The sequence below is a fragment of the Erithacus rubecula genome (assembly GCF_903797595.1).
Source record: "Erithacus rubecula genome assembly, chromosome: Z".
NCBI classification, from domain to species: domain Eukaryota; kingdom Metazoa; phylum Chordata; class Aves; order Passeriformes; family Muscicapidae; genus Erithacus; species Erithacus rubecula.
In genome coordinates, this window is record NC_136661.1 from 25,428,885 (window position 1) to 25,560,156 (window position 131,272).

Sequence of the window (131,272 nt, forward strand, 5' to 3'; positions counted from 1 at the left end):
TGCATTTTCTTTACCATGAGGGTGGTTAAACATTTGCACAGGTTGCCTGGGAAGGTGGTGGATTCTCTGTACTTTATACTCATAACCCAGCTGAACATAGTGTTGGGCAGCCTGCTTCAAGTGATCCTACTCAGAGCAGGGATGTTGGGTTATTTTTCTTTTGTAGAATGATTGTGAAGGCTCCTGATAAGGGAATACAGGAAAATAAATTGGAGGAAATGAACCTCTCCCATCCCCTCTTCTGGTGGAGGCAGAACACATACTCCAACAGCAAAGCACTGGTGAATCAGATGCAGAGCAAAGAAAACAGACTTCATGACAGCAGATTTTGCAGAAACCAAAAGTAGATCAAGCCTGGAAAGGCAAGTGAATATTTAGGTGGCCTGATAACTAGGCAGTTGTTGCTTGGTTAGGAGCATTTCAGATGGGATGTTAAGTGTGTTCCTTCAAGACCTGGTGGCCTTTCCAGCTGTTGGCAGTGAGCCTGAGGCTTTGTTGAGGAAATTCACAACTTGTTTTTTGATGTTTTCTCTGAATCATTTTACAGTGAGCTGTGGCAGAGACAGCTCTGGGCTGGTGCTGTATCTTAGTGATGGAGGCACTGTGTGTCCTATGGGGTCAGAACATGTGTGCAGCACCCCTGCTATTGGGGTAAATCTGGTATGTTTAAATTACAAGGATCATTTTTCTCTCTTCTCTGTGCTGATGGCTGAGGGAGGTTGTGTGTGGAATCTGTTGCCCATTGTTTCTGGAAAGAGATTTCTGAGTACACCTAAACTGAAAACATCAAAGGCTCTTAATGGGCACAACAGACCTCTCACCTGAGAACAAAGCAGCACATTCTGTTGCTGCTGTGACCCCTGCAGCCTCAGAACTTGCTGACAAGTCGAATAGCAAATGATGCAGGCAGTGATTTCAACAGGTTTCAGAAGCAGTTAATTAGGGATTAATTCTTAATCTTCTCTTTGTTGTGCTTTATCATCCTGTAGACATTGGAATTGCCCAACCTGCCTTCAGCAGTGGCTGTGTTTTCCTCGGTAGTTGGATTTTTCCTGCTTTTTGTGTCCATTTGCCTTCACTCTGAACATCCAGTTGGACATTTGAATTATATCAATTTGCCAACACAGCTGTTGGACATCACTGGAGTCGGTGCACTGGTTGCTTGTGCCAGAGTTCTGCCTGTTCCTTCCATGCCCCATCCTGTTGCTGCTTTTCCCCCTGCTTGTTGGGGGGTTGTGGATGCTGGAACATCCTCCCCACTGCTTTTCCCCAGGGCCAGGCATGTCCCAGAGCCTGCATTATCTTCCAGGGCAGCAGAGCTGCTCCAGCCACCTTCTTCAGCAGGCAAGCTTGAAATCCTGCTCCCCCTTCTCTGGGGCTCTTATGGGATGTGGTCCCACAGTGGCTTATTCACTGTCTGGAAATACTTATGGGCCTCTGCATTTTCAGCTGAACAGTGCTGTAATCCCCTCTGCCCTGTCCTGCCCAGCCCAGCTCTGCTTTTACCTGCTTCTTTTACACTGTTAGGTATTGTATTTTTGCTTTTTCCTTCTTGCCTTTAAAAAGGCAAAAAACTGCTCCTCCACCCTCCATTAGCAGCGTGAGCAAAGGGACAGGAAACATCCAGGCAGATCTGGTCTCAATAAAATGATGGTAAATGAGCAAATCCTTGTGCAAGTCCTAACCTGCTGGTGTTTTACAAGGTGGTGCCACTGTGCTCAGCAGCCAGATGTGAGCTCAGTTTTGGTGACAACCATGGGTACCTCAGCAAAGACCTTGTTATGAATTCACCTAAGACTCACCATATTGACCACTGCTAGCCCAGCTTACATCACCTGGAAGGGATACACCTGTGTCAGCAAAAGTTAACCAGATAACAAATTATCCCAGCTGTGCTTGCAATACTCTTGTTGCCAAGGCTGTAGCTGATCTGCAGGCTCCTGCCTCCACTTTCAGGGGAAGGATAACTGCATTGCCTTAAATCTCCCAGTATCCAAATATTTAAAGGCCCCTTTGAGCCATTTTGAAGGTGGAAGACTGCAGATCTTTTGGTCATGTTTTATCATCTGTTAAACTTCAGGGCAATGCATGTGGACTTTGCCATTTCTCAGCAAATCCTGGGGATTATAAAGCCATGGAATCTGAATAGAGATTCTAACCTGGGTTAGAAGAGATCATAAAGATCATTTAGTTCCAGCCACTCTGCTGTGAGCAGGGACATCTTCAACTAGACCAGTTTGCTCAGAGCTTCAGCCACAACCTGCCCTTGAGCATGTTCAGGAATGGGGCATCTACAGCTTCTCTGGACAACCTGTTCAGTGCCTCACCACCCTCACTGGGAAGAATTTCTCCCTAACACCTAATCTAAATCCACCATCTTTCAGTCTGAAGCCATTCCTCCTTGTCCTGTCACTCTGTGTCTTGTACAAAGTCCCTTTCCATCTTTCTGTAGGCTTCCTTCAGCTACTGGAAGGCCACAATTAGGTCACCCTGAAGTCTTTTTTTTTTTTTTCCAGATCCAATTCTCTTAGTCCTTTCTCATAGGAGAGGTGCTCCATCCCTTAAATCAATTTTGTGGCCTCCTCTGGACATCTGCTGGTTGCCCTTAGAGCCTGGATATTGCTGTTCTCTGACTTCTTGAGTGACAGTCTACCTAAAGGAAAACCCTGAACACCTTTCTCAGGAGCAGAGAGTCCCTGCACCTCTAAGGGGTCTGGAAAGGCAGGATCCAAAGGAAAAGGGTGTCTCAGGTACACAGGAGAGGACAAGCCAGGTCTCTGCTGTAACTTTATCTCCTGTTGCTGGATTTGCTGCTCCCCTTGGAGCACTGTGACTAATTCCTGTTGTGAAAGCTGGGGTAGGGCCTGGGTTATTCAGAGCACGTTTGTTTGACAACCATTCTGGGGTTCCACTTCCAGAGCAGTGAGTGGGCACTCACTTGTTTGATTAGCTGTGGTCCCAGCCATAAACAAGAGCTGCACAAACACAGAGCTGCCCTGGGGACTGTGCTGTGTCATGTTGCAAGAGCAGAGGGAGAGCTGGGGCAACAGCAATGGACTTTGATGTGCTGGTTCTGCAGAGCTACCTCAGACCTCTTTACAGGGTCTCCTGTGCCTGGGGGGGAGTGCAAACAGGGAGGTGCTTCCAAATGCAAGACTGGGCTGGAGTGATGGTATTGGTACAGTTAGTGTGTGGATGGAGCCAGCCAAGTCAGGGCTCAGTGGTGCATGCTGTATGTGTGCTTTCTGCTTTCAAGCAGGGCTTTCCAAAAGCTGGTGGGACCTCCTGGGTCCCTACCTGAGCCACTCTTTGGGCAGCTTTCTCCTCAAAGGATCAGCTCATGCTTTGCAAGGGTGTCTCAGACAGCAGTTGTTGGGAGGCTCAGGAGAAGGGGAGCTGGATGGAACCTTTCTTGTGCCACTAGAATCCTGCTTGCTGGGTGCCCTTGACAGCTTTGAGTCACCATAAGATTTATGAAAGGGAGCAGGGGAAACAGGTTGATGAAGCAGAGCTGGGGTGATGGGATGACCACAGCAGGTTGAGTGCTGTGAGGTTTTTGTGCTTACTGGATTGTTCAGACTTGGATGTTCATTCTTTGGGGCTGCTGAGGTCTTTTCAGAGGCTGTTTGGGGTCTCTGTGGGACTGTCTGACGTGAAGCTGACCCTTGAAAGCAAGAAGTACATGTGTTCTAGAAATAAAGGCCTTTTAAAGAGGTATCTTGCTCAGGCACCCACAATTACTAGTCATTTTTGAAAATCTTTAGTTTAAATTTCCATGGCTGGCTAGGGAAGGAGTGATTGGGTTTTTTTTTTTTTTTTTTTGCATAGAGAGGGAGTAATCTTCCCTAGTTTGCTGTTCCTACAATGGCCATTGTGCTAGATTGGGGAATGATTTATTTGCTGGGGTTTCCTGTTATCAGGAAAATGCTCTGGACCTTGAAGTGATTTTTGCCAGACAAGGCAGTGGCTTTTTGGAAGTATTAATTCCCAAGCAAAGCAGCTCTGGCAGACAGCTTTTTGTGCTTGTGGTCTCCTCAGAAAGGCAGAGTGATCCAGCTGAAGGAGTGAAGGTAGCATTTAATAGGTGCAGGGTGCACCACAGGGAAGAAGAAATCAAAATATTGGGTGGGGGAATTGCAAAATGGGAGAAATGCAGTCTGGAAAGAGGCTGGGACAGGAGGAGTAGTGGGTGAAGCAGTGCCGGTTGCTGGGATCCCAGTGCTGTGGGAGGGGAAACAGAACAAAATTGCAAGTTGCTCAGACCATACAAGCTGTCACTAAGATGTATTCTCTGGTGCTGTGAACTAGACTTTGCACTAGACTCAAGTGCTAGAGGCTCAGCAGCCACCAGGAGAAAAATAAACGTTGGCCAAGAGCACAGTGGGGAGGTGCTGAGTAGCTGGTGATGCCACGGTGGGCTCTGGCAGAGGAATCAGCTGGGGGTGTATCAAGGATCTCCCCATAACTCCCCTTTCTTGCTGAGCATCATGACCAGGCTCTGCAAACTCTGCCTCTTCCCTCCAGAGAGCAAGAAAGGGGGCTCTGTTCCCCAGGGTTTAGTTTGCTGTCACAAAGGTGCCAAGAGCTTGTGTTGGCAGTGAGCCTGCAGAGAAACACTTGTGCCTTGTGCTGGTGACTCCTGCACTGCTGAAGGTGCCAGACAGACTGCTCCTGTTAATGTTGCTCCTGGATATGCATGGGGAGTCTAAAGGATGTGCCAGAAAAGGGCATGGCAGGAACCTGGTAACGTATTGATTTATTAGCCTTGAGTCTCTCCTTTTTGGCTCCATCACATTGTTTCATGCATATTAAGACACTGAGGATCAGACTGTCTGGGAGGCAAGCTGCAGTGGTGGCCCCACTAGGCTTTAAGTTGTTTTCTGGCTCTCCCCTGCCTAGTTATCAAGGGAAGCCAGTTGATGTAATCTTCCTTTAAAAAAAAAAAAAAATTACTACTTTATATTAATAATAATAATAATAATAATAATAATCTTCCTGATTTCAGTAAATCTGTTGATTTTTGTCCTTCTGGACAAAATGTCCATCCCACAACTAGATAAAGACATAATGGGATGGGAGAGCAACTGGCTCAGGTCAAGCACAAAGAGTTATAGTGGCTGGGGTGACATCAGACTGGGACTGGTCACCAGTGGGGCTCCTTAGGGCTCCATCTGTGGCACTCTGCTCTTCAACATCTTCATAAATTACCTGGATGCAGAACTGGAGCAAGTTCACAGATAATACATAAGTAACTGGGAGGAGCTGTTGTCTCCCTCTAAAGCAGGGAGGCTCTGAGATGGACCTTGGCACATTTAAGGGATGGGCAATCAACAACTACATGTAGTTCAATAAGAGAAAGTGCCAGATTTTTTACCTGGGATGGGACAACCCTGGATGTACAGACAGAATGGGGAATGAGGGGCTGCAGAGCAGTGCCAGCAAGGGGACCTGGGGGTCCTGGCTGATGAGAAGCTGGACATGAGCCAGCAGTGCCCTGGCAGCCAGAAGGGACATCCCTGTCCTGGTGGCATCAGGCCAGCTGGGCAAGGGAGGGATTGTCCTGCTCTGCTCTGCACTGGGGCAGCCCCACCTCCAGTGCTGGGGGCAGTTTGGGCACCTGTACAAGAAGGACACAAAGGTATTAGAGAGCATCCAAAGGAGGGCAGCAAGGATGGAGAAGGGCCTCGAGGGGAAGCTGTGTGGGGAGTGGCTGAGGTCAGTTTGTTCAGCCTGAGGAAGACAAGGCTGAGGGGAGAACTCATTGCAGTTACTTCCTCATGAGGGGGAGTGGAGGGGCAGGCACTGATCTTTACTCTCTGTGACCAGTGACAGGACCTGAGGGAATGGCCTGAAGTAGTGCCAGGGAGGTTTAATTTGGATATCAACAAAATGTTCTTCCCCCAGAGGGTGGATGAGCACTAGAACAGGCTCCCTAAGGAATGTGGTCACAGCATCAAGACTGACATAGCTAAAGAAGTGTTTGGACAATGCTCACACATGATGTGACTTTTGGGGTGGCTCTGGCCAGGGCCAGGAGCTGGACTCAATGCTCCTTTTGGGCCCCTTCCAACCCAGCTTATTCTGTGAACACACATAGTAGCCAGGCTTGGTTTGGTGGAATGCTTTGTGTTAATGCAGGATAAGACCATGGTGGTGGCTGAGATGCTGCCATGGGGTAGCCATGTCCTTCTGCAGGATGGGAGACCCTAGCAGTGTTACAGGGAGGGATGAGGGGCTATTGCAGCCAGCTCTGTAAGATACCAGGGATCAGCAGACCCTGTCCCAAAACAAGGCCATTCCCCAAGCCAAAGGATGATCAGAGGGGATGGGTGCCTCTCCTCCATCCAGTGGGATCAGGGCTCACAGGGCAGGACTGCACAGTGCAAGGGGTGTCCTACAGTGCAGGGCTGAGCCAGCCCTTGCTGTTAGATCTTGTCAGTGGGGATTATCTTTACTAAAGGCTCAGCCAGGTGGAATAATTGGCAACCAAATCCCATGCTCCCTCCCAGTACAGCCTGGAGCTGTAGATGGTTAACATTCTTCCTGCTGCCACAGCACCAGGACCTCATCCCCAGGCAGTCCCATCCCAAGGACATTTCCTTTCCTTTATGCCCTTTAAAGTAGCTTCATGTCCCTCCCTTGAATGATTATAGGACAAAGTATTGCCCTGCCTTGTGTCTGCCCCATGTATATTTATATAGGTATGCCTTTCCTTCTCTTCTTTGGGTACATGTTGGAGGGTGCTGAGGACATGGGGAATGACACGCCTTTCCCTGGAATATGTAGCTGGGGACTGGTGGCCTGTGCCATGTCACCACTGGCCTGTAGCAGAGAGCAAGCAAAGCAGCTGCTGCCCCCAGCCCTTTTTGACGCAGGCAAATACAATTCCCTGGGTGAGTAATGCTCCCAGCTCCTGCCCCACAACAGGGATGATTTTTGGCAGGAACTGCAATTTGTTTAGCACCAGCAATGTGCCCCAGCCCATGGGAAGGAGAAGGCAGTGAGATACTTTCCCTGCCCTGAAGCACCGACGGTTGGAGGCAGGTAGGATGAGACATGGAGGGTGTGAGCAGCACAAGGGGAGGGAGTTTCAGGGGAAGCACAGGGTCTGAGCAGGGAATGGGCTGGACATCACAGCCACGGGTCTGGGAATGACCCTGAAAAGAGGGGAAGCCTGTCCCTGTTGTGCAAGGCAGGAGGAGAGAATGGCTGGCATGCTGATACACAGCCATATGGGCTTGCAGGATTCCTTCCCCTGCTCTTTCCCATGCCATGGATGTGGATCTCAGCCATCAGCCAAAGCAGCATCCAAAACTGCATTTGACACGCCCTGCTCACCCAGTGATGTGCTGTCCATCCCAAGGTGGGGCTATGTGCAGCCACCATGGGGAAAAGCATTGGTCTTTTCCAGTCCTATTCTCCTGGTTTGGCTTACATAATTTCCCCAGTGCAGCAGCTGTTCCAGCCTGGCTCTGGGTAGGTGAGGGAGGGCAAACCTGTCAGTTCCCTTTTAAGACTGCAGTCTTTACCACCTGTATGTGTAAAGTGTTGTAAAAATGACTTACAGTCATGATCTGGCAGTGTGGAGACATGGCTGCTTTTATCTTCCCACCTCAGCTGGACATGAATGGTTTGTGGAACAATGGCACCCAAGTCACAGGATGGGTCACCAGCAGTGCTGGAAGCAGGGACAGGAGTCCAGCCACTCATTCCCCCTCTTCCAACAAGACATGATCCTGAGCATGAAAATATTTCCATGTGCCTTCTGCTGTGCTTGAACAATAATGTTCAAAGCAGCCAAGAGAGTTTTCTTCCAAGGGCTGAGGGATTGCCAGTGCTCAGGAGTGGTCCAAGAAAAACTATCAGCCTGTAACACATTTCTTCAAGGCCTCTCCTGCACCTCTCCTGCTGTGAGGAAACTCCGTGGAAATGGGATGCTGCAAAGCTACCATTCCTCCTGTGATGAGGACAGACTAGTTCTGCCTGACTGCAGGGATTTCCTCCACAAACCCATGACCCCTGGAAATAGGGGGTCAAGTGTCTGCAGTTTTGCATGGGCAAAAATCTATTGGTGGTGGGAGCTGGAGAAAACAGCCTGCTTGGTATCAAACAGCCCTGAATCCTCAAGCTGCAGTTTTGGAGATGCAGGGTGAGAGATGGAGAGGGGAGAAGAGGCTTTGGGCTTGCAGGTCCCAGTGGCAGTGCTGCTGGCAGGGATGGAGGGGTCACTGCTGGCAGGGTGGGGGCTGCCTGAGGTCCAGCAATCACTGCAGCAAGTCAGGCTGGTGGTGGAGGTGTGTGGGCTGCCCACCCAGGTCCCAGCTGCATTGTGTGGCTTGTGAGCCAGGTGCCACTCACACATGCCTCTCCTGTGTCCCTGGTGTGAGCTTGGGAGGGCTGGGCTGCCTCCCCACCACATTCTGGGGGAGGAGATGAAATCCAGGACCTGCAGGCTGCTAGGGAACTCTGCCATGGTGGCTACAGGGGCGACCAGCTCCCCTCTGCCTCCTGAACCAGTGCACTGCTTCAGCCTTGGATTGTCGCTATATGCAGAGAGCAGTGAATAACAATGACAAACTTCTTAGGCAAGAGAAGCAAAATAAGCATTTTATTGAAAAATGGAACCATATTTATAGAATGGTTCACAAGTCGCAAATGGGACAGCAGTTCATTGGACAATAGGAAAAAACATCTCCTGTCACCTTCATCACAAAACTGTCCCTCAGTCAACACCAGGTGCTAATCTCTGTTTATTAATTCCTTTCTGTTTACAATAAAGCTATCATCCTGGGAAAGGCTGAGGCCGGAGCTGAGAAACTGTCTTAGCCTGGGAAAAATCCTTGCAGCTGAGAAAAAGAACTCAGAACCTGAGAAAAGGCCTGGCTAAAATCTGCCTAGGCCTTCAGCAGTGTCCACAGTGGCTGTGCTGGGGATCTGGCTCTGCTCCAGCCCAGCACCCTGCTGTCCTGCAGTGGTGGCTGCTGAGGGTGACACTGAAACCCACGGTGAAACTTGGCTGCAGGACTCGCGTGTCTTGAGTTTCATCTGAAACCACAACGCAACATCCTGCTGGCTCCTGCCAGCACTTCCAGAAAACCTTCGTTTGTTAGTATTAGCTTTTCTGCAGGAATTTTGGCTGGGCCAAGCACGCTGGCAGGGCTGGCCCAGGCTGGGATTTGTGGCTGGAGCTGGTACCCCTGGGGCAGACGGGTCTCAGTGTGAGTCAGGGCAGACCTCAGCTGTGCCAGCACATGTGCTGCTGCTCTCCAGAAGGTGTTCCTAGGAAAGAACCCACAGCCTCCATTGGGAGTTGTTGTAGATAACAAAGGTGAGTTCACTACCAGAGCAGCTCTCTGGGGATCCTGAGAGCAGAAATTTGTTTTTCTTGTCCCTGAATTGCTGAGGTTTTGAGCATTGCCCAGTGCGCACAGGAATGTTGCAACTGGTGCCAGAGAAGCTGAGGTCTGTTTGGGGATCACCCACACAGAGTTCCTGAGAAGACAGGCTCTGGCTGTGTGCACTATCAGCAAAAAATAGCTAACCTGGTAGGTAGATGGGCATGGATGTAGCACTGACAGGAGCGTAGGGCTTGCACTGCCCTCTGCTTTGCCCCAGCTGCCTCCATGCTGTCTTCTACAGTGTACCTATATCCAGTGAAACCCTCGGGCTTGGGGTTGCCCTTGCACTGCCCACCAGGACAGCCTGAACCTGTGTTACCCCAGAAAGGGCTGCAAAGCCCTCAAAGGGAAACTCCCTGTAGTTGTTCATCTTACGCCTTCAGCTCAAGCATCTCACAAACCATCTGGGAGGACTGGAGGGCAGCACTGACCTCCCCACACCCCTCCTAGGGTGACCACCCTCTGGTTCTGGGGTGGGGGCAGAGAGGCTTGAGCTGGGATCCTGAATCTTGTGGGTCCCACAAACACTGTCATCCTTAGTGCTGCCTCTGTGCCATGTTACATCTCCAGGGACTCACAGGGAGATGCTGGAAAGGGCAGAGCAGGTGGGAGCTTCTCATGCTGCTCTCTCTGCAGCAGTATGAAGCCCAGGGGCTGATCCAAGGATGGATTTGCCTTTAGTCTTTCCACTATGGCATGAGTGTGAGAAGTTCCTGTATTCATCTAGGGATTTCAGCAGTGACACATCCAAGGAATCCTCTCCAGTGGATAGTCAGATACTGGCTGTGCTCTCTATGCACAGGTTGAATCGTGGCTCTGCAGGGAGATTTGGCTTGACCTCATTAAGCTGGGATTTTACAGAATGGTTTGGTCAGAAGGGACCTAAAAGATCATTTTGTTTCTCAGGCAATATACCACAGCCAGAGACAGCTACCACAAGACTTGGAAGGGATCCTGCTGAACATCAAATAGACAAGCAGCTGAGAGCCATTTATCATAATGTTTGCTCCTCTCAGGCTGAGCTTTGGCTTGGGTTGTCCCTGTGTATCTCTGTGTATCTCTGTGTATCTCTGAGCCTGTGGGAAATGCTCCCCTGACACAGAATGCCAATTTCAGACGGTCCTCCCTGATCAAGCTGTGTGAAACTCCAGCCCTCCTGTCTTGTCTCACAGCAGAGGTGACTCAGGGTGGGGCTGTGCTCACTATTACACATTCTGTGGCTCAAGGGACCCTTTTTTTGCAATGTGAGGTGGAACAGCTCAAGCAAAAGGCATAGGGAAACCACCTGTCCCAGCCCTCCTCTCCACCCTTACCCATCTCCCTGTAACCCCATCTCTGGGGTTCCCTGCTCCCAGGCCTCAGCTCCCTGAAATCCCAGCTGTGGTCCTGCCATCCCTGCCCACATTCTGTGAGAAATGGCTGTGCTGGGAAAGGTGAGACTGCAGGCAGATCTGGGTTGGTCGAGATGACAGCAGCCAGGGAAAATATGAAATCCTAGAGGAGCAAAGGCAGGGAGTCAGGGTTTGTTGGGCCACCCCTCAGAGCCTTAAATACCCACAGGCAGACCCTGGCCAGCAAAAGCTCTTTGGGTGCCTTTCTGAGGTGGTGAACATGCTACTGCCTTGCCAAGGAGCTCACCAAATACTAGCCACGAGGATAGCCAGGCTAGGAACTGCAGGGCTGGATGCCAGGCACCCACCAAAACTGTTCTGTTACTCCTCAGCTGGACAAGAGAAAATATAACAAAAGTTCATGACCTGAGATAAGGACCCACAGAGATTATTCACCAAATATTGTCACGGGCAATTGTCAAGCTGAAACTGCTAATTGAATTTATTACTAATCAAAATCAGAGCAGGATAATGAGAAGTAAAATAAATCTTAAAACCACTCTCCCCTTACCCCTCCCTCCTTCCCAGCTCTACCTCCTTCCACAGTGCCACAGGGAGATTGGAATGGGGATTATGGCCATGATGTTCTTCCTGCTGCTGCTCCTGAGAGGAGACCTTTCCCTGCCCCAGCATAGGGACCTTCCCATGGGAGGCAGTTCTCCATAAACATCCTCAATGTTAGTCCATCCCATGGCTGGGCTCAGCCTTCCATGGCTGCAATCCCTCAGGAACAGCTGCTCCAGCCCGGGTTGTCCACAGGAGAGTTCCACCAGCAATCCTGCTCCAGCCTGGCTCCTCTCTCCACAGGAGCCTGCTCCAGCACAGGCTTCCCACATGTGCAGTCTTCTTTCAAGAATCCACCTGCTCCAGCACAGGCTTCCCATGGGGTCACAGTCTCCTTTGGGCATCCCCCTGCTCCAATCTGGGCTCCTCTCTCGACAGTTTCCTGCCAGGACCCTGCTCCAGCCCAGGAACACTGTGGGGTCACAGCTCCTCTGGGCATCCCCCTGCTCCAGCACAGGAACACTGTGGGGTCACAGCTCCTCTGGGCATCCCCCTGCTCCAGGCTGGGCTCCCCCAGGCTGCAGGTGGATCTCTGCTCCTCCGTGCCCTCCCTGGGCTGCAGGGGCACAGCTGCCTCACCATGGGCTGCTCCAGGGGCTGCAGGGGAACCTGAGCTCCAGAGCCTGGAGCAGCTCCTGCCCCTCCTGCCCTGCCCCAGGGTCTGCAGGGCTGCTCCTCACACATGGTCTCACCCTGCTCTTCTCTGGATGCAATTGCATCTGCACAATAACTTCTTTTTCCTTCTTAGACATGTTATCACAAAGGCATTACTGTAATTTCTGACTGGCCTGGCCTGGCCCAATGCAGGGTCCATCCTGGAACTGCCTGGCATTGGCTCTGCCAGACCTGGGGGAAGCTTCCAGAAGCTTCTCCCTCCCTCTGCTGCCACAAGCTGGCCATGCAAACCAGACACACAGGGGTGGAGCTCTTCAGCCTGAGTGATGCCAGTGGTCAGCTTGGATGGCTACTGTCCACCTGCCTTACAGATCTCTGGATGTCAGAGTTTGCTCTGACAGGTCAGCAGCAGTAATGACAGCAGTGGGATAGAGGGGCATGAGCTTGCCTAAGGTTTTCCTGCTCATGTCTTTTACTGCCCAATCTGTTGCTTCATCCTTCTGCTGTTTTGCCTCATTACCCCTCCTTGAGGAGGGGAGATGTCCTTTTTCCTGACAATGCCCTGTGCAGAGCAGGTGAGATGTGGTACCACCTGATTTACTGAGCACCCTCCCCATCATAGCACTTGTATGAGAGCAGCTTCCCCAGGGTAAGGAAATGAGTTGGTGAGACTAATTGTGCTACAGTGCCTTGACACCCAGGCTCCAGAGTGAGGGTTTTTTTCCACTGTTGCAGTTGTTGCCAGGCACAGAGCCCTTTTGTGCTGTGACTCCCAGGAGATCTTCCCAGGATGATGTTTATGTGGGCTGCAGCGTGGGGTTCTGCAGCTGGGCTTGCTCTGCTAGGCAGAACTTGCCACAGGGATTCAGTTATTCCCTTCCATATGCAAGAATGTGAAAAGATAAAAAGGCATGTTTCTTCTCTCACTTTCATCCTGAAATGCTCCCTGACAGGATGGGCTAATGAGGACAACAGATCTGCCCCTAATGATGCTTCCATTCTCTCCAATTTGAGAATTGCCCTCGGCCCAGGAGAGATCTGGGCTGAGCATGATGCAGCAGAAGATAGCAGTGCTCACACCCAGATATGCAGGAGGTGGTTTTGGCCAAGGCAATCCATCAGTTATGAACAAGCTCAGCCCTTGGAAGAGGATCTCTATCAGTTCCTGTTTGCACGTTACAGGATGCTTTCTGGATGACTCTGTAGCATTTGCACTTGGCCTGATGAGCTGATCTTTCTCAATTTACTGTATTTATTTATTCCCTGCTTTTATCACTGATCTTGATGTGAGATGGAGCCAAGCCCCACAAGCAGAGAGAGGAGAGTACACAGCAACAGCTGAAGGTGCAAGGTGTGCTTGGGTGACCCAAGGACAGGAAGGTGAGTGTTCCCAGGTGACCTCCATGGTCTGTACTCTGTCCATGCCTCCAAAATGTCAGCTTCCCTTGCCTTGGATTGTTTCAGTGCCCTTGAACAAAGAGGTCAAAGACAGGAAGATAAGGGGATGGCTGGGCAGCAAGTGGTGCCCCAAAGCTCTTCCAGCAGATGAGCAATAGAATTGAAAAGGTAAAAGGCTGAGAAGGATCACAAAGAAGAGGCAGACTTACTGAGCTGCCTGGCAACCTGCCCCCTCCTGCCTCAACACTGTGCTGGTCTTTCTCCCATGCCTTAGAAGGAAAGCAGCAAGGAGAGGTGGTGCAGAAAAGCCTTCTCTGTCTCAAGCCATGCACGCAGCATCACCAGGTTGGCTCTGCAGCACTTCTCACCTGAGCTCTGAGTCAACATTGCTGCTTCTGCCCTGGCCAAAACCTGACAAGCAACCTTGTTTGCAAAGGGTCTCCCTTGGGCAGTGAATCCCTTCTAAGTTAGAGCTTTTGAGCAGCAGTGTCACTAAAATCAGAGGTTTGTTGGCTGAGTTGAGCCAGGCAGACCAGCTCTTCCTTGGTGCAAATCATTTGGGATCCCTCCTTTCTCATGGTATGAATTATTTCTGTCAGAGCTTCATGTTGTGTCTGACCTTGTGCATATTGATAAGATCCTGAAAAGTTGCATTAAGTTTCAAGGCAACCAACAAATATGACACAAAAGTGCTGGGAAATATTTTACTGTGGCCAAAAGTATACAATGATGCCTGTGTAATTAAGTCTAGTGGTAGCTATCACTCTGAATGTCACTGCTACCTGTCTCCCCTTATATACATATATCACTTTCCATTGCCATCCCTTAGCCAGGCATGGGACACCAAAAACAAGGGGATCATGACAGAGCCTGGGGAGGGGTGGACTTCACTGTGAGGCTTCTGGGATGGTCTGGTCACATGCAGGTGATGCTGCTCCCCTGGGATGCCAGGGAAGGGGACTGCTAGGGACAGCACCTCTAACCCCAGTGGATTTTCCCACCTAAAAATATGGTATTAGCTGTCCTGCATTCTGTATACTGCACAGCAGGGGAGTCCTCCACACTCTCAAAATTCTGCAGGCTGAGAATATGTCAAATATCCAACATTTCTATCCCTTTTTTTCCATCCAGGGAAGGCAGGTAGTCCTGGTCTGTGCACTCCTACTGCTGGCTTCCTTTCCTTCCCTGTCTATCTTCCTATTTCCTATGTTGTTACCTGTCTATCCCATCTATCCTGTGGTTTCTGGAGATCCAGGTCTGGCTCCCTTCCCACCTACAGAGGCTGGAACACAAACCTTTCATGTTTGTTTGAGTGAAGGGCTCTGAGGAGAAGGGCTCTTGCCAGCTCTCCTGTTGAAAGCCCTGTGCCATGCCCATCATGGAAGTGATTTGTGTGTTCTCTTTCAGATTGTTTTGTGCAAGCTGAGAGAGCTTTCCAAAGCAGAGATATGGATATCTCACCTGTGTCTGTGTGACTAACAGTGTCTGTTCTGACTCACAGGGGCTGTTAGCCTGGGGGTCAATCACTTCAGTTTTGTGTCTCTTTTCTTGTGGGGGGATTTGAGTATGGAATCCCCTGGTCCTTGGGTGAAGACCACAGGCTGAGGGAGGTCAGTGCTGATTCCCCTGCATTGTATCTGAGGCCTTACAAAGATTTGAGTGTCTTCCTGATGGGCCAGTGTGCAGCCAGGAACCCTAAGCGTGCAGTGCCTTGTACCAGCACAGATGTTTCTTGGCCAGGAACATGCCATTAGTGTTTTCTGTGGCTTGGCTTTGGCACATGGTTTGACCCTGAGATTAAACAGAGTTTTCCTCTGAGCTGTGATCTTTGGTGCAAAGTGTATTCTTTCCCATCCATTCCCTCACCCAGGAATTCCCTGGTGCTGTGTGGCCCATGGAGGGCTCCTCTGCAGCCAGAGGGTCTCACCTCCCTTTTCCATCTGAGCAATCCTGTGCTGCAGAATGTGACAAAATGCCCTGTGAGCTGTCAGCCTGTGCAACAAACATGATTCTGGATTTCCTGGCTGTAACTAATGCTTGCCAGGACCAGCTAGGAGACCTTGTGGTTAAATTCTGCTTTCTTTCACTTGGCTTTGATGGGACCTTTGTGTTAACACAAGCTGCACAGCCTGATCTGTGAGTGATTGTGTCCCCAGGTCACGGTGCAAAGTCTGTTTGTGCTGGGGATTATTTGGGTTCCCCTGAACACAGTTTGTGGGACAGAGGTGTGGGTGCCAGAGACTCTTTGGAGAAAGCCCGAGTGGAAGCACCTGCTCAATGCCATTTCTCACAAAGGGAGGATTTGGTGCAGGCACTGCTGGGGCCAGGTTTCCCTGGCCGTGCTGCAGAACCAGTTTCCCAACTGGACAAACAGGAGGTGTAGCCACCTGGGCGTCCCACGGGTTGGCATCTTGTGTCTACCCAGGGAATTTTGCATGGAGCACTAAAGCCCACGTTTGGCCAGGTGTGGGGCAGTGATTGTTGGGAACCCAGTGCCTTGTGCAAGAGCCCTCTCACTCTTGCATTACAGGCATTATCTCCTATGCTGGTGGCATAGGTTTGCTTTTCGTCTAGTGACTCAGAAATCTAGCCTTGGCACAGAGAGCCTTTGTGTACTGAATAACCTCTAGATAACACCATTTTTGGAAGAAAATGAGGATGGGTGGAAGGAATAGCTAGGAGCAACTCCCTATCCTCTTTCTCCAGCCCCAACTCATTGCTTTTGGGCACAGGCAGGCTTCAAGTGTTTAAATTCCTCCTAATGCCACATCCAGGCTTCCGCACGTTGATCTGTCTGCAGAATCCTTGACTCTTGAGGACCTGGTTGACCTCACCCACGGAGATCTTGGCTGAAAGAAAGGTCTCCTGAGTTATGCTCCCCATTCCCATCACCCCAGGAGGAAAGCTGTCTCCCTGTGCACATCTGCATGCCCCGTCGTGTCTGTGGTAACTTCTCCTTGACTCATTCCTTTCCACAGAAGACATGGTGGCAACTCCCTCCCTGGGAATGGCTGGCCACAGTGATTGTGCTCAGGCTCCCTTCTTGCCTCTCACTATTTCCTTTTGAGGTTTTATTACACAGGGAAAGATTCTGGTTTGATTTGTTACTTTTTTCCCCTACATGTGCTGACAACTCCATTGGGAAGTGCCAGGGAGGTGTGACACCCCTTTATCTGTGTATCATCCAATTGGCCCACCTCTTATATTCCCCTGGTGACAGCTGGTGCTCCTGTGACCAAAGGGAAAGGTAACAGAACACAAAATCCTATCTCCTCTTAGGTTCCCTTATGGCCATTCTCATGGGAAGAGCCAAGCCTCCAAGGCTCAGAAATATCCCATGAGGATTTATCTGCACTGCCCTTGATGTTTCCTGCATCTCTTCTTTCAGAATTTCAGCTTCCATGAAACAGCCCAGCAGTGAAATCAACCATCAGAGAGGGCCTTTATCCTCTTCTTGCAGCTTTCTGCCTCTCCACTGGTACACAGAAGTTCTCTGCCTCTCTGGCACAATGGACCAAGCAGTTCCCAGCACATTTTTGCCTCTGAGCCATTCCATGTTACTTCAAAGCATGGCTGAAACCTCACTGTTATTTTCAGCATATGTCCCTTATAGATTTTTTAATGGATGCTATTGTCACTGAAACCTGCAGCAGTGAAAATTATTTTCACTGATGGCCCTGCTGATTCCATCTGATTCTGCAAGACATGGTGGGAACTTTTGCAGATGTTTCTTACCTTGAAGTGCTTGCATGCTCAAAATCCTGTACAAGACCTGTTGAAACTTACGGAAAGAGTTGTACTAAAACCACAGGTGCCATCAGGGTTCCTAAGAGCAAAGTTTTCCAAGAGAAGGAGCAGGTTTCCCCTGCCAGCCCTGTGGTGGACTGATTGGAAATCCTGTGACTAAGTTAATGTCTTTCTTGGGCTTTAAAAACCTATGAAACCCAAACTATTTTTTATGGAAAAACATGTATATTAGGGCAGAGAAGTGGGACCTTTGGCTTTTGTTATGTATCTTAGGGGGACCTCTGGCACCAGATTCAGCAAAGAATTCCCAGTGTGTTTTGGTTTCCATCTGCTGGTGTGAAACTTCCTCTGTTACTGTCAGCATTGAAACATTCCCCTTGGCTATTTCCTGCTGATTTGCAATCAAAAAGTGTCAGAAAAGAAAACCAGGCCTTTTTGAGCAATGCATTCATGAAGAGTTTCTCATTTCTCCCCTCCAAGGTGCATTACAGTGGTTGATGGACACTCTGTGTCCCTGGGCAATCCCCTTAGAGCCAGACAGGTGAATGGTGAGGTGGTTGTGATTATGGGTCTGTTTTCTGAGGGATGCATGAATCTCCTCCCCTGTTCAGGTATCCTGCAGGTGGCCTTTGAGCCAAAAGCTGGAGTTTGGCAGGAAGCTGCTCCTTTTGGGCTGGCTGGAGGATGGTGGTGGGCACATGTGCCACACGCATGCCATTCATCTCTTAAGAGTGGGAGAGCATTCTCCTCCTCCTTCCCCTTCCTTGCTCCCCTCCTCAGATTAATTTTTCTTGATGTAAGAGAGCTGAGTGCTGGTTGATTAAGCCATGATCTGAGCTTTATATAATGCATTGTGCAATGCACTTTATGTAATCAGAGATTTCTTATGTAATTTATTTGCAGGGCACTCACCAAACGAAGGACCAGACCTGATTCCTGTTATGTGGATGAGTTTGCTGCTTCTGGGAGGGTGTGTTTTTAGGGAGCCAGGAAATTAAATGCATGCAGCTGTGGTTTGATGTTTCTTCATCCATGTCCATCTCCAGAAAGATCTCTCCAAACTCCTTTAAAAGAAAGAAGGCAGGGCTAAAGATTTCCCTTCTGTGGGCCAGGTTTTAAGGGGGTTTAGCTGTACAAATGTTCCACAAGTTGCAATGGCCTTAGTGCACAGCTCCCCCTTTGCTGTATCTGATGTTCTTGAAATAGCCCTCACCATTTCCCTGCCATTGAGGCTGGACTGTGCTTGGAGGTGGGTCAGGAATGTGAGGTGAGGATGTGATTCAGGCTGCAAGCTGAGGATATGACCCACATTGGCATGAGATTAAAATCCAATTCCTCCTGGCAGCTGAGTGCACAGATCATACCTGCCATTCATGTTGCCTATTGAGGTGGTTAATCCATCAATGGGGCCTCATCTGTGCCCCAGGAGTGGAATCATCCACACCTAGGCAGTGACAGAACAGCTAATGGGCTGGAAACATCCACTGCAGGAGCCAAAAGAAAGAAAAACAACTGTGGGGCCCTCTTGCCCTGGCTCAGTGTCACTGCTGGCTCACTGTGTGGCCAGTGCATGAGTTCTCACAGGGAATGAGCAAATGGGGCTGATGTAGCATCCCAGGGCCTCACAGGTGCCCTCCTCAACCCTTCCCAGGCTTCCTCCCCTCCTGTTTTGGGACAGGTTGGGTTTTTCCTGAGGCTGGGGCATGTGGTGCAAGCATGGCTGTGGCCAGGCATGATGAGCACAGCCTGGTGAGGTGGGGCTGCCCCGTCCACCTCTGAGCCCTGGGGCCCTTGCAATGCTCCTCCATGCTACAGAAGCTGTGCTTGTTGAAAAACTCAGGGTTTTGCATTCTTTTGTGTACCTTTAAGCTACAAGTGTTTCACAATGGCAAGAGAATGTGATACCTGGCAGTGTGTGACCTGGGAGGCACCGTGGGGTGTGTGAACAGTGTCCTGCATGATGAACTGCAGCAGGGAAGGCTGTAAGGCACTTGGGTGCTAAAGCACTCACTCAGTAACAGAATCATAGACTGGTTTGGGTTGGAAGGGACCTTAAAGGGATACCTTCCACTAGATCATGTTGCTCAAAGGTCCACCTGCTACTGAAATTCAAGTGATTAATATCAACACTGCTGCCATCAGTGAACCAGTTCATGGCATCCCACCTAGCCTGGCCTTGGACACTTCTAGGGATGGAGAATTCACAGCTTGTCTGGGCAACCTGTGTCACCTCCCAGTCACTCTCACATACAAGAATTCCGAATATATAACCTAAACCTTCCATCTGTCAGTTTATAGCCATTCCTCTGTATCTTATTTTTCCATATCCTTGTAAAAAATCCCTCTTCAGCCCCTCTAGGCACTGGAAGGTCTCCCTAGGGTCTTCTCTCCTCCACACTGAACAGCTCCAACTCTCTCAGCCTGTCTGTTGAAGTCTAACTAGTCAGGGAGGTTGTACTGATTAGATCCTGATATGAAGGGAAGAAGATATGCAGAAAACCTGATGGACCCTTCCTTCATCTTTATCTGTGATCCGAACTGCCTGAGGTGCTTGATGCCTGTTAAAATTTTCTTTAGTGTGAAGCAATATTAAAGAGGATAATTTATATGAGATGGGCATTACCAGATGTTTCCTGGATCTGCTTGGCTTGTCCTCACCACCTGCAGAGGGGGGGTGTCCTGGCCTCTCTGGGGAGCAGGGTCTGAAAGGCCCCTACATGAGACACCTCACACTCCTCTGGCCCATGGGACATTTCTGAATAAAGTTATGAAGTCAAAACCCTCTGGATATTCTCCTTTTGATGAAAAAAAAAAAAAAAGCATACATGTCATAGAAAATTCCTGATATCCCTCTCCTCCATTCTTCTGTTCCTTGATATTTTGCTTTGAATTTCAGCTTTGGCAAAGGTGCATATGAAAAGCCAGGAGCACTTTGATGGGTTTCCTGGTCACTGCTGTTGAGAGATGCCATGACCTGTTTTCTCCACCTCACCTGCCAGGCAGCTGAGGCATAAAGCCCCAGGTAGATGTTAAAGCTCCACCTTGCTGGGAGCTCGCAGGTTCACCTCCCTCCACAGATGAAATGAGATGTGCAAGTGGGTGTTGGTCAGGGGAGGCTTTTGCAGGGAGGCAGCTCGTGCTTGGGTACAGCTCCAGACCTTGGAAAACCACAGTTTTCTCTTTTGGTTCTGGGAATCCCTGCCTGAACTTCCTTGTTCACCCATGGTAACCAGAGCTGTGTGGTGCTGGCATTGCAATCCCACCCTCATTTGTCCAGACTGTTATGAGAGATGTGCAACTTGCAGAACATCAACAAGGAACTGCAAGGCTGTGGGAGAAGTTCCCAGCTGGAAGCAGAGATTTTTAATAAAAAAATTAACAATGTGGCTGATCACTGGTGGAACAGATGTTGCCAGTGATTTGACTGTGGTAGTCAGGTCTCTCAGCAGAGAGGCTGAACTAGGCCTGTTTTGAATAATTAATATATTTTCTTTTTCAGCTGGCAATATCGAGTTTTATTTCTATCCTGTCCTTCCTTGCTCACTGTGATGTGCCCAGCCCCATCTGCTCTTTGCTCACTGTATTTGCTAGCTCTGACAGGAGAGAAGGGATGTGTTTCAAGGAGGATGGTGCAGGATTTGATGTGGATGCAGAAATAATCCTTTGTACAAACAAGGGAGAGGCAGACATCTGGGGAGGCAGCAGCTGTACCAGAAAGGGCTTTGCAGGTGGCTGGAGCAGTTATCAGCTGACCATAAGTCAACAGAGTCATGGTGTTGCAAAAAATAAAGGAAAATTTAATCATGTTTGGGATGTATAAAGAACAGCATTGTTTGTAGGACACAGGAAATGGTTCCAAAGATTTTTTAGTGTGGATCATGCCTGCATGGCAGTAATATGATCAGCTCTGGGCACTGCCCTCCAGGAAGGTTCAGTACCAGTGGGAGAGGGCTCAGAGGAATGTAACAGAAGTGACTTGGGGTAGGGAACATGATCCATGCATGGCACCAGGGTCTAGAGCAGGGATTTTCAGACTGTGGCCTGTTGTCTTCTGGTCTGTTGGTATATGGTCTGGAAAAGGTGAGTACAAGGAAAAGCAAGTTCCTATATGCTTTAGGGCTGCCCACAGATACAATACCTCCAAAAAAGTCTGTCCTTGCAAGAGATCTTGGGGCCAACACTGAAGTGAGAGACAATGAGCCCTCCTACTTCACAGAGAAGAGTGAAAGGGGCCCAATACCAAGTTTTAAATCCCTAAAATTGAAGGAAGAACTTATTCTCTTGGCTGGGGAGGTAGAAAGTTAGGAGAGTGCATTGTAGCAATGACAGTGGAGGAAATCTTAGGGACAGTGGGATCTCTAGGTGCTGGAATGTGTGATCTGGGCAGGCTTGCAATTCCCAGCATGGGAATCTCAAAGAACAGGCTAGATAAACATCTGCCTGTAATCACAAGGTTAGGGCTGACCCCTTCTTGGCTCTCTCCAGGTCACTTTGCATCTCAGTTTTAATGATTGTGTAACTAATAGTGTTAATTTATGGTCACTGCTATTTAATATATTCATAAACACAGTTGAGCAGGGTGTGAGCAGTGAATGGGTTGTCACCTAACTGCTCACTTCCTTTTCTGGATTAGTAAAAGTGTATTGAGCAATACTAATCCACTAATCCAGCCCCAGGTATCTATGAATTGCTAGGCAGACATCCCCAGCTCCATTTTTCTATGATTCTGCATCACAAGCCTGGAATGTTGATTCTGGGACATAAATACAGTGGCCTCAGATTTGATCCTAACTTTTCACAATGCTGACAAACATCCTGAATGTCATCCACCTCTCTGCTAATCTGCTCTATCTTGAATTTTACCTGGTAGCAGCAAGACAAAAGATAATTCCAGGAAGCTTGGCTGTGATGCTACTGCTGTTGTTTGACAAGGATCTGATTCCTGTAAAAATACTTGCAGTGGCTTGAAGAAAGCAGAAGCTGCAGTTACTCACTATAATACCTCTATTTGCTAGTGAGGAGAGATCACTCAGTCACAAAATCACAGAATATGTTTGGGAACTAGATAAAATCTTGCAATACGTGAAGCTTTTTTAGAAAGGCCATGCTTCTGAGAGGCCTCACTGCAAGGCAGAAGAAAAAGTGGAAGACGTGATGGAGTTGTAAAGTGTTTTGAGGGCAGAGATTTAATGAGGCTGATCCAGGTGAGGTGAGACACTTGCACTTCACCTGGGCGGATCCAGGTTCTCTGTAATTTCAGAGCAAGGGCAGGGGCTTTCTTTTGACTTGCTCTTTTGGTTCTGTTCCAGTCCCATTAATTGCAGTTCATTTGCAGTTTTTAAATCTTCTTGTCTCTGAAACCCTGGGCTGATGTGCCAAAAGGCTTTGGTAATTCAGGGCACAGTTTGGAAATGGGGCAGCCATTGTCTCTGCAGTGCAATAACTCATTGACCCACTTCAGCTTCCAGCATCTCACCTCAGTGTGGGCACCACTCAAGGCACTGACATGGACTGCCTCATTTTCCTAACATGCTGTCTTTTAACTGTGGTTTGTGGTTTTAACTGAGGGTTTCCTGCATGCTTTTTCCCAGGGTTTTTTGGGACAGAGGTATTTTTTAGGATGTTAAAGTAAGCAGACAGGGAAGCGTGTTTCATGTTTTCTGTATCCCCTTTGCAGAAAGACCTTGCAGGGATTACAGCTCTAACTGGGCTCACCCTTTTGCCCAAATTAGTAGAAGAGCTGCAAGTATCAGCAGTAGATAGGAGACTTCACCATTTCCTTATTGGAGAATCCTTATGGGCATGTCAAGGATAAAACTCACAGGCTGAAAGGACAAGCACAGGTGATATTAACAAGCTCTGTGAAATCAAAGAAGTCCTCTAAGCCTGTTAGTCAGAAGTCATCAAAAGACAAGTCTTGAGACCTCAGTAGCTGGCTGGAGCACAACCAAATCCTACTGAGTTTCTTTCTCATTGAAATTTTGTTTATGTTTCATCTTGAAGAAAATGTCCCAATCATGAGATTAACAGGGATATGCTGAATTAATGAGAATGTTTAAAAAATCCATTAAGATCTATGAAGGTGACAGTCTGATTTGTGGGTAGTGTTTAAATGCTTTGCCCCACCCAGAACACAGAAGCCTCTGATATGTCATTTTGCTAAAACCTTGCTGAGTCTGGAAATTGTGCTATGTGATAAACCCTTTTATTTCACTTATTTGTCTTGCTGAGGTTGTTTACAGAGAGGGTGTGATGAGTGCTGAGAGATGAGGATAGAGGACACATTTACATGTTCAGTTTAGAGTTTTTTTAATGATTACTTCTTTTCAAAGACCCAAATAAGAATGAAAGTGCAATTATTTTATACTTGTCTGGATCTGAAGAAGGCTGTTTGTGTTACCTCTGTGTCCTTGCAATGAGTCAGTGTCCTTGTGGAGTTTGTTTGTTGAAATTTTCAGCTTATAGCTTTGTGGAGTTTTCTGTTCTTAGAAAAACTATTTTTCTTCTCCTTTTTTTTTTCAAAGTAGAGAAATTATCTGAATTAATTTCATGAGATGCCATTTTAGGTTATTTAGGGTCTTGCAGAAGTGAAGATTTTGTTCCAAATAAACTGGATGAACTTTGCTATGTGTATAAAAGTCCTTGAGTGTGAAAGTTGTCTTTAATTATATTAATCCTTGAAGTAAATCTTGACAATTTATTTAAAAAAATCTTACAGTCTTTTTCTTCCTGATAAAGAAAGACCTTCTGGTCTTTCTGAATTTCCTAAGGAATGTCTATGTGCTGCCAAACAAATATTTCCTGATTCTTGCAAATACTGTCCATATTGTGAGTTGCCATGCTAACAATATGGGAATTTGGCATATGAAACACAAGCTCTCCCAGATTTATGCAAAAATAAAGGAGTGAAGGAGCAATTACACAAAGGTTTGTATAAGGTGAAGAAAAACCCACACTAAATTTCTTCAAAGAGTTAACAATCAGTTAAGAAATAACTAGGCTAGTGAGAGTCTTGAATCAGGAAGATAACCAACAATAGAAACTTTTTTAGACATCTGTCAGCTTGAGATGCTTGGGACATAGAAAGTGCCTCCATAGTAATGCACTTTCATAGTTCACAAAATTTGCTGTGCCTTTTGTCTTTACTTACACTGCTGCCTTTCTTTAAGCAGCATATTTCTCAAACCAGCATCTTTCTCAAGCAGAACGTAGGCTTGTGTTTTTATGACATATCTAATGTCTGTAATGACTCTAATAACACCCTCCTACATCTGTGCTCCCAGCCAACAAGATATACAGTATTCCTTGCACAATAATTTCTCATTGAATAACATAAATACCTCACAAAGCTTGTTTTCCTCATGTATGTGTTGTGTCTACACTAAATCTGATGTCTTGTATGTGTAGGAGTTGCTTTCCCATAAGGAGACATTAATTGTTTCCTTGTCTTTTGGACCAGAGGGTCTCTGCTTTTACAACTTCCTCTGTAAAGCAGGTTTAGAAGTTGATGTAAATTCTATTTTCTGGCTTGATCGAGTTCAGGTGAATGTCTTGATCTTGTTTTGCATCTAAATTACTACACAGTCCAGCACCACCTCAGACAGGAGGTGGCAATTAGCTGAGAGCTTCCTAAACCACACAGCAATCTGCCTGTGGTTCCTTGGGTTTCCTTCTACACCCTACTACAAAGCAGCTTAAATTCCCTGTGGTTTCCAAAATTCCCCACCAATGTGCAAGGGCTGGGGTTTTAACCCTTTCTCAGCAGTGCCCCAGTTTGTGTGCAGCTCTGAGCTGGGCAGAGACTGGTCTCAATTGAATCAGCTGGAGCAGGTCTCAGCACCAGAGACCCAGGGAGTGCCAGGTCCTGGTGCACTCTGCAGTGGAGGTGGGAGCTCTCAGGGAACATCCTTGAGCCACTCATTGCAGGACTGAGGTGCAGAAAGGTTCTGTGGCTTCCCTGGGAGTGTGAGAAGTGGAGAGATCTCTCTGCAGGAGGAACTGAGAGGGCTGGGTGTGGGTTTGTTGCAGGAGTGTGTGTGCCATTAGCAGTTTGCTGGGGACTTTGGGGCTGGCAGAACCAAGTTCTGCCTCTGTGTAGGATGTGGAGGGAAATGTTGGGCTGGGCAAGCAGAACAGGGAAAAAGTTAGGGTGGGTCTGATCAGCTCAGTGCTTGGGAGAGATTCCAAGTCATGCTGACTGGGTGGGTTGGGATGATCTTTCTCTTCCAGTTTATCAAAAAACCCCATCTACTTTTAGGCAGTATGAGGAAGAAAGGTGCAAACTGAGGTGCAGGGAGCTGTGGAGATGATATCCCACCCTTGCTCTGCTTGCACACTGGGGGAAGGATGAGGCGTAATGGAGATGAGGAACTGACTGCTCCCACCTTGTAAGCAGGGGCAGAGCAAACTATATAGCTCTGTGCTGAGTGCCCTGTTGTGGCTGAGAGGGCTTTGCTGAAAGATGAGCCCCTCTCCAAAGGACTCTGCTGCACCAGTAATTGATGTGAGGGAGCATCTTGGGAGCAGGCTGTGTAAAAGAAGTGGAGAACTAGTGGGTGGCTCACATGGCTCAAGCTGTGGACAGATGACACTTAGCTTGACCCTAAATGTTGATGTGAATCTATTCTTTGGCAGCATGCCCACCTGAGTCCCTTAGAACTATTGTAGCAGCAGCCCAGTGAGCATCACTAGCCTGGGAAAGCATCCTTCAGATTTAGGAAGATGTGGTGGTCCTGACTTATCCTACTCACTGCCAGCTGCAGAGGCACCCCCTGAGGCAGGGAATGGCATAAAAAAAAAAAAAAAAAAAAAAAGTCCTTGTGAAAGTAAACCTCAGCTTCCCTTTCTCCTAGCTGCTGATGAATAATGCTTTTGTGTCATGCGTTGGTGGGGTCCCTTAGGTGTGGAGTGACTGAGCACAGGGTGAGGTGACACTGTGCTGGGGATGGGGTAACCTGCAAGCAGGCTGTCCCCGAGTGCCAGGTGTGCCCAGCAGGGTTTGGAGCAGAACTAGAGGGGCAGGGGTCCAGGGACCCTGTGGTGAGCTGAGCAGAGAGGTGCTGCTTCCCTCCCTCCTTGCTGGCTCACCTGCACTGTATCACCCATTAGTCAGGGAGCTGGACTGAGGGGGTTTAACTTACCCTACTTGTCTTGCTCCTGTGGGTTTTCCATCAGGCCCTGTTGTTCACTTTCTGTTACCAGCCAGTGCCTTGCACTCCTTGTGTTTATTTTCCCCAAGCACAGGGAGAAAGGCCCATCCTATAGACAGGTACTGACTGGAGGAAACCATGAAGCCCAGGCTTGTGGGGAAAACCCGACCAAAGGCCTTGCACACACAGTGCTGTTTTCCCCTAAGCTTGCACAGATCCCAAAGATTGTGGGCATGGAACCTTGGGGTGGGCTTAGGAAAGGGAATCAGTCTTACCAGCACTTGCTGGAGCTGGGACACCACAAATCCTAGGACCAGCATCATGGTGATTCCTGCAAGACTCTTGTTCTCTCAGGTTTACGTGGCTGCCCAGCTCTGCCCCCAGGTCCCTGCTGTGTGCAGTGCTTGTGGTCTTCATGCTGGGTTTCTTCCAGCTGGAAGCTGTGCCCCAGACAGGTTACAACTCACACCAAAACTCTCCACCCGAAACCTCCAACCCCTCTCCTGTCCTGACTCCCTCTGGTTTGTAAGGGCAGTTGGACATTTGATTCCAGCTTCAGCTCTATCAGCAATGGAAAAAGCAAAATAATTACTACCCACGACCTAGTTCTGGCTAGTTTCCTTACCAACCCCATGACACACACTCTTTTCCCCATGGCACTACAGACTCTAAGTTTGCTTTAATAAACTCATTTGCACTCTGTCTGAGCCTGTCCTCTGAAGCCCTCCCAGACTCACTGTAAGACTCCTTATTTTCTGCCTTAGAACCAGTAATACCAAAATTATGCCCAAGCCTGGCTCCTCTGTGTATCCTTTTGAGATGTTCCAGTATCTGAGAGCACACTTTGCAGAAGAAAGTTTGCAATAACAAATCTCTTTTAACCAGAACTGCAGCTGTACTCTGCTGATTTTGTATTAGGATTTCATGCTGGAGAATGACAAGAGCAGTACCTCATCTCTCACATCCTCCCAGAACACAAGATGATCTGCCAGGAAGCAGATTTGTTTTGATGTGTTTTCTCCTCAACCAACCATCTTACCTGCCCCAATCACCTCATTACGTTCCCAGCTCTTACAAACAGATCAGTCAGCAGGGAAGGCAGGGGTCTTTCCCAGAACAGAAAGTGGCTTTGACTGAGCTGGATTCCCAGTGTCCTCCCAGGCCTGCATTTTAAAGATAGATATTGTGTTTACCCTTCACTTGTCCTATGGGATTGCCATGAGTTCTCAAAGATAATTACTAATGGGTTTGAAGTGTCTCTGTTTCTTTAAGTACCCCTGGTTTATTAAATTCTGCCCACAGCACTTCAAGCCATATTTATTCCATTTTGGACTCTTGTCCCAGCCCTTCTTAACATCTTCTGTTGTTGGTAATATGTCCCAGTATAACCTTTTCCTACATCTGGATCACGGTAAGGGGTGTACCAGCTTTTGATCTGTCATACACTCTGTGAAAAGTCACAGCATTGAAAGAGTCTGGCCTCATCCTTGACACCTTTCCGTAAGTTATTTGTAAACATTGAGAAATGCAAGCATCTTCTTCAGGCTGAACAAGTTCCTCATAAGAAGAGAGGTGCTTCAGTCCCCTCACCATGGCTGGGCTCTCCCAGTACTGCCATGACTTTGTTGAGCTGGTGAACAAGGCACTTGAGATGTGGCCTCACCATGCTAATAGAGGGGGAGGATCAATGCCCTGGACCATTGGCCACACTCTTCCCTGTGCAGCCAGGATCACTTGCTGTGTGTTCTCATTTCCTGCTTAGAGTAGCTCTGCATTTCTCCATCTTCCACTTACTTCCAATGTAATTCAAGAACATTTTCTGTAGATCCCCTCATATATCCCACTAGTTTCTAACCCTTAGAGTTCTTCAGCCAATCTGACTTCATCCTTGTCTTTCCAGGCCTTACAGTCATGGTCATTGTTCCTCATGTGACAGCATTTCCATCTGTTATAAAATTCCTTTGTGATTCCCAGGTCACCAGCTGGTGTCTGATGCTGTCACTGTCATCTCCCACTGCACTTCCTCTCTCCCCTGCTCATCAGGACAGATTGCTTTGTGTGCTTAATTAAGGGCATGTTCATGTGATTGCAAGAGAATTAAGTCAACACATCATAAGAAATTATTACCTGTCAGATGAAACATAGTAACTGACTCGCTTCTTCTGTTTGAGCCTGTCCTGATTGTGAAATTAAATGGGTGAGTTTGAACACCTTCGTGGCTGGGTTAAGCAAACTCATTTTATCACATTTGAGATGAATTAGTCTTTTGCATACAGTCAATTATTACATTAGTTGATTGGCAGTAATGCCTTCCGATGCACTAATTGGTCTCTTGTGGTGAGTAAATACATCCACAATGTCTCTGGTAGCACATAGGCTCTCTTGCACTTGCATTGCTGATTTAGATTTTTTTCCTAAGGTGAATTTCACCTGTTTGCTGATTATTCCTTTTGTTGAAACCTATGATCTATGTTTCAAATCTTCTTTGTGGAAAACACTGTTCTTACTCCATTACTGCCACACAGAATCCAGTGGTACAGGTGTGGTGGGAGAGCTGTTGGAGGACAGTTCAGTTTGAACTGGGGAAAAAAAAAATCCACATATTATCTTTTCTGCTATGGCCTCTCCCATTCTGCAGAACACAAGGGAGTGTTTCTCAGACCTGTCCCTTCTCACACAAAGGCATTTTCCAGTGTGAAGTTTTGGTCTGACCTAGTAGGAATCTCAGAGAAGAGGAAGTTGAGGGATCTGATAGATGGTGGAAGATGAGGGCTAAGTGACTTCACAAGTCCACTTGCATTTCCTTTCTCCTTTCTTCATCATGGCATGCATGCCTTACAACTTTCACTGTGTCATGAAACCAGCTAGAGCAGAGATCCATGTCATGAGGGCTTCTGATTTTGGCAAGATTCTGGCTTATGAAGGAGTCTAGGGCAGTTTGCAGATGTATATTGATAAAATGAATCTAGGTCTGTCTGCCCACATGAGCAGATCTGTGTTGGGGAACAGAGAAAACAGTAAAAGTAGGTCCCCTGCTAGGACTGAATCTGTAGCATTAGTGAGACCTTTTTTTCTGGTGGGTGCCCTTGCAAGGGCAGCTGGGGTGTTTGGTTTCTCTGCTATGAAGAGAGGTCATTTGTTCCACACACACAGGGTCAAGGAAGGAATACAATGCTGCAGAAAGTGTGAGAGAGTGTAAAAGTAGTGAGTGTGGGAGCCAGGATGAATATGACAATAAATGCAGACAGGGTGGAGCTGCTCAGATGGAAATCTAAGCCCTCTTAGCTAAAGATGCATAAACAGGAAGATGCTGTGATTCATAGTTTATTTATTTATGTTTCATGTTGGACAATAAAAGACAAATTGGGTGTTTTAAATATGTTTTTTAACTCTCCATTCATCAGGGACCAGTCAAGTTCTTGCCTTTAAAGATCCCTGACATAACCTCAAGTTCAGGATTCAATAGTGTTTATGGCTACTGGTATGTCTCCTCATAGAACCTCCAGGCAGAAGAGATAGTATACAATCAGACTCCAGGTCTAGAGTGAGGCATAACACCTACCTTTTAATCCATTTATTTATGTTTAGCACTTTAGTCCTATTTATTCTGAAGCCATTAAATCTGTTGGTTTAGGTCTGATGATCAAGCTAATGTTACAATGTGGACCTAACCCACATTAATTCATGGCTGTGAAACTGCTCTATCAAGTGGCTGCAGTAATAATATCTGCTTGTTACGACTTAAATTTTTAGTTCAAACTGTTAAGTGCATTTATTACAAAGATAAGAATCTGCTTGTTGTAAGAAGGCAACCCAGTCAATGTGGCTCATTTTTGTAGATCTGTGCCCAGATGTGTTTTTTAAGGGTTTAAAAGTTGGTTGTTGGTGATCTTTTGGAAATACATGGTTCCAGGACCTTCAGGGATGGGCATAGAAAGGACTGTAAAATCATTGTTCTGAAAAGTAAATCTATATTTAACTTGTTTGTTCTTTCTGAATGGTTGAAGTCAATTGAATCCTGGCAGTGCAGGAGCCTTAGCAGAATATTAAAGGGGTGACTGAAAGCACTAAGGAAGGATATTGCTCCTAAAAGGAATGCTGCTACCAAGACCAAGGAATGCTCCTGAGAGTACTCAGGAAGCAGCAGGACATGTCATGATGTTCAGGCTGCACAAATTGGCTCCACCACAGCCAGGAGTTGTTGGGGAGCAATTAATGAGGAGGAGAATGGGCACAATACACTCAGAGTTGTCAGCATGGTGGCTCAGGTGTCAGAAAAAAGGCATTTGAGCTCCTGACTCTCTGAATAGCTTTAGGCTTTGGACTGCTCTGAACTTTCATCTTCAGTGTAAGGAGGAGACTTCCCCATCAGACTTGGCCTTCCAGACTGATCATATCTCAGAGATACCCTGAAGCTTAAGTGTATTTTCTTAGACTAGGCCTCTTTATTCCAGACAAGGATATAATCAGGAGCTCAATCATGACACCAGGATTGGTGGGGAACAGTCATTATGTCACTGAGTCTCAGAGCAGCAGCGATTTTCTGATGGAAGCTGTTTGCTCTCTTGGGGAGTTAGGCAGAAGTCACAAGTCAGCAGCAAAAATGTTTGATGATTGCTTTCAGATTGGTTCTCTGCCCTGGTGAGTGGTGGATGGAATACAGGACTGCTGCATTACCATTTCCAGACCCTAAAATGTGGGCTCTAGGGAGTCCTCTGGCTTTGCTCTTCAGAGGACAAAGGACATTGCATCACTGCACATTTTAGATGAGGCTTGTTTGATTTTGGGCTCTGGGTGACAGAGAGGGAACAGCTTGAGGACCCCACGGACTCTGGGCATAAGCCAACTTTGTGCTGCTGGTATTTCTGCATGTGAAGGGAGCTGCTGGCTGCTGCCATTGACCTACACACATTCCTGCTCTGCATCTGGTCCCATGGCACATCAGCTGCCCCATCTTTCACCTCACTGAGCAGCATCAACTTGCATAACCTCATTGGACTTGTGTGTCATAGTCACTTATATTAACTAAAGACCCCTGAAAGAAAATGCATTTGGACTTGTGGATCCTGCTTTTGTAGCTCATAACCATTCTTGTAGTTCTAAGGACCTATTTAAGGGAGTGTATCCAGCTCCCCTGCATGTATTTCCATGGGTGTGTGAGTGGTAGAGCTGTTCTGCTTGCTGACAGTGGACACACCTGGCTCTGAACCCACCTGCAGGGAAAGTCACTGTGGCCCAGAGGCTGCTGGCACTCTGCAAGTGGCCAGGCAGGAGACACAGCCACAGGCTTTCAGATCACTCTTTCAAGCCCTCACAGGGAAGACAATTTTGCATGTCAATGGAGATGCTAGGCTGCAATTTGAGATGTTTAAGGATACTAGAATGCCTAAGGGATTTGGTAGGTCCTCTGAGGTCAGGTGGTAATTTGAAGACACCTGTAAATGCATGAAAAACTTTGAAATGTTAAGTTCATCATCCATGGCATGGATTTCCCAAACCCAAATTCTGCTCTCATTTTCCCAAAACTTCTATGTTTCTCCATGTTTTCCTCTCCTCTCTTCCCCACTGCTCCTTGCAAAGAACAGCTCCACTGACCCAGCAGTGTGAGCCCTTCTCCCCTCTGAGACCTCAGCAAACTGCACCAAAGTCAGTGACCCTCACCACTCTTCAGGGTCCTTCCAAAGCCTCTCTACTGGGGGTTAGCTGGAACTATTGCTTTTCCAATAGAGTCAACCCCTTTTGCTTCATCAGCACAGTCAGCTGTTAAACAAAGGATATCACCTATGTGGCTCTTGTTTTTGGAATACACATCCTGCTCCACTTCTCTGACCACCAGCTCATTCAAAGCTCAACCCAAAACTCATTTCTATCCTTCTGCAAGGAATAGATGAAGTATGACAAAACTGAGCTCAATTTCCTCTCCATTTATTTGCCAAGCTCTCCATTCCTGGATTTTCACGCTCTTTTTCTTTGCCCCTCAAACAGGGTTTGGGATCTTTGACAATGAGGTTTTCAAGCACAGCAATTTTTTTAGTCATTCACAGTAATTCGTTGCAGCTTTTACTCTTCCAATTCTCTGTGACACATGGTCTGTCACGAGCATCACTTTCAAACACATGAATCATTGCTAGACATCCGTTTTCCCGTGTGGGTCTTTGGCAAGGTGAGTTCTTGCTCATCTCCACGGACTTTCAGCTTGCATGGCTTTGTCATGAGTATGGCATGATCCCTGCTGTGTCAGGTGCCTTTGCACATGCACACACACACACACACACACACACACGTGCCACTGTACAGGATTAACTGGACTCTGCACCTCTATCTCGATCAGCCATCATCCTCCTCTGAGTCATGGCTGAGGAAGATAAGCAGCTGGTTTTGCTATTGGCTTCATGATAATAAGTAAACAGTAATTAATATTTTGCAATTATGTATACCCTTGAATTGAATGATCTGAAAGCACTTCATTAACATTAATTAGTCATCATCGCATAGCCCACATGAGGTAGATAAGGTTTCATTGTGCAGAAGGGAAAACTGAGGTGGAAAGAAACACCAGGATCAGGCAGGTCTGACATCTGTCAGAAGGGTTTGTAATGCCTTGACACTTCTCAAAGCTGAGGTTTGATGCAGCCTCATTTTGAAGACACTGATGGGAAAATTTGGGCTAAAATGCAGAGGGTAAAATCCTAAATGTTCAGGGCAGAGTCTCATAGGACTAATCAAGATCTTGATTCCTCAAAGGTTGTGCCTGTCCACTGCCTTGGCTCTTCCTCCTTTTGCTGCTGTTCGATACTTTGTTAATTACCAAGACTCAGTGCAATAAGTGAGATGGGCATCTAAAAGACCCAAAGCACTGGAGTGGATCTAGACCTGGTCTGGACCTGGTCTGATATCTTAGAGATCTTTTTTCAGTTGCCCAGGATACTTTAACCAAACCATCCAAATTACTTAGATTATAAAGTCCTTGCAAAAGCACTGTTGGCCAGCTGGAGGCCAGACATAGATCAAAGCATTTGGTAAAGGGAGATGTGTCTAGACACTATGTGGGGCTTCCAAACTCACACCAGTGCCTCACATCAGGAGTTGATTCTGTTGCCTAAGTGACCTGAATGCTCCCCTAGCTAATTTCTGGAAGGAAGGGTCTGCTGAAGGTCTCATGTCAGATCTGCTGACGGGCTTAGGTACCCCAGGGAATCTCTGAGACCTCCTTGTTTTGGATAACTGAATTGTGCCCCAAATGTCCAGTTTCATGGCCTGTGTTGGCAGTGCCTGCCCAGCACGTTTCACTACACCTACCTGTCTTTCTCTAGACAGGTAGACTGATGCCCAGACACTGTATAAATTAAACTCAGCACCCTCTGAAAAATTTTTTTCTGTACTTTGGGTGAAGTCTGAGCACTCTGTTTCTTTCAGTTCCTATGTTTACTTCCCACTTTCAGACCCAAGTTATTTAGGAACTTTGGGAAAGATCTCTATCTTCCTGCTGAGGCTACAACTGTGCAATAAGAACAGGATCACTGCAGGATCTCCTGCTCCCCTCAGAGCTCTCTGACCCCTGTTGTCATTCCTAAGGCTCACTGCATAGGAGGCCTCCCTTCCAGTATCCCTCTTATTCCAGTCCTGGCTCTGAAGAAATCACAATCACCAGCAGGATTTAAAACCAAGTCTGACACTGTTGTCCCAAGATCTTCAGTCATGATCCAAGTTTCCTGTAATGCCAAGTGACTGGATTTAATTTCTGTCTTGTGTTTATGTCTTTCCCAGTTAGAGGAAGTCTACATGACAATGATGTGAGATCAGGGACTGCCAAATGTCCCCACACTTCATAGCTGAGCACCCACAAGACCTGGGTAGATGTGCTCTCCTTTCCAGCATCTTGGTGGTCCCTACCAGACCAGAGGCATGTACCAGGGACCCTGGGATACCCCTGGGATACACCAGGGAACCTACCTCTTGTGGTCAGGCTCTGACTTCTTCCTCAGGTGTTATGCTTTATTTGATCTCAGTGATTTTCATGACTGAGCTTCTCCAAGAGGGCTGAGTTAACATCTCTCTGTGCTGCTGGTCTGCACTGTCAGTGGTCACTGCTGGAAGTTCAGATGAGCTGGGCTAGAATGTACAGCACTGGGTCCTCTGATACAATGGACATGGGGACATCAAGGGGGACATATATGTATCTATTCTGGGCTCAGCTGAAGAGGGGGAGATGCCTCCCTCTCATGCTCCCTTCCCAAGGAGTGAAGGGAGTTGAAGGAACTTCTCCAGCTGCAGGGGCTGTGAAAGACCTGGGAAAGTTGAGGTCAGGATGTTGTCCTTTAGAGTGGAATTATTTGAAGACAGGTGAGGAGCAGCAGTAGGGAAACAGAAGATACAGGATCTGTTCATCAGGTGAGAACTGCCTGTTTTAGATCCCAAAGGAGACACAATGGGGACTATATGTTCATGTGTAAACTCAGGGTTTTTAAAAACCCAAGACTGTGTGGGTGAACTTCAGGCTGGCTTTTCTTGGTGGAGGGCTGGACTTAAAAGCTTTAACACAATTCTTCTAATGTACATGCTTGGAGCAGTTCTCTGTGGTAGAGAAAAGCCCCCAGCTGATCAAACCCTGGGTTTTACTCAGTTCTCATCATTCATTACATCCCTCCCTTTCCACCAGCTGGAGCACAGGGAGTCTGGAGTGACCAGTTGGTGGGAGGCCCATCCCTCATTATGGGGTGGGATTGAAACCTGGCTTGCCTGAAGGATTTATATTGGTATTTGCTGACAGAGGACAGGGGTGAGACTCAGAGATCTTTTGGGTCTCATGGCGGAGCTTGTCATTGTTGATACATGCTCATTTCCCTGGATTAATTTTTTTTAGCATCTCCTCTAGTCCACCCCAGTTTTTTGCCCTTCCCAATGTCTTTCTGCTTGGTTTAAGGCTCACTAGCCCCTTCAGCACTAAGTCAGTTCCATTTTTCTTTGCCTGTCTGCAGAGACATTACACCTCTTCCTTTCTTAACCTCAGGCCCTTTATCTGCTGTCTTAACTCCCAGTTTAAGCTCTTATTTAAATTGCCTGCATGCAGCTCACTGGCCCCAGTCCCTCTGCAGCTTCTCCCAAGTCCTTATCAGCTCCACACATGCCTCCTCCCTTTCCCTGTTGCAAATGCTGTGTCCCTGATACCAGGTCTCTGTGGTTCTCTCATTTGTCTCCTGTCCCTTCTCATGCCCTCCACAGGCTGGCAGTGTCTGTCACCAGCTCCAGCCACCTCTGGGTTCTCTCACCTTCCTGTCTGTCTGGGTTTCTCTCTGGGAATCATGAGGTGATCCCTCCAAGAATGGCTTTCCATGGCATCATACCCCAAACACTCTCCCAAATCCTTTTCTTTCCATCCCCATGCCTTGTCCACTTCTTAACACCAGATCTTCCCTCCACATGCCCAGTTCTGTTGTGACTAGTGTTCATTCAATGCTGTACCTCCCCCTTCCTCCCCAGTTAGGTCATTACCTCTTAGATAACCCTCCTTTTACCCAGACACCATTTCACAGAGAAAACGATGGCCAGGGGATGTTGCCAGGTCCTGAGGAAGGGTCTTTGAACCTTATTGCAGCTCAGGTTTGTAGTCAGCTTTGGTACACACATATCTCTGCTTTCCTTCATCTTCTATGATATGAAAGGAGGCAATAACTCAAGTATAATCCCAGGCAGTGGCCAGGGCTCTTACACATGCTAGGGCAGAGCCCAAGCATGTTTGAAACCGCCTGTAGTGTTGATCACAGACCAGTGGTGCACAATGCAAGCCAGGGAGCATCCCAGCATCCAGGGCAATCAAGTTTAGGAGGCCAAATTCTCTGTTGCTGAAAGCTGAAGATACCTCAGATTAGACGCATGGAAGATTTATCCTGTTTTGTTTATCCTATTTTGTTACCCAAATCTACAATAGTCTAGAGGTGTCAGCTTGGAGCCCATCCACTGCAGGGTTCATTGTCCCAGAAACAGGATGGAAAGTTGCTGTTTACCAAGCAGCAAAAACAATAGTGATGAAAGACAGAGCAGTGACCTGAGTTCAACAGCTCCAGCAGCGAGAAGTAATAATAACAGATGTGATCCTTTACCACAGAGGTCCACAAGCTAGTTTAGAGTTTCATGGCCCAGAGTCACCCTAAGGGCACTGTACATTCCAGAAACATCTCTGAAGCACCTTATGGGAAGTGGTAACATGAAGAAAACCATCAGGCTGGTGTCAAGGGAGTAGTGTTCCTCCCAGACCAACGAAACTCTGTTTCAGAGAGCAGAAGTTAATTTCTTTTTCAATATGAGGCCTTGGCAAGAATTATTACTAGTAATTTGCCCTGGTTCCCAGGCTTGCTGTGGTCCAGCTTGACATAACTCACCAGGCTGTTTAGCCCAAGAGGATGCATCTCCTTTCTGGGCAGTAAAGGATTGCTAAAGGATAGGTCATGTGTCTTGAACCCCATTTGACATTTTTCTGAGAGATATGCCTGATTTGAGGGGTACCTTGTCTCTCCAGGGTGGGCAGCATCATTTGTATGAGTGCACACTCCTGAAGATCTTTTGTCACTTCACTGAGACGAGCAAGGAGTTTTTGCCGGTTCTGAAGGAGCAGGCTCAGCTGCTCTGACAAACCCTGGGAACAATATGAGACACAGCAGTGAAGGGCTGTAGTCCCAGAAGCAGGTCACACAATCACCAATGCAATTGCCTTTGCTACAGCTTTGCCTTCTTTCACACCCTGGACCTGGATCCTTGTGCACTGCCCAGAGCCCGTGGCCCTTGGCTGAGAACCCAGCAGTTCTTGGTGGCTCTCCACCTGAGCAGGCTCTGCACAGTGCTTGGAGGCCTGCTGAGCTCAGCCACCAGCCTTGCACCTTGTTGCTACTTCCATCAGGGATGCCCACTGGAGGAGATGCAGTGTGCTCTGCTTCCTGCTGTGGAGCCACCTGTTCCAGCAGTGGGAGAGTGGGAGGTGTAGCTCTTGCCCCTCAGGGATCTCAGAAGTGCTGGGATATCAAAACCCACCTGAGGAAGACTGCTGCCTCTCCTTTCCCTCACATACACCTCTCCTAGATGAGAAGCAAGGCAACAAATTTCCTATATAGGTAAATAATAGCCTCAGCTTCAGATTTCCTATGATTTCTTTGGGAGCCACCAGGACCGAATCTTCCTAGCACATCCCTTATGGAAACCTCCCACAAATGACTGGCATGCCTTATTCCTCTTCAGTGGTCCACACTGGGATATCCCACCAGCTTTTCTCTAGCTCTTTTACCCTTCCCTTGTCACTGCTGGCTTGATGTGCCGGGGGGAAAGATGAATGAGCAGAACGACAGCCTTCCAAGCCCCACTCTTTAACTGTGTATCATCATTTCTGCCAGCTGAGTGTTTTCATCGTGGGAAGGGTGGGAGAGCAAGTGTGGAGCCAGGGTAAGGGTTTTGCAAGACTGAATGGATGCCCCAGCTGGGTGCCTGCAGCAGATCCTCCCCAAGCCACAATCAGGATGACTGTAAAAGATCTTATCTCGCTTTTCAGTAATAGGTATCCAATTTGCTGACTCCACTGGACCTAGTCATGTCTGATTCAGGTCTCTGGGCTTCCTGCAGGATGTGGTGGGTGCAATGTCTGAGTGGCAGGCTCAGGAATCAGGGGGCACATCTGAGATCCATCACCTGCACCTCCCATGACAGGCTGGAGGGTGCAGTACCCCCACCCTGGAGCTGAAGAATGAGTACATCAGTGTGTAGTTAACATGTAAAGCAGGAGAGTCTGTCCCAGAGGATCCAGAGCTCCTTCCTGGGAAGCCCCAGTCACAGACTACAGACTTCCATTGACAGCTTTTGCTGGGAAATGATTTCTCAAGTGAAGTGTGTGGCAAGACACCCTGGTACAGCATGAGCATTTTGTTGCCTTGGCAGTATTGCCCTGCTCCTACCACCCTGCAAACCTGGCATGACAAAATGCCTGTGATGGGAAGATTTGGGGCTGCTGCAGCTTTGGGAGGGGTAATCTCCTCTCTGCTTTTTTTGAGCTCTCTGGCTGACTGCTGCTCTTGCCACCTTCCCATTACTCCTTGTTCTCTAGTCTGGAAGTGAGTAAGAGCTGTGGTGAGAGTGGGACTCCATGTTGGGATTTACTTGGAGATATGGGCTGCAAAGGACAATGGAATCCACTGCCTCTGCATCCCAGAAGGAGATAGAGACACAACAGCTCTCTGTGGGTGGAGGAGGGAGAGGACCTCCTACTTGTCACTTTAGAACACCAGTTCTTGCCTCCACCTGGTGCTCCTTTTAGGTCTCATCCTGCTCTGACTGGATGCTGGTAGCTGACAGGACTGAGGGTTTCCTTGCCTAAGGGAAAAAGAGTGACCCCAGGAGGAGGTGGCTGCACTGGAAGCTGCTGCCAGCACCAGCTCCAAAGGCACTGGTGGCTCAAGGGAAAGCATGTGCTCCCTTCTGGCAGCTTCTCATCCCTGACCCCCCGTCTGTGCCAGGACAGGCAGACCCTGTGGCTTCTGGTGTGGTTGTTTTCCACACCCAGCTCTGCCCCTGGATGTGAGGGGTACAGGGAGATCTTGGGCTGCCTCTCTGGGATGGGATTGCCTCTGCCATCTACTGCTCTCTGCTCCCACAAACCACTTTGATTTGACTCTGGTCTTCCCAGGATCAAAAGGACTTTGATCTTGATCCACCCACTCCTGTGAAGCAAACTGGGGCTTGGACTTCCTGTCCACACACAGGAACTAAAGGATGCATTCCCAGGAACACAATTAGCCCAGTTTCAGTGCTCCTAGTTTAGGAGTGAAATTCTGGATATCCCCTGGATCCTAACTTGGAATCTGCTTTTGCTGACTCTTCTAGGAGCTTTCTGTGTGCAAATCTCCACTTCAATTCCTTCTGGGCAGGCCAAGAAAAAGAGGTCAGAACATTCTCTTAAGGAAATATTGGCTCTTTACTCTTTGGATATTCCAGGTCAGCCACAGGTTTTGTCAACCACTGTAAATTCATGCTTGGGGAGAGAGGGAAAGAGAGTGGCTCTTACCACAGTGGCTTTCAAGTTCTCTGCTTTTCTCCTCCCATGACTTCAAGACTTCCTTGAAGACTCCAGAACCAGTTTAAAAGTTATTGCCTCAAACCAGCTCATGTCCCATGCCTGCTGATGTCTGTGAAGGAGTTGTCATTTAAAGGGCATTACCCCTTTCTTTGGGAGAGGGGCTCTTGTGCTGGATCAGGAGGTGGATGCCTGCTTGTGTCTCCTCTGACTTTAGGTGTTGCACCCACTGCACAGCCCAGCCCTTCTGTTTACAGCCCTGTTATCTCCACAGCCGCAGGCACTCGTCTCAGGTGGCTTGTCCATGCCAAATCCCTGTTTCATTATGGAATCTCAGAAATGCCCATTACAATGCAGTTCCTTAATGCTTATTTGCTAAAGGATGATGTTTAATACTTAAACTACCCAGGGATAAAAAAAAAAAAATAGGTCAGTATGGAAATTTCCCCAGAATTCAGGCTGATTTAAAATCAGCTGGAGGAATGAATGTCCCAAAGAGGACAGCAGACTCTGTTCTCACTTGAAGCAAGTGTAGACAAGCTCTCCCTTTGCTTGTGCAGAGGTGGATTTAGGGAGCGTCCAGGTGAACTGGTAGTTACAGTCCTTCCACAGCCCTGAGCATCAGGGGCATGCAGTTTGCTCCAAAGTGCTTTTACACTTCAGGAGCCCAGCTCTCTTCTCTGAGAGTGAAGGTTAGAAGGAAATCCCCTGCAGATACCGTGAGAGACCCAAGTGGGATTTGGGTACAGAATTAAGTCAGAGAACAGAAACTGGGGAAAAAGAGGATCACCACACCTCCTTTCAGATTTAGCCCTCTAATACTTTCTGCCTTTGCCTCTCCTGGGAAGGGAAAACATTACTTGAATTGAAAAATACTTAATATCCATGCTCTATGGTTTCTATGCTTTAGCCTAGAATTATCAGCAGCTGGTTCATCCCTAGCTGCACTTCTGCCAACACAAACCCTTATTTTTCTTCCTAATGTACCTAGTGACGTCAGTATGTCCCAGCTTGGTCTTGGGTTCACTTATTAGAGCACTTTTGGCCCATACTGGACTGGTGAGACTCCATTCACCCGTTTGTTATTCGGACATTCCTTTGCACCATTTCCATTTTCAATTCACCTTTCTTGAACAAAGGTGGTCTGGAATTTATCTGGTATTGCAGAGAGAGATGCTGCTATGAGCTGTGGAACAGTTTTAAAGTTTCCCTGCTTCTATTGCAAATGCCTCACCCCACCTGTGACAGAAACATCTTTACCTCTTGCAGGTCTGCAGCCCTTTAGAGACTGGGGTGGGTTACAGCAGTTGCATGTGGCTTTCTCCACCTGGGGTAATTACTTTAGTCTTCCTTTGTAGCCCAACCAAGAGATGCTCCTAAAGTGATCTCATGGAATACACATCTGAAATTGCATCTAGGTGGGTTCTTTTGCTCTTAAAGTGATTGTTTCTGTGCTGAGGAACACCTCTAGCTGTGGTTAGGTTGGAGAGAAACACACTTTCCATTCTGGGACATGTCTTCACCTGGTAGGGAAAGTTCTTGTCATTGCTCCTGACTCACACTTGGGGCTGGTGGAGTTTCACACCATTTCTGTGTCTTCTGCCTTGGCAGTCTTTGAACTGTCCCGCTGTGGTGCACAACAGCAGCAGCGTCTCCAAGTCAGGACCGGCTCTGCAGCTCTCAGAGGAATGGCTGTCTACACAGAGCAGCTTATGAGAGAAGCCCCTGCCAAAACCCTATTTCAGGAGAGCTGTTTGTAATAGCTTCCCCTTCAGATGTGTTATTAAAAAGCTTTCTTCTGGAGCAATTGATGCTTTTCCAATGTGGAGTAGTTATTCTGGCATGCAACCGCTGAGAGTGGAAAATGCAATCTCTACAGGAATGGTATGTGATGTACATTGTTTATTCTGGTAAATGAGGACAAGCTTTGGGGAGAGGAGGAAACTAGACACTACAAGGAGCCTCCAAGGGCACAGGTCCATACCCAATATAGCTTTGTGGGATCTATCCTTATGACATACTTCTAAATTATATTAGGCATAGACTCATGTCAGGGCACCCTTTCCTTCACTTGGTCCCAATCAGTGGACTTCATGAAGAGCTATTTTAATGAGATTTAAAATATTATTCCTCTTACTATATAGTAATTCAAGTCCAAACCCAGTTTACCGGGTTCCAGGCCACTCTGTAGTGTGCCAGGAACCAAAATTAGGATTGCAGTTTCACCAAAACCAAATGTCATAAAAAATATTCAGTTGTATAGGTTATCATTTTTTCCTGGAGGAATTTCTTCATTTTTCTAACTCAGTTTGGAGGGCTAAGCAGACCCAGACATGAAACAAACACCTGGCTCTGCAAATTGGAGATTCAAGGCAGGATGTTGAAATCTTTGCCCTTAGCCCTCCAGCTAGAATGGTTTAGAAAGCTTATAAATTTCCTACCCACCCACTTCCTACACTGCCTTGCTAGGCAAGCTATAATTTTTATTTTTAATGAAATCTAATGAACATGTCACCATACTGCTCTGTCAAGTAGATCATGGGAAGGAGATGGCTAGAGGTACCTTCCAAAGGGAGATTTCACAAGGATGAATCCTGCCATGCCTTGACACAGTGACCTCTCTTGGCATAACGGCTTTTGCACCAGGTGACCCTGCCATCAGTGCAATGAGTGACTCATTGCAGATTTGAGTGATTCACGCTTCTCTCCCTGCAGGATTGCACCATCCATCCTGGGATGAGTGAATAAATTTGGCTTGGACAAGCTGTGGAACCCACCAGTCCAGCTTTATCCATTAATTTACTTTTGAAAAAGTCTTGTTACCTTGTTAAACTTTGATTTTAATAGGAAAAATTACATTGCTGGGGGTGATTCAGGACTCTGAAGAAGCCAAGGAGTTTATGAGCCTGAATTTATGTTGTGCCACTACAGCCAGTAGAAAAACAGCTGAATGGGAGCAGCCAGAAATTGGTTCTTCCTTAATAATTTCACCTGTATCTTTCCCCTGGCATGTAGTGATGAGGGACAGAGCCAAGTGGCAAGGCTGAAACACAAACATCACACTTGGAACCTGGGTGTTAGTTTTGGATCTGGTCTAGAAATAACAGCCCAAGCACACAGTCAGTTTATTGTGGCACACTGCATGGTTCTGTTGGAGAGAAAGGAAAGGGATAAGAAAGTGACAAATGTTACAGAGAAGTGCTCTGTTGGTCCAGGATCAAAGGACATAGATTCAAGATACAGCTGTGTTTGTTGGTCCTTGAAGATACTGGAAGAAAAGTTTGAAATTTATGTCAGGACCACAACATAACAATGTTGTCTCTGACTTCCCTGCTGAGTTAAGTTTTGTTTTCTCTTGGAGTTTCCTCTGGGCTACCAGCAGATTCCATAAACTGGAGTGTTACACTGCCTTGATTTTTGACACTGTACAGATTGATAGGGGTAGTTCATTCTAAGTACCTTTATACATGGTACTTTAATTATGCTGTGATTGACAAGAGAAATCCTTTGCTTCCACTTCAGTAGCTGTGGCAAAACCACCAGAAAGTCAAGCATGAGGTTTTTGCGACAGAGTTTTGGAAATTTCCTTTCTTTGAGATTTTGTGCCGTGAAATAACTTATTTGGATGTTCATGCAAGGCAACACTAAAGGTATGGAAGTCTTTCCATTCCACCCAGCTCTAGGAGAGCCCAGCACCTCTGAGGTCTTGTCTCATTATTCTTAACTGCTCCAATCCTACCTTGTTTATTTCTACCATCCCATGGATTTATCTAACCACCGAGATGGTGCAGTTACCCTGACCACCAGTTATTGTAGGAGATGGGCTTACTTGGAAATCTATTGCTGCTCAAGGACATCTTTAAATTATTTCTGTTTAGATTATGTGTCCCTAAGTCCAGCAGATGGGTGTAGCACCAATTGCTGTATTGGCACAGAGAAGCTCCAGCCCTGGGGCCTTCCAGCCCTTGTCCACACTTTGATTAGTTATTGCTTCTGAAAGGATGTCCCGCTTCTTCTAGTGTTACATCACTGTCCTTTCCCCAGGCTCCTTCCTAGATAATAACACGGCTGCCCGTTGGGAAAGCAGTTGCATAAGTCTCTATTGCTCATTTTAAGTCATTGGATCTTGGGTGCAGTGATTCACCCTCACAACGCCCCAAGAAGGGAATCTGATATCACCCTCCAATTTACTGACGGAGAAGCTGGGGTGTGGAAAGGTGAAGGATTTGCTTGGGGTCAGGCAATGAGTCAGGCACAGAGCCCGTGTCAGAGCACCCACCCCACCCCAGCTGCTCAGGCTGACCTCTGTCTAGACTTCTCCAGCTTTGCACCAGCTTTGATGCTGGTCTTATCACCATCTTTCACCATGTCGTGGTTCAACCCCAGCGACTAAGCACAACGCACTGCCCCCTGCCCACCCCCCTGGGGAAGACAGTGGGAAAAAAATGCAAAACTTGTGGGTTGACATAAGAACAGTTCAATAATTGGAACAAAAAACCAATATATTACTAGTAGAATAACAATGACAATGAAGAAAAGAAATAAAACCATAAAACCCAAGAAAGGCATGTGATAAACAGCACCATTGCTCACCACTCACTGAGAGATGCCCAGCCTGTTTCCTAGTAGTGCTCCTGGCCAATTCCCCTCAGTTTATGCACTAGGCATGATGTTCCATGGTATGGAAGAACACTTTGGCAGTTGGGGTCAGCTCTCCTGACCATGCTCGCTCCTGGCTTCTTGCACACCTGCTCACTGGCAGAGCATGTGAAACTGGAGACTTTGAGTTAGGGTAAGCACTGCTGAGCAGCTACACAAGCATCAGTGTGTTATCAACATTTTTGTCATACTGAATCCAAATCACTAGTAAGAAGGAAATTAATTATTCCAGCCAAAACCAAGACATACCATCCATCTTGTAACCTTGACATCTCCCCTTCCTTCACCATTTGTGAGGAAATGCCTGTATCCTCAACTTGTAACAGAGGGACTCAGATGCCAGAGAAAAATGTTCCTACCTTCTTGGAGAACATCACAACCCTCCCATGTTTTTGCTCCTCACCTTTCTCTCTCTGGTCTGATACTCCTGTCTCCACTACCAGGGAGGAATGGGAGCTAGCCTAAATAAATCTTAATAAAACTACACCACAGAACACACTGTCTACATGCTGGTGGCCATGTGTTTCAGCTTGGGAACTGCCAAAAGGATAAAAACCCCTAACATACAGCCTAATTTCTGGCTGTGATAGCTTTAATAAAGCATCAGGGTGAAAGGAGAGGGCAGAATATAAAGGAGAGGGGAGTGCAGGAGAAAGTGAGGAGCCTCCATGGCTCTGGTGATGCACTGCAAGATGATGAGGGGAGAGGTATGGATAAAAGGTTGAAAATGTGTGTCCTGAGCACTCATTTGCAAACTCCAGCTGCAGCAAGCAAGCATGGGGCTGATGGAGCCCTCACTGTAGCTCAGAGGACCCCATTGATGCTGGCAGTTCCAGACTGGGCTCGAGCACAAAATAACAAGGAAAGTTTCCTGCCCGTGTAATTATGTTTGGACTTGAGTGTTTCCCTGTATTTGATTCCTCACACATTATTGCTTTCTTAGCAACATTCCTGACTGCTTCTCATGCTGGCTGCAGTTTCTGTACAAAATAAAGAACCATTCACACTGTACTAAAAAGCTCTGGTTTTTCCACAGGAAAGTTGATGGTTAAATAAGGGGAAGAGGAAAAGCTGGGCATATGTGGCTTTGCAGAGAGTTGGGGGAACAAATCAAGGAAAGGGGTCCCTTTCAGTCCTGCAAATTCAGCCTTGCTGCTCTGCGTCAAGACCTGGTGAGTCAAGGAGCCCAGGGAATTTTTACTACTCACTTAACAAAAACCAGATGCCATGAGCTGCACATGTCCTGTTAGCAGTCCTCACCTCAGATAGTACAGGCTGGGACTGTTTTCATCCAGGCCATCTTGTGGAATACTCCTAGATTAATACAGGATGTTACTGACAATGAAAAGGCAGCAAAGGTTGTTTCCTGTTCAGCTTGCTAATTCTGTGGGCTCCTCACTGAGGTCCTGTGATGAGGATTGTTTTTACACTGGATGTCTCAGTCTTTTCTTTACAGCTTTCAGGGGGACTGGGCAGCAAGGGCTCTCCCAGAGCTCTGGGAGGATGAGATAAATTGTAATGACACAAAACAGTTTGCACGCAAATGTAGATTTCCATGGAAAGAGGTTTGGTCTTGTTCATAGTACCAGCTTCAGCTGGGTAACTGCTGGAGCTTGGGAGAGCCTTGGACTCAGCCCTGGGCGTTCAGACCCTTCTGCCTCCCAGTTTTGCTGTCAAGGCACCTACAGCCTCTGAATCAGGAGCACACATCACTTTGCCACCGTTCAAGGGCTTGGGAAGGAAGGAAATCTGAACACAGGGTACCATGCTCCCACAAACAGGTAAGGCACTGCTCAGTCTATACATTTTACTGAAGCTGGAGAAGGGCAGATATGGCCCTGCACTTTAGGTGGTGATGAAAACAGCAGTGCCTTCAGCAGGACATATTTAATTCCTTCTTCTTAGGAAGCCCCTAAATCTTTTGCTCACCTATGCAAGCAATAAGGAAAATGTAGAAAAAAACCACCCACGCTGTCTCGTGCTGAAAGGCAGGGAAAAAAAAAAGGGTTTGAAGAGCGAGTGGAAGGGGTGTGGTCATCCAGGAGGTGTGTCAGGCATCGATGAACTTATTTATAAGCAAAGGCAGCTGTGCTGGAGAAGAAACTTTGCTGAGGCTTTGTCAGCTGCTGCTTTTTCCCTGACACCACTTGAAAAGCACCTCTACTGCGATGGGGCGGCAAAAGGACGTTCTTGCTACCATTGAGGAGCACCTGAGGATCAGAAACAAATTAGTGCGGCAAGCACTGGCCGAGTGCCTGGGGACGCTGATCCTGGTGGTGAGTGGGGGCTGTGGTGTGGGGATGCTCTCTAACCCCTGGGTTTGGGGGAAATTGTCCTGGTGAAGGGGCTGCCAGGGTTTGAATTGGGAATGAGCCCAGCCCTGTGCAACCTGCTGCAAGGGGTCTAGAGCACAGTCCCTGTGCACAGGAAAAATATTCATGCATATTGCTTAAGGGTGGACGTTGGGATTTCTCGCAGAATGTGGGCTCTGAAGAGCTCGTTGGGTGGGTAGAAGCTTCTGTGTATCTGTGAAGTGCAGGGAGCAAAACACCTCTGTGTAAGCAGCAAGTGTTTTGCTAGAGATCATGCAAAACTTCCTTTCTGTCCACCCTGGAATATTTTCTTGACTCTGAAATACTGCAAGTGTTATCACCTGAAGAAGTGAAAGTTTTTCTCTTTCTTCTATTTTTTTATTTCACTTTGCTTTCCCCATGCAGCCCATAAAGAAGAAGCAGCCAGAATTTAAGCAGTTGAGTGTCCTTTTGCTGTCAGCTGCTGATTCCCAGGGGTTTGTCAGTGGGGCTGCACGATACCATGGCAGCTTGTGCTGACAGCCAACTGGGACCTGGTGCTTCCTATCAGTCAGTGCATTTTTCAGTGGCCACTGGAGATAAAACTCTTCTGCCTGTTTTAGTTCCCTGTTTCCAAAGGGGTGGAATATAAGGGGTGAAACAGGATAAATGTGTGTCTAAGTGCCCGAGGTTGCAAATGTTTTGAGCGGCCACAATTTGCTTTAAAGGCAGATATGAAGAGCTAGGAGAGTTGTGTATGAGCTGTGGGGAGTAAATACTGGTGTAGAGAAATGGTTACAGGGATATCTGACTTAGAGCATCTGCATCTGAAAATTCAGGACTTCCCAGCTACCCACGGGTTTGGTGCATATATATTGAGGCAGAAATGAGTTGGTGTTCGCACAGTAAATATCTGCAGGTACAAGCTCCTCTGAGGTGGTCTAAATCCAGAGCAATCCTGAAGAATTTCAGTGGAGTGACTGTGGGTTTACAGCGCTTTGTAACTGGTGGCTGAACTGCTTGGAGAGGAATCTAAGGGTTGGAAGAGTTGAAGCCAGAGGAAGGCTTGATGAATCTGCGTGTGCACCTGGGGAACGGCACAAAAAGACTGACACAATTTTATGCTTTGATAAATAAGATTTTTTTTATGATATAGAGAGGATTTCTGAATCTTCTATGGCAGCTGAGGGGACTCTGCTAAGACTGTAAAATGCTGCCATGCTTAAGAGAAAGCAGTTTTGCATGGTGCAATGGCTTTATTGTCAGAGCGACCCAGCTTTGGTGATTTGCAAACAAGTCCTGTTGATTTTTCCATGAAGGGTTGTTTGGAATTAAGGTGGGTAGAAGGTGATAGGAAAGCGATTAACAGCTAGAAGATTGCTGTCTATGAATCACTGATGTCACTGCTGTTAGTCTCAGGACTGAAACAAGGTAAGTCTTGTAAGGTGGATTAATGCCTCCTGATAGCAAAGCTAATATAGCTGAGGAACAACACAGGCCTTTACTCATTTGGATCTGAGCTTACAGAAGGGCTCATGATCCAAACCCCATTAGTCCATCCTCTGACTGTAACAGTTGGCACAACAGTGACTACTTTTCCTTACACCTTGCCTCTCCAGGCAGAGAGGAACTGAGATCTGCTCAGAGCAGAGTTTGAGGAAAATTTAGTCCAAAATCATAAGCAACCTCCAAAATGAGAGTGGCCATGGTCACCCACCAGCCTCACTGGATGCTGGCAGAAGTGGGCAGCACATACCTTGTCCTCAGGAGTGCCAAACCTGCTCTGTTTCAGTGTGTGTGTGTGTCTAAGTTTAAAGGCTGAGCCTTCACCGTGCTCAGGAGCTCCAGAATTGGTTTTAGCTGCACACCCAGCTCCATCTTGTTGCAAACTTGCTTAGGATCTCTTGCAGCAGCTCTGCAGTGGATGGGGTGCTGTGGGCATGCTGTGTCCTTGTGGGAGAAGGTGGGGTGGGCTTGTGGGAGAAAAGGGAAAGCCACAAATTCAGTGGATGCTCTTGCATGGTCAGAAATCCAAAACAGGCTACACAAGAGGGAAATGGGTTCCAGGACTCCAAGCTTGCAATATCCAAGCCAGTCAATCCCATTCCAGCTTCATGCTGTCTCAGTCTATTCATCTTAATGAAGGGAAACTTGCAGATTTTTTCTTTATTACCTCTCTGATTATTTTTCATCTTTTTATTATATCACCTGCATGAAATATGAAGGTGAATTCCTTCTCCTTTCAGTTGGCCTGGACAATTGTTTGAATTGGATTTTCTCCCAGGAGAGAAATTGTCATTTTGTGCCTTGCAAAAGTCTCTGCTGCCTGCCCTGCCAACAGGTTGAGCTGTGTGTGTGCATTTAGATGCATTGCACCCCAGTAAATATCTGTTTTGGGCTTCACAGTAAAATGCCTGAGGAAACACCTGAATCTATGAAAATATTTTCATGGGAGATGGAGTTGACTAAACACAAATATGATTGAACAGAATACTGCCAGGGATGGATTTAAGGTTTGATAATGTTCACACTGAAATCAACTTCCTGAGCCTCAAGGGAGGGAGACTGTTTAAAGTTTGCAGCTTACTTTAAATTTCACTGTGTAATGTAAAACTTGTCCCACTGTGGATATTGGCACCACTTCAGCTTCTTCTCTCCTCCCTTTCACTTGCATAATGACTTCAGCTCTCTCAAACTCTTCTAGACAAAAGCTATTGCAGATCCCTGCGTAGTCCTACTGCCTGTAAGAATGAACCTAATGGTTGATTTTATTTTTCTCATTTTTTTTAAAGGTAGAATCAAAGAGTGTTTTGAGCTGGAAAGGACTCTTAAAATGGTGCCTTTGTTTTTTTTAAGATTAGACAAATAATCTAGCTAAGGCAGCCAAGCCCTGCAGAATGCCAAGGCGAGTTGCTGTCTACTTGCAAGCCACTTCTGCTGTGTAGAGCACCTTGCACAACTTTTATTTAGTGTGTGGGTGGTGTCTCTATTGTTGCAAAAATAGTAATGCTGATTCTACATACATTTCCTTTGATACTTAAATTGGCATTTCCCCTCTTCAAAATTTACTTTCTGAGTGGCACTTTTGGGCTTGAACTTAATACCTGTGTTGGAAGCACCGCTTGCTGGCAGTTGTTAGGCACTACAAACGCTGGAGGCGTTTTCCCAGCCCCTTGGTGTTTGTGTTATTACTGTAGCAACCTGCTAAAGCCAGATTTCCATGGTGGGTCTCTGTGCCTCTCTTAAGGCTCGGTCTGTTTGCCTTGCTCTGCTAGCTGTAAATACCAAAGCTGTCTCTGTTTGTTTTTTACATTTGCAGCAGAAGTAATGTGCTGATTATGACTGATTTCCGAGTGGGACTCACTATGAATCACTGCTATACAGGGATAAAAAAAGAGCAGAACAATTAATAATTGCTTTTCAATTGGTGCTACCTTGACTCTGTGGCTAGGTGGTAGCTTTTTGGCGCATGGCTCTGCTGTAGACCACAGAAACAAAAAAAGCAGAGTGGTTTTTGGATGGCCAAAGCAAGGGGAGCTTCGCCTAATGGGATGATCACAGCTAGGGGAGCCCCACTTAGGTGCTGGCAGCTTAAATCTGCTGCTCATCCCACAGTCTGGGGCAGTGTCATAGTTCCTACAGTTGCTGTTTGATTTGGGGTGGTTTGCTTAAACCCAGCTTGTCAAATGGAAAAGTTAATTAAAAAGTTCTTCTCTTTGTTAATGCTTGGCTAGGCTGTAAAAGGGAGTGGAAATTCTTGCTGTAAGCATGTTGAGTGCTGCTGATTCTTCCTTGCAAAGGGTCTGTGCTGCTGGGTATGGGAACATGGGAAGTGGCAGTGCAGCTGCTTTCCCTCAACCCTTCCACCAGAAGAGGTGGAAGTTCTTCAGTAACTGTCCAAAACTGCCCCTTCTTTCTGTCTCCCTCCAGGAGCAGAACATTTCTCCTTCCTACAAACAGGACAGTTCAGGCACCAAGACTTTCCCTTGGTGAAAAGGCAGCTTTTCCCCAGGAGTGCCCAACCTTGTGACCAAAGGGCTCAAACCTCTTTATCTGAGCAATAATATGGACATCAGAATACGTGTTTTCCCTTCTGTGTATAAGTGAATGACCTAAACCAGTGAATTTCCTCCCTGATGCCCAACTTCTCTGCTGAAGGTTTCTCAGGTTTCTTGAGCTGAGGGAGGCTGGTGTCTCCAGCTTCATGCAATAATTTTTTGTAGCCTGTGATGTATGTGGGGCACAGTTAGCTTAAAATCTCTCATCTCTCCAGCCCTGCAGCCCTGGTTTGGCTCTGGTTCAGTGGGTGGTATGTAAAGAGTTGCAACATAAGAGACCATCTGCTGCTGCCCTTCCTGCAGGGCTGCCTCCAGCTGTGCTGGACAAAAAAACTGGGCTGTGGGGTCTGAGGTTTCTCCTTGCTTTACAAATTGAGAGTGATGACCAGCCTGGTTGTTTGAGAGATGCTTGGAGGAAAGCAGAAAGGACAGTGCTCCTTGCATGATCTTTTTGGCTGATGGAGGCTTTCCTGCCATGTGAGCTGTGGAGTTCAAGATCTCTGCATGCTACTCTTGCTCCCTGTCTTCTCCCTATGGAGAGTGGTACCTTCTGTGTGTCCATAACTTTAAATCATCTGTCAGTATCTCTGGGTCTCCTCATTCAAAGCAGACTCATGGTTTGACTGCCCTTCTGGCATCTTCCCCATTTAACCAGAGGACATCAAGGGCTTTCCCATCCACCAGGGTGATTAGGGTAGATTTACAGCAGGCTTCTTGCCTAATCCCTGGTTTATTTGCTGGCAGAAGAGTTGTAATTCAGGTAATTGCACTCCTACTGGTCTATGCCAGTGAAACTTTCCCATCTACATTTAGAGATCAGTCTGTCTGAAGTCCAGTAGCAAATACACTCAGGCCTTTTGTGCTGCACATGAAGGTGTAAAAAAGTACTGGCAAAGAGGAGACAAGAAAGCAAAGAAACATGACTCTTGTGCAGAGTCTTGTGCAGGCTCTTGCTCCTGAGCTCATGTATCACTATTTTGCACAAGGTCTGCCTAAACAGCCTGCCTTTAGTGGCCTTGTTTCTTCATGAGCTGTTGAAGCCTTTTTAACCTCCATGGTTCTTCCCTACCAGCTCCTACTGGCTACTGGGCTTTCATGTGTTCAGACAGGGTGTTTTTATCTTGAGTGACTGAGACAGGGTGTTTTAATCTTGTGTGACAAAGCCAGCTGCTCAGTCTCCAAACATGTCCTGGACACAGGGAGCTCAAAGTTTCTTGAAGTATCCACTGCAATGTGCTGCTTTTTCCTGTTATTTGCTGCTGCTTCTGGCTGGTGCCTCCTTTGTACAAGAGGGGTTCTTCTCCCCTCTGCAGTCTGTCAGCCCTGCCACTCTTGAACCCCTTCCTGCAGAACGAGGATTTAGTTCTTTTACACAGTGCAAGAAGTTGAATCACCCCATAAGAAGTGAGAAGCCTCCCTGTTAGATTTGCTAGAGTCAGTAAAATTAAATTAAGGAGCAGAGTTCCATTAATCTGGTTAATGGGTGCATTGACCTCCATTCCTTGGAGAGTAGGCTTAACACATTGGAGTGATGCTTTATTGCAAGCATTTTATTAGCACTTTAAAACCACTTTTGAACTTGGCTAATGAATTGTGGATGTATAACTGTTGACTGCTGCACCTACTTCCATGGAAGGTGCTAATCTGGGTTTCTGTTGGCTGGATATCCCTCCAGAAGTGGTTTTTTACACAAAAACAAAACCAAAATACAACCTCCCCCACAAGAATAAACCCAAACAAATGAAAAAGCAAAACAAAAACCCAACAAATGCAAATTAAAAACAAAACCACAAAACAAAATAGTGTGGGAGGCAGGTTATTAAAATCAAAAGGATGGGGTGTCATCTCTGCCTTGGGTGTGCACCCCTGACCACAGTGGTACAATATTGCCTAAGAACTCTTAAATACATTGCATGGACTTAAAAGACTGGGAAAAAAATGTTGAATTGCTTTTATTTGCCTTCCTTGCCTTTCATCCCAAACTAGATCCTCCTGAACAGTTGTCTGTGAGGAGTGGACAAAAAAAACCTAAAAAAAATGGAAACTGAGGTTCTCTGGTCTCAGCTGACCTGGGGAAAGGAATTGGAAGGAAAACTAGCAAAGAGCAGAAGTGAAAGTGGTGTGACTAAAAATTGTATTAGCTACTACCACAACAAAAATGTGTAGTGTCAAGGTACTTGCCACAGAAGCCTGGGTGAGCATGACTTGAGCTAAAGCAAAATTAAAGTTCCTTAAAGCCAAATGCTATGGAGGAATGTCATGCATGACACTGTATTTTTATATTTAGTGGACTCCACTGGTGCAGGATGGAGTTGAACACATGCATATCAAAGTTCAAGCCTGTCCCTAAGTATCACCACACACTTTTTATCTGCTGAGGGTTCTCTGCTGTTATGCTGAATTAAGCCAAGTACTGCTCACGGCTCATCTGATAATCAGTTGTAATGGTCCTATGCAGTGGCTCCAGGGTGTTTTTGCATGGTCCATAGGTTCCATTCTGAGGAAAAGCTGGAGAGTTACTACCAGGTGTAGGATGGAGGAGAGAGGATGGGGAATGAACTCTTGAGATAACCTCTTGAGAAATGGCAGACCTGGCATTCCTCCAGCTTAAGGGAAGACCTTTGTGGGTGATCAGGGAGGTGGAGGTGGGAAAGTTTTGCTCTGTGGTTTCTGCAACCAGAAGGTATGTGGATAACGAGCCAACCACCATCCACCTGCAGAACTGCCAGTTCTTACAGAGTGAATAACACAAATACCTTCATCACTAGGGATCACTGGAGGTCAACTCCACCAAACTCAGGTTTTGTGGGCTTGTCACCTCCCTGGTCAGACTGATGTGCTGTGTGGTCATTGAGAGGCAAACACCATGGCCATGTACTCTCTGAAATCTCTCCAAAGCTTGGTGGGGCTTGACTAGGTAAAGGAAGAAACAGGATTCACCCTGGTGATTAGCCTGTACTTATTTGCTCACTTGGAGCTGTGTTCCATTCGTGGTTTGGGCATGACTGTTTCTGTTTGCTGCCAATAAATAATTTATGTTTTTTGCCTTTGTCTTGGAGTCTCCTCTGCCATGGTTTCCTAGCTCAGTGAGGACGCTGTAGGGGCTGTTCTGACTGCACCCAGTAGAGAGCAGTGCTGGCCATCCCTCCCTCACCAACAAGTTCAACAGGTTCCTTTATTCTTTTTACACAAAGCCCTTGTGTTGGGCACCCAGTTCCTTGACAAGAGGCACCTATGTACAGAGTGTCCAGCTCATGAATCAGCCTGTAGCCTACCAGGCTGCTCCCTTCCAAGCAAGCTGAGTGCACCTTCTGCTTTAGCAATTCTTCAGTCGTCAGGGGTATGGGAGGGGGTTGCACGTGTTTTGTTTCTGCCTCAGATTTGGACTGTGTGTTGCACAGTGGGCATGTACAGTGCTGGCTGAAGAAGTGATGACAGCTAACCTGGCCACCTTGGTGCCTGTTTGGTGGCTCATCCTGTAGGAGTTGGTAACACCTCTGTGGCAATTGAGCAATTCTGGAATGTTCATGGAAGCAGAAAGTCTTTGTGGGGGCGTAGTTATGGGTATGTGCTCGTAAGAAATAAGTCAAACCTTGATCTCTGGATTTGAGCATCTCATAAACAAGCTGTAATCTCTCTCCTATTTTAAGGATCCTTTCAGTACCTGCCAATGTAGTAATTCCAAGGGATAATACATGAAGGGTCAGTTCAGACTCCACCTAATACAAACATACAGATGATCAGATTTAGAGCTGTTTAAATTACATGTTGGATAGTGGAAAGACTTGCCTAGATAGAAAGCCTGCAGCTGGGTGACTGATGAATTGCTGAGGAAAACTGGTTTGAGTTATTAAGGATGAGCATAGTAATGAGGGCTTTTGGGTGCAGTTTGAAAGAGAAGGATTATCCAATTGGAGCAAACATCTTTAAGCAAGACCTCCCTTAGCTGCTAGAAAACAGTTTTATCACTCAAAATACACAGCTTTTGTCTGCCAGAGTATGTGGTTTTCTGCACCCCTGATCTTGGACAGAAGGCCAGGACTGGCTGTGCTGGTGGACTCTCTTGAATGTTGACTTTGCTTGATGGAGCCTGAAAAGAGAACTCCATGAATGTCAGGCTGAATGTGGTCTTCTTCAGTCATGACTATGTTTAAAAGCATTAACAGATTTGTTCTCTACCAATCTATGTGCTACTGTGTCAAACAATTATTAGCCTTTTTAAACAAAGGTACCCAGATACCTCATCAGAACAGTTGTACTGTGAATATCTCAGATATCTGGCTCATCCTTCACACCTGCCATCTTAAAATTAGATTTTTGGACAAAGAATTCCAGACTCCTGTAGATCTATCTTGCTTTTAGTTTTGACCCTGTTTTTGGTTCATCCAGCCAGGAGATAGATTTATCTGTGACCTTTATTCTTCCCTCCCATCTCTTGAGATAACATTTGCCTTATCTAGGGATAATGTGTGTGTGTAATACTTTGTCCAAAAATAGAAGCTGTGAGGGCTTTGAGTCGTGAGCGGGCTCTGATGGCCCATGCAGGTGCAAGGGGAGCAAGTGCTTTGGCCAGCAGCTGGCCCTGATGTGAAACACAGAGGGTAATTTCAGTCTCTTTTTCTCCTCCTAGCTCTTTGGCTGTGGCTCTGTTGCCCAGATCATCCTCAGCAGAGGCACCCATGGGGGTTTCCTGACTGTCAACCTGGCCTTCGGCTTTGCGGTAACGCTCGGCATTTTGATCGCAGGACAGGTGTCAGGTACGTGTGGCTCCAGTCGGGCTGAGTTCCACTTGTGTCAACTGCTGTAGGCCTACTTTGCCTGTGTGGCACTGGCATAGAAGCTAGTGTCCCTTGGCACAACTCTGGGACCTAAAGTTTCCCCTAAAAGTACACTAACCACCAACCTCTCTGCAGGTGGACACCTGAACCCAGCTGTCACTTTTGCCATGTGCTTATTGGCCCGGGAGCCCTGGATCAAGCTGCCAATTTATGCCCTTGCACAAACCCTGGGGGCTTTCCTTGGAGCTGGCATAGTCTTTGGGCTGTACTATGGTAAGTGTGGAAATCTTGTGTCTTTTTTGAGTTGAGAAAAACTGCGAAAAACTGAAAAAAAAGTGTTTGTGACTCACTGCAGGTAGGAAGGTTTCCAGATCAGTTTTGTGCAGTGCAGAGATCCAAGAAACCTCCTTACCGTGTTTCTGTGATGGCTTTTCTATTCTCATGATGATGGTTCAAGCCTCCTCAAAGCAACCTGAAAGCCAACCACCTTTGTCAAAGTCTTTGCCCTTGAGTAATAAACGTTGGTCCCTTTTGTATCTGCTGGTCTTCCAGAAAAGTCAGTGAAACACTAGCAGTGATGGAGGTTTTATATCTGTTCACTATTCCACAGCCATTTTCTCATTCTTGGCTTAAAAATAATGAATTCTTCACTGTGATGCCTGAAACATTTTCTTGTGTTAGCTTCCAGATAATGTGATTTTCAGCAGATTTTACTGCTTTTGTCAGAGTGACTCCATACCTTGGAAAGCACCTTACAAATCCAGTTCCTCAAACCTCTGTTTCTTCTGTGTGCTTTTCATCATCATAGGGAGATCTTCAGTGGGCAAGGAACTGAATTTTTCTGCAGGTCCTTGCTCTTCCTTTAGTATCAAGTATGACATCTGGACTCAGACTTTGCCTCCTGATTGTTTCTGGCAATAGGAGTGATGTTCCCTGTAGCTGAGTGGAGCTTCTGTGTCACTGTTATTTCCAGCTGGAGGGGGAAGTTGCCACTCCCACACTAGCTGGAACTTTTCAGTTTAGGAAGAAGCAGGGAGACCTATCTTCCTCTCAGTAAATACCAGGGCTACGGTTCAATACCAATTATCTTTCCAGCTGGTGGATTGAAGCCCCCTCTTCAGATGGATTTAGCCCCATTTTAGATACCTAACCCATGGAAAAGCTACATTCAGAGGTTTCTGATTTGGTCTCTACTCACCATGAAGGAAAGCTAGACCCCCTAAGTTAGTTATCCAGTTTCTACACAGAGGTAGGCAAGGCACTGGATGCTCTAAAGACAGCCTTGGGAGTTGTAACTAAGAAAAGTGAGAGAACAACCCAAATCCTCTTTGCTGATTCATATCACTACATCATGTTTTCACACCAAGTTTGATACCACAGGCATTTGGTTACCTTTGGGAAATAGTTGGAGTCATCTTAGTGTTTGCTTTTTGACTCTCTTTCTTGATGCCTGGTGAATAATTGTTAGGAACGGGGACTAATGCCATCTGCCTCTGAGCCTGGCTGGTAATAAGTTTTCCGAATGAGTGTTTACTCTAGAGTAAATTTTTTTTTTCCTTCCCTGTCTCTAGATGCTATCTGGGCTTTTGACAATAACCATCTCACTGTTGTTGGACAGAATGCCACTGCTGGTATTTTTGCCACCTACCCATCTGAGCATCTCAATGTTGTGAATGGCTTCTTTGACCAGGTAAGAGGCTGCTGGGAGGATGAAAGTGCATTTGAAGAGGAATCTTTTGGGTGGTTGTGGGCCTCACCTTTAGTTAGAAAGCAAATTGCAATTTAGAGATACGATATCCAGAAAGTTTTTGGAGTTGACTCAGGTATCTCACTAGCCCATAGGAAGAGCAGGGCCAGAAAGGACCTTACAGCTACAAGGTTTGTGCCAAGGCATTAACAAGTGGTGCAACACTGGTGAGGACACCAGAGAAAAGAATGCCATTTGCTTGTAATCCCTGAAGAGCCATGGTGTGAGGAATGATAGTTCTTCCTCACTCTCACTCTACTATTGTGGTTGTGGCACAATCCAGAGGCCAGCTGGGTATGGGGTGGTGGATGCTGTTGAGTGTGACTGTCTCCTGAAGTTGCCACCAGCCACAAAAGGGACAGCTTCTATCCAAGCATGGCATGTGGGAAGGAGGTTTAGGAAGATGTTTCTGGCTTTTCTGACTGTCTAAACAGCTATTCATAAGTCTCATGGGGGTAGGAAAAAAGGTTCCAGCTTGATTCTGGGCTGCCATAATGTCAAGAGAGGAGCATACTCCACTCTTTCATTCCCATGGCTGCTGTGGTGTGATAGTGCCATGGGATGGCTTGGTGCACCTCTTCCTTTTATGAAAATTACATCCTAGAAGAGTTAAATAACTTGGTTAGAAGACTAATCTGGATTAAATCCTTGTTTTCCTTCCCCATCCCTCTCTAGTTCATTGGCACTGCCTCCCTGATTGTTTGTGTCCTGGCTATTGTGGATCCCTACAACAACCCCGTTCCCACCGGGCTGGAGGCTTTCACAGTTGGCTTTGTTGTCCTTGTTATTGGAACCTCCATGGGCTTCAACTCTGGCTATGCTGTCAACCCTGCCAGGGACTTTGGGCCTCGTCTCTTCACAGCCATTGCTGGCTGGGGCACTGAAGTGTTCCGGTAAGTGCTTGACAATGAAAACCTTGTGCATCAAGGGGAAATAAATTATGACTACAAAATAGATGGTAGCTCTATAAAGAGCCTTGGAAGCTGTGAGGTGTCTTTGGATTATCTAAATGTTGCCAAAAGACACTGTCTGTATTTTGACTTCTTAAGAAATTGTGGAAGCCGGGTAGCTTCCAGTGGTGAGAGCAAATGACATAACTTTGCTATCACAGAGGAATCTAGGAGCATCCTTGAGAATTTCAGTTGCACCTTCGACATGAGCATATCATGATGTTTTAATGGTAGAAAATGAGAAATGTTAGTTACTTCTGGAGACAATTAAAAGAGCCATGTTATCGAGGGTTGCTTTCCTGCAAGAATTAGAAGGGAATTGAAGGTGCCTAGTCTAGGCACAGCACATGCTTCTCTCCTTTCTTGGTGGAGAGACAGTCCTGGAAATCCTGAAAGTAGCAGTTCTGAATTTCTTGTCACTGGGACTTGCAATGTTTGTGTGTGTGTGGCAATGTCTGCCTTGGCAGCTCTGCAGACGTGCGGGTGCTCTTGTCTTGTGGGTGGGTGGTGATGGCTGCAGAGGGTCAGATCTTGCGTTGCTCCAGACCCAGGTGCAAATCTCCTCATGCTGAGGCTGCAGTTCTTACCCTGTGCACTCTCTCTTTGTTTTCCAGGGTTGGCAAGCCGTCCCACTGGTGGTGGGTGCCAGTGGTGGCCCCTTTCCTGGGGGCAGTTGCGGGGGTGATTGTCTACCAGCTGACGATCGGGTGCCACGATGAGCCCTCCCCGCCTGCCTCGGAGCAGGAGACAGTCAAGCTGGCCAACGTGAAGCACAAGGAGAGGGTCTGAGGAGGCTGCCACCCAGATCTGGCAGGTATTCATTACTCAGGACTGCAGCTGGCAAAAAGGAGAAGTTTAGAAGAGCTTCAAGAACAACAGGAAGAGTTTTTTACCTGTCTTGAGATATTCTAGTAATTTTTTTTTTTTCTTTTTTGTATATCCCTGGCACATTTGCTTTTGACATTTTCCTGTGAGCCTTCCTCCAAATGCAGTATCATGCGATCTTTTCCTAATAGAAGGGGATTGAGGACTGTAGGAGTCAGGAAAGAAGAGGGAATTGTTGTCCAACACAAATCAGGTATTCAGGAATTTGAAGCCCTTTAGAGCTATGTTGCTGACATTGCCTGTGACCTGGGCAAACTGCTTCCCTTCAATCCTGTGTTCCAATCTGTAGAATGGGGATCATGCAAAACCTAAATTGTTTTGCTGGTATGGATTGGAAACTCCTACATCCTGGAGGAAATTTGCCTGTGATTCTGTGGATCAAATTCTGCTTGATGTTGCTCTAAAGTCAGTACCAAGAATAAATATAGAGGATTTTTATTAGCCAAACTTTTATATCTCTTATGAATTTCTAGATATTGTATCAGTCAGCTGATCTATGTCAGTGCAGAGAGTAAGAATGCATTGGATTTTCATTTAATATTAAGACAAAATGTTTACAAACAGTGCACCCTGATGTTACAATCATAAATTTAAGTATTGCCAACTCCTAGAAGATCACATGTAGGAAATCCTTATTCTAACCAGGGCTAACCTAGACAGAAAGCTTGGGTCCCAGAAGCAGCCTTTCTAATTAATTAGCTTTGTATATAAGCTACAAGCAGCTAATAGCCAAGATCCACTGGAAACACAGTGTTGCTTAAGTTGCGTGTGTTCATGTAAATTTTACAATGGTATTGTTGGGGTTTTTTTTTTTTTTGTTTGTTTTTTTAGTAGATTTATATATAAATATACTCCTTAAAGCTGTTACTAAATACCAAGGTTGGGATGAGTTCATTTAGAGATGTATGGGAACTGCCGATTCTCTGTCAGCTTTGAGATAACTTTGGGTTTTCCTGGGATGGTCTTGGATTATGGCATTGTGGTTTTTGGAGCACCTCCTTTTCTACCTTGCAGAATAATTGGGATATCCCTGGTACTCATGGCTGAGGGACTGAGGTCAGGCACCTCCTGTACTCGCAGTACTGGCATCTCAGGGGATCTCTGGCTCACCCAATGCCATATTATTACAAAGTATTTGAAAAAAAGCATTACTGGTTGTGAAAGAATTTGTAAGTCCTGTGCATTAGAGAAACTTGTTCAAAGCCTATTTCTTTAATGCATGAATTCATTGAAAAATGTATCTTTGTGCACATTTCCAGTGACTAAAAGGATGTATTCTTTTTCCTTTTAAAAAAAATAAAATGTCAATACCCACACTGTAAAATGCTAGTGTTGGTTGTATTTTTAAGCAGCTCTCAGCAAACTTCACCATGAAAAGGAAGTCATCTATAGCAATAGCTTCCTCAAGCTCTTTTCCTCTTCAGCCTGAGCAGAGGGGAATTAACCCTTTCAGGCAGTACATCTACATGCTCCATTTGTGTTTTATTCCTTTCCCTTTTGGGGTGTGATTTTGAGGCATGTGGAGGAGATGGAGTAGCTGTGCTTAATGCAGTTATGGGCTGGGGGTGAAATTGTCCTGCTGTCAGGGGTCTTATTCTTAAGGCAAAAGACACATTGGGTAAGTATTTGTCCTTCACCCTTTGTACAATTTAAATTCCCTTACTATTCTTTCACTTAATATAATTTTGAATGTGCAATCCTACTCTGCCTTTATCTACTGTCCAGCCCCATCTAGCATATTACACGAGTAGTTTATTTATTTATTTTTTCTGTAGCTGTGCCAGGCAAGGAAAAGTACAACAGACTTGAACACAGTGCTCACAGAATTAGAGGAGCAATTTACCTATAAATAAAATTGTTGTTGCTCTTTGGCTGGTGTGTGTACTTCTGTATTTTTCCTGTATTAATTGTGCTGTCTTAAAATAACTCCTCACTTCCCACATGGTACCTTACTGAAGAATTCAGTGAGGTCTGGATGAATGTGGTTTCCTGCAATTCACCAGCTAGGAATCAAATGGCTTTTAGAAAGAAATTTCCCAGTTTTGTTTGATTTGCTCTATGTGTGAACAGCACATTGTTTTTTCCATTTCTAACACGAAAGTTTATCCCTCAAACTCTATGTAGCAGCCTTGTATATTGCTGTGATCAATTAATACAGTTGCAGAATTAAATTCTCATTTCCGTTCAGGACTGTCTCTTTTTCTACTCTTCTACTTTGTCTCTTCAACTGTCTTGATCAATACATGAAAATTCTTGCTGCAGATCTTAAGACTTATGACTCAAGGCATAGTGTAGATTCTGGTTTGTTTATTTTCCCCCCTTTGTTTGTTTGTGGTTTTTATTGTTATTGTTATGTTACTTACCAGATTGCTCTTGCTTTTGCCTGACATGTAGTAATCAACTTTTACTATATCCCTGCCTTACTCATGCCTCAATGATGTGTGTTATTACCTTTATTAAAAAGGCAATAAAGAGTCATATCAGTTTCAGGTTGAATTTTCTGTCTTAACCACTGTGTTAAGTTTTGGCTTTGCTGTTGGAGAAGCACCAAGCACTGCTGAGTAGCTGCATCAGCATGAGAAAAGGGGCAGGAATTGTTTGCCATCAGTGGATGGGCACCTATGGAGAGCACAGCCCCCAGAGGGGGCTGGTCCATGGAAACAGGATTCTGTCTTTGCTCTAGCTGTGTAAGGAGGGCACAGCACAGTTTGATTTCAAGAGCTGCAGAAGGGTTATTAAACTGTGGGAGGGAAAGGTGTTTTCCCTGGCAGCAGACACCCTTAAATTGCTGTGAGTTGTGGTTCTTCTTGTTTTCAATTTAGCTGCCTCGAGAGACCTTCTGGGTGTTATTCACCTGGCAGACCCATGCAAATCCAAACTTTTTTTTTTTTTTTTTTTTTTCTTTTTTCCATCCATACCTAAATTTCAAAGGCAATGAATCACATTGTTGTGCCTCCCTAAAGAGGTAAGACTCATCTGGCCAAATATAGTAATCCGGGTTTTAGGTCAGATAAACTCCAGCTGTCAAGCTATTGAAATATGCTTTGTAGGAAGAAATAAATCTACAATTTAAACTATTCATGCTTGACAGGGAGAGTAATTTGTTGTTGGAACTAAATGTTAAAAGGTGTTGTGTATTCTCTATTGTGTGAGGTTTTCAAATTTAGACTATCTGTCTTGGAAAAAGTTCTTTCAGTTAATCTGTAAGGAGGAAATTCCCAGACCTCTCCATTACAGGAGGTCAAGTTGTCAGGATTTGTCCCATCTGACCTTAAAACCTATGAAATTTAAAATGCAAGATGAAAGTGGCCATATATTCAATTCCTCTAGGTTCTTGTCTGGTCTAAGATTATCGCTGTAGGTGCTTTGACATTTTTGGTATATCTTGGGAAGCTCTTCCAGGTCTGTTTATTCCATCTGTAAAATGGCAGCAGCAGTGCTCATTTCTTCCAAACCCTTCTCTGTTTCACCTGTGGGAGCATGAATCAAAGGCTGCTTGGCACTGCAGTGTGGGTGGGAGAATAGCACAGTCTGCCTTCCTGCAGCCCTTCTGTCTCAAACTGAGTTTCAGCTCTCCATTTGGCAGTGGTGGGTGCTGGGGATGCAGAAGCTGGTTGCATTTGCTGAACACCTCCAGGCAGGTCTGGTGGGGCAGGTTTACACATGTACCCAAAGCAGATGAGCATTGACAGATCGTCTGCTTGCTTTCTTCTCCCTATCACCCACACTTTGGTGAGGAAGAGAAAATAAGTAAATGGGAGGAAGGCAACAAGGAAAATGTGCTCTCAGGTTAAAGATTTCAAACCAGGATACACTCTGAAAATATAAGAAATATGCTGCTTGAGATGGTGGTTTTGTTGGTTGCAGGATCACTTATTGCCTTAGCCATTTTCAGGGAATTTGCCCAGCTTCCATTTACCAAATCTCCTGCTCTCCTTCGTCCCCAGGATATCCACTTGCCTTCCATTAATTTCTGCTGCTGGCCAGGAACCAACTGAACGAAACATTTTGAGGTTTGAGAAACTTTCTCTAAAATGTCCATCACTCCTCTACACTTCATCTCAAATGAAAGTGTCTTTGAGTCCTTTTTCTTGTTTGCATAAAATCTTTCAATTAAAGCACTGACACAGCTCATCTGCAGCTCAGTCCCTGAGCCTGGTGCAGACTGGCTGGCTCACATGGCTGTGTGACACCTGGCCCTGCAGCTGGTGGCACAGGAGGGAACAGGCTCCCTTTGAATGAAGGCAACCACCCTGACCCAAGGGCCTGGACTTTGGGATGAGACCTTCCTCCTGCCTCTAGGACAGCTAAGAATATCTTACCTACTGGCCCTGCTTGCCCAGCAGCCAGTGCCATGCATTCCCACAGCAGCTGCTTGGGTATTGGGATATGACTTGATCCCTCTCCTGTGTTACTCTGGTGAGGGGCCAAAAATCCGCAATCTGGATGTAAGATGTGAGACTCAAGTACAACTCATTAGACATTAGAACATCCACTGTGCTCCCATTTAACCACCTTCAGGAGGGAAAACCTGTCCCTGAGTCATGTAACATTCATCACATATAGTGTGGCTGTAATGCCCAAGACAAGGGTTGGGACTCTGGTCAGATCTTGTCCTCAAATCCCTTTTGCTCCTTGAAAAGTATTGTGTATAGAGCAGCTATACATCTGTGGACAGGATCTACTCTCATTTAATTAAGGACATTCTGCTTTTACCCACTTTTCAGCATCTGAAACACCACTAGCTCTTTAAATTCATCTCTCTGTCCCTGGTGGAAACACGAGATAAGAGAGTCTCCTCTATCTCTGAGCACCAGGGCCACAAAGTGACACACTGCCAGAGCTCTCTTTGAGTCTGTTGCCTTCACAGACAGGCACTCCAAGGGCTGAGCAGACATCAAGACACTGCAGCCCAGCCCCGTGCATACCCTGATGAACAGCTGAGCTTAAGAAACATGCCACAGGGAAGAACATTCCTGATTCTGGGATGGTAGTGTGTCTCTCTTCCAGACAGAAGACAGAGATGATGGTGTATCCAGATTCCAAACAAGAATGGTGGAATACTGAGAAGATTTTTGTGTTATCTCTGGGGACTTGAGGGTGTAAGGATGACTGTGTAGGAGTGTTCAAACACCCATCAGAGGGGGCAGATGCAGAAGCTATCTGAGCTCTGCAGCATGAGACAAGCACAGAACAAGAGGGACAAAGAGCAGCTGAGGGAAGTCTGGGAGCCCACAACTCTGCTCTGACTGGCAAGTGACAATGGGAATTTCCCCTGAGCCCCCCTGGAAAGGAGAACTGAATTTCTTCACTGACTATGCTGACTATGGGCTCAGCTCAGATGCCCAGATGCATGGGTCAGGAACATTTGAGGTGCCCTGGGTCATCCCCCCTGGCTCTAGCTGCCACTTCAGAGGGGCTGAGATCTCCTGCAGACCCCATGCCACCTCTCCAAACCCATGCAGGTAGCCTTAAGAGTCCTATGTGTGTGCAACTGGATCACTAAACTGAGGTGAAATTCCCCCCTGGAAACTACGGCCTGGGCAGAGGCAGAACTCAACAATTCTCCATAGTTCCACTGTGTTTTGTGTTAGTGCACCCATTTCCACAGAGGATAGGACTGGCACGGGGAGCAGATGAAAGGTCTGCCTGCCCCTGCACCCAGTCACCACCAGCAGCCACTCACTCCTCCCTACCCTCTTCAGGAATGCCTCAAAAGGGAGCAGCAAAAACCACACGGGTGAGGCGTCTTTTGACTCCCAAACACTCTTGGTTTTGTTTGTGAGAGACCTCATCGAAACCAGCTCTCTTGAGGAGCCGGAGTAACACTGCATCTACATAGTAACCAAAAGGGGATTGTTAGCTTATATGGGGAGGGACAATCTCATTCACTATCCCAAGGAGAAACACTGATGTTGTCTCATAATTAATACCTCTTCTTTGCTAATTTTCTCACCAGAAGACAACTTTCTTGTCAGGCAGGTTTAGCTTGTCCCAGGAGATCTTCAGCTTTTTAAAATTGTATTTAGGAGTATCCAGGAGCACCTTCCTGAAGAACCTGTCAGGAAATACCCCAGATTAAAGTTTTCTGGCTGCTCTCATGGATGTTCCCTGACAGACATAGCAGCTAAGGCTCAGCCTCAGATACTGGAGTTAAAAGAAATGTGGTTTGAGTCAAAGAGATATGCTGGTTTCCTTGTCCTATCTGAACTGAGCACACTCAGGTGTCAGTCCCATAAACATGTCATTTCACATGACAGGCTCTTATTAAGACTGTACCCTGTCCCTGGCCAGGAGCCACAAACCCAGAGCACTAATGCTAAAAGCTAATATCTGGATAACACTCACCCCTCAGCTATGAGTCACAGGCACAACTGGTAATAGCCATGTTTTATGATTTGCCTGGTGCCAGCTCGGACACTGAAACAATTACATTTTCACTTAAACCTTCTGGGCTCTCTTGGAACCTCTGAACTCCACCCAGCACAGAAGGGCACTTTCTGTTGCCCTTTAACTTTGCTTTCCTTTTCTTGCTGCATTGCTTTAGGTAATCTCCAGGCAAATAGTTGCCTCTCTGAGTCCTTTCATTTGTGCACAGTCAGGAGATATTTGCAGCTCCATTGGCCTTCCAGGAGGAAAGACAATGATGGGAGAGGAGAAACCATGTTAATAAACTTCCTCTGAGCCAGTGAGACAGACATACAGGCCCACAGGAGAGCCACAATCCAATAAATCCTAGTTCAGTTACTCCCTGAGCTCTAGGATGTTTGGAGCACCAATGAGTGGAAGATGAATAAAGTTGGAAAGGACCACTGGCTGAGTCATCTGGTCTAATGTCTCTGCTCAAGTAGGGCTATCCTACAGCCCATTGCACAGGATTGTGTCCAGATGGTTCTGGAATACCTGCAACAAGGAAGAATCCTCAACCAGGTTCCCTGGCCGGGAGAAGCTGGCTTTAGTACCAGTCCTTCTGAGATTCTTAAACTAAGTGGGGCTGTGTGATCCTGACTGCCTGCAGTGCAAGGTGTGGGTAATGTGGTCTTCCACTCTCTCTGCTTCTGGGACTGGGATAACTAGCAGGAAAATTCTGGTGACGAAAAGCAGCAAAGCAAGACAGACCATGACTCTGTAGGAGTGACAGCAGCAAGAATTCTGCTTGATTTCAGTTCAGTGACTTTTAAACCTTGAATTCCATTCTCAATGAGAGCAGCCAGAATGAAACCATTAACTTAAAATCAGGGCTCTCGGGTCTGTCCTGAACCTTAGAACCAGGGAAAAAAAATTACATTTTGTATGTATAATCAAAGGAATAATAAGATAAGGATGGAAAATCTTGAGGACTGCCCTTGGTGTCAGGGGATGGGAGCTGGTTCTGGGAAGGGTGGATCTCCCTGTTTGTGCCATAGGGCACCTGTGTGTGCACACTGTCTCCTGCAGTGTGCATGCCTGGTGTCTGGAAGCCAGGACTGGCGACGCAGAGCTTTCCCACGCCGAGACCCTTTGCTGGTCTGGGCACGGGCCTCTGGGTGTCATTAAAGTAGAGAGAGAGAGAGAGAGAGAGAGCAGCACCACCCTGCCCCTGGGCAGGCAGGGAGAGGGTGCATGCTGAAGATGATAATGTCATGCACCAGAGGAGACAGCCTGTGCACAGCATTTGCTATTCAATCATTTTGGTTAAGTGGCTTGGTATTTTCCCTTCCCATGACCTCTTCACCACTCAGCCCTTTTATGTGCCTGTTCTGCATTTTGGTGTCTCTTAGATTAATTTGTCTTCCAGGTTTTGTCCTGTTCCTCTCTCTCATTAAGGCACTCTTTTCCCCTTTGGTGCTTTTCCCTCTGTTCTCCTCCTGCCTAGGTCCAAGCAGAGTCCCCTCCACCCAACACCATTTATACTTGTGAGTGGAGGCAGGGGAGAAGGACCAGCATTGATAAAGTAAGCTATGAATTTGGGGGCACAAGGAATCTGGGAGCTCATGCTCCAGGCTAGTAGCCAGACACATTCCTCTGAAGAGCTTGCATAAAATCTTCCCAGCATTTTATCAAAGAGGTGATGCTGTCATGGGTTTGTTCATTATTTCCCTTCAGGGCTTGGTCTCTCCAAGGCTTCTTCCTTTCATTTTTGAGGAGGAAACATTTGCTGCTCTCTCAGCCCCTGGGAGGAAGGTAACATACAAAGGGAGCAGGGATAATGAGAAAGCCTTTTCCTGAGCCAAGCTAACACAGTTTTATGGTCACCTATGCCCTAAACATGTGGGAACTGAGCTCTTCCCTTGAGAAATTTAAGCCAGGAGATGGTCAGTGGAAGAAAGAGCCATGGCAGGAGTTCAGGGACAGCTTGTGTGTCTGCCCCATGTATCCTCCTAGCTCTGTTCCTCCACCTGCTCCCCTTTCCCTCTCTCCAAGGTCTCTGACCTTGACCAGGCTTCCCTTCCTGAACCTTCCTCTCTGAGAATGTCCTCAGTGTTTCTTCACCTCCCAGCCAGTGCAATCACTCAGACATTTCAGCCAAACATGGGGAAAATCTGTTTAAATCTTCCCCTCCTCTGTCCTCTTCCCCTCCTATTAGTCTACCTTCATTAGTTTACCTATGCAGAGGCAACCAGGGATTTTCCATGATGGAGGAGATGGAAGGACAGGGTCAGGTGAGTTTCCATCCCCTGGTGCTTGCCTGTTCCAGCCTTTACTCCACGTGTAGGAGCAATGTTGCATGGCCATGCCATGGCCTTGCCTGGGGCACTGCAGGAGCCTGGGACCAGAGCTCCTTCAGGTGACACCCTGGTTTTGTTTCTGAGGTACCTGCCCACTGGCAGAACATTGGAAACCAAAAAAGTCCTGGGTTTTGGATTAGCATTACTTAGCAACAACCAAAACACCAGTGTGTCATCAATGTTCTTACACTAAAGGTGAAACACAGGACTGTACCAGCTACTAGGAAAATTACTAAAAAATGAACTCTTAGCCACAGACTTATCTGGGTGAAAAGCCACAGCTTGCAGACTAAGTCTACAGCAAATCCAGCTACTCATGCTAAACAAGTAAAGCTAAACAAGCAACATACTAAATCACACAATACTATAATTCTGTGGCTCTATTCTATTTGAAACTTACTTATTTAAGCTAAACAACTAATATCTCTCAAAAGTTCTCCCTTCGTTTTTATTAAGCATTCCTGCTCACATGCTGAACACAGTTCATGAAACCTTTCAAATTGTGTGATTATTCTCCAAGATTTTATGTACAAAGTGACTATCAGCAACAAGTTGAGCCTGGATGCAGCTAAAGCTGAATGAAACATTGCCTTGGACTATTGCAAGAGCACTGTAACAGCAAAACCAGTTGAGTTACAGTCAGCTCCTGGTCTCCTTCCCTGATTTTTCCTACTGAGGTTGTGTATCAGACCTGTGCCATTGGTTAGACCTTAATGCTAACAGAGGGGACCACATTGGATGTTTCAAATTCCTTGAGTCACTTGTAGTTGCACTCAATTTGTGCACAACTACATCAGCACATATACTAGTAGGAGTCTCAATCCTGTCCCTAGTACCAGCTTGCATCTCCTTTTGTAAATCTGAAGAGGGCAAAGGTTTGCTGCTTCATCCATGCTCACCATCCCACATGGGGTGTGTGCAGGAATGGTGAACAGATCAGTTTCATTGTAGGAACAACAACTTGTGTCCTCAGTTCAACCTATTTCAGTGATCATGAGGGATTAAATAAAACCTATTGTCCCTATGTGTTTAAGAGCATATTGCACAATTTCAGATATTTGTGGGATCAACTCCTCTCTTATTAGCAGAGGGGAAATTGGATTCATCATGGTGGGGAGAGGGACTGTAGTTGATATCTAGTCAATTTTTTCACACGGTAAAATAGTTTGTATTCTGCCAAATTCATTGTTTATTTCCATGTTACACCTGAAATTAAGAACAACTTGTATCACTGGAACAATAAGACCTAATTTTTTCACTACCTCTGTCACAGTAGGATTACATGCCTTATCTGATTCACAGCAAAAAATCAGAGTCCCATCTTTAGACTCTTCAAGAATTTGGAACTTGAGTTCTGCATACTCTTAATAAATTTTTTCTTTTCAAATTAATCTCTTTTCCGCCACTTTGGATCATTCTTTCTTTTTAGTTTTCTAAACTCTCTAGGCATGCTGTAGTTGTCCCCAGAACCAACAGCATCATGAGTAGAGTAAGATCCCAATTAATTTTTTGTTGATTTTCAAGATTCTGTCATTAATCAACTGGCTTGGCAATGTGCTACTTCTTTGATGTGAGAATGGTGTATCCAATTTTCTTTTCCTAGAACTTGAACAGCAATATAAGAATACAATAAAACAGCATATGGCCCCTCCCTTTTGAGTTCTGTTTTGATTTTTGGAAAAATACTTTAATTAAGACTTTGTCTCCAGGCTGTTTATCACGTACATGCATTTTAGTTGGTGTCAGTTGGCACCACTTGGGCATATTTTTTTTAATATTTAACCCTTTTTGCATACCTATGTCTCACTGGAGTGGGACTCTAGTCCCAGCAGTTAAAAGGCACAGGTATTTGTGTGCAACTCCTTGAAAGGTGTGATAATGCTCAGGCAGAGGTTTCGTCTCCTTTTACTTCCATGCTCTACTTTCCCTTGTGCATGCTTGGGATCATCAAGAAGTACATCCCTTAGAAACCCCACTTCAAAGACAGGAGGAAGCATGGACAAGAAAATGACTGAAGAGTGTGTGTGGGTCTTCTTTCATGGTGTTATGTCCTTGCTGGTACTTTTGGTCTCCTATTTTTCTCCCTTCTGGCATCACAGATATTCCATGAAGGGGACAGTTTGTGTTGCAGATTAGCTCTTGGCTGTACTCTGTCTCATCAGCTGTACACCAGGTAGATAAGCTGAAAATTATCACTAATTTTTCCTGTGAGGTTTTGTTTATCTTCTGCAAAGGAAACCCAGGAAAAATCTTCCAGAGTGATCTGTGTGCAAACAAGCTCTCATCTTCAAAACAAGCTTCATCTCTGCCTTAGATCCAGAGTTCACGTGATACTCTTCTCTTGTTTTTAGCATGTGAGTGCTCTGCAGGCAGGGAAATCTACCCACACAAGGAGTCTTTTCTCCTGCAGGGGATAATTTTACTCTTGAAGACATACAGTGAGATGATTATCCACTTCTGTCTGGTTTCCCCAGGAGACCAGGGCTATGTGATCATGCAGCAGGGGTGTGCAAGGGGCTGAGTGTGTGCATCTCCTGCAGTGCACAGCATCTCTCTGCTCCCCTGAGACCTTTGAAGCACTCAGCTCATTGTGGACAAAAATGGGAGAAGGGCTGATTCAGGATGAGTAGAAAGTATTTCTACAGATTCTGCAAATGCCTCTGGCTGGATAGACAAATGAAATAGAATTATGACCCTGTTGTGGGGACATCAATAAGCATGACAGTTAAACTGTGACAAAGATTGGAAGAAGGGAATCAGTCACCGGTGATAAAAAGATCCCAGAGTTGAGATAAATATATATGTAAATTATTTTATTTATTTTTGAACTGGGGAAAAAAATCTTTGTTTTGAAAACTTCTCTTGTTTAAAATAAAATCAGCACAAAGGTGACTGTGCTTTTTAGAGAGAAAGGTCTGTTGTCTAAGCAGGTTTTTCTGCATAAAATTCACTTCTGGCTAGGCACAGTTCCCTCCACACTCAGCTGCTGACCGCTGAAACTCAGGTCTCGCTTATTTTCCTGTGTGTGGAAATATATATATTTAGAAAGAAGGAAAAAAAAGGAAAAGGAAAAGAGAGACTAAAGCCTTCTGCCTGTTTCAGTGTGTCATTGGGCAAACCAGGCCCAAACATCAAAACTTGACTTACTGCTGTATAAGTCAACTGATAAAATGTCTCTTGTTCTGTGCTGTTACTCATTCCTAGGAAGGCAATTATCTTGGTTTCTCTGGTTTTGAAGGAAAATGTGCACTGTTGTGAGGAGCAGAGCTGGATGATGGAAGCTGGGTGGTGTGAGATCCCACTGCCCCCCAGCCAGCCCTGTCAAACTCCTGGGCTTGCACCCTTGGCACTCGCTGGCCACGGAGCAGAATCCTCATCTCGTGTGTTGTCAGTCATCTTTGTTATTTTCTCTCTCGTGAGAAAACAAAAGCGAGCAATGAGGATGAGGATCAAAGCTGCAAGGCCCTGGAGGAGCTGTGGGTGAATCACATGGATGCTTTCCAGATATGAGGCAAACAATTCAAGTCATCATGGCCCTACAGGGATCCTGCCAGGAAGGGGCAGCTCTTTGGGGAGGTTAAACTGAACTCAAAGCCCCACAGTGGGGAAAGAAGGTGGTTTTCTTCCAGGGCTGGTTCTTCATCCAGGCTGTGCTGTGATGCTCATCTGAAGGGCTGGGAGCTGTGGAGTTGATGGGCTGCTCTCACAGGTTTCTTCTCCCAGTGGTGTGAGTGCAGCTGGGGTAATGTAAACCTTTAATTTAGATTCTATTTACACTAATGCATGGAAAGTATTACAGCACTGCAGTTGCCAGGATATAAAAGCCAGGAGCATAAACCACTTCTATTTCTCAGCTGGATTTATAACAGAAAAACACTTTTATTGGGGGAGTGGTGTGATTATTTTATTCCATACTTCTTTTTCCATCCCTGGATGCAACTTCGGGGTGTTCAGTTTTTCTGCCCAAGGCATGAAACCTGTGATTTCCTGCTCTAGGGATTTTGCAACACACTCAGGTGTGTCCCACAAGCCCACAGCTCAAAGGGTAATTTGGCCACAAGGCTTTTTAAGTCTCTAATAAGAAGAGAAGTTCTGGAATGGGGAACACAACAATGTCTATAGTTAGTTGCTGTGTAACAGTTTCAGCCATGGTTCAGTGAGGATTTTAAAGAAGACTCTGATCATCAGGCACAGTCCACAGGGATTCTCCAAGGGAATGTCATGCTTAACTAATTTGATATCCTTCTATGATAAGGTCACCCATTGAGTGGATGTAGTTTTTCTGGATTTTAGGAATGCTTTTGCTACTGTCCCTCAAAAGTGTTCAGCTGTGGGATAAGAATGTTCATGGTGTGCTGGGTGAAGAACTGGCTAAAGACAGGGCTCAAAAGATGGTAATGAATGGGGCCTCATCTGGCTGGAAATTAGTCACCAGTGGTTTTCCTTGGGCGTCTGTTCCAGGGCCAGTTCAATATATTTATCAACAATCTGGATGCAGGACCTCACCATGAGCAAGTTGATGATTGCTGTAGGTCCCTTCCAACAGAAATAGTCAATTCTGCTCCTCTGATGTAGGGTGACAACTGTTGTTAAGGAAACTTCCCTGCCCAGCCATCCAGGAGCCACTCTGGCCATCACACTCACACCCCTTGAGCTGAGGCCCCTCTCCAGACACATGCCCCAGATTCACAAAGCCTGGGTTTGCTTTACTGGCTTGATACCAGTTTCCCACAGAAGTAGAGTTTTTTGACATCTTGATCCTTAAAATAATTTAATCATGGTGCATAACAGGATAACAATGTGGATGAGGAACAGATGAGGAACACAACAGAGAAATCCCTGGGCTTTTACCCTCTCACAGTCTAAGTGTGGGGAAAGCCTGAAGTCCTTGGCTCCTGGTGTGTCTCTGAATGTCCTGTCCCCTGCCCAGGCTGCAGGTCCCTGGGCAGCAGTTCACATCCTCTTGCTTGTGGCCCAGCCTCTGGCTGCTGCTCTCCAGAGCTCAGCCTGCAGCCTGCACACTGGCCTGCCTATGTCAAATATATTCCTCAGCACTATCCTCCCCTTCACCTTCCATTTTTTTCTGTTTTTTTATTACCTGATCTCTCTCCTCTCTTCTTTTTCTTTGCCTTTCCTCTAAGAGCTGGTCTGGCTCTGGGTCTCAGCATCTTTTGTCCATCAGTTGCTATGGCTCCAGTGTCTTGTGGAAGCCAATGTTACACACAGACTCTGTATTAGAGACAGCTAGGAGATGACTCATGATGTGTCTTCCAGCCCTGTTGGTGTTTGAGGCAGGGCTTCTCCTCCCAGCATGGCTTTGTAGGGGGCTCTAAGGGCCTGACCTGCAAGCCAGCAAATTATGGTTTCTCTAAAGTGTCTGTCTCTGGAGAGCATCACCCTGCTCCTTCTGCACTGAGATTCAGAGATGTGAGAGTAGTTAAGCATTTTGCAAAGGCTTCCCATTCCCTAGGAAAAACATACTTGGCTGAAGAAGCAAGTTAAATAAGAACAGTGACTGACTGTATCATTAGGTGTTGGCTCTACAAACAAGGAGGCTTTGGGGTTCCTCCAGAGCCTGTTTTCCTAGAATAGTTTTATACTCTTTTATGCATTGCTTCCCCACCTTTTCCTCTTTGTTGCCATAATAAAGAAAACTGACCTAATTGTGAGCCTGGACTCCCTGTGCCTCAGTTGAGGACACATGCTAGTTCAGTGGTTATAGTTGATGCCAATCAAGAACTGAAGCTGGATGAGGAACCAGGGGCAGAAGAAGGAGGCAAGACCCTGAAGATCAGCCTGAAAAAGGATGATTTGAACACAGAAGGGGTGTCAGAAGATGAAGGACAATGAAAATTCCCTCAAGAATGAGGAGCATGGCATAAAAGATAAAAGCACATATTTGAAAACCAGCAGGCAATACAGGAGATCTGGACTACCTGGATTGGGACTGAAACCCTTTGTGTTTACCACTGATGGAATTCCATGCAGGATTTGACCAACTGAAGGAAGTGCTCACACTTCCTGGTGATATAGCACCCCCTCAATGCAGTGTCTGATGAATCCTTCCAGCTTTGTGCTGAGTCCTTGATCTTGTTGAATTCCGTGGAAGTGTAGTCAGAATGGGAGCTGCCATGCAAAGGCTTTGCTGAACTTGTGACACCATTTACTCACCACTGACTTTTATTCCTCCTGCCCTGCTTCAGACATTTGTTTCTTGGGAATCCAGCTTGGAGAAATATTTCTGGAGCCATTATTAACACTTCATAGTACAGCTTTGCTGCTGTTGGCTTATGATTTTTATCTGTGACATGATGAAAATTCAGATTTTCTGATTCTCTTTCCCCTCTTCGTTCACTCTTGTCTATGTGCACGGGAACAGAAGTAACCAAGATCTTATAACTTAGGAAGTTGTGGGAGCTGCAGTGATTGCGTATTCTCAGTCTGTCTCATCTCCATAGATATTTGTAACCAGCTCATTTGCTATGAATCTACAACACTTAAAAATTATCCACTATTCCTGGCTTAGACAATGCTGTACAAAAGGAGAGAAAAAGAAGAAAAACTGGCTTAAGATGAGACCAGAAACACACATTTTATAACTTGATATTCCAGATAAAGTCAGAATCACTGCAAGTCATAGACACTGTAAGACCTACAGTACAGCCTTCATAGGGGAATTTGGAGGATCTCCCCACTGTCCTGCTGACTGCAAAGAGTTTTCCTGGAAATGTCCTCTCCATTACCTGTCCCCAGTGTGATCCATGCAGATGAGTGCCGTACAGGTTATAATCCTTTTGTTTCCTGAAGTACTGCACTGTCATGAGCAGGAGAGAGCATTATCACACCCACTGGTAATTGATTCTCAAGAACTGCAATGTCAGTCAGGCTAAACAAAATTTAACAAGGAATTTGTATGACAGCAAACCAACCAGAAGAGCTTAGTGTGTTGGAAGAAGAGATGAATAAAAGCACATTTTGTGCTAGTCATTCTACAGCTGGCCTGTGTCACCTCTCTTACTGTGCAGCACACAGCCAGCCCAGGACCCCTTTCTCTACCTGTCCTGTCATGCTTTTCTTAGATAATCTACGCAGCCTTAAATATTTCTTCAAGGAAGCAAATGCACATTTCAGTGTTTGTCTTTCTTTTGTACCAAAACTCACAGTGGAGTTCTGTTCAGATTCAAATCTTGCCTCCTCTCCCCACAAACAAGCTGTTTCATAACTGACTTCATTAGGAGGCAGTCTGTTGCCTGTGAAATTACTTACACTGAATTAGTTTTATAAGGTGAGATGAGACTTTTGTTCTCCTACATGCTCTTGCACATGAAGCTCATTATGAGTTCTGAACTGGGTTTGACAACCAGTAAGTCGAGGATGATTTGGCTGCAACTGGTCCTGACCTAGGTTTTGCATGCTGCAATCTTTGATTTGTATGCAACATGGGGCATGAATCTGCTTCAGGAAGCCAGCAAGCTGTGTTAGTTCCAAAATACAAATTACTATGAAGCAGAGGTTATTTGAGATTACCAATGGTCCTGTACATATTTTGTTGGTAGTGGTGGCAACCCAGAGACTGTCTGCCACTGGCCACTCATCTCAGCTCTCAGAAACTTCTAGACCACATCAGCCTGAAACAAATAATAATTTTCTGGCTTATTTTTTTAACAAAAACAATTCAGTAAACTCTCTATGCCCAGAAAAAAGGTTGGAAAACTGATGGGAAGACTGTAACCCAGAAGCTTAGTCTGAAGACATCTTCAGAGATCTGCACTTCAATCTCCTGCTCTGACTAGCTGAGCTATTCCTGGCACTTTACAAGGCTGGCCACTTTATATAACTTTGATTTACCTGTGTCCTGGAAAGCTCTGAGGGTGGAAATAATTCTGGTGACCATACCCAGGACTGGTCCTCCATCCCAGCTGTTGAAAGTGTAAAATAGTCCAAAAAGTGCAAAGCTCAATAAGGCATGGAACCCACAGGTGGAAGCACAGAAAGCAGAGGGAGGCCTTGTGGTTTGTGTCACCATGGCATTTATGCATGGGATCATGGAGCAAGGCACAGGCTGTGTGGTCTCATTTTTCTACCCCATACCCACAAATGTCAGCTACACGTCTTATCAATAAATATTCTGTACAACATGCCCACAAAGAATGGAAGATTTGACCACAGTCCGAACCACAGCCCTTTGCACAACACCACCCATCCACAGACCTTTTCACAATAATGGTTAAAAACATATTAAAAATGATCCCGATGCTGTATCTAACCAGGGGATGAGAATTGGACATGAAATTGCAGGGACAGGATGGCAGGTTTGTTCTCTTCACCCTGCCTGGAAGGGATACCTTTTGGTAAGATATGTCTTTGTGTGAGTGTTGACATGGGATATTAAGCTTGTGATTGCAATTGTACTGTTGTGCTGAGTGTAATCACTCTGCATTATCACCAGCAAACCCTGACGTGTTGCATTCAATAAATCATGCGATTCATTAATCCCATTGCCCCTTTTTAATGTGACTTGACATGTAGGTTATTGACTTTTTTCACATCCAGTGTTGGACCTCTAGTTATGCTTTTGCAACATCAGGTAAAAAGTTTTCCACAAGTCCACTGTGGACCTCCCAGAGTTCATTTTGTTACTTCTCTTATCAGCTGTGCCTGCTGAGAACAGCTCCACCAGTGTAGTTCAACTATTTGTTGGCTCCTATTAGATCTCCCCTCCAGATTCCTCTCCACCAGATATACAAATTCCAGCTCTCTAGAATCTGTTTCCAGGACACACATTCTGTCTCCTGGTCTTCTATCTCTCTTCTGCTCCTTCTCCAGTTTCTTGGTACCCTTGTTGAACTGGGCACCCAGCAGGGGAGATTGTAACTCCCTTGCTCTGCCTTGTCACAAAAGTCCTAACAGAGACCAACGTGGTTTGCCCAGCTTGCAATGGGAGAACACAGCTGGCTCATAATCAGCCTGACATTAACAATAGCAGTTGGACTTGGTGATCCTTGTGGGTGCCTTCCAGCTCAGAATATTCACTGATTCTATGAATATGGTAAGATACCATAGTCAGGCCAGGTTAGGGCAGGAATAACCATCATCAGTACCAGCAGTAATCATGGACACTTCCCATGAACTCAGCAATGTCAGAGCTCAATCTACACACAAAACATGTCTCATGTCAAAAGACTGTTTTTGAACTATCCAAGAGCAAAAAAACTTGTAGCAGCAGACCTGTACTCAAAGAGATCTCAAAGGAAAATTCTATTGGTATGCAATAGAGGGATGTGATTTAACTCCTATCTCTGACTTACTCTAAAGCCCAGTGTCCCAAAAACATATTAAGAAGCAGTGTGGGAAACACCATAATATAAAATAATGACTGCATTTCTTGTGGTCTGTAAATATCTCATCAGATATTGCTGAGGATCTCAGCTCTGATACCCTGGGAAAGTTCCAACATAGATAATTGCCTCCTGCCTAATTCAATTCACATTTAATAGAGTGGCAACACTCAAATGATTGCCCTGGGGTGAATGACTGGTGGGAATCTAGAGTGCACAAAAAGCACATTAAGAAACAAAGATGGAAATCCATTGAGAATCAATGTTTGGGGAAGAGTCCTCCTCCCTTGCCTCGGGAAGTCCTATGCCAATTTCCCACTTTCAGCTGCAGCAGACTGAACATACAGAAAGACACCTTGGGTTGTGCTGCTTCTAGAAGGGTGATGTCACAAAGGATTACACTGGGGATCATGCCATGAAGGGTGCCACAATTCTCTCTGCAAAACTCTTACCAAATCTCATGTTTTCTTCAAACCTTGTTAGTAGGTATTATAGGGACCAGAGACCTTTGTTTCCATGCACTTGCTGTCCCTGCTGTGGGAAAAAGAAGACATTCTGCTTGCCATCACTGGTGGGAGGCCAGCAGTACTGTGAGCATACAAGTCTTGTAATGTGGTGGTTGCTGTACACTGTGCATGTGGAGCTGATTTACATCCTGTGTCCATCTGTGTCCAATATTCAAACATGCCATCTGAAAAGGAAAAGCAGACGTATTGCTAGGATAGCTGGAGACAGGCATGTCAGAGGAACAGAAGGCCTGTCTGGTTTAGACAGGTTAAGCTGACACTTGCTCCTGTGTTAGATTTTCTTGCACAGTGTTTCCTCCCCACACATGAAGCAATTTGATTGAAATTGGTTGGTTTTGCTGAAGAAGAAGAAAAGGTCCCTGCCCTGGCAGAGGCTTCTTTCTCTGCTCTATGTTCTTTGAGATTATATCTGCCAAATTTATTGTCTCCTTAGTAGATTGACAATTTTGCTGGGCTCTAGGTTTGCCTGGGGCTTGTGCACCTAGCAAAAAATTTGTCAGAGATCCTCCAGCCCCAGATAGGTCAAGACAGGACAAGAAACAGATGCTCCATATCAGGTGGCCATCCTTGCTTCTTGTTACTCGATGCTGCTCAGAGGCACAGCTTACCTCTACTCTTTGTTATCACAAATTGCACCACTACAATTCCCCTCCTAAATAAAAATCTGGAGATCTCAACTTTCTTCCTGTGCTGAGATCCTCCTGTTTCCTCCCCTGGGAGGCACCTGACTCCTTGTGGTCTTCCTCCAAGTGTCAGGAATTTTGCCTCCTTTCCAAAACTTGTGCTGTGTCTTGGGGCTAATCTCAACCTTATAACTTTCAGTCAAGTTTTGAGTGTCTGAACACCACCCCACTGCAAAACAGCCCTTCAGGTAAGGCCCCAAGAAATAGAATTACAAACTCATAGAATGGTTTGGGCTTTAAAGATCATCTTGGTCCCATTCCCCTACTGTGGGCAGGGATGTCTCCCACAAGGCCAGGTTACCCAGAGCCCTTTCCAACCTGGCCTTAAACACTTGAGGAATGGGACATCCACAACTTCTCTGAGCAACCTGTGCCAGTGTCTCACCACTCTCGCAGTAAAGATTTTTCTCTTACTATCTGACCTAAACATTCCCTCTTTCAGCTTGAGCCAGTCCCCATTTTCCTGCTCTACATGATATTATAAACAGACTGTCTCCCATAATAGAATAATGGAATTTTATGGATTGAAGGAGATTTTGAAGATCATCTAGTTCCAACCCCCAATGCCCTTTCTACCTGTGCAGCCCTGGGATTCCCTCTCCCATCTCTCTGTTAACAGTCAGAGAACAGCTGCTTGTGAATCCCAGGTGGTGTCCCTGAGCCAGCACCTCAGCAGGGAAGCTAGCCCAGAGCCCTCAATTAATCTCTGAGCCCTGAAAACAGACCTGCTGCAGTCTGTGCAAGTTCAGAAGAAAACTGAATGTAGGACCCAACTAGATTTTTCCATTTCAATCTGAATGTAATCAATTACTCATTCAACTGTGCTTTTCTTTTTATGCACTTAAGGGATATTCTCACTTAGGTGAATTCTGATCCATAGACTTTTTTAGAGGGTGTGTTATAATTCAAAGAGCAAGCTGGGGCATCTCTCCCTGGCAAGCTGCAGGTATTGAAAGGATCTTGGCTTCAGAGGATGAAGATAACTGGGGAGATTGGACAAAGGAGAAAGAAGACAGGAGAGACAGCTCATTTCATCCAGTTATGTATACAGAATGTTAAGTAATCACATAACTTAGTAGTAATGATTCATCTTGGTGATGTCTTGTTAAAGTTCTGGACTAGTTGTTTCTTGCATATGTGCTCTAGGCTGAAATGGGGACAAAAGCCATCCCTGGCTTAGAGTGCTGGTTAAATATTGCATAAGGGACTCAGGTCTCTTTCCTAGTGGATGAAGAGGCTGACTCTGAAAGGATTAATGTGTCCCATGGGTGGCAGCTTTTAAACTGCAGGAGAACACCGCAGGTGGAGGAGAGTATCTGAAATGAGGGGAGAATAGGCAGTGGAAAATATGGGGCTTTGCCAGCAGGCTGCTCTTGGCAAAGTCTGCTCTTGCCAATTGTAACCTTGGCAAAGACCACATGCAAACCATGCACATGCTAATTCTGCTGACATTAATTAGACAGCTATTTCCTTTGGGGCCAAAGGCATTTTGGATAAGCAGGTACTGGCCTATTGTCCAGGATTACTTTGTTTTAATCCTGGATTCGGTTTAGGCAGATTTTTTAAATCCCCCTCATGGAACCTCTGTCTGCAGTCCATAAGAGGAGCACATTTTCTTTGTCCATGACATGACATGTTGCAGAGCAAAAGAAGAAAGAGCCTTTGCCTTTTGGTATGAATGTCAGCCCAACACAGAAGGGGATCTCATGCTACAGGCACATGGTATTACTTAGCTTTGAATGCATAGCAAGCCAAACTCTGAACAGCCTGGGGCAAATGAAGGTCTAAGAAATGGGAGTCACCGGATCATTCCTGGAATGGGGATGTCATAAGAGACCTATGGCACAGCTGAGTTTCCAAGCATTGAATGATGCCAGTTCAGCCCCATAGGATAGGAGTTTAATTTTTTAGCTTCCTGCAGGAACCTGCAGAAGGTTTACTGAGCTTTTCAGTCCATGATGGAGATGTGCTTCCAACCCTGAAGATGAACCTGAGATTCTACAAGAGGTCCCAGCAGAAAAACCCCAGGGACTGAGTGAGCAAAGGAGGAGGTTGGGCTTCCCTAATCCTTTGTACCAGGTCTATGTGTTTCTGAGTCATGTTACAACACAGATTTTAATCAAAACAAGGTTTGAGTCCTGAATAAATTTAAATTCAATTAGCCAAGATTCATACAACAGACTTTAGGCAACAGATATATTTTCATACATGCCTGGCCAAGAATATGCACAAAGTTGGTGTGTGGTTCCCTACCAGTGTCATCCAAGCTAAATGTGGACAGCTGCAACCTTGTCCTCTGTCCCTGCCAGCATGGCCACAAGGCCTGAACCCATTTTCATTGCTGGATGATTGTTAGATCATGAACAGCCCTTCCAGGGCAGCACAAGAGCACTGGCAGTGGCACAAAGGAGAAGAAGGAGAAGGAAATAAGGAGAAGGAGAAGGAAATAAGGAGAAGAAGAAGGAGAAAGAGAAGGAGAAGGAGACATAGAGCAGACAATAAAGGACAGGGAAGATGTGATCTTGGCTTAACTGCCATGGTGAGTTACTATAAGGGCTTAGTGCAGTCAAATGACACCTGATTTGACCTAGAGACAGTGCAGTACAGTCTGTCCTGGGTCTGATCCAGAACAAAGCCTGCCAGATCAGAGTTAATCCTTGGAATACATTTCTGTCAGCAGTGTAAACTTGCACCACAGCTTTGCTTCACATGGCTACAGCTTCTTTTTCTGGCACTAGGAGCCCCTGGGATGCACAGGGTGAGGGCAATAGTTTTCTGCTTCCCCAGCTCCATACCAAATAACAATTCCTCTCTGACAGGCCAGTATGGCGGGAAAAATCTATTTCTTGGCACAGACAAAAGGCAGGTCAAGACATGTATTCCCAGAGAGCTTTTCTGCCTCATAAATTGCAGGTCTTGATGGCTGCAAACCCATGTGAAGCACAAAAACTATTCCCTTAGCAATGGGTGGTGTAACCAGAGATCAGAGTGGCTGGAGCCACCCCCACATGATGCTGTGCCATGCCTCAGCTGCACACTGGTTTCAGAATCAGTGTCACTTCTGACTGCCCCAGCCCTGCCACACGGGGCTGTCACCACGACGGGACTGTCACGGGAATGAGCGATGCAAGGACAAGCAGCAGGTCCTTTGTAGGGTCACTTTTGGCAGGATTTATGCTGTCCAAGAGACCATGAGGAACTCACTTAGCTCACTTGTTTCACGTGAGTGTTTGAAATTACTTCAAGAATTACCAGCAGGGTGAGAGTATCAGTGAAAACCAGATTTAATATTGAGCAATAGCATGACAAAGTTCACTGGCAAGATTCACACTACTATATACTGGACAGTTAAGGCACACCAAGGAAAAACAAGGAACAACAAAACCAAACGAAATTCAGCCAATGAAAACAGAAAATGAGCCAAGAAATATCTGTATATGTGTGTGTGTGTGAGAGAGAGAGACAAAAGGAGAGTGAGGGCAAGGATAAAAAGGATATGACCTAAAATGTTAACACCACTCAACAGTACTTAGGCTTAACTTACAACTTGACTTTAATTTATACCTTAAATTTAACTTCTAATTTAACTGTAACAATTTAACAGAGGAATAACTCTTAACAGTGTTTAGCCTAATTCGTAACTTCGAAGTTAAATTTAGCAATCCAGTAAAAGAACACTTACTTAGCAGAATTTAACTTGGTTTATAACTTTTGACTTAACCTTACTTACAGGTCTCACTTAGATATCTAAGATACTTAAACATCTAAGAAAGCAGCATTTCTCCCAGATTTGCTGTAGCACACAGACACAAAGAGTCAGGGCAAGTGATGTATTTGTGAAAAATTCCCCTCAGGGGCAGGGAAACTCTCACTTTGGATGCCTTTGCACCTCCCCAGCAGTCCAAGGGTGGGCTCTGAAGAGTTGGGGTGTTGGTCTGGGATTTGTTGCCATCCAGCAAATCTCTGAGTACAGCAAACATGAGAGCTGGCTGGTTTTGAGACACCCCAACCAGAATGACATTGTTGGTCACAGACTGCTCTCATTTTGGACAACTTACAGGGTCACAAGACAGTGGGCTTTAGTCTTATCAGTGTTTCATCCTGGCCACAGTTTGGGCTGGCACTTTCTCTGAAACTGTGAGAACAGGGTTGTTCCTGCCATGCAGGGAAGAAAAATAATTTCCAAGGCTGTTGATGAAGAAAACAGGAGCTCATTAGACAGCAGCAGCTCCTGGGAGCAGTTTGTTCAAGAAGTTCAAGAAGAGGTGATCCCAGTGCTGTTTGCCAAGGCCTAACGAGCATTTTTCAGCTGGAAGTGCAGCCTGGAAAAGGTGGAGGGATGCACACCACACTTGAGTTTAGGTCTCTTCACTAAGAGATTTAGGGCCTGGTGTTGTCTCTTTCCATGCACACACACAGTTCTGGCATAACTGGATCTGTTGTAGTTGAATTTTCCTAGGGACTGTGTCATGCAAAGCACTATCAGGCGTCTCATGAATCTGTGGGTTTTATAGCTTTGGATCATCTGATATAGGGAAAAATGTAGGGGTAATGCAATGCCTTGCCTCCTCAGGTGGGGTTGAACTTGCAGTTTGGGCAATCAAATGCATTTAGGCACCATTTGAGACGCTCTAGCCAGCATCTGAAAAATCCCTGTGTGGCTGTCAGGAGCTGCAGCAAACCCCTAAGAGCAGCTTCACATGGCTTTCCAAAGGCAGATTCAGCAGATTTGAGAGCTACATCAAAAACTCTGCCTGAGCTCCCATACTCTCTTCAGTGATGTGTGCTCAAAATGGATCTTCACCCAAAAAACTGACAGGGTTTGGAAATCCAGATCCCAGTGATGGGGTGTGCAGTCAAGGTTTCATGTATTTCTCTGGTCTTGGGATATGTAATAACAAGAGAGTCTTTTTCAAACCCCCAGCTTCACCTTCATTTTCATCTTTATTTGCAACCTTTTTTGCCTTGCAGTCTAGAGTGAGGTGACCCTAATAATGAGGTTTTCCATGAACCAGTGAATTTTCTAATTCTTCATATTGAGATATAGACATTTTAAAGTTTTCCTTAAGATCATGCAGAAATATGGAACCAAGCTGTACACCTTAACCTTTCCCTCAATGTTCATGCAAAAGCTAAAAAATAAAGATGACAAAAACTTTCTGGAAAAATATTACATTAGGGATTTTTCTCTTATAGGTAACTGCCCTAGCCTTTAATAATCTTATAATCCCTGTTTAAAATATCTGCCTTTCTTCTTCCACATTTGTTTTCATTTTCATTCTGTATCCACCTGATTATCATTTCCATACATTTCATATCACTGGGGCTGGAATTTCCCATGCCTTATTTGTATGGCTTTTTAAAAAAATTTTCTCATTATACTGCATGATTAGGTTGTTATGTAAAATTCTTTTAATCTGTTTCCATAAAACCTAATGTCTCTGGGGCAGGCTCATTAAAATCTTGTGGTTTCCCAGATGACTGCTTGGGGCCTAAAAGACACACAAGCACCAGTCATTTGTCAGTATATCATCCCTATCAGGTATATTTGTAACATCCCATATTTGAAGAAACAGTGCAGACTGATTACAGACCACATTTGGGGGAATTTGTGTTTGCATATATGTCACTGATAAGTTAAGAAACTTTTTATTAGGGATACTCCTGTTGTAAAATTAAGATTTCATATAGCCAGGATATCTGTAGCCTGATCTCCTGACCTGCTGAAACCAGCAAGTTCCTTTTTGGTTGGTATAGCAAAGTGAGGGCCTATCTGTGAAAATGTATTAATTATCATACATTATCCTGGAGAGGCTCCTTGCCAGAATGTGTTTTATCCCCACAACCAAGATATTTGTTAGTGAGAGAGAAACCCTGGTCCATATCCTTTCAGGATGAGTAGGTAAAAGCATGACATAGAACCACAGAAAGAATTGTTAAGGTTGGAAAGGACCTCCAAGTTCATCAATTCAAATTTTCAGCCCTCCACCACCACACATTCATCACCAAACCATACCCTCAGGTGCCACATCCACATGTTTTTTGAACACCTGCAGGTATGATGACTCCACCTCTTCCCTGGGCAGCCTGTTCCAGGGCTTCACAATGCTTTTCAGTGAATAAGTTTTTCAGTGAATAAGCTTTTCCCTATATCTAACCTAAACCTCTCCTGGCGTGACTTGAGGCAATTTCTCCCTGTCCTGTCACTTGCTGCTTCAGAGAAGAGATTGACCCAACCTGGCAACCCCTCCTGTCAGTGAGATGTAGAGATGGGGAAGGTCCCCCCTGAGCCCCCTTGTCCCCAGACTAAACAACCCCAGCTCCTCAGCTGCTCCTCATCAAACTTGTGCTCCAGACCCCTCTCTTATCTGCTCCCTTCTCTGGAAATGCTCTGGTAATGGGAGGCCCAAAACTGATCACAGGATCAGCACAAGTCATGGAAAAGTCTGATTATCCCTTGCAAGGTCATTCATTGGTGCTGTCTACCTTCTTCTTTCCAATCTGTGCATCTGAGGACAAACAATATCAAGCAATATTGTCTTGTGGCACACACAGCTCCAGACAAGGGCCAGCAGCAGCTGACACTGGTTTCAGAGCTCCCCCATCACTGGTGAAACCAGGTGGGAGGTAGCTGTGAGCACCTCCATGCCTCACAGGAAGCTCCTTTTGCTCTGGATGCTGGGGGCCAGTGTGGCACCCCATCCCTGCCTGCTCCTGGGACCTGAAGCCATGTCTCCACATGGTGCTGTGTCACAGGCTCTTCCAGCTGGAGCTGAGCTACCCCAGCACCTCCACGCTGAGTGCTCTGGGGTTTTGCTTGGATCTCTACCCCTGTCATACAATGTTTGCTATTTCTGGATATTTATCTGGAGTTTCCTGTTATATTTGAATACAGAATCACTGAATGCTTTGGGTTGAAGGGTCCTTAGAGATTATCTTGTTCCAACTCCTCTGCCATAGGCTGGGATATTTTCCACTAGACCAGGTTGCTCAGAGCTTCATCCAGTGTGGTCTTGAATTCTTGCAAGCATGGGGCATCCACAACTTTTATGGAAAATCTGTTCCAGTGCCTCACCACCTTCACAGCAAAAAAAAAAAAAAAGGGTAATATCTTATATAAACCTACTCTCTTTCAGTTTGAAACATCCACAGTACTACAACTTGCCAAACAGTTGTTTCACCCAGTCTTGCCTTGAGCAATGGACTTGTTCCCCCATGAGCATGTGAGAGAATGAAAGAACAACCAGACAAATTCCAGTAACAGATTTTGCTTTCTCAAAGTGACTGATGATTAAAAAATGCCCAGACCAATGCTGGCTTTAATCGACATGATCTTCTTAGTGCTGTCACACTCATTTGGGAATACCTTTATTTTATGATGGTTATCACACAATGAATAATGAACTGGAAAGGGATGGGAAAGATGAGCATCATAGGAAAGCTGAGATCATGTCTCCTTGTGCTGCAGGGCATGGGTTTCTGGGTTTTTCCTTATGTCTTCCTTTACACTAAAGGACTGGAAAGAGGAGACAGAACCTGGTGCTAACAGAAAAGCACATAAAACCTGGACTCACTGGAAATGATGTGTGCAGACTCAGGAAAATTCCTTCAACAGAAAAGGTTTGCATTGATGGAGTAACATCACACTACTGAGAGATGGCATGCCAAAAACCGTAAGGAGGGTTCAGTCAGCTCCAGATCACTTCAGCTTATGAAAAAAATGGAAAATGGGGTTGTCTGGATCTTCACTCTTCAAAGATCTCCAGTATAAACAGACAGTCTGGATCTGTGTAAAGGTTGGAAGAAATGCCTGCTTTCAAATATTTTCCACCATGCAGGGAGATCGTAGCCACAGCATTGCCTTTTCTCAAGCCTAGTGGTAGCAACTTATTTTTCTTTTTCTTGATTTGGCTGCATCTGTCCATTTCCAAGGCAGGTCTTACTTACCTGTGACTGTTGCTTTTCATGATAAAATCTTGTTTCCTGTTGGTGGAACTTGATTAGTAATTGACTGAAGACAGAGGGTGGAAAACTGGTAGAGTGATTATTTTTCAGAAAAAATGTAGTCCAGGGTAAAAATTAATGCCTTTGCCAATTCACATTTTCAAGTATGTGGTCTGTTTTAAAGTGGCTTTTTGTGCCAGAGTTGTGCAGATGGGTGCAGTGGATAGCCAGAGGGAAGGAGTAGATGAGTGGCTGAATGGAGCTTTGTCCTCCAAAATCCCTCAGATCAGCTTAGCACCTGCAGTCTATCAATGCTTCATCACCAGGTTGCCTTTGGCTGGCTCCTTTCTGCCCTCTCCCACCACCCCCAAAATAAAAAAATTACGCTTTTAAAAGAACTTTTTATGTTCCCATTGTTTTCACTAATTCCTTCACAAATTGTGCTGTGGAAGGCTGACACTTGTCCACTGCCTTCCCAGGATCTGAGACCTTCATCATCAGCTCCGGCTATATGGGAGGGAAGACGTTTCTTGCAGAAAGCAGGAAAAAATAAAGACATCTATACACATTAAATCAAGTTGCCAGGAGCTTGGGGGCTCATATATCCCTCATATTCAAGGGATATGAGCAGATCCAGGTTACTTGAGACATGATTCCTGAAACACTGACTTTCTATTCCATTTTGAGAGTCCTAACCACTGCCATGAACAATAAATAAAATGTGTGGATATTAACATTGTCCTAAAAGGCTTCGTCTTTTGTATTCATTGGGTTTTTTTTGATACCAGACCATGGCAGCATTAACTTTGGCTTAATGTACCAGTTAAAACTAGCAAACTGGTCTGCCTCAGCTGGCAGCCAGGAGCCCTCTCAGTGAATGAACTCTGCTGCTGGTAAGGTTGCACATTGGAGCAGTTCTCTGAACAGGAGGCTGAAATACGAATGCCTAAAATGAGGCGTGAATATCTCATAAGGATGTATATTCTACATCATCCACCAATGGATTAAACAGGTGCTGTTTTCTTGAATGCTCAAAGATGACACTGCTGATGACTCATGCTGGAAAAACAGGGAGTTCATTGAACGCACTGATGTGTGTGCAAATTTATCTTCCTTCAGGATATTTGTAAAGCAGTTGGATTCCCTGGCAATTATTCCAGCTGAACTACTGGCCAGGGTGCCAACAATTCATCAATGTTAATGGCATAAATGGCATAGTGTCAAAGGTAAAATAAAATGTCCTTTGCACTCCTTTAAATGTCCTAATCTCTCGAAGAATCCAGTTTCATATTTTGACAGTATTCAGCAATTTGATTCTGTGTATTTTCTCAGGCGCAATAACTTGTTAACTACCATCTTTTTTAGCCACATAAGAATGCATTTAAGCAGCAGTTTTATGTTATTGCATTCATATTATTTCTAGCCTTCAGCTTCTCTACCTTGGTTCACAAATTCTTTGCCAACAGGAGCTCTCACCTTAAGGGACTGACCTGGCTGGTAGGCTGGAAACTGAACCCTGAAGGGTATTTTTAAGTAAGGCAGACCCAGCATGGGCTGGAAGACGGAGTGAGCCCCTGTCTGGGGAGAGGTGCAAGGAGAGGGCTCAGTGCAGGCATCTGGGAGCTGGCATTGGCACCATGACATGTAAAGTCCACGTGGGAAATTACTGTGTGAAAATTGGCACCCTATTGCAGGAATGCTGCTCTTCCAGACACACAGTAACTCCCTTGCTGACAAACTCTTGGTTCTGTGACTCCCCATGAAGCCATGAATTTGACTTTGCTCCCCTGAACCAACTGGGGGCCACCAGCCTTCCCTCTCCAGGGAGGGAAGCACAGGCTCCACATCAGCAGTAGGTGGGGAGAGGCAATAAAATCCCCTCCCTTCTGACCTGGAGTTACTTGGTGAATCACTGTGGGGAGCACAACTGTGGGGGTGCCTTGGGAAGCTCCATATCAGGAGTGGCAATTAGATTTATACAGAACTACCACCACCTGGCTGGTTTAATAATTTGTGCAATCACAGCTAAGACAAATGATGGTCAAATTGACCTGGTCTAGTGGAAGGCAAGAGAGAGTTGGAACTAGATGGTCCTTAAGGCCCCTTTCAACCCAAACCATTTTGTGATTCTGTGACAACTTCCTCAGCCTATAGTCAGCAAGCACATGGTGAGGCTCCTCTGCTCTCACTCTTTGGAACAGGTGCACTAAGCCTTGCATGGAGTGGTTAGAATTGCTGTGTTATGTTTCCTTGCCTGGTTAACCAGACTGGCAGTTCTTGATGATTTCTGTTCTGGAGAACAAGGAATCAGCTCAGAAAATGGGTGGGTTTGAGTCTTCTATAGCTTTTTTTATGGGCTGGATAACTCGACTGTTGAAGTGTCACAACATGTAGTTCTGCCTTGCATCATGGTTAAACAGAGGTAAGGAGACACCTTTGCTCTACTGCTCCCACAGAACCTGTGCTGGGCTTTTGGAACACTGTTAGGCTTGTTCTTTTGCTGGAGGTGTTAGAGCTGTTGGAGATGTACAAGCTGCTGAAGCCCCATGTTAGCATAGCCCAAATGTTAGCCCAGAGAGACTAGGCTGAAAGTTAGGACTGTGTTCTAGAGAAAAGAAGGAAAAGAGACACATAGTGGTTAAAATGGGTATGGTGATGGTCTCTCCAGTCTTTTTCAGGAGCTGTGCCCTGGTAATGTGGGCAAGGGGTGACAGCCCTGCTGTGGCTGCCAGTACTCTGGGTGACTCTTTGGGTGCAGCTGAGCACCCCAGGCTTGTGTGCAGGGCTTCATCCTGGCCACTGATTTGTCTGCCACTGCAGAAAGGGCTTTGCTGGCTTTGGGCTGCTGGGTGGGAAGCCCTTGTCACAGTGCTGCAGTGACTGTAAGGGATGAGGCTGGCAGCCACTGTGTGCTTGGCTCTGGTGGATTTGCCCTTCACCCAGGAACATCCTGTCCTTCTGGTTCCTTCTCAAGTGTTTCACCACAGGAAGAGGGTGCTCCTCTTGGCCCCAGCTGATCTCACCATCAGAGGGTTTATCCTTAGCTCTGACCTCACTTCTTCTTTTTTAAAGTCAGTATTGTAATTTCCTCTTAGGAATCCTCCCTTTGAATGCCGGTCAGGACTGTGCAAGGCTTTCCTCCAGTATCTCCTACAAGAACTGTTCACCCCAGTCCTTTCTAACCTTTACTTTTGTCACACTTTTGTTACTTTTCTTTCTTTTTCTGAGCTTTTTGACCTGGATTCTTCAGCTGTGATGTAAATCTTATATATTATTTTAATGTTTTGAAGACATACCTTTATTTCTGGGCTCTCAGAATGAGAGAAAATAGCATTAGGCTATTATATGAGAGATATATTGCATATTAAGAAAAATTCTTCACAGGAAGGGCTGTCAAGCACTGGAAGAGGCTGCCCAGGGAAGTTGTGGTGTCACCATACCTGGAGGTATTTAAAAGATATGTAGATATTTTTTTTAGGAACATGGTTAATTGGTGGGCTTGGCACTATTGGGTTAATGGCTGGACTCAATGCTCTTAAAGGCTTTTCCAACCTAAACTATTCTCTGATTTTATGAAATCCACTGGAATTTTCTGGTCCTACTCAGCAGGACAAATTCACTTTTCTTTTCTTTAGATGCTCTAGGCTGGATGGATGTCTTTCTTCTGCTGATCATAGAATGATCTTCCTTTCCATTTTATCCCTTTTCATCTCCCTTTCCTACCAATGCTGTTTTCAGGGTTGGATTTTTAACTTTTCTCATTGCACAGATTTCTCTGACCTCCTCAACCTTTCTCTCACCTCCCTGAAGAGTGTGACTGCTGTGCTATCATCCTTCTCTCCTTCTGGAAACATGGACAGGCACTTCATGAGCACCATTAAATGAAAATAAAATAACTAATTTATAAAGAATCTTGAGACATAGCATCTAATCTGTCTCTCAGCCCTGAAGCAGGATCCTATCAACATAAATAATTCCCTAATAAATACTAGTCTAGTCTGTTTTTCCAAGCCACCCAGGATGGAGGATCCACATCTTCCCAGGCAATCAGCTTTACTATCATCATTGTTTGAAAACTCTCCCAATGCCTAGTGCAAGCAAGCCCCCTATGAAAGTTTTTCATATCCAGCCCTTTTTTTCTGTAGACATATATGATATGACTGGGTGTCCCTTGAGCACCTTTATTGTTTTCCCCTTTTCTAACAAGTCTTATTTTCCAGGTTTCTCATTGCTGCAGATTGTGCCTCCTCCTTGCTATGCTTGTTTTCATCTCTAAAAGAGCACATGAAAATGCTGCAGCTTCACACCCTCCCTCCATGAGAGGTGGGAAACAGATGAGCTCCACATAATTCAGTGAAACTAGTGTGGTCATGTTGCTCAGGAAAAGTCCCCGAGGCACTTCACTAATCATCTTAAATGAAAGGGCATGAAATTGAAATCAGCAGAGACAGTCACATTTTCTCATCTTCCTATCTGAATCTGCAGTCCCACATGTAGTCAAATGGCAGAATCACCCCACTCTAGGTACCCCAGCCTGCCTGGGGGCATAGTTTTATTCTGTTTGAGGTTTAAGACCAATAAGAAATTAATTTTAATCCTTAAAAGGCTGCAGTCAGGGCTTTGATTTCATTTTAACATATCTACTGTGGCATGAGACCATTTGTGAACTGAAAAAGAATTTCAGGGTGAAGATATAATTCTCCCTTGTTTCCTTGTGATATCAGCTTTATGGAAAATGGGGGACCAAGGCTCTTACCCACTGTGATTCCCATTCTCATAGCACTGTGGGCTTAGCTAAGAAGTGGTCCCATTGCACTATTCAATATATTGGGAAATGTGAAAAGACCACTGTCCTTTGAAGAGTTAGTCTCAAATGGTAAGGGGGCATGAGAGCACTTCAGTTCTTCCTGTCTACCAGTGCTAAAAGTCCTGCAGGATCTGTGTCCAATATGGTGCAGGACAAGAGGATATCTTCAGGGTAGGATATGCTTTCAATGAGGCAGCACATCTGATAAAACCTGCACATGAGGCAGGGAACCTCTGGGCCAATGGCAAGTTGGTCACTGCCACTTGTCATTAGTCCATCACAGGATGCAGGGCATGGAAAACTGCTATAACCTTACATAATCTGTGACCAGGCTGCCTTGCACCTCTTCAATGCTTTCTCTCTGCTGACTTGGTTTAATTTAAAGCCCAGAAGGACAACAGGAAACTTCCTTTTTAATCTCCAAGTGTTTTATATCAAAACCAAAACCTGGAGTATGGGCTTTGCTTCTCTGATGTATTCAGCCCCAAGAACCCTGAGCCTGCTCCAAGCTGTGCTTTGGAAGTCATTTTGCAAACTGAAGCTGCACTCTCTCTTGGAGAGGAAGCTCACTGCCTTGGCATTGCCTGGTTTCCTGCTGTACTCTGAGCATGAGAGCTCCTGATTCTGTGATGAGAATGGAGAAATGGGAAACCAGCCATCAAAAACAGCCACAGGGAAATTGCCTGGCTGGTCCTTGCTATACTTTGCTTCTTTGGGCCTATAAGTGAGAGCAAGGCTTTTCAAATTGTTTCCTCTCCATCATTCATATGGATGGTGGAGGCTGAATGTTGCTCAAAGTCTTTACCAGAGAAATATCTGGTTAAGCCAGTCTTACCCCACAGGATACATGCTCTAAACAGGGCAAAACCAAACAGCATCACTCATATGAAGAAAAAGGCAAAACCTGTGCTTTAAAAGAAAAAGCAAGCACTGGTGTTAGTGCTCAGCAGTATATATATTGTTCAGAAAACTTCCCCAACCTCTACTTCCCCAAAACACCCCCCTTTCCTTCCAGTTTATAAAGCCCTTGTAGGACACAGTGCTTTGTTGGGCAAGATTTGGCAGCTCCCTGTGCTTACATCCCATCAGCATGAGAGTATCCCTTGGACTCGGCTTCTTCCTGGCATTCCTGCACCCAGGTGAGTTTTCCATTGGCTCTTGTGGGGTTGTGAGGGATGAAAGAGGTTTGGGAATGGAGTGGTTCATGTGTGAGGCTATTGCTGCCATCCGGGCCATAAACCCCTCTCATCCTGGGGGATTTGCACTGCAGAGGGGTGAGGGTGACCACTCTTGAAGATCTTTGGTCCTATGAGCCAGTGTGCAATGAGAGTGTTGGCATTTACAGCATGAGCTGACAGTCTGATTTTGTGGTGCTCACTGGTGATATAGCAGGATCACCATCAGAGGGACTCAGGTTACCCTGAGGCAGCCAGACCTTTGGTAAGCTGAATTGTTCTCTGGGGTAATTTATTATATTAATGTCCAGGGTTGCATGACATTTTGGACATCATGTCATCTCAGCCATCCTTCAGCTCTGCTCTAGGAAAGCACAGCTGTCGTGGAGGTTTTGGGTGGCAGTAGATGCCACAGCCACTGCAAGGTGCCTCTGTTGGCACCTAGGTTCAGGAAAGTGACACATGCCCTGAACCTGTTAATCTACCTGCTGGACTCTTGTGGCTGTGTATCATGGAAGAGATCCTATTTGTCCTCTGTCAAAATACATGTTATTCCTTTCTAAATGTTTCCTGATAAGTATCTGATATTCTGGTCTGCCTAAAGTGTTCCAGCAGGTATCTGCTGAAGTGGTTTCTCCAAATGCCTATAAAGAGATATACAAAGAGATAATGCTTACAAAGAAAGTCTCTGGTTTGTACAGAGTACAGACAGTACCCACTGGCAGCTCTTGTTCCCCAGCCACCCATGTGCCCTTATTCACTACAAAGAGAGAATTTGGGGTCTGTGAATCCAGAGATACCTGCGTGCCTGCCAGGATGAAGGGATTTGTAGGGCTGCTGTCATCAGCAACTCCAGGAAAAGCCCAACAAGATTGCACAATGAAACAGGAAAAATAAGGGAAGAGAAATGTAGATGAAAAGTGCTGATCAATGCTGAAATTAGACATCAGTGAAAGGGGAAGTGAGATCCCTTATGACTGCTGCTCAGGAATGTGTCCTTCTCTCCCCAGGGATGTGCCTCCAGTGTGAGATATGTCACGGCATGGGAAAAAGCTGCTTTGGTCCCATGAAAACCTGCACTGGTGGTGAAGACACCTGTGGCATTATTCTTCATGAGGTCCTAATAGGTGAGACACACTCTAAGCCAGTGTGACTTTCAGAGTGGGGCTGGCTGGGGGACTTGTCTCTCTCTCCACTTGTCACTGGTAGTATGGTCCATCCTTGCATAACATGATAATTTTTCTTTTACTGACAGATGACCCAGAGACCAGGATAGTCTGGGATAGGAAAAGCTCTTTATTCCCCTATTTTGAGAAGCAGTTTTCTACTGGGAGGGTTTGGTTCTTAGTTGTGGAGGGAAGGACCAAAACCTCATGGTGGGGGGAGACACTGGCTTTTAATTCTGGCTAAGGTAAGAAGTTGAGTCAGGAAACTGGGAGACTGAGCCATGAACTACACGATGCTGCTGACATCTAGTACTTGGGATGCACTGGTGATGTCTGGAGAGAGAAGCTTGCCTGTCCTCAAGCAGGGAGGGGGGCACCATGCAACCGTGCAGGGCCACCAGGGCTGAGCTGTCACCTTATTATCATAATCATCATCATCATCAATCAGTTTAGGTTGGAAGAAACCTTGAAGATCATCTAGTTTCTAAACTCATGCCCTGAGCAGGGAGACCTTCCACTAGACCAGGTTGCTTAGAGCCCCGTTCAGCCTGGCCTTGAACACTGCCAGAGATGGGAGACATTCATCAACTTGTTCCAGAAAGTTGTTCCAGCGGCAACTTGTTCCAATGTCTCACTATTACTGGCAACTGTTCAGTGTTTCACCACCCTTACTGTCAAGAATTTGTTCTTAATATCTAATCTCAATCTACCCTCTTTCAGTCTGAAGCCATTCCCTCCAGCCCTATTAGTTCATGCCCTTGTCAAAAGCCCCACTCCAGCTCTCTTGTAGCTCCTTTAAGCCCTGGAAGTTGCTATAAGGTCACCTTGGAGCCTGCTCTTCTCCAGGCTGAACAACCCCAACTCTTTCAGCTTGTCCTCACAGGAAGTGTTGTCAACCAGTAACCATGTTCCCGTGGTTGATAAGTCAAAGCTGGTGCTGAGCCCTGACACAGCTGGACACTGAGCTGTGTTAGAGGCATGGCCTCAGCCATTGCTCAGCCTCACTGATGTGACTGTTGGCTTTTAGACAGGAGTCTGGCTCATATCTACCAGCTTTGCTGTTGGCAGCTCCAGGGCCTGCCTTCTTCTGCTGGTGCACCCACCCTTCATCCTTCAAGCACTTCAGCAGACTCAGTTTAGCTGTTCTGCTCCCCTTCACACCTTTTGGGCTTGGCTGATGGGGTAGACCAGACTTGCTGTGCCAGGGTGCTTGTGGCTGTGATGGACTGTGCACTCTGCAGATATTACACAGGCTGAGCAAGCCCGTGCTATGGGTCAGAGGTGTGTGTCACACCACAGTCATGAGGTGTCCTGGCTCACTGATGATGCTTCTCAGGGGGCTCAGGGGTCCCTCTCAGGCCCTGGAACAGCTGCCTAGAAATTGGTACAGGAACTGACAGTAGGGGGAGGGAATTACTTTATGTTGAATGACTTGGCAGTGCCTTCTGCCTCATGACAGGGGGAATGGCCATCTCTTCATCCATCAAGTCCTGCCTGCCATCCCACATCTGCCACCTTGGCCCTGTCACTGTGAACTACGGGAAGGTGAAAGCAAAGAGCCACTTGGTTTGCTGCACGGGCGATGACTGCCGGACCACCTCCGTGTCATGTAACTCTTATTCCCCCTAGAGCCCATCCCTTCTCTGAGTGACCCACCACCTGTGGCACTCCTCTCATTTCCTCACTGAAACCAGCTACAGCCCATGTCTTTCATTTCAGTGCCTCCAGATAACAATGTGCCCAATGGATACCAGTGTCCTGCCTGCTACAGCGTGGACTCCTTTCAGTGTGGTAATGAAGTTGTAAACTGCACAGGATCTGAAGACCAATGTGTTGACCTTGCTGGGTTAATGAATGCTGGTAACTGCCTATCATTTGGGGCTGTTTTTCATCTTCTTGGTAAAACGGGTGAAACTAGTCTAAGATAGAGCACTGCTGAGATAAAAATGGGCAAAAGGTGTGAAATAAAGAGGCAGATATGGGGAACTTAAAGCTGAAAACTGAAAACTTCAAGCTGGCCAAAGGGCAGGCATTGTTTTTCTTTCCTTCTTCCCAATCATGCATGGATAATTGCTGGAATTCTTTATAGCATGGCATAACTGAGATCAAGAGTGGAACTTGTTTCTTGGGGCAATCTGGTACATGGGTAGGTAACAAACCTGACCAAGCCCCTGAACCTGCTGGCCCCAGCTAGGATGTATGAGGGTGAATCTGGGTCTAAGCCAATTGCCAGCTCAGTGGAGATTCAGATGGAGCTTTGCAGAAAGATTGCTTTCCATGGGGTAATACCAGTCCCTGGGGACAAGGCACAGTGGCAGTTGGTGCTTCTGCATGAGGAAAGCTGGGGACAGGTCCCCTGCCTTGAAGTCCAGCCTTTGAACAGCTCCATCTGAAATATTTTTCCCACTTCAGGTCCTGTAGTTAGAGAGAGGAAAGCAGACAGTAATTTTTCTGGTCACTATCTTTTCCACCCCTGCTGCAGGCAAAAGAATTCCACTTTTCATGGCACACCCGTGCTACAGCAGGCAGGCAAAAAACCCATGGAAATAAAGGGCAACAACAACAGCTGTAGAAGCAGACTGGAAAACAATTATCTTGTATATAGTTATGGATGAAGTTCCTTTGAGTTGATAATATTGCTAGTTGATGATGTGATGCCTGAAGGTCCTTCCTATAGACTTTATTAATGTGCTGTCCAAACCCTGAATTAGATCATGTTTCACAGAGACAACATGAAGGAAAACAATTTTCGTAGTCACAACAATGAAAATAGAGTGGCAAAATTAATTCAGTGTACCACTTAAATAAAAAATGCTCCTAACTTGTCTTAACTTGATTGATCATCCACTGTGAATGGACAAGGCCTGTGCAGTGTGATAAACTGTGCAGAGGAAGCAGCAGTGCAGGGGAGTACAGGAAGGTGAAGAAGTAAGTGCCTTTGCATGTTATTTGTACTTGAGATAAAATTGTTGAACAAAGCATCCCAGACCTCCATAACCTACACAGCAGAGACATATGAACAGCATTAGCAAAAGCAACCAAGAGCAGCAAGAATATCTGAATGGAGAGTTAGGCACTCAGCACCTTCTCTTCTGGTGAATGCACCAGTGGTGGCAAAGGACAAGTTCAGGTTTCAGAGGGCCTGTCAGTAGGTTTCTCTCTTGGTTTGGCTAAAATCCTATAAAGCATCCAAAAATGAATTCCTCTTAATAAATAGCTCAGGTTGTATTTTCACTGAGACTTCTGAACTCCATGTCAAATCTGACTGAAAGAAAGCCATCCAGTTCAAATGTCTTGAGATGGTCAGAGAGAGAAGGAGACAGTGAATACCTGGTGTACTGTTACACAGCCCTGGTTTATTTAGGAAGTCAAAATTTGGGCAGAAGAATCTTTAACCATGAGAAAGAGAACTACTTAAAATATTTTCACTTTTTAAATGTAAATGCTTTGACTTTTTTAAACTCATCTTTACTCAGCAGAAAGAAAAAAGACAATTTTAAACCATTTGTATTTCAAGTCAACAAAGATGGTCTTGCTGTTTCTTCACCTTTGTTCAGGGAATAGACAGGCCTGGTGGGTTTGGAACCAACTGGATGTAATGAATGGGCAGTTCTTAGGTTGGAAATGGGGACTGCATTGGTCAGGGTGGGATTAATGTTGGGGATTGGGTCCCTTGATGCATAGCATGTATTTTTTGTATTTCCCCTGCATAGGTGGACTGTCTCTGAAAGCTGCCATGAAAGGTTGCACCACCATTTCTGAATGCAGTATGGTAGGAGATGGAAAAAACAGCCTGGGGATGATGGACATAAAGTTGAAACGGTTCCAGTGCAGCCCAGCTTCTGTTATGTACAGCATGGCATTCGCTGGGGCTGCTCCTCCACACCCAACCTTCCTTCCTATCCTATCAGGATTCATCCTGGAGAAGGTACTTTTCTGACTCTCACTAGTGCTGGGTTGAGCAAAACCCACAGCAAACTCCAGCAGCGGTTTGAAACTTAGTCCTTTCTGCTGTAGCTTCTACTTCATCCTAATGGGGATTTTATTTTCAGATAAGCTCTCCTTTCTATTTTCACAGAATAAAGACAGCACTTACGCTTCCTTTGTTTCCGCATGGATTTAATCTCATTTAAAGCTTCATCAGCTCTCTTGTGGTTGGTTTTGTGTTGCATTCTCTTAGTGCTTTGTCCACACTGGGACCATGTGTGACTGTGTGAGGTCTTCAAGCCTTGCACAGGAACTGAGAGCTCTGAAGACAGCCCTGGAGTCTACATCCACTATCTCAGTGTTAGTGGCAACTTACAAATAAGTTTTTTCTTTTCCAGGCTCTGAAAGGGACTGGAGAGGAGTTCCTGAGAGTTCATTCTGAGTAGAAAGGTCCCTTGCCCCTTTCTCCAACCCATGTATCCTATTTGTCCAAACAAGAGGAGTCCCTCAGCTCGAAGAGCTGCCCTAGGCCACAAATAATATTTGCTTCAGAGTATAAGACACTGCGGTAAGCAACCTGCTTCTGGCAAGAAGTTGCCTTACCAGACACTCTCTCATTTACTTTTAAATTTCATGATTATCTGTTGGGAACATTTAATTCCATAAAAGAGGTAGGTTTCCACAGTGACAGACCACTGGGGTCCAACTAATGGGAAACTTCAGGTCAATGGTTATTTCCTTTCTGTTGGGTGAAGTACACCCACAGTTTGTGTAGCCTTCCACTTCTACACTTGCCACCCCCTGGCTATTTTGCCCCAGCCACTCCTTGCCTCATGGGTATCCTTGGGTTAGTATTACACAAAAGCACTGAAGAAAAACCTCACCAGGCAGCGCTGGGAGTTGGCACTGGCTGTGGGCTAAGGCTGGAGTGTGACACCTCTGGGAGATGCTGAGGTGCACAGTGGAGGAGGTTATCAAACTTCAACGTCTCCCTGTGTGTCTGTTCCCAGATGCATGGCCCAGTTTAGAGCACACTACAGGACTACCAAGCAAAGTCCATGGTTGTGTGTGTCCCTAATAGCCCCAGCTCTCAGTGCAAGCACTTGTTTTGAGTATGCAGTTCCAGGGATCAAGCAATGCAATTTTATCTCCTAGTTCAGTGCTAGGAAAGTCCTGGCTGCTGAAACCAGACCACAACAAGTGGCAGTAGTGAGATGAATATGCCTACGTGTGTATGCCTGAATGTATAAGTGATCAGCTTATAACTTGCAGCATGGGGACTGAATGTTCCTGCAGTTTTTTTCATCCCAGACTTTCTCTTCTTCCCAAACAGGCTGAAACTCTTTTCTTCCTGGTATTTCCACCAAATTGTTTGGGATAAAATGGCACATTATCTATTGTAATAAAGGGGTGTGGGTCTGAGAGTGAACATTAAGTTTTGGGGTAGAGAGTGAACTGATAATACAGATTTAATGCAGGGAAAAGAGTCTGGCTAGACTCAGTTAATTATTTGCAGAGGCTGTACAAGTGTGGATGTTAGAGAAGGAGCTCAGCTCCCTCTTCATGGTGTAGCAATACACTGATACTGTAGCGACCCACTCATTCAGCATTTTTCCAGATCTGATAAAATCCTGGAATTTAAAAAATTCTCTATCTGTGTAAGTACATTATCCCTGAACACATCTCCTGCACAGTCACGTGGAACATTGCATTGCTGTCCATGGCACCCCCTGGCAGATCCTGATCTGCTTCCATGGCTCAGCCCTTCGCTTTTTGCTCACTCCACTCTGGCCTGTGATGTTATCAGGATGGAAAAGCTGAATGGATCTGTTCAGCCTGGTCAAGACTTGGGTGATGCACATCCACAGGCCGTGGTGCTGGGGCAGTATTTCTGAAAATACAAGGGGAAGAGCAGACAGCAACATTTCTCCTGAGGGTTTGTGGTCCAGAAAGAAGAAACAGCTTAATTTTACCTCCAGCTCAATGTTGCGTCAAACAAAGCTGTTGCAATCTGTGGCTGCATAAATGATGGAGTGACGAGTGGAAACAACCCTGCATAATTTGACTGATACCCTTGTGCTTGGTCCTGTTCCATCATCCACATTTTAAAATGCTGTTACAAGCACCATGGAAAACATGAAATAAAATGCTTTACAGTGAAAGTCTTCAGGAGCATAAACCTATGATTTTACAGAAAAAAAAAAAAAGGGCAAAGATGTGTCTTTTTTTACAGGCTATTGCCACACTTACATGGAAGTAAGGTAAGATCTTAAAGGGCTCTTTTATACATGAGAGTGCAGCAATAACCTGACAGAACTAAAGGAGAAAAAGAAACATCATCACTGTGCATAGAATGCAGTCATTAGACCAAAGTTTCATCATATTTTGATGTCTGAAACCTGGAATGAAGACCTTTCATGGATGCAGACAGGTTAAAAACAGTTCAGGCAGAGCTGGTTGGAGGTGATATCATGATGAGCCTTTCTGATCTCAGGTTCTGGCTTCTGAGGAGGGAGATGATGCTGAAGTGTGTTCAGATAAAAGCAACACAAAAGATGGAGAAAAACTCCCTGGTGATGCCTATTTACTAAACCAAATCAAATAGTGTCATCTGGGTGTCTTGAGCAGGGAGAGATGAATGAGCAGCTCTTGCCTCTCAGCAGCTGCAGGCTGTGACTGCAGAGGTGGGGGCATGTCCAGAGATTCCCTGTGGAGCCTTCACTCTGGGGAACACGGGAAGCCCCATTGCTCACAGGGTTAAACTGAGGGTATGCAGCAAGGAGCAGCCCTTGAGGTCATAGGCATGCTGGGGAAGGGCAAGGAGAGATTGTAGCCAAACCCTGCCACTGTAAGTGGAATGACTCTTGCTGATTTTAATGAGCTCTGAACCAGGCCAAACACCAAAATGGTTGTTTCCATCTGCAGCTTCTCCTTGTAATATATACAAACCCTACTCCCACACAGACATGCACATGCATTCATGTAAATACCAGATCCTCCCTTAGATCTTGCAGATACTTCACCCACCAGAGACACAGACACTCACAGCTCTGCATGGCTGGAGCTGCCTTCCTCACCCTCAACACCCACCATGTCAACAACAGCCTTGTCTCCCCTTTTGTAGAGCCAAGAGGGCTCAGACCACTTTCCTGGCTTCCCAGGCAGTGGACAATTGACCATGTCTTGCCATTCCCTCTCTCTTCTGAAGTTTCGGTTCTTTCCCAAAATGCTGAGCCAGCCAGAAAGCCTGATGCAGAGGGAAAACCCATATGAGATCTGAAACAGGGAGATGGACATGCAGGGATTTTGCTCAAGAGGTTGGTGATTTTGTAGGGTAGAGGGAAGGTGGGGATTTGGGGGACACAGGCCTGAGCTCAGTGTGTGGGCTGGAAAGGAACAGAGCAGGAGAAGTGAGGGAGAAGGAACTGCATCTCTGGGCAGCCATGCACCATGCAAGGCAGCTCTCATCAGATAATAAAAACCCTTGTCTTCTTCTTCCCAGCATATCTGGCTGGGAATGGTTTTTCTTCTTTTATCTCACATTTTGGGAAACATTCCTTCCTGCAGCTGTTTCACATCTGGAACTTAGGATACCAGGACCCAGTTTATCTGACCAGATCTTGGTCTGGGGTTGTATTTGCAGAGGAATGTAAAATTATTTCTGTGGGGTTTTTTTTTGTTTTTTTTTGTTTTTTTTGGTTTTTTTTTTTTTTTTTTTGTTTTGTTTTGTTTTGTTTTATATAATTGCCATGTTTCCCATAAGAAAGTTTTTCCAACACCCTGGGCTAGCAGGTTCAGTGGGTACTTTGGGACTCACACTTCTCCAAAGGCAAAGTTGTGTCCTGCTGTATACCACGGCAGGTAATTTTTTCCACATCTTTCAGGAAAGGATTGGTGGGTCTTGAGCCATCTGACCAAATCTGGGCTTCATCAAAGGGTAATTGCCTGCATCTGAACATGTATTAAATTCCCAGGATGGCTGAGTCAATGCTGGTCTCAGAGAACAGCTTCTAATAAAACTACACATTCCCATTTCATTGTGAGATCCATCACTGGCAGAGACATCTCTGCTCCAGACACAAAGTCTTTGTGGGAGAGGATCCCAGCCCCAGGGTGATGTATTTTCCTTATTTTACCTTAAAGCAGTGTAGCACAGAGATCAAATGTTTCTCGGGTCAGAAGTGGAATAACCTTTGGTCAAAGCCTGCATGGTCCCACCTCCCAACTCCTTGGATACCTCCACTGGATGAAAACCTGCTCTTCCCAAATTTTCACAATATTTTCCCTTCTCTGTATTGAAATGGTGAAGAACAGCATTTAGCACCCACTTCTATTGCTGACACATGGAAGAAGTACCTCTTCCTCCCTATATCTGAACTGTGACAGACTGACTCAGGATCAGAAAATTTAGGTTGAAAAAGACCTCTAGGATTACTGAGTTCTCTCATGTGTATGAGCGAATGAAAAGAAAATTTACCCCTGCACCTAACTTGGAATTACCTAATTAATCCTCCATCATACTTGTAAGGCTTATCAGTTACTAGGGTAAGAGCTGATGTGCAGGCAGCTGGACATCATCATTTGGATGCTGCCACTGCAGACACAGTGGTTTGGTTTTCAGATGTCACAGGCAGCAGGAAAGAAAAGTTTCTTTTCACAGTTCACTGCATCCCGTGGTCACACCTCATGTCAGGTTTCATGTCCAGGGAATAAACTCTTGAGCATCTTGCCCAGAAACTTGTATTGTGCAGTGATGGATTCAGATTTTATCCTCAGAAGAATCTGGTAGGGAATATCAGACCATAGCACACCCTTTCCAAGCAGGATTCTGCTGGAAATGGTAGGGCCTGCTAGAGAAAAACTTGAGAACTATTGGCAGATGGTTTCCAAAGGAGGAGCTGGTTTTGATTTTGGGCTCTGTACAGGCTAAAGGGAGCTGTGAGGTTACAACTCTAGGAACTACAAAATCTTTTGTGGCACCCAGATGAGGACCCATCTCATAAGGCTGGTTGGACTCAAAGAGGCTGATCCAATTTGGGAAGTAGCTTGCCACAGTCTGTGCAAAAAGTCTGACTGGAGAGCTGGGCCCAGTGCAGGAGCTCTGGAGGGGTGGGAGCTGTAGCAGACAGTGATGCAGGGTGCTGGGCTGTAGAATTAGTGAGAGGCTCAGGGTATGCTCAAGAAGTCAGGCTTTTCATAAATGGTTAAATTCTGAGACAATGTGTCTGTAAAAGGATGGGTTTAAGATGTTTTAATTAGTTCAATATCCTTCTCCTTTTTCTTTATTAAGTTGCAGAGGCCATGACTGAGTACTCACATACTCATACGTGTGGTCTGATAGACAGCTTTGCAGGATGGAATTTTATGAGAAGTGTGATTCAGTCTCCTAGGTCTAGGGCTGTAGCTGTGGCTTTATTTACCTTTCTTGTGCTCTCAAACCTCTTTGGTTCATCCAGGGAATTCTCAGACATGAGTGTGGGAAACCATTTTTCTCCTAAAATGGGAGATTAAACTGTCACTGTTTGCATGATGGCAAAAGGGGCACTGTAAGAAATTAATTACAGTGTTATGAGATCCTTCAGCTTACAGGAAGTGATGATCATGGTGCCAATTATGCGACAGAGTTGCTATAAGCTGCCAAAATTGCTAACAAATACCATGATCCATGAATGGCCCCAGATTGAATGCACATGGTGCTTAGGACACTAAGGACCTGTGGGAAATAAAAACCCATAGAATTATAAATCACAGATTCATAAAGGCTGGAAAAGCCTTTCAATACCATCAAGCCCTACTTCTGAACTGAACACCACCACACCCACTTAAACCATGGAGTGCTGTGTGTACTACTGTACATGGCAAATAGACCTGGTCACTGACAAACACCATGCAAATGTTATCAAGTAATTAACCACAATCATTCCCAATTTCCAGCTTCTCTTCCTTCCAGTGCAGTGTAGAAACTCCTGCATGTGGGGTCTGTTCCCCTGGAAAGGTTGAGGGGTAAGCTATCAGAGGCAGCTGTGGAAACTCCCTGTTGGCATCTTCATGGCTGGTGTTCAGCCCCTGCAGAAAATCCAGACAGTCTGGACCAAATCCAAGCTGTGCATCTGGCATATGTCTTTCTCAATCCTTTTTCATGATGAAATTTTGGTGTTTCATGGCTAGTTAAATAGCAAGAATGGTGACTCAGACTGAACAGAGGGAGATCTTCAAGTCCTGAGCAGGAGAAGGGGGAGGACTGGTGGGGGATCAGAAGTTACTGGGCTCGGTGACGTACATTTGTGGTACAAATCCATGCTCTTCCATACCTCCATCTGTGCTGGCTGTGGCAGTTCCTCTCTCTGCAGCCCATCTGCTGCACATGAGGAACTGCTCACCCACCCTTTTTGGATATTTAGAGGAAGATGGTGTCTGCCTGGTAGTCTGTGGGACATGCTGGAGCCCTGCAGCTATTTATGGCACAGGCTCTTCCTTCCCCTGCATCTAGATATTCTACTGCCCAAGTCCCAGCTCAGGAGCAAACCCTCCCTGGCAGAGCTGAACTGTCATAAAACTTCTAAACCCACACCAGGTCAGCTTATCAACTCTCTGATGTTTCTACAGCCCACAGAGAATGTCAGAGAAAAGAAGGTTGGTTTTAAATCCAGGCCTTTATGCTGGTTTAGGTTTTATGATTAACATGAGAGATGGCTGGTAGCTCATCATGGGGAAATAATGGGTAGGAAACCTCTGAGGGAGATAACAAAGAGAAAAACAGATTTTCTTTTTCTTCCTGAAAAGATGTTTTCCTTTTTTTATTGTTGGCAACTCTGTGGGAAGATTCGTGTCTCAGTTTCCCAACATGTAACAGAGTACACCTTTCTCAAGAAGGATTCTTTAGGAAGACATAAGCTGTCACCAAAGCCACTTTTTCCCCCCTGCATTATTGGCTTTGGGTTTCAATAATGGCTTCTTCATCAAGACATGAGAAAATTAAAAAATAGAAATTGAGCTTTGATGTTTTAAACTGGGCTATTCATCTCTGAGCTGTTATGAAGGCAGGTTACAGTGAGAGAAATGAAAATGAGCAAAATAACTGGAAAAAAATCACTAGCAGGGGCAAAAACATGATAAGATCTTAAAAAAAATATCAAAATTTGAAACAAAATCTGCCTGTCAGGGAGAATATTTTCTGATGTGGATTTTGCAGTTTGCAGGTCTTGATGACATGTGCTAAGAGTGCTAAAGGTCCCTTCCCTATTTTTATTCTGCTTTTCCTGATTGTGTCCTGGATCAGCACAGCAAAAGACATGGTAAAATCTGGTAACTGCAGCAGATGCAGAGGGTGGAGCTTTCTAACATAATTTTGGCTATCTCCTCTTTCAGCATTTCCCAGTCAAAGCTAAAGCTCCAACAGTTTCAGGAAAAGCCATAGTATCCCAGAAAAAACAGAGATGGAGGAATCTCAGCAATTGCCAGATGTTACACTCTTTTGCAATGCTGCAAATTGCAATTGTTTTTCTCTAGAGCTTCTCCAGGAAATTATCAGCCAGGAAAACCAGACTTCCTGGGGGACAGGATGGCCTTTTGATAGGGTCACACAACACCTCTGGTGGGGATGCAGTCTCTTGGCCCCTCATGCAGATAAATTCCCCAGCCCAGATCCCACTGATTCACTCATGAGTGAGAGGATTTTCATTTCTCCTGGCAGTGTCCCCTTCCTGCTTAGAGCAGGCACAATCTAGCAGCCAGTTAGAGGCTGTGCTTCAGCCTAGGTTTTATTACTGCATTTCTTTTCTCCCTTTCCCTCTCTGGCATCTCTGACAATCACTCAGGCTTGCTTAACATTAGCTTGAAAGTAACTTTAATGAGATCAAAAGATCTTTAAGAGGTTGCAGCAAGCATGACCTCACATTTCCACTGTATCCCTAATTGATAGTGCAGGTTATCCTGTACTAAATTGGTGTGTAAAGTTCATAGTAGTGTCATTTGTCAGTATTTTTAAACCTAACTACCTAGGGAAACAAAGTGTTGCATTTACTTTTCCCATCTATTTGTTTCCTCTTTCCCCACTGTGTCTCCAAAAGTATGACTTCAACCATACTTTTCATCTAGTAAGAGATATCCAAGATTTTAATTTGCTCACAGATTTGTGAAAACTGGCAGCTGGATAGAGCAGAAAGATCTGTGTTATAGCTGCTCCTTGCTCCTTCCACACAAGCCAGAGGCAGAGTTCTGCACAATGTATGTGCTGATGACCAAGGAGCACTTATGTCCTGGTTAATGAAGCAATTCAGATACTGCTCTAAGTGCAGGACCCAAATCTCCAGCCAAACTAGTAGCAGATTCTGGAAGGAGCTGCAGTAAAGCTTGGAAAGGAAACTGTAGGAAAGGTCATGTTATTAACTCCATTGGTCACAGAACAACTTATTTTTAACAGTGTTTTATCCCCACAGGAGTAATTTTCTCAACTTCATCATTTCCAGGTATAATTCTCATGTCTTTAGCAGCTACATCAGCACTGGATTCTTGGACACTGCATTTGGTGCAGGCAGTGCCCTGCCAGGAGTGGTCATAGGCCACAGAGAAAAGCCATGGAAAGGGGGAAGCTGCTGCTTGGCACGACCTGTAATGGAATTACAAGAAGAGTGGGGGCAGGGGAGGAAACTGACTTCCACAGGAAGGTTTTAAATGGTCCTTCCACTACTGGAGGTGATTCCACAATTCCTTCGGTTGCTGTCTCTGACTCCCATTGGAACTACTGCTTAAACACATCAAACATCAAACTGAGAGATGAGCATTAGCAAGAGGACAGTGGATACATTTTAAAAGGCCAACTCCATGACCTTTCTTGGCATTGGATGCAGAGCTACTTTGAATATCTGGCTGATTCTTTTGTGCCTGAATGTCAGTTGATGAGTTTGAGAAGTCTGCTCCAGCTCTGGATACTGTGAGGCTGCAAAATAATTTTTCTTGTTTGCTCAGATGCTGCTGCACACCCCTGGGAGGTCCCACTTATTTCCTCTTAGTGCAGTCCTCCTCCTTGCAGTCCTCAGGTCTCTTGGTCACTGTGGATCAGACTGGTGGGAGTCATCAGCAGGATGTAAAGGAGAGAGGACAGTATATCCAGTGGGAAGGGGACACAGAGTTCTCTCTGTAGTTGCCAGTGAAGCATGTGATTCATCTGCTCCTACAAATAATTGCCTTGTGTTGCTGGCAGCATTGCATAGCCCCCAGTTTAATCAAATAACACAGATTTGGTTGCAGCTGCAGACCAAAAGGGTCTCTTCATCTGAGACTTCTTGCTAGGATATGTGGCAAGGATGAGGAGACATTTCCAGAAAACTTGAAAATTATTTTCTCATGTTGAAATGTACTATTGTAACTGGGAAAGACCTTGGAAACTGTTAAAGACTGATTCATCTGTTGGAGACAGGGTAGTTTTTGGCCAAATCTCACAGTTTTATTACAAGTTTTTGAAGTTTTTAAAGTTTAAGTTTTAAATTTGTTGTGTGGAAATAGATAGAAACCTCTGAGTTCACATCCTTCTTCACTAATATGGTTGCTACACAGAAAATTAGTCTGAAACCAGCAGAATGCCTTAATTTCTTTGCAGCCTGGCTGTGGCTAATCTCTAACAAAGACACCACTCCTGCAATTCCTTTCTCATATTCTCATTGCCTTCTGCCCATTTTAAAAGGAGAGGCTGGAATTGTTTTCTGTTTGTCCTTGGGAAATCAGGATAGACTTTGGAAACTATTACATATGGTAGAGATGACTGTAAGTCATGGGAAGAAACCACCCCAAAAATCTGAAACAATAAACTGCAACTCAGGTGTTTTCATTCTAGAATAATGTCTTATGAGTAAACACTTGGCTGGCTGTTGTGAGCTCATCTCAGTGAAGAACACTGTACTCTCCAAATAGTGAGAAGCCAGCTCATGAAAAGTGGAGGAGAAGGCAGGCATATTTTTAAGCCTGAGCAATTGAAAAGCTTTGTATTCCAACATTACACTTTCCTATCTCTAAGTGAAATGCTCTCAGAATGAACACTTTTCTTTCAGCTGAAGTTTGATAGGAAAATTTAACCTAAGTAACTTTGCTGGGTCAGCTCAACCATAGAATCTCTATCCATTCAAGCCTCTACAGCTTCCAACAAGTATCACTTCAGGCTTTTCTTGTCTCTATTACTACTTTTCAGATGGGATTCTTGCACTTGTCAATGTGGTCTTTGACTGTACGGTGCAGTGAGTTTTGGGAGATGAGGATTTCAGTAACAGTTTTGAGGCCTTTCAGCTGCTTTTAGTGATGCTCAGTCTGTTCCTTGCACAGACAGGGAGGTTGAAAAGTTGGAGCAAGGATTGGCCAGGAAATATATGAGGATAACCTACCAAGGATGGGAGTGAGCAGCATATTTCTCTCCTCCTTTCCAAGCTGTGGCTCTTGTTGGAAATGTATTTCTAGCCCCAGATGGAGTCCTTTGGTGAGAATTACATTCTCACAGGTGACTCTAAACCCAAACCAGTTGTAGGGGGGTGTCAAAGACAGTAAGCCTGGGTGTAAGTAATCTATCATTTTTAAGTGATCCCACCCTCATTCAGCTCACAGTTTTTTGAGAGATGCAAGAGTTTGTGGGAAAGATCAGGCTGGATAAATGAAGGGCTGAGCTGACAATCAAGAAGAGCTGAGGTTTGACTACCATGCTGGCACAGGCTGGGAATAGGTGATACTTGTTTTAAAAATTTGTTTGAAAATTCCCAGCAGGAGCACCTCAAACAGCAACTCTAATTGTCCTGTGCATTCTCAAACAGTTAAACAGTCAGAATAGGTTTTGAGGGAAAAGGTTTGTGCAGGGCTTACTCATGTCTTGAACCACTGTCTGGAGAGGTTTTGTTAGCTCTGCTAGTGCCTGGCACTGAGCTTGGACTTCTGACAGCTTCTGTCATGCTATGCTTAAATATTCATATGTGCCAAGAAGAATAAGTTATATTCATATGAAGCCAAAAGTTTTATTAAAATCTTTTAACTTAATCAAGACAATATAAATGTATTATTAGTCCAGTTGCAATGATACTAAAATTTATAATCCAGATTAATACAGAAAAATCCTAATTAGTTGTAATGCTCTTAAAGATGCTACAAAGGAAAGTCTCAGTATATAATCCTCCTCTCCAGTGCTATTCTCACCTTCTGATGTCCCTGAGTCTTGTGGTTGGTGGCCCCAGCTTCCTCAGGCAGAGAGGTGGTGGTGGCTTGTCTCTGTGAGGCATCAGTGTCCTCAGTTGTCACCAGGACAAGCATAAAATTAATGGTGATGCTCTTTGCTCCTCAGACCTGCAGTCTGCTTGGGGCTGTTTTTATGTTTTTTTTCCTCATTACACTCTTTCTCCTTCTTAGTAGTTTCCAGGTGAAATTTAAAAGTTGCACAACAGCTTTCCCCAGCCTCAATTAACCTAAAGGACTATTTCTTGTTATGCAGTGACTACCTATGCTTGACATTTTACCCTATATGGTAACACAGAGATAAAGCCAGAACAGGTTATACAGAAGTTATTTGACCACTGGCAATTGTTAACATAAACTAACACCAGCACAGGTCAGGATAAGCCTGGATGCCAAAGCTTGTGTCTTTCACAGCAACTAAAAAAATTATATTTACAGGGCTGTAAATTTATGTAAAATGTATATTTACTGGGCTATATTTACTGTGCTTTGACAGATGCAGACCTCCAAATATTTTTGCATCCTATGGAAGCAGGAGGAGATCCCCAAACACAAGAAGCCGCCTAAGAACAGGTGACAGGACCTGCTTAGTGGCACATCATTGTTGATATGTTCAGGTGAAAGTCTCACCGTTGCAGGTGGGATGAGAACTGGTGGGATATTTTTTTTGTTCCATGATGCAAGGAGTTTTTGTGTATTGCTGGCTCTCCTCGCCTTTTTTTCCACCATATGTTTGTTCTGCTGAGGTTGTACTGTACTGAGACAAGGACCATGTTTGTTTCTCTTTCCCTTCTTTTACTGACAACTGTGAGTTTGTGTTCAGCCTTTAATCTCTAGATGGCTGGAGACAGTCAGAGCAGCTAATATTTCTGCAGAGTTTTTTGTAATGGGCAATGCTCCCAAGCTTTCCTTGGGAATAATGAGAAGAGTCTCAGGGCTCTTTCAATCCCACAAGTAGTTCTCCCCCTCTTCATGAACAGGAAAAAACTAGCAAGATGCAAAAATTTTTTAAATTTTTTCAATTATTTTTTAAAAGTAACGAGTCCTGTGCCTTATATTATGGTTGTCTACAGTGCTAAGCCTGGTGCAGCTGGTGCAGCTGGTGGTCGGCTCAGCAATGCTGAGGTTGTCTGACTGGGTGGGTGTGCTTTTCCCCTGGGTGTCCATCCTTCTCCTGTTCCAAGGGAGAGATGCCAGTCCCTCTCAGGAGTAGCTTCCCAAAGGCAGGGATGCTGCTGCCACCTCTTGGAGCTGGGGATAAGGGACTAGTCCAGCATGGGAAGCACTGTCATGATGTACTGGAAGAGGCCAGTGGGAAGCACGGGGTGGGTGCTTCTTAATTTTGGTCATGCTTTTCACATGGTAAGCTGTGCTCTGGTGAAGGCAAAAGATCTGAAATGTGTGAATTTTGATCTCATCTAGACCCTCAAGCAGCACAAGATCATCCACAGGCATTTGATTTCCAAAGGATATATTTTTGATTCAGGATAGAAATGGTGTGTGATGTGGCCCTCTGCAGTTCCCAGGGACAGCTGTACAGCCATGTAATGAAAGTCATCATTCTGAAGCTGTTACAGCCTCTAAAATGCTATTAAAATTCTTCACTGTTATATGCATTACTTTCATTATGATAAATGGAAGGGTGGAAACCAGGTTGCTTTAAAGCCACACTAACATCTGACCTGTTCTCTATGTAACTACAATCATTACTTTCTGTTCTTTGCTATCTTGGTTCTTAAGTGGTGCTTATCAGCACAATATCTGTGTGCTATCTAGGAATGCATTAAGCAACAGATGCTACATGTTGAGCTCCCATCCTGCTCATGGGAGAAAAATATGTGTAATTATATTGTTTTGTTTGAAAAGCTCATTGCAGCAAATCGGCCTCTCCTTGCATTTCCACAGAGGCACACGTGCAGACACACATGTAGAGCTCTCCTTTTAAGCTCATGGAAGAACACCAGGAGCAGGGAGGCTTGTGATGGCTTTTAGCTGTGGGAAAGTTTTACTCCACAGAGTGTGGCTGCCCCCACTCTATCCTACAGAGGAGGATAGAGTTCAGTACTGCTCAAAGAAGAAACACCAAGGCAGCCTCAATCCTGAAGCTGTAGGCTGTTTTAGACAGTTTGCTCTCCTGCTACCTTTGCAAACAGGGAGTGGAGGTGATTTGCTGCTCTCTGGGAATGTGGTGGCAGCTCATAGCAGCCCAGGATTCAGAGACAGCCTACCATAGCTCAGGCTTATCCAAGCACTGGTGTGTTGTGCTGCCCAAACCATACCACAGTGAGTCTGGACACAGGGCACTCCTGCTTCACAGTTTCCCCCCAGACAGTCTCTCTTGTTTCCCCCATTTTTTCCCATTCTTCTGTTTTTACTCTGCCTATTTGGGATGGTTGGAATGGGAGCTAGACAAGAAGTTGTCCTGCTGTGAAGGTCCCTGCCTGTCTGAGACCAGCCCAGCACAGGGCTCAGGGCAGGGACCCATCCTGCAGTAGAGATACAGACAAAACCTCTGTGTTGAGGGTGCCATCACTGCTGTGAGATCTCTGCAGTCTGGCTGTTGATTTCTAGCTGAGGCTGAAGACTCTTCTACGCCAAAATCTTGATTGTACATCACCAGCTTCTAAATTTTTCAGCTGCAAAATGCCAGGCAATTGCCATAAACAGCAGTTCCTGAAGGAATGGGGCATACATAAACTTGCTGTATCAGTCACATTTGGTGTCCCTCCTTGGCATAAGGCTACAACACAACCATGCTGGCAGGTTGGCTGGAGAGCAGCTGTTGCAGGAATATACAAAACATTTTTGCAAAGGGCCTTTGTTTGCTCTCCAATCATCATCTGAAAAAGATACTTCATTAAAATACATTTCACTGAAAGGGATGAGGGACTGGACTGGAGCAAGGTAGTAGGGCAGATAACTATAATGCAAGAGAGTGGCCCATAAAACACTTTAGTCAATCATTTATAGAAACCATGAAAAGGAAATACAAATGCAGGAGAGGGACTACAACAGCCAGTTTTGTGGCATTTTCTGTAAACAGCAATTGAGTGATGCTCCAGTGACTCATTCACATGGCATTTTCCCAGATCTGATAATATCCAGAGTATGAGCAACCCTCCTATCTATGCAGATTTTTTTTTCTTAAACATATTTCATGCACCTCTGTGCATAACATAACATTGTTATGTGTGCAATTGCGTACTGTAGATCTCTATCCTCTGTTTCTGTCCCTTGCTTACGTTTGCCTTGGTTTATGATCCTATCATGTGCTGAAAGCTGAGCAGGACTGATCCAGCAGGACAGGTCAGTGCTTGAGAGGAAAACTCTGGTTAAACCCCTGAGTGCTGCAGCAACTGGTGACAGCATCTGTGAGGGATAAACTCCTTGCAGACAGGCTGGGTAAGACACTGCCCATGGGAGCACCATTTTGCTTTCATAGTTGTGGTCATCCAAGACAATCACCAACTGATACTGTAGGACTTTTCCATGGGATTTGCAGTTTTCTTAACAGTTATGTGTTGTCAGCAGGCATTGAGAAATTGAAAGTATCAGGACTTCTTTCTTCAGGACCTATCTTCCTTATTTCAATGTGTTGAGTTAGCTGATACAGAACTCAGAATAATGTAGACCTTGGGTTGTGGATTAGGGTCAGTCTGTTGAGAGCTTAAGGATGATCAGGATTCATTAATCTCAGTTCCTCTGTGTTGATCAATCTTGCTATCCTGTCAGCAAGTGTGAATCAACAAATGCAAATTATGAACATGCTTTTTTCCTCAGTGCTGACAACCTAGAACATAACATGTTTTTGTCACTCCTGGATCATATCTTGCTCTATGCAGATGTTGATCAGGGCATGATGTCTTCCATCAGGCTATTGCCTATGGGTATGAGGCACTGAGATGGATTATTTTGGCAGTGCTTCAAAATAAGTCAGAGTCCAAAAAATATGGAGCAATAGTGTGACAGAAATAACAGCTAGCGAGAATTTATCCAAAGCTTCTGAACAAACACATGCATTGCGTGTCCAGCTGCAGCCCAAGGAGATCATGGTGAAGCAGCATCTCTGTTCCCTCACACCACCCTGTGTCTTCAACAAACTTACACACAATTGCTGGTTGTAAAATTTCCTCTTTGCTGCTTCTAAGGTAATTGCCAGTGTGGTCTTTAAAAGGGATCTGGTGAGTCCAGAAGGTCTTGTTCATGTCCTAAATTTCCAGAATGGCCCATGGCAAACCCCCATAGCACTTGAAAGGGCGTGAGACCCTGCTCTGACACTCCTTTTCCCTGTTACACTGCAGGTCTCATGTGGATGAGGGGCTGGACTGACCAGGAGGGAGGAGGGTGCAAGCTCTCACCCAGGCACAGAGGGAGAGTGGCCAGAGGTCCTGCAATGCTCCCAGAGGTCTGGCAGCACTTTTCTCCCCCAGGCCCTTGCTGACAGTATTGTGTGACTGCAGTGTGGTGGTGTGGCATTCAAAGCTACCATCTCATGGAGCTGAGCAGGAGAGGAAGATCAGGAGGGGAGATGGTGCTTGCACATGGGAGGAGGCAGGTGAGTGGTGAACAGGCTCTGTTCTGCTAGCTTGCCTTCTCCTGTGTACAAACAGCAAAGGCCATAAAATACGAGATGAACAAGACAAAGTCAGTTATTTAGTGCCCTGAGCATGATCGTTCCCCATGGTGAGTTTTCAAGTGCATTTTGCTCAAGTCTGCTTTTAAATGATGCATGTGATGTGGCCTCCTCCAGCTCCTGAAGGGAAAGAGAAAGGAAGCTCTACCACAGTGCAATAGATATCCCTCATCTAAAGCTTTTACTGTATCTAAGATCTCATTGAATAGCTGCATTGCTGCAGGCATTACAATAAGTGCTCTAGTGAGCTGAGGAGTTGCTCTTCTGGCTTGACCTGTTGGGGATATGAAAGACGCTCCCACTTGCCCCTCTGACCACTGACCTCACCAGTGATGAAGTGGATGTCCTTGGCTGTCCTAGGACTGGAAGAAGTCACTATTTGCACTGCACAGTGGAGAAAAGAGCAATGAGATGGATGACCCAGCAGTTGATGGCACTTCCAGCACTCAGCTGGGGCAGGTGTTTTAGCAAAGATCACATAACATGCCTTGTGCAGGTGCAAAATCTCCTCTGCCCACCACGGGTTGTGTCTGAAAAAGGTGTTTTGGCCACTCCCTGGAGATGGGGAAATGGGCAGGGAGGAGAGTAGAGCCAGGAATGTATTTTTACCATGTTCATGTCATCTCAGATCTGAGAAATTCAAGAATAGCTGCTAGTAAACTCTGCTAGTCTTCTGCTCCTGCGACTTAAGAACTGAAGTGGTGGACATCCCATTCCTCTGGACAGCACAGGTAGCCAGGCAGTGGTCACTGAGATGGGTTGGGCCCATGGAGGAGATCCATGAGAGTGTGATATGAGAAGAGCACATGAACAGAACAAATGTACTTCCCCAGAACCATTTTACAATCCTCAGTGATTCACACTTCAAGGACCACTGTGATACATGTTTAACAGCCATGGGTGGATATTTACCTTCATGAATTTGTCTATCTTTAGATGTCTTTTAAGGACCTGCATCCTATGTCAAGGGCTTTTAAACATTCATTACATAGCCTAGTGCATGAACAACAGTTTGAGCTTGTTCTGACAAAAGTCATTGCAGCAGTCACACATTTCCCATCAGATTCTTCACTGGCTGCTCCTGCAGGTGTGAGTTCCAGACAGGCACCTGCTGTGCCTAATGCTGCTGTTTGGAACATGCACGAGCACTTGAGGTGCCAAATCACCACCCATATCTTCACAGAGCTGTTATGGTTGGTACCTCGTGGTGCAGCCTGGGGGCTGTGCTGTGGTCAGAGGCCCATCACATCAGGTCCTGTGCAAATACACCCTGAGGTAGCTCCTGAGAGCTGTAATATGCTCATGTAGGAGTGAGGGACAGATCCTATGCTGTTCTCATAAGATTATATATCGATAATTTGATTTGATAATGAGGTTCTTATGAAGTCAAAATTCAGAAGGTGGTGTGTAACAGTCACTAGGAAATGGTGGATAGACATGTGTATGTTTGAGTGCCTGTGTAAAAACAAACATATGACAATAAAGACAGTGGCAAAATTGAGTAATTGCCATGGGTAAGGGATATCTGCACTGTCAGTGATGATTGATATGTGTCCTGTGCTTAGGGAAATAAACTGCATGTCAGGACTGTGCTTAATATGGGACAGTTCATGAGGCTGCCACTTGTGTCATCCAGGACTTGTGCTGGGAAACTACATGAGCTAGGAAATCTGGCTTGTTTTCAGGGCCCATCAATAGGATTTTCAGCTTCTTTGCGTTCTTCTGGGTCCATGTCTTTACATGCAGAAACCAAAAGAATGGGAATGGCCAGGGAGCCATCCAGATCCACACCCTATCCCCTTTCCTGTGTCTCAAAACAGCACGAGGCAAAAGGGCCTGGGGGATCATGAGGCTGGTGTGGAATAGGTGATGCTGGAGGAAACTTCTACTCTCACTGAAATGCCTGTGGGGATCCTTGGAGCCCCAGGAGAGGCTGGACAGTGTCTGAGGGGGTTTGTGTGGCCTGCAAGGAATCTGTGGCACCTCCCCACAGCTGAGATACTGGGAGCTTATCAGGGTTTCCTCTGGATGCCTTCACGTCGGCGCCAGCAGCAGCCCTCTGGGCAGGGGTGGGCTGTGCTGGAAAGCTGACCCAGCCATCTGCATTCTGGCCTCTCCCTCCCCTGTGCACAGACAGATCCCACGGGCAGGCATTGCTCACAGTGCTGTGAGTCATGCCAGATGCTGTAGGGTCCTCAGGCACCCCCTGGCAGGTGTGATATGGGAGAGCACAGCCGTGTTCTGGGGGAGATAGCTGGGAAATTCACTGATTGCACATATGGGCAATGATTGTGCCACCAGATGGTTCCTCACCCCACAAAACATCTGGATAACAGACAGCAGAAAAGATGGACTTTTTACGAGGGCCTGAAGTGATAGGACTAAGGGAATGGCCTTAAACTGGAGGAGGGCAGGTTTAGATTAGATATTAAGAATAAATTTTCAAAGGGTCATGCTCAGGCTGCCCGGAGAAGGTGTGGCTGCCCCATCCCTGGAATTTCTCAAGGCCAAGTGGATGGGGATCTGAGCAACTTGGTCTAGTGAAAGGCATCCCTGCCTATGGCAGGGGTTTGGAATAAGGTGTTTTTAAGATCCCTTCAAGCTAAAATGTTCCATGATTCTGTGATGGTCTGCCTAAAGGTTTAGCATCATTGCTTGAAAGGTTTACAGGCCTAACTTCTATAAATGGAAGGCAGGAATGCAGTACACACTTAAGCACCTGGTGGCTGTGCAGATCTGTGTGAGGTGCTGCTGGCTCAGCCTTGCTCTGTGTGACTGTCAGCAGGCCCTGCTCTGGTTTTGCTCTTTGTGAATGTCACCACAAGCTTGTGCTTTTTGGTGCTGGTCAGGTGGATGCTGGGCTGGTGTGTTTTGCAGAACATCCTGCACTCCAGACTGGAGTGTCTGGGGAAAAGATGAGGCAGAAGAGACAGTGTGGGATGAAGTACAAGGATTTCATCAGTGGCATAGTTTGTGAGAGCAAAGCCATTGCAAACTGGGTGGGGGGACACAGCCACCCTGTGCTGTCTCTGGGTACAGTCAAAGGCAGGGAAATGTTCAGAGCAGTGTGCTGGCTTCACCATGCTCTGCAATTTCAATACCTCTTTTACCTGACCCAGTGTCTCCTGCCCCAGCATACAACCCTTCTCCTTTAATCTCTCCTTTCAGAATGTGGGTGTTTGTGCTCCTCGAGGAGAAAGACTGGCTGCTCTTATCTCCAGGGTGATGATGGCCTGTGAACCCTGCAGTTTCCCCAGCATTCACTTTATCTGTGGATTGAAAGCAGACCAGAGCAGGTGGCTCAAGGCTCAGAGAGAGCACTTGAACCCACAGCAGCTGCTGCCTGTCTGGGCCTGGGCACCCCACAGCAGGGTCAGATGCTCTCACAGAGGGGTGTGGTGGGATCTTGGCCTTGAGAAGGTCAGGAGAACAAGATGGTAATGGAGATGAGGATTGATGGCAGGGGAGGAGCAGCATCACCCTGTGGGAAATCCCATGGTACCTTGTGGGACCTCTGCTTCTTGCAGAGGGTCTGGTGCCCCAAAGATGAGAAGGACATAGAACTGCTAGAGAGAGTCCAGAGGTGACCACTAAGTTGATGAGAAGCCTGGAGCACTTTCCCCACAAAGACAGGCTGAGAAGGCATGGGTTTTCATCCTGGAGAATAGAACATCTCATAGGAACCTTTCAGTACCTGAAGGGGCCCACAGAGAAGCCAGAGAGACACTTTTTGTCAGGAGCTGTAAGGATAGGACAGGGAGTAATAGGTACAAGTTGAAAGAGAGGAAATGTAAGCTAGGTATTACAAAAAATATGTTACTGTGAAACTGGTGAGATACTGGAAGAAGTTGGCCAGGGAAGCTGTGGATGCTCCATCCTTTTTAGTATTCAAAGCCAGGCTGGATAGGGCCTTGAGCAACCTGGTATAGTGGGAGAGGTCCCTGACCATGGCAAGGATGGATTGGGACTGGATGTTCTTTGAGGACCCTTCTAATCCTTGACATTCTGTAACTCTATGATCTGATCTACTCCTGTGTCTGCATTTCACTCTCTGTTAAATATTTGTGGGCAGGGGAGACTTTCCAGGGTTTTTCACAGATTAAAGCTGGTGAGTGCCTCAAAAACCATCACGTTTTTCTCTATTCAAGAATAACTTCATTCTGTCTGATAGGTCTGTCAAGGGCAGGAGGAGCGTGGCCCAGCATGGGTTGGATGGGTTCCTGGTGACCAGGTGGATTCCACTCTGTTGCCCAACAATGAGGTCAGGGCCACCCCTGGCAACCTGGTCACACAGAGTCCTGCTCTGCCCCTAAAAGCAAAGTCAAGTAATTATTGTCCTGCCTCATGGATTACCTCCATCTGAGCACCTCTGCAGCTGCAGCAGCCCTGTAGCTGTGGCAGCCTGGTGTTGGGCAGCAGTGCTAGGGCAGGATTCCACCCATGAACCGCTGCATGCCTTCACCTGTCCCTCCTCCTGCTGTTTTTACCCGCTATGGTTGGAGCAGACCCAGTCCCGCGGAAAAGCAGTATATGCAGGTGATAACTTTGGCTGGCTTCAGAGCAAGGGAGAATGGGTGAGCTGAAAGGCTGTGGAGGCCAGTATCCTGGGAATGGAGAGGGAAGGGACAGGACAGAGAGCAAAGACATCTGCTGAGAGACATGTGGGGTGTGTGAGACTTGCTAGGTGCCTGCCATCCATAAAGAAGAGGAGATAGACCATAAGTGTGGGACATGAGACCATAGGGAGCAGGTGCTCCAGGTTATGTGAAACAGGGTCTGTTCAGGACAGCAAAGGTCATACCAGGGCTGTTATGATTTCTCTGACTGGATCTTGCTTCCTGAAGGGAGCTGTAGATATTTTGGTGCCATGTTTACCTGGTCTGATTGAGGAACAAGCTGCTCTTGCCCATAGTGAGCATCTCCTCTGTTGTCCTCTTGGCCTCTGGGGAAAAAATGCTCCACCAGCAGGGCTGAAGCGAATGGAGGGGCAAAGTTCCACTTGCTGATTAGCCCAATTAAGAGATAAATGAGCTCCTGGGTGCAGAGGAAACATGTCCACTGTCAAACTGAGTCAGAGAAGTTATTCTTTGCAGAATGCCCTGGAATGCCTCAATACTCATTCTCCCCAGGGCTGCTCTTGCAGGACCCAGGGGCATTGTTCTCCTGGTTCTTCATTAGCTTGGGTATCAACACCAGAACTGTTAGTGGACCTTGACTGAGCCAAAACTTTCCTTTACAAACTGAGATTTTTACTAGTAGTGCTGAAAGCACACCTGTCTTGGAGAGGAAAATGGGTTTGGTTTAGCAGGTGGTTGCTTAATGTACAGTGGAAAATATGGCAAAATCATTGTAGGGCCACAGGGGAATGAAGTTTCAAACCTGTGTGGGTATCAAGGCAAACACCAGGAGGTGGTAAGGAGCTAAGCATGAGCAGCCAGTGTTCTTCTAACAAACCTTACAGGAACATTTTAAGCAACAGTACCCCCAAGAAATAAGTTAATTCATGACTGTGATGGGCTAATGCTGCACATGGACAAACAGCTTTGAGAATTTGGCTGAAAATTAAAGGAAGTTGTCCAATCTTTAGAGCAGCAAATTCTGGTAACAGTGTACAACAGGAGTTGGGCAACGATCATCTACCATTAAAATGCTGAGTGGCCAGGTCACCAAAGGGCAGATATGGTGTGGCTGTGCCAGCAGGGGACTGTATTTAGTGACCCCAGAGATCCTTGCCAGCCCTGGGGGTAAGTGAAACCCAGCAAGTACAGGCAGGTTGCTGTTGGGAAACCAGCAGATATTTGAATCCAGCCCTTGGCTGACTCACTTGGCATGCACTCGCTCAAGATCACCACCTCTGGATTCAGGGAGAAGGGGCAGTCCAGCCCCCTGGCAGCTGTGGGGGTGCAGGTTGGAGCCCATCACTCCATGTTTGTGTGCAGACACTGGAGGGAAAGTGCCAGTGTCTAGCATGACTCATGGGTCGGCCCTCAGATGCTTATTTTAGGTGAGGAAGAATTGCACTTTGGAGCTGCCTGTTTTTCTCTGCTTGTTATAAACTCAGGCACAAGTTCACACACTTTGAGTTTGTGTACTCACAAATCAGAGGTGCTCTGACCTGCATGACCTTCAGAAAGGAGATGGTTTCATTATTTTTATGGTCCTTGACCACTAGCAGGTCACCTTAATGTCTAAAAATTGCCATCAGAACCTCAAAATTAAAGGACTGTCACATTTTCAGCAGCCAACAGAGCCTATTAACATCTTGAAGGGAAAATTAATGTCTCAGTGCCATCTTGTGGAATGACCTGTATGAAAGGACAAGCTCTTAGAAACATGCTGGATTTTTACAGAGTTTGGTGATAATATTGGGAATTACTACCAAATATAACTGGTAATAACTATTACCAAATGTTATCACCAAATATTGTCACCAAACCAAAGATTTTTGTTGCAAATTGGGGTCACTTTTTTCCCTGAAAAGACTGCAAGTCCATGGGAACATGGTATTCCCAGAAAGCACCTCTCAATTTTTCAGCCTGAATCAGAATATTGAGATGCCTACAATTGATGCTTGAATGAAGGAGACAAAGCTTATCAGACACAGCACTTCACTCTTTGCCCACTGGGAAGGAATCCTCTTGGAAGGCTCCCTGAGATCTAGGAGAATACACAAAGTTGTAGGTCCAGTTGTGGGTGTTACTGATCCACTGATACCTTGTCCATCTGAGAAAGGCTGTGAGATCTCCATCTGATTTCCAGTCAGTTGGAAATCACCATGTGCAGAAGCAACTTGAGGGTCTTGTCAATACCCCAGCCTATTGGTCCAGGACCCATAGTTTGTGTTCCATCAATAAGCATATGCATGACAGAGAATGAGGTAACCTAGAAAGGTTTATTCTCTGTCACAGACCCACAGGACAAAACCTTTCCTGCCTAGAAATATGCTGTAGAAACACCCTTGCAAGCAACATGATTCTCATCCATCATAATTAAATGATCCTCAGTATCTGAGACAGACCAGTAATTTACTGCATATTTAGCCAGGTGTTCACTGAGGTCAATAGTTAATCTGTCACTGGAGGAGGGATTACCCCAGTCCATAAAACTCTCTGTGCCACAAGACATACACAATCATCTATGGAGAAGAGAGGAGAATCAGCCTCCCAGATTCTTCCATACAGCTTCTGAGTGCCTTGTGGGTGAAAGAAAAGCTCATGAACTTTTGCCATGCAGTAGAGAAGTGGGAAGCAAGGCCAGGGGCAGCATGAGCAGAGCACCATGTCCCCATCAGGGCAGCTGCTGACACTTCTGCAGAGCTGTCCTCTCCAGAGCTACACTGAGAAGCTGCAGCAGGCTGAGAGGAAGGTGAAGAAAACCAGCAAAGAACCAGAAAAGGCTCAAGGGAAAAGGTCTTGAGTGTTCAGTGGATATGTTTTTTCATGATTAATCAAAGGTATTAAAACCTTTTCACTGTGAAAGGTAAGAGTGCCTGGTGATCAGGGAGATAGGCAGAGGGAATGAGGAGGAGGAATCAGGACAGCAATGGTTCTGCTGTGGCAGCCAGATAAGATTGAAGATCTCTTGAGGCTGTTGCTGAGGTTGGTTTCTCCTTGCCTTGTATGAGAGGGCAGGCAGGGTGGCAACCTTGGCTGGTGACAAGGCTCTCAGTGAGTGTGATGGCATCTGTAGACACAGGTGCACTCAACAAGAGCAAATATTCCACCTGAAACAATCCATTGTGCTCTTCCCTGCTGCAGACAGCAGAGCACACCAGCTCCAGGCAGAGCATCCTTGCTGCAGAAGAGGCATCCAAATAATCCTGCACAGGCAAACAGTCCCAATCCAATCTATTAAAAAAAAAACAAGCACCAAACCACCAGTCAATTGGTTACAAGGCAGAGCATTGTAACAGAAATTCCTGTTCAGTTCCTGTAGAAAAGGTTAAGGAGAAAGACAGGCTTCAGGAGCACATCAAGGCTTTTGACAACTCCACTGTTCTGGGGTTAGGCTCTCCTGGGCAGAAGCACAGTGCCATCAATGGTCTCATAAGAGAAATAGTGCATCCCTGCCATACAGCTTTAATAGGATGGCATATGGGGGAGGGAGGGAAGGAGTTGGGGGTGGGGGGGGAAGACTTCGAAGCTAGTCTCTGCTTTATTGGCTTGTTCATCTTTAACCAAAAGAGAGAAGGTGTCTGGGGCTGAAGAGAGGGTGCCAGGTTTCAAAGGGTAACCTGGCTCAGTGCAATGAAGTGTGCTGTCTCAACAGGAGAACATAGATAGCAGTAAGGAGTCGAAGAAGACAATGTTGGAGAACCTTAAGGAGTTCTTGAGGATTCGTAACAATGCCATAAGGGAGATGCTGGCAGAAGCACTGGGAACATTCATCCTCATGGTAAGGAGGGGTCTGTACTTGTGTATGAGTGTGTCTGTGTCTGTGTGTCTGTGTCTGTGTGTTGCCATTTAAGGCAGTGATTTGTAAGGTCAGTGGTTTCCTACCACGTCCTCAGGGTTGCCCAGAGGTTGGTTGCTACTGCTCACCCCTCTGCTTTGGTGGGTTGGCAGTTTCCCAGCAGGCAGATCATCTGTCAGAAACCTGCTAGAGCTCAAAAGTAATGCAGGGAAATGGAGGTGGGTGCTGGGAGAGAGTGAAGAAAGTGGGATAGAATGAAAATATCACAGAATCATTTAGGCTGGGAAAGACCTTTAAGAGTTTAACCATTAAACTGGCACTGCGGAGGCCACCACTAAACCATGTCCCTAAGAGCCACATCTCCACGTCTTTTAAATATCTCCAAAGTATTATATATATTTAATATCTGTAAGCCCACCACCTCCCCTGGCAGCCTGTTCCAATGCTTGACAACTCTGCTGGTGAACAGATTTTTTGTAATACCCAATCTAATCCTCCCCTGGCACAATTTGATGCCATTTCCTTTTGCCCTGTCACTTGTTACACGGGAGAAGAGACCAGCTCCTCCCAGCTACACTCTCCTGTCAGGGAGCTGGAGAGAGTGATCAGGTCCTCCCTGAGCCTCCTTTTCCCCAGGCTGAACATCCCCAGCTCTTGTAGCTGCTCCTCATCAAACTTGTGCTCCTGTGGACCCTTCCCCAGCTGCACTGGCATTCTCTGGACAAGCTCCTCTTTCAGTTCACTTCTAGGAGAAAACTGAGGAAGAGTTTAGGAATGAAACTGACAGTCACTGATAGCTGCTGCAAAATGAAAACAGTGTTCATCCATCTTTTCCTCAGGGTTGCCGGGGTAATGAACTTTCCTCAGAGATTCTCCAGAACCACAAACCCACCATTAGGAAATGAAATTACAGGGTGTGAAGCATGCCAGGATTTCACGTTTTTCTTGCTGCCAATCGAACAGTGCTTATGTAAATCATACATAAACTGCCCCTGTGCTTATGTAAATCATACATAAACTGCCCCCTTGCCTGAGGAATCTGTTTCACAAAGAAATAATAAAGTAGGTTTGAGGCCCTGTGCTGCTTTAGAAATGTTTGCATAGAGGATTAGGAAGGTTTTGCAGTTTCTGTGTGATCTGGTAGGAGTGAAGTACCCACTGGGACCAGAGACTTTGAGTGTTTGATCAACAGAGCAAATGAGATCCTCCCTCTGAAAAGGCCTGGTATCTATCTGTGCCAATTTGCTACACCTGGACTTAGCTTGGGCTGAGACACTTTAGGCTGGACAGAGGCTGGCATGTAAAGACTGGGCATAATCTAAATAACTTGTACCTGGAGATTTAAAGAGGAAGAAATTAAGATTTGTGCAAGCACAGGGACCTTCTGGAACAGCTCTCTGTATCAAGAAAGGCACTCATTCCCAAGGGCAGCAACTGCCTGTGCAGAGCATGATTGATTTTTATCACTTAATTTTGCACATACAGCTCTTTAAATTTCACTTCCAGGTAGTTTTGCACCCATAGCTAGTCAGAGATCTATGTCTCCTCTGCAGCAGCTTAGCAAATCATTTTGCTTTTTCTGTTCTCTGTTATTTGGTGGTGGAATCCCAGGTGATAACAACTCCAGGGTCATCCTGGCAGAGAAGCAGTATGAGGTGGAGATTTTACTCTGCACTCTGACAGTTCAAGCAGATTTTGCAGCCTGCAGCTCACACTGACTCTTCCTTCACTGTTCTATGTGAGGGAGGAGAGAAGGAGGGCACTACACATGGGTCCCATCAAGGGCTGAAGACAAGCAGCATCCAGCATCAGAACAAAGCATACAGCACACCCAACTCCTCAGCAGCACCTCTGCCCTCAGTGCAACAGGCAATGTTCTGGGTGCATCTGCAGGATGCCTGAATTGCTGTTGTTTGGACAATAACACTCAGCCCAGGGCTTGTCAGTTTAATGGACAGGCTGTGCTGGTAAGAGGAACCAGGCAGCAGGACTAAGCACCACAAGGACTAGAGAAGAAGAAATGAAAAGAAATGGTGTTTTGGGACTGTGAGGATACAGGAGGAAAAGAGGAGTTTGGATCTGTGCTGAAAAACAGATTCTCTGTCCTATGCTGTGTTTTTTACAGGGTACAGCTGTTCATGCACAGTCATGTCTCCTCCCCTGCAACCCTCACACTGTACCTCTGTGCTCTCCTGCAAAACCTGTGCCTTGCATATTTGTATCTCTTGTATTTGACTTTGGAAAAATCAGGGATGAATACAGAGAATTTGTGTAATTTGCAGATGTTAAGGGGACATCACAAACTATTTCTGGGGGCTTTTGCTGAGTCAGACTGAGAAGGGATCACACTGTGGGGGCTGTAGCTTTGTGCAGAGCACAGAGTGTGGTCTGTGTCTACAAGAGAGATAAGAAGTGCAGCATCTCTAGAGAATGGGGGATTTGGGTGATGTCTGAAAGCAATGAGGGGAAGCAGATGCAGAAGATAAAATTTGGATGCAGGCAGAGTAGCCAGAAAAAAAAAAAATCACAGTTAAACACTACAAGCCAAAGCAGGAGTTTATGTGCTGGAGAACATATTGACTTTCTTGTCTTTGAAAGACATGTCACCTTGGATAAACATCAATCTAGTCCAAGGAACAGGATAAACTTTCCAAACCCTCAGTGATTTGTGAGGCAGAAACCTCAAATTGTCCTTCTCCAGATTTCAGCATAAGAGCATTCAAAGAACTGATTTTTCTACTCTTACCACATCAAAAGCAGGAAAAACAATTCTCTCTTTCAGGACAGAGCAATGCCTTGAATATGTGCTTTCCTGCTGGAGAGTGTTTACCTTTAGATTTTTCCCTGGTTTTCCTTCAGTCACTAAAAAACCCCAAAACACCAAAACTGAAACTTTGGCTGTTTCCAAACTGAAAATGTATGTGTTGAACAGAAAAGTTAAACCAGAATTTCCTTTCTTGTCTTTCACTGGAATGTTACCAAAATTAGACTTGAGTCTACCAAATAGCTGTGTACTGCCCAAATACATTATGTATTTAGTCAATAAACAGCACATCAGGAAAAGAAGGCCAGTAAGAATTTGCACACTCTCCTTCCATCCATCTTGGACGTTGTGTCCCAGTGGCCCATGGTGATGATGGTGATGCTCCCTCAGTTAATGTCCCTTGTTTCAGGCAGAGTCCCTGCAGTGTGGCTGTGTGAATGACCCCCACGAGCCACAGCTCTTGGTGTGTTTGGGGTTTTTCTTCCCATACCCAACCATAATGAGAGTGCCTAGTTTGCTTTGCTGGGCACCAATCTCAGCTATCACTTCAATTTTTGCAGGGCAAGTTGCTCTTTCTGTTCTGACCGTGGTCATCTTCGAGACTTCCTGTCTTTTGGGAGTTTTTTTTTGCAGAAAAAATAGCAAATAAGCTCAGTCTACCACAGCAACAAGAATACTTTTAACACTCTTTTCTGTCTTGCTTTTTACACAGGTTTTTGGATTGTCCTCTGTGGCACAAGTGGTATTGGGAAAAGGAAGCACCGGCCAGTATCTGAGCATCAATTTGGCATTTGGCATTGGTGTTACCTTGGGCATCTATGCAGCTGGAGGAGTAACTGGTGAGCAGCACTGACAGGCATGGGACATATCCACACCCCATAAAGGCCATGTGCATTGGAGCAGGAGGAGTCGGGTGTGGACGGCATGGGCAGTGCCCTCACCTAAAATAAAACCAGTCCTAGAGCCCCCCAGGCAAGAAAGGCAGGCGAGGCCAGGGACATGGGATGCAGAGCACTCGTACAGAATACTGACCCCAAACTAATGTCCTGAGCTGTGACAGGGCAAGTGGGACAGGGAGAGGGGAGGAGGCTGGGACAGCCCCTCCTGTTGTGGCCATCAGAGCCAGGTTTGAGCAGCTCCCCCATTTGAGACATGCCAGCAAGACCCAAGGACACAGGGAGCTCCCAAAACCTGTTGCTGATACAACCCATGGGGAAATAAATAATTTATTGCAAAGGAGAGCTTATGGCTGATGTTGCAAAAGGAACAGTATGCACTTTTTCTCCTTATCACACACACCCATGCACAGGTGCCCCACATGAAGTTGGGAAGTGGTATTTTGGGACCGTGGGATGGCATTCCTCATGGGATGAGCATTACCTTTGCCTTCTGCTATTTCTGCATTCCTTTGCACCAAGAGAAAACATTAAGGACTAATGGGCAGAAAATTAAAGCAACTAATTTCTTTTGAACTGTTGGAGTAGACAGAGGTCCAAACCTGGGGCTGGCATAGAAAGGAGAAACTTTCCATGGGAACAGTCAGAAGCAGTCAGCCCTTGATTTTCTCGTCCTTTTGAAGCTGGTGGAAACATCCTGGGGAAAGCAGACTGAGGAAGACTAGGTTCCTCAGTCCTAAGTGACTTTTGAGAAGGGACTCATCTCCTGAGGACAGAGGGCAGTGCAGAAGGGGTTTCAGCTCAGCCAGCAGTAGTAGAGTTACAAAACAAACTTCAGACCATCCTGACGTGGTAATTTGGCTTTATCTGTGTCACAAGGTGCTTGTAGTGGTCTGAAATGGCTGGCCATGCCCACAAAAGAGCAGAAGGTCTAAGAAGGATACACCTCCATTCCAGTTGTGGTGGTGGTTGAATTGTAGCAGGTGCCACATGCACTTCCACTTCACCCTGTCCTGCACTTTGATGAAATGATGGGTATCTGCATCTTACCACTTTTGGAGTCTGGAGTATAAGATGGTCACAAAGGCTGGCATGTTTACTGACCCTCAAAGTTTATACCTATCAGGCAGGAAAAATATTTTGTTTAGACTCCTGGGGACAGGAGGCCTGAAGAACACATATGGTTTGCACCAAGGTCATGAGACCCAGACCCATTTAGTCTTCAAAAGCACCATTGTGATATCCACCTCCTCCACAGAAAGTGTTCCATCAAAACACAGGTCCTCATCTACCTGTTGCTACTTAAAATGTGCTGAAGGGCTCTTTTTAAGCTCAGCAAGGAGAAGCCCGTTGAGAAACTCATAGGGAACCTCATGCCATCCCAAGAGAGCTATATCTGACAGGTGAGATGACCCAGTCTCTGGAGGCAGCCTGTGGTCCACAGAATTTTTAGAAGACTAGCTAGAGCTCTTTGACCTGCATGATTCAGCTGTCAAGAGAGAAAGGCTCATTTCATGTCTGTGCAGGAGTAAGACCCTGACCTGAGTGAGTCTTGCTGTTCTGGATCAATGTCTGGGTGATTACAGTGGGGCATGGGGCATAGAACCAAAGAACAATTTGGGTTGGGACAGACTTTTCAAGTTTATCCAGTCCAACTGCCCTGCAATGAGCAGAAATATCAACTACAGCAGATTGCTCAGAGCCCTGTCCAATCTGGCCTTGAATGTTTCTAGGGATGGGGCATCCACCATGACACATGCTCCAAAACAGCTGCATCAGTGTTGAGGCCTCTCTTTTTCTGTGCTTTTGCAGGAGCTCATATGAATGCTGCCATCACCATTACCCAATACGTTTTAGGAAACATCTCTGGACCGTCGCTTGTAGCTTATATAATCGGCCAGTTCCTGGGCTCCTTCATAGCAGCAGCCACTGTCTTTGGTGTCTACTATGGTAGGGTTGTGTCTTTTATCAGAGGTCAACTCACAGTGTTGTCAAAATATGTCCTTTTACAGTGCTCAGTGTGATTTCTGGGTGAGGAGGGCAAGCTCCTGGCTTGTGGGACAGACCACAGCTCAAGTTCAGAGCAGGTCCCAGATATACCTCTGGGGAGGATACACAGTTCCTGGAAAACAGTTTCTTTTACTCAGGGCATTCCTGCTTCCAAGACTTGCCTTCAGCAGAAGGGTAGTAGCTGCATTTTGTCAGCATATTGTTTCCAGGTCTTCAGGAGCATTATTTACATGAACTACCATGTATTAGGTGCTGCTGGAGCTGTGGGTAGACTCTGCTGCTCTGTGGAATACAGGTGTGCAGCCAATGGGGGTTTTGAGCTGTAGGCAGAGGACCCACCACCCATTGTCTCTAACATGTCTCAGTCTCTGATGGGTAGAGGGTTGGAAGCCTCCAGTGCATCCAGACCATCTGGGCTATTCTGGGCTCCTGGAGCAGGGGTTGGAAGCTGGTAGGTATAAGGAAGTGATTGCAGACCAAAGCCTGTGGGTAACAGATATTGGTGAGGACATGGTCTGTGAGGAGTGTCACCTCCATCACATCTACTGCGTCCCTTCTCCTTGATGTGCTGTGCTGGCTGCAAGAGGTGGACTTGTGTATGTATCCTGTGGGATGAATGCTGTGCTAACTTACATAATTCCCACTTCTCCTAGACGCTATTTATCACTACACCAATGGGAGCCTTACAGTGACAGGACCAACGGCCACAGCGATGATCTTCGCTACTTACGCTGCTCCCAATGTAACCGTGCAGGGAGCCTTCTTCACAGAGGTCAGTGGGAATGGCAGTGAAATGCTAGGAGAAGGTGGGTGGTTACAGGTGCTGCTGCAGGGCTGCTACGGGTTCCCACAGCCCTACATGCACAAACACTTCCTCTTTTCCCAAGGAGCCCAGCAGCCAGTCAGGCACCTGAAAGGTAAGACCCAAGGCACTTGGGTGGCTGGGCAAGCCTAAAGGGTTTGGCCTAAAGCCTAATACATGCAGGCTGCTCCACAGCTTGGTCCAAGGGCTCTCTGGACACCTACCTTGCATGCTATGCAAACAGTGAGAAGTGAAAAACTGAGCTGTACCACCAGCCATCTCCTCTGGGTTCTGGGCTGGACTGTTTCTTCCCTATTTGGATTGTACATGCACTCCATGCTCCTTGGCAGCTGTGCTGGCTGCCCCTCTCCAGCACAGCGAGCCTGGGACTGTCTCCACATGAGCACACCCTGGACTGAACCTCTATATTTGAACAGATCCATTGAGACTGTGTGCAGTGGATTCCCATCTTACAGTGGAGTGTTCAGATGCCCAGAAACAGGAAAGGGATTCTTCAGGGAATGTGGGGCACTGAGACACCACAGAATGAAGATTTGCTTCCAATGCAAATCTTTGGAAGCCTGTGATTTGGACTCTGATTTAACAAAACTCCTGCTTGGGCATGATGAAAAGGATGGTGAAAAAGCTTAGAGGTGGGGAGTGGATCCCCCCAGCCTCCTGTGGACCAGGCAGTGTCCTTGACGCACAAGAAAGCAAATAAGAGTGACACTGCCTTAACAGAAGCTGCAGTTTCTGTTTTTTCTGCTGCCTGTGCAAGCACTTCAAGCCTCTCCAGCTGCACTTTCTGAAGCAGAGAGAGATAGGTGTCATCACCTCTATCAAAAATATGCTTCTTGATATCCTGGGCACTACAAATATACAAATACCAGCTATATAGTCACTTATGGGAAATTCAGTTTCCCAGGTGAGAACCTGATATCTGCATACAGGCTGTACAAAACATTACTTCCTCTACGGATGATCAGGTTTGTCTTGTGAGCAGCTTGTTATGGCTCTGCTTCTATTAGAATGTACTTAAAATGACCCTTTTCCCTGACTTGAAGGATAGAGAGCGACAACATTGCTGAGAAGTTTGTATCAGTCTTGGTGAGGTTTTTGCTGAGAAAATGATTTTTTTCAGTCCACCTGTGTGGAGGGAGTAATATTTAGCTCCCTCCTGCCTTGGTCAAACCACGAGTCTCATCTGCTCTTTCATTCTGGGAAGTCTCTCAACCTTCCCCATTTTCTCTCCTGACCTGTTCTCCCTTTTCTGTTCCCACAGTTTATGGCAACAGTTATGTTGATCCTGGGTGTTCTGGTCATCCACGATGAGAAAAACAATGCAGCCACCAAAGGTGCTCAGCCCATGCTCACGGGTATGCTGGTCCTGGGCATTGGCCTGGGAATGGGGCTGAACACAGGCTATGCCATAAACCCCTCCAGGGACCTGCCCCCCCGGATCTTCACGGCAATTGCTGGCTGGGGAATGGATGTCTTCACGTGAGTGACCTATTTTGCTCTTACTCTGCTCAGCTTGTCAGGGGAGGAGATAAACAAAAGATAAAATGTGTCATGAAGCCTTTTTTCTTTCCACCAAGTGATGGTATCACTGCAGAGTGAGGGTTGTGCCTACAGGAGCATTGTGCATTATGTACACAGAATTTGGAGTACACTTGTTCTCTGGCATGGGATTCACCTTGACAGTCAGATACCTCAGTTTGGGCACCAAATTGTCTGCGTGTTCCCTGGAGATCCAGCTGGTTTCTGTGGCGAGCAGAGAGTCAGAATACAGCTCACCTGAATGCAGGTGGATTGTTGAACAGGTCTCCTAAATTTGGAGTCTGAATTTGGATATGAAACCTTGCCTTCCTCCAGTAAGATGTTATGACTTTTCCTATGGTGAGATCATTACCAGAGTCTTCTGTCCCAGACACCCATTTTCCTTAAATTTCCAGAAAATATATTTGAGAGCTTGGTAGAGGAGTCATAGATTTTATTGGAAACAGGGAAGCAAAATGCCTATGTCTGTCTGAGAGTCCCACTCATCAAGACCACACAGCCTATTTCTTTTGGAGAACAAGAAACCTGCAGTGTGAAGCCACTTTTCCATGCTGATGGGGAAAATGACCTTCCCTCCAGCAATTAAGTGGGGGGGGGACAGTGTGGAACAGACTCCTCTGCTCACATGTCTCACTCCCACCCCAGCAGGATGTGGTGACAGGGCAGTGGTTCCAGTTGGGCTCACCAGCTGCCTCTTCATGTTTCATTTTAGGACTGAGCACTCCTGGTGGTGGATCCCAGTCACAGCTCCAATTCTGGGATGTCTTGCTGGTGTTTTAATCTACAAACTCTTCATTGGTTTTCACAACTGCCCTGCCCATGAAACTGAAAATGAGAAAGAACAGGAAGGCATGGAGGCTTCCAGACTGTGACGTGCTGTGATGACACTTGTGAAGGGCACATCTGTTTGTCTACTATGCAGATGGATGTGGATCATGTGATGGATGAAGGATGAGGGATGAGAGACTCGATTTCAGTAAACCTACTCTGCTTAAACAGACAAACTTGGTATCTGAGATATTAAGCAGGCCTATGTAGGGCTAGACCTGACTGTGATCTCAAGAAAAGATTCAATCTCCCTGCTTAAAAATCTACAACCCCTCCCCACAAAAAAACCCCCAAAACAAAACAAAACAAAACTCAACCCCCAAACAATCATCATATTCTGAAGAAAAGCAAAGCAGAGGTACAAGTCTCTAGATACATATATATTAATTTACATCAAAATACAGGCATTCACAGTGGCAGAAACAACATGATTAGCTAACACAGAAATTTTGATCTTGAATATTCTTTGGTAAGAGGCAGATACTACAGTGACGGACCAAGGGCCTAGGCTTGCTTCATTTGCATACCTGTCATCCTAACAAACACCTAGCTTGGAACACACAAAGAGAGAAAAACAAGGACAATCTAAAATAGAAACAGGAACCTGTTGGGTTGTTTGTTTTTTTTTTCCCATGCTTGTTTTTTGGGTTTTGTTTTATTTTGTTTTGTTTCTATCTGAACATTCAGGAAGCATTAAAAATTTACTAACCTAAACTAGTCTCCTGAATCCTGCCACAGTTCTGCTGGAGCACACTACCATCATAGAAGCATGTGTGTACTGACAGTCTAGATTTGAGCTACACCAACTACCACCCACAGGAAAGAAGTCAGAGAACTTCTGTGACAGTGTGTTCACAAACTGCCCTCCTTCTCATACTTTTTTCCTACTCTGAATGCACGAGAAATGAGAGGCTACCCCACTGCTGCAGGAATTCTGCTACCTCCACCTGAATGAGGAAGTGGGCTTGCAAGTTGGAGCTGTCACTGGATTAAAAGCAGAACACTATGAGAAGCTGCCTGTTCCCAGGAGGGTGACAACAGTCTTAAAGCTTTCTAGAAAGTGCTTAAGCAAGTCTGGTATGTATGTCAAGCACATAACTGCAGTCCCAGGGCTGGGTGCCATGAATAAACAACACAGAGCTCTCCAAGAGTAGGAAGTGACAGAACATCACTACACAGAATTCCAGAAAAGGGCATTTACTGGCT

At 45.8% G+C, this 131,272-nt stretch overlaps 3 protein-coding genes and 1 long non-coding RNA gene across 4 annotated transcripts; 3 read left to right on the top strand and 1 right to left on the bottom strand.

The window, feature by feature from the left end:
- Window positions 1-46,028: 46,028 nt before the first annotated feature.
- AQP3 (aquaporin 3 (Gill blood group)) lies at window positions 46,029-59,553 on the top strand. Its single transcript, XM_079330118.1, has 6 exons — window positions 46,029-46,248; window positions 54,952-55,078; window positions 55,235-55,372; window positions 56,671-56,789; window positions 57,522-57,739; window positions 58,411-59,553. Exons 1-6 carry the CDS (start codon window positions 46,141-46,143, stop codon window positions 58,583-58,585), a joined length of 885 nt encoding a protein of 294 aa, XP_079186244.1. The 5' UTR covers window positions 46,029-46,140; the 3' UTR covers window positions 58,586-59,553.
- Window positions 59,554-91,670: 32,117 nt separating this feature from the next.
- On the top strand, window positions 91,671-97,130 carry LOC306814153 (phospholipase A2 inhibitor NAI-like). The gene is made up of 5 exons (XM_079329940.1): window positions 91,671-91,827; window positions 92,874-92,990; window positions 94,489-94,638; window positions 94,749-94,889; window positions 96,743-97,130. Exons 1-5 carry the CDS (start codon window positions 91,779-91,781, stop codon window positions 96,967-96,969), a joined length of 684 nt encoding a protein of 227 aa, XP_079186066.1. The 5' UTR covers window positions 91,671-91,778; the 3' UTR covers window positions 96,970-97,130.
- Window positions 97,131-112,785: 15,655 nt separating this feature from the next.
- On the bottom strand, window positions 112,786-116,062 carry LOC306814506. The gene is made up of 2 exons (XR_013777184.1): window positions 115,905-116,062; window positions 112,786-112,914 (listed from the first exon to the last, which is right to left on the bottom strand). It is a non-coding gene; the product is annotated as an uncharacterized lncRNA (long non-coding RNA).
- A 1,077-nt stretch (window positions 116,063-117,139) lies between these two features.
- LOC306814229 (aquaporin-7-like) lies at window positions 117,140-130,242 on the top strand. Its single transcript, XM_079330088.1, has 7 exons — window positions 117,140-117,330; window positions 121,063-121,188; window positions 124,683-124,809; window positions 126,679-126,816; window positions 127,530-127,648; window positions 128,961-129,178; window positions 129,951-130,242. Exons 1-7 carry the CDS (start codon window positions 117,235-117,237, stop codon window positions 130,108-130,110), a joined length of 984 nt encoding a protein of 327 aa, XP_079186214.1. The 5' UTR covers window positions 117,140-117,234; the 3' UTR covers window positions 130,111-130,242.
- The last annotated feature ends 1,030 nt before the right edge of the window (window positions 130,243-131,272 follow it).

Excerpts from the sequence above, each read along its gene's own strand:
- LOC306814153 (XM_079329940.1), top strand. The coding sequence starts at position 91,779 with ATGAGAGTATCCCTTGGACTCGGCTTCTTCCTGGCATTCCTGCACCCA. Across the intron at positions 94,639-94,748 it reads CCGGACCACCTCCGTGTCAT|TGCCTCCAGATAACAATGTG; the intron begins GTAACTCTTATT and ends CTTTCATTTCAG. Across the intron at positions 94,890-96,742 it reads TGCTGGGTTAATGAATGCTG|GTGGACTGTCTCTGAAAGCT; the intron begins GTAACTGCCTAT and ends TCCCCTGCATAG.
- LOC306814229 (XM_079330088.1), top strand. The coding sequence starts at position 117,235 with ATGAACCGCTGCATGCCTTCACCTGTCCCTCCTCCTGCTGTTTTTACC. Across the intron at positions 117,331-121,062 it reads CGGAAAAGCAGTATATGCAG|GAGAACATAGATAGCAGTAA; the intron begins GTGATAACTTTG and ends CTGTCTCAACAG. Across the intron at positions 121,189-124,682 it reads TGGGAACATTCATCCTCATG|GTTTTTGGATTGTCCTCTGT; the intron begins GTAAGGAGGGGT and ends CTTTTTACACAG.
- AQP3 (XM_079330118.1), top strand. The coding sequence starts at position 46,141 with ATGGGGCGGCAAAAGGACGTTCTTGCTACCATTGAGGAGCACCTGAGG. Across the intron at positions 55,079-55,234 it reads GATCGCAGGACAGGTGTCAG|GTGGACACCTGAACCCAGCT; the intron begins GTACGTGTGGCT and ends ACCTCTCTGCAG. Across the intron at positions 55,373-56,670 it reads AGTCTTTGGGCTGTACTATG|ATGCTATCTGGGCTTTTGAC; the intron begins GTAAGTGTGGAA and ends CCCTGTCTCTAG.